This window comes from Engystomops pustulosus, chromosome 10 (genome assembly GCF_040894005.1).
Source record: "Engystomops pustulosus chromosome 10, aEngPut4.maternal, whole genome shotgun sequence".
NCBI lineage: Eukaryota > Metazoa > Chordata > Amphibia > Anura > Leptodactylidae > Engystomops > Engystomops pustulosus.
Window position 1 is genome coordinate 24,286,618 of NC_092420.1, and position 144,179 is coordinate 24,430,796.

The 144,179-nt window shown below is 42.0% G+C and overlaps 4 protein-coding genes across 7 annotated transcripts in view; 2 read left to right on the forward strand and 2 right to left on the reverse strand.

The window, feature by feature from the left end:
• Window positions 1-32,206, reverse strand: part of CACNA1D (calcium voltage-gated channel subunit alpha1 D) — a 260,786-nt gene extending 228,580 nt beyond the window's left edge. Inside the window, exon 1 of the mRNA XM_072126691.1 lies at window positions 32,070-32,206. The gene's annotated coding sequence lies outside the window, so the exon portion shown is untranslated. The remainder of the gene's footprint in view (window positions 1-32,069) is intronic.
• A 4,262-nt stretch (window positions 32,207-36,468) lies between these two features.
• Window positions 36,469-79,589, forward strand: DCP1A (decapping mRNA 1A). Its single transcript, XM_072126713.1, has 9 exons — window positions 36,469-36,782; window positions 39,236-39,276; window positions 40,184-40,311; window positions 53,836-53,902; window positions 61,500-61,623; window positions 64,361-64,465; window positions 71,527-72,198; window positions 73,778-73,993; window positions 74,311-79,589. The coding sequence occupies exons 1-9, from the start codon at window positions 36,648-36,650 to the stop codon at window positions 74,389-74,391; spliced, it is 1,569 nt and encodes a 522-aa protein (XP_071982814.1). The 5' UTR covers window positions 36,469-36,647; the 3' UTR covers window positions 74,392-79,589.
• Window positions 79,590-90,779: 11,190 nt separating this feature from the next.
• On the forward strand, window positions 90,780-118,380 carry TKT (transketolase). Its single transcript, XM_072128403.1, has 14 exons — window positions 90,780-91,030; window positions 99,651-99,768; window positions 100,851-100,964; window positions 101,427-101,524; window positions 105,278-105,469; window positions 106,626-106,744; window positions 107,031-107,224; window positions 109,246-109,410; window positions 109,665-109,821; window positions 113,971-114,101; window positions 114,578-114,661; window positions 117,004-117,097; window positions 117,798-117,920; window positions 118,098-118,380. The coding sequence occupies exons 1-14, from the start codon at window positions 90,924-90,926 to the stop codon at window positions 118,280-118,282; spliced, it is 1,881 nt and encodes a 626-aa protein (XP_071984504.1). The 5' UTR covers window positions 90,780-90,923; the 3' UTR covers window positions 118,283-118,380.
• A 2,327-nt stretch (window positions 118,381-120,707) lies between these two features.
• TMEM40 (transmembrane protein 40) lies at window positions 120,708-138,011 on the reverse strand. Of its 4 annotated transcripts, XM_072126774.1 has the most exons (12): window positions 137,822-138,009; window positions 135,430-135,486; window positions 133,725-133,864; window positions 131,903-132,053; window positions 131,285-131,389; window positions 130,254-130,346; window positions 129,130-129,186; window positions 127,438-127,482; window positions 122,957-123,028; window positions 121,782-121,856; window positions 121,371-121,430; window positions 120,708-121,150 (listed from the first exon to the last, which is right to left on the reverse strand). In XM_072126774.1, the coding sequence occupies exons 2-12, from the start codon at window positions 135,476-135,478 to the stop codon at window positions 121,122-121,124; spliced, it is 876 nt and encodes a 291-aa protein (XP_071982875.1). In that variant the 5' UTR covers window positions 135,479-135,486; window positions 137,822-138,009; the 3' UTR covers window positions 120,708-121,121. The 4 variants fall into 4 exon arrangements, with proteins under 4 accessions (XP_071982875.1, XP_071982876.1, XP_071982877.1 ...); XM_072126775.1 differs by lacking the exon at window positions 130,254-130,346 and having other exon boundaries at window positions 137,822-138,011; XM_072126776.1 differs by lacking the exon at window positions 133,725-133,864 and having other exon boundaries at window positions 137,822-138,008.
• Window positions 138,012-144,179: the final 6,168 nt, after the last annotated feature.

The following is a 144,179-nucleotide window of genomic DNA, read 5'->3' on the forward strand; positions in this document are numbered from 1 at the left end:
GGATGAGAGGGGACACAAGAGCTTACAGTTTATAAGGAATAGGGAGTGACACAAGAGCTTACAGTCTATGAGGATGAGAGGGGACACAAGAGCTTACAGTTTATAAGGAATAGGGAGTGACACAAGAGCTTACATTCTTGTGGAATCAAGAAGGGTATATGGCAAAGTTACACAACGCAAATATTCTAACTGGATGCTCAAAAGAGCTACAGATATTACTGACAATATCCCCAGAACTGATTTATTAAACATCCACAAAAATTCCAGCACTGGCCACTCGATCACATTCGTTACTACTTATAGCAAACAGTACGGGGAAATAAAAACATCATAAAAACATCTGTTCTACCAAAAACCGTACCATAGTAGTGTACTTTAATGGTGTAAATTTGTCACCCCTGGATGCCATTCTTCTGCCACTAAGGTCTTCCCTTTTTTGGAAAGTGGTGAGCGAATGCAAATATGCCAAAAGTCGGTTCGTTGATCTATCACACGTGTGGTCACCGTACTGCGGCAAATTGTGCGTCCGGATATACGTCCCCACAAAGTTTGTGTGTAAGGGGCCTAATATATACAAAATACTTGTTGATCTCCTAAATGTTCCTGCAGTGATCTCTAACAGTATAAAGCAGAGCTTGCTGGTTTTTTTGGGGATCTCCCATCCTAGACAGGCTCTCCAGGACTACCCTGGTGTACATCAGCTCTGATGTTATCTGTTCCTGTAGTCTTTCTATTTTAATTACCCTTGAGGATTTGCAGAGGCGTCTCACAGGCAGGATGATGTTTTTATAGACTCTGAGCCTAATTAAACAGCACTGCCAGTTCTGTAAAGTTTCTCGGTACACACTCCAAAAACTTTACGACAGACCCCCTCAACAACAAAGTTTGTGTAAAGGTGTCAGAGTTGGCCGCTTTGTACTATGCTCCATAAGATCACACTACAGCTCATTACTAGACATTGCCTTAAATCTGCTCCCTTTTTCCTGATTTGGAATGGCCTAGAAGATGTCAGATAAATCCATCAATGGGCCCCTGAACGGGTGCTAGCAGCCACCTTCACACTCTCTGGGGTTATGTTTGACACATCTGTCAATTCAGTTTAGCCCATTATTTTAGTGTTGATCCAGAAGAAGGCAAACCCCCCATGAGGTTGCCCATCCACTACAAATACAATTTAATCACAAGACTCTCCACTACTTCTCTTAATGTTCTCCCTTTATTTGCTTACCATACGAGACCTACTTCTCCTACCTTCTAGACCAGTGATGGTGAACCTTTTAGAGACTGAGTGCCCAAACTACAACCAAAACCCACTTATTTACCCCAATGTGCCAATGTGCCATTTTAAGCAGTAACCTATTGCTACCTGTTCTTCCATTACTTTAATTGTATCGGCCGCCTGAGGCCACCAATACAGTTGAAAGAAGGAGGGCAAATTCAGACTCTCATTGTAGCTTCTCTCCAGGGTCTCTCTGTTTAGGAAGAATGGTGGGTCCAGCAGGATGACCTCCAAAGATAATGGGGCAGATTTACTTACCCGGTCCATTCGCGATCCAGCAGCGCGTTCTCTGCGCTGGATTCGGGTCCGGCCGGGATTTATTAAGGTAATTCCTCCGCCGTCCACCAGGTGGCGCTGCTGCGCTGAAAAGCATCGGAACGCGCTGAAGTTCACAGGCTCGGGCTGAGTGAAGGTAAGTGCAAGCTCCGCGACAGATTTTTTGTTTTGAATGCAGCGGTTTTTCCGAATCCGTCGGGTTTTCGTTCGGCCACGCCCCCCGATTTCTGTTGCGTGCATGCCAGCGCCGATGCGCCACAATCCGATCGCGTGCGCCAAAATCCCGGGGCAATTCAGGGGAAATCGCCGCAAATCGGAAATATTTGGGTAACACGCCGGGAAAACGCGAATGGGGCCCTTAGTAAATGACCCCCAATGCATTTCTTTTAACACCTTCTCACTTTTCAATCAATGAAGTGTCGCTGTAAAATAGTGCTGAGCGCAGCATCTCATAAGTTGCCTAGGACTGCAGGAAGATTTTATGGATTTAGTCCTGTTTGGTGAACTCTGTCCTAGGCTGATGGCCTGAGTGCCCATAGAAAGGGCTCTGAGTGCCACCTCTGGCACCAGTGCCATAGGTTCGCCATCACTGTCCTAGACTTTCCTCAAGCTGCACCAATTCTATGGAATGCGCTGCCCACAAGAATCTAGTTACTTTTCAACAGAAAATTCCCAAATAAAACTCTTTTACATTTCCATTTTATAGTTTATCCCACATCCAAAGCATTAGTAGATCATGTAGCTTTATGTGTGCTTTCCTTGCACATTCAAGCTTTCATTTTTGGCCAGAGTTAAAGTGACCATCTAGAAAAGCTGTGCAGCTTTTTATCAAAAAACGGCACCACTCTGCCATTTTCATTGAAGTGAATGGAACTGATCCTGAATACCGCAGTGTGGCCACCCACTTTTAGAAAGAGCTTTGGCAAAATGTTATCTCTGTATGAGCCAGGGCAAGCCAAATCTACCAGGACTGTCTCTGAGAATTGACAAATTTAGAGCCACCAGCGAATATGAGTCAATCTCTATCCTTTGCTAAATGAGTAAATCTCTATCCTATTATAATTTATTGTATTTGTAATCTTTTTTGGATAAATATTTTTTTATTATTATAATTTAGTTGCAAAATGTCATAATTTTTATTTTTGCCACATGCACACACAGTATAGGATATGCCCACATACAAGTTATACTGGGACAGGATGCACTGATCACAGAAGCTTGCAATCTAATGCCTTGTTCATGATGTGTCTGTATGCTATGTGTGTACGCTTGACAACCAGTTATTACAGTATAAGGCTTTCCATAAACATTATTTTTGTCCATGTGTGATCGAATGTTTCAGGCATTTCTATGGGCTCATACACACAGACGTGGTTCTCATGCTCCAGTGTATGCGCCGACTACCCGGCCTCAAAACTCAGAGAAGGTCCTATGTTTTTGGGCAGTCTTTTCTCCTGTCATTGGTGCTTTAGCAGACCTCACATCTGCAATGGATCAGTTCTTTGTGGCACGATAAATCACATGTTTATGGTCATGTAGGCTAATGCCGCAATGATATCACGTTGTAGCTCTCTGTAAGACTAATAACTTATCCCAACAATGGAGGGATGCAACATCTAAAACTGTGTCCACACACAGTGGAATGCTTTGTCCTGTTCTTCCCCCTTAAAACAGGAGTAGTAAACTTCAGCAGTAGCTAATGATTGGCTGCAGCCGATGTTCAGGGTGTTTCCCCCAGTGGTGCCACTGTCCTCCACTCAGCAGAGGCCGGAGGTGGATGCAATACAGTTGCATCCGTCCCCCATAGGCTATAACAATGTGCTTATACATCACCCAGCAGGAGGCAGCGGATGGAAAGATATCGCTTGCTACATATTTCCATCCTGGTTTCCTGTAGGTTGGGTTGTATACTGGGTAGATGTTGGCAAAAAGGATTCCTCTGACTGCCAGTTTATGTTTACACACAGCTTATATGCTGGGAGCTTCCCTTGCGTATACACCAAATGTATCATAAAACAAGATGTGAGCATAGTCTAAACCAGTAGTGGCAAACCTATGACACGGGTGCCAGAGGTGGCAGTCAGAGCCCTCTCTGTGGGCACCCAGGTCCTCAGCATAGAGTTCATAAGACAGGACCCATGTCCTCCTCCTGCAGTCCCAGGCCACACAGGACATTGTGCACTCAGCACAGGGCCGGCTCCAGGTTCTAGTGGGCACCTGGGCGACAGAGCCTTAGTGGGCCCCTCCTTGGACCGCCCTCCAGTGGCCACACTGCGCCCCCTCCCCCTGCGGACACATTGACCCTGGGGACACACTGATCCCCCCCCACCCCCTCCAGGGACACACTGATCCCCCCCTGCGGACACACTGAACCCCCCCCCCTCCCCTGCGGACACACTGAACCCCCCCTCCCCTGCGGACACACTGAATCCGGACACACTGAACCCCCCCTGCTGACACAATGACCCCCTCCAGACACATTGAACCCCCCCCTCCCCCTGTGGACACAATGACCCCCCCTGCTGACACACTAAAGCCCCCCGCCCCCCGCGGACACCCTGACTCCCCTCCGGAAAAGAAAAAAGAAAAAATTTACCTTTCCTGGTTCCCCCGAAGCAGCACCTGCAGCTGTCTTCGGCCTGGGCCTCCCGTATGCGGCGGCTCTGAAGCCGGCACACATGATCCGATGACGTCATCATGTGCGCCGGCTTCAGAGCCATCGCATACCCTGCAGAGCGCTGCATCGTGGGAACCGGGACAGGTGAGTTGTAGATTCTGCCTCTATGCTGCGCTCCCGACCAGCGCAGCATAGAGGCAGAAAAGTGATTGATCCCGATGGTGATCAATTGTACCAGTGTCTTATAGCGACACTGGTACAATTGATCCGGGGGCCCGAGGGGGCCCCTCCAGTACCCCGGGGCCCCGGCACTTGCCCGGGTTAGCCGGGTGCTGGCGCCGGGCCTGACTCAGCACTATTTTAAAGCAACACATCCTTGGCTGCCTGGGACTGCAGGAGGAGTGAGAAGATGTGGACCAAGCTGGATTATAATTTGAGCTCCTGCCATGGGCCCTGCATTGTTCCTGTACAGGGGACCCTGGAGGGAGGCTACATTAATAATCTGAATTTCTTCTCTTTCTAGTGTATTGATGTCCTCAGGACACCAATACGATTGAGAGCTTTGACAAAGCAGTAAGCAATAAGTTATTGCTTAAATTGCCATGTTGGCACTTTGAAATAAATAAATGGGTTTTTGTTGTCGTTTGGGCACTCGCTCTCTAAAATGTTCGCCATAACCATACCTGTGCAACTATATTGTATCTTAAATATTCCATAACCACCCCCTCTTATGTCTATACAAAAATAAATGACTTCTAGTCCTTTAAACAAAGATGTGCCACTGCATATCATAATAAAAGCAAAACTCCGTAGTCTTCAAATCCCTGTATACAATGCGCCTGTGCTGTAATAGTCTCAGCGTGACTGCCGGCTCCCATGAGCTGTATTCTCTGCACTAATTATAATTACATGTATGAAATTAATCAGACTCAGAAGTAGAAGTATACTGCATATAACGAAACACTAAATATTAATGAATAAATGGTAATTATCTGCCACAGTTTTATAATCAATGTTACATAATATTAGCAGAAATAATATATGGATGAATCAGCATACCAGTCACCCAGAAAGTATGCCTCATATTATCCACTATCCATTAGGATTAGACTCTCAAATTGTCAACGCGGCTTTGAGAATGAATGGGTTGTACAAGATTAGCAAAACATGGCTGCGCACCTATGGACTATACAGTATTTTGTATTGCAGCTATGTAGTAATAGAGGAGAGTGTTAAAGGGTCCGTGTATGTGATCGCTGATCAAACATTTATCCCTTGGGTGCTAACTGCTGGAGCCTTTATGTATTACAGGATTAGGGAACCCAATATCCCTAATTAGTTCATTGTGGGGAGGGGTAATAAGGAGCAGTGGCTGCAACTGGATCAAAACCATCGAGCCAAATTATTTCATATTATTCTGCTCTGGTTTCTCCAAAAATATTAGTCTAGTCTAGTTTAAGTGTTATGTATAATTCTGTGATTTTGCCAAAAAATACAATTCATCCCTAATCTCATCCCGAGCTCCAATGACTTCTAGGGGACTTCCAGCATAGGTCACTTGTCGAGCCAATGCCACAAGTCAACACAGGGCAGATAACGGAGACCCGTGGTCCCACATTATGCTGTGCCTGGGGGTTCCAGCAGTCGGACCCCCTGTGGTCCCACATTATGCTGATCCTGGGGGTTCCAGCAGTCGGACCCCCATGGTCCCACATTATGCTAAGCCTGGGGGTTCCAGCAGTTGGACCCCCCGTGGTCCCACATTATGTTGATCCTGGGGGTTCCAGCAGATGGACCCCCCGTGGTCCCACATCATGCTGATCCTGGGGGTTCCAGCAGTTGGCCCCCCTTGGCCCCACATTATGCTGATCCTGGGGGTTCCAGCAGTCTGCCCCCAAGTGGTGCCACATTATGCTGATCCTGGGGATTGCAGCAGTCTGACCCCCTTGGTCCCACAATATGCTGATCCTGGGGGTTCCAGCAGTCAGACCCCTGTGGTCCCACATTATCCTCATCCTAGGGGTTCCAGCAGTCAGACCCCTGTGGTCCCACATTATCCTCATCCTAGGGGTTCCAGCAGTCAGACCCCTGTGGTCCCACATTATTCTCATCCTCGGGGTTCCAGCAGTTGGACCCCCCGTGGTCCCACATCATGCTGATCCTGGGGGTTCCAGCAGTCTGCCCCCAAGTGGTCCCACATTATGCTGATTCTGGGGGTTCCAGCAGTCGGACCCCCTGTGATCAGACATCTATCCTGTATGGATAAGGGATAAAGGGATAAGGGATAAATTGATATATAAATCAAGAGCAATGAGGCCCCATCACATATGAGTTTCCACTGAAACGCATGCGCTCGGTAAAAGGCATCAAAAGGCATTTTTGCATTTGAATTGTGTTTCTAAATCCTATGTGTGAATGTGACCTCAATAAAAAATTGTTAAAAGGAGTTTTTTAGCAGAGGAAGAATGAAAAAAGGCAAAATAATTTTGGCACAGGTGTTACAAGTTGCACAGGGAGACTACATAAAGGAGTCCACCTACTAGCCCACAATCCTTCTGAGGCCATGCAGACTATTTGAGATTGGATGTCATTGCTACCATATTGCAGGGTGGTGCTACCCAGAGCCTAGGGGGCTAAGACTGGCAGATGTGGGCTACTGGATACTACAGTAGTGGAGAATAATGTGCAGCACCATACCAGTTTATAGTGTAGGGGCCTACTATATAGAGGTCACCATAAAATGTGGGGTTTCCCATAATCAACATTTTGATCCTATGCTCCGTATACTGCAATGAAATTTATAGTACAACTGGGAGTCCCAAATGTTAAGCCCCCTGAGATCGGCATTTATTCCCCCTGTGGATAGGGGATTATTCTTTTACATTCTCATAGTGGGTTTTCATAGATTAGCAATGTCTATAATAGAATAAGGGTAAAGGTAGGACATCCCATGCTGTAACCTTAGACTCTTATAGTTTGGGTAGATATAACCAAAGTAGAGAAGAGAAATATTAAGCAATGTTTACCGAATAATATATGATATGATGAGGAGAACTCATCCCTTTTTCTTTATTACACATGTAAATTAAACCCGGGGTTTACAGGACTATCACTTTGTGTTTGCTACAATGAGGATTATCTCCGAGCACCTGCCTAAAGATCTTATTAGGGAAACCATGGGACATAATTGTGTTAGTCATCCAATATGCATGATCACTTTTTTGCCTGAGGGTCTTTACTTTCTGCCAGCTGTAGGAACAGATACCGAAAAGATGGATCCTACTGAACATACTCTGGGAATGGTAGATACAGCCAAAACTGTATCATGTACTCATTTTTTAATATAAAAAGAAAAGATTCGTAAATTCCCTAGTTGTCAACTTAAAAGTGGAGCTTCTGAAAAGAGCCATAATAAAAAAAGAAATTCAGGATGACTATAGACAGTGTGGCACAGCCACAAGAGATTGACGCCATTTACTGGGCTGCACCTATTTCTATTGCTTGTACTATCTACCCTGATCAGACTCTGAAGTGATCTGCAACGCAAGTTTTCTACATTGAAGTCTTTGAGAGAATTAAAAAATCTGCATCAAATCTGGAATAAATCGGCATCAAATCCACACCATGACACAGATGTGATGCAGATTCATGCTTGAAATGACATCAGATCAGGTGAAACAAAGCCGTAAAAAAATACATGCAGAAAATCTGCATAAAAACACACAAATTACACAACACTAAAAAAACTATTCTAGATAGCCTAACGCTTCTGTATTACGCGGAAGATTTTCCTGCACGGAATTTGCAACGTGTGCAGCCTTACAGTCAAGGACAATAACGATAAAGAGAACCCTACTTTTTATTAAAGTAAGTTTTACTTTATACAACAAAAAATAGATTGTACAAACAAAGTATGGGCAACTTGCCTCGTAAAATTACTTTAAAGAATCACAACATCAAACACAGCTCAGAACATAGACAAATAAAAATGATATCAGGATTTACTGGTGTATAAACAAACAAAAAGGTTTTATTGGTGTTTTAGCTCCTATCACTCAGTGCTTGTCAGTGTAATATTCCAGAGTGTAGGTGGAGACTCCATAAGCAGACACTTCATGATTCCTCTGTTTAATGAGATGCTGTGTGCTGATAATGTGCTTAGATTATCAGGGTACAGGATTTATCTACACTTTAATTTAGCTTCTGAACATTCACTAACAGAGATGATCAGAGATGATGAAATCCATGAGATGGATATAAGACACACTGACACTCTCAGCTCTATTATATCTCAGCTATAACACAGACAGAATCAGCTCTGCTATATGCCTCTCTAACCCTCTACTGGATAAAGACCTTATCGGTCTGTAGCTAGTATACTGCTGTTGGTGGCAGGAGGTGCCTGTGTCTGAGCTGGTCTTGTAATTCAGGGGGAAGGGGCATGAGGCAGAGAGCACTGCAGTGTGCAGGCAGGAGAAAATATTCATGAGAAGTATCCGACCATAGTCAGAAGATTTACAGTTGTATCCAGGTACAACCAAAATTGTATCCACCAGGACTGATAGAGACAGGGTAGAATTATATCTGTGAAATGCTGCATTTTTGTTAATAATAGTGAATTACTGAATGTGTTATTTTGTTATCCTAAGTATATTTAGGAATCTTGTTTTTATGGAAATATCCCTTTAATCATCAACATATGTTCTATTGTTATCTTGTCTTGTCCCTGATGCAAATTGGGGATTATTGCAAAGAAGTATTATTAGACTTAGGCTGGAGGGTAAATGCCATTGGAAATTTCCTGAAAATAAAAAAAAAATCATCAAAAAATATTTTAAATATTTTCTTTACAAATTCTATTTATGGTCAGAAAAAAAGGTCTTGTCCTAAAGGTGGTTAATGAACGTTTATACATAAAATACAAGTTTTCCAGTCCATCTCTGTTATTTCATCAGATTTCGTTTTTTTGCATCAGTTATACTGAGCCTAAACCTGAACCCTGTGACTTGATCAGGTCAGAAGGACATTCAAGCAGAAGATTACCATAGTAAGAGGTTAACACAGCCAATTACAAGAAAATAAACCATCCTTAACAGGGGCGCAATAGCTGAGAGGTAAAGTCATGTGCTGCAAGATTCACTATTCTGAAAGATAAAAATTGAGACGGCAGAACAGTCTTCTCATATCACGGAACCAACATTTCTCTATGCACCAAAATAGATTAATCTTGTGTGTGGGAGCAGCGCTCGTCACTGGAGCTGTGCTCAATACTCCGCAGCACTACAGCTTGGGGGGATTTTCATTTAAGCTCAAACGCTCCATTTCTTGCTTTCTTTGAAGTTAAATCCTGGCCCATATTTTAACTACACTGGAGACACTCCGCTGGCACAGGCGGATAAGCGGACATCCAGAGGTGACCGGAGTGATGATCGGTCACAGTCAGTTTCTTAAAGGACGATTATTACAATGATAATTAGGAACCCTTAGGTGCTGTGTAGCATGTCGAAATGATCATATAGTAAAGTAGGTCACTTACTACGGATCCCTTACGGATTCCATCAGTCTTGCAAACTGTAACCCCTTATAAAAATAATGTCAAAATATAGAAGCACACTTTTTGACCTCAAAGAATTTATGTTTTGTAGATATAAAAGGATGTTATGTTATGCAGTATCTGGGATTTTCCCGGCTTTAAATATCTGTGACCCTCTAAGGATATATTGTCAATTTCATATTGGGTCAAACACCTAACACCCCCACAGATCACCGGGTCCAAACAGCTAATAAACAAAGAATAGTAGACAGCTCTGGTATTGTTTGTAATGTCTGATACTAGTCACCGCAGCTCGGCTTCCCTACAAATGATTGGGAGGTCATGTGCAGTAGCCCATTCTGACCACTAAACAGAGAACGGAGCTGGGTCTGCTTTGTGTTTCATCCTAGCCCAGTGACTGATTACATAGGTCACATTCATGATGTAAAGGACCCAGGGTCGGCTCCAGGTTTTAAAGGGCCCCTGGGCAACAGAGCCATAGTGGGCCCCTTTGCATTGAACTCATGTGGCACTAAAAATTCAGGACTTAAAAAAGAGTCTCCTGTGCCCTAAAATATTCCCTAGTTTATCATCCCAAACAGCCCCCTCATGGTTATTTTATATACAGCAACCTCACGGTTATTTTATATTCAGAAACCTCATGGTTAATTTATATAAAGCCCCCTCACCCCCATGGATTCCTTATGTACAGTCTTATGTGGGCCCCCCAGCATCTCTGGGCCCCGGCACTTGCACAGGTATGCCCAGTGCTGGAGCTGGGCCTGAAAGGACCATCAGAGCAGGAGTCAGGGCAGGATTAAGACTGAATGTAGAAAAACTCTTGATCTGACAGGGACACAGGAAAAAAAAAGTGTTTCAGGTGCTTAAAGTGCCTGAAACACGTTGGTTTTTATACCTGTGTTTCTGTTGGATAATATGGAATTTGTCTAGATAAAGCTGGAATGTTTGCAAAATGGAGCTGGATCAAGAGTTTTTCTACATTTGGATTTGAAGCCTTGGCACTGAGGTGGTCCGTGCTTCAAAGCAAACTGGCAAAGGAGAGTGAGCTGGGTTTATATTGGGTACTGGATTAAGACTGCCATGCACCCTAGGCTGCATTAAAAATTCTTTCATGTTTTTAATGGTTTAACATTTACTTCCCACATGTGGTACCAGAATGAAGTTACTTAGGAAAAGGGGATGGTTCCATGCTGTCTCCGCTTTCAGCCCTGCAGTATGGGGACCACTTTAGTTTTTGGGAGGGTTCTTGTACACATTAATGTCAAGAGCAGGAACTGGTGTATGAGGTTTTCACAGCTGTAGGCAGGGACGCTTTAAGACTGCCATAGACCCTGGGCAGTATGACTATTATACCCCATAGGAGTCTGGAATGACTTCCTACATTTGGAACTAGAATCAGCTTCTTGGGGAATGGAGGATGCGTCACTTCTGCATGCTTTCAATCTGCGGTTTCAAAGGTCCTGAAATGGCTCTTCTGTACATGTGTATTAAAAGCAGGAACGGATGTAAAAGGATTTAATCAGTAAAGGTCCATCTTAATATAAAATTTGATGGGTGGCCATGGACCCCCCTGGAAGCTATGGGCCCTGGGCTACTGCCCAAACTGCCTATTATAACCCACTACTGGCTGGAGGCCCTTCTCTATTATCTCTACAGAGCAGTATCGAAGTTGGTTTAGATCGCCTAGATCGCCTAGGGATGGGCCCAAACCATCCAGCCAAAATCGGCTATTGGATTTGCTTATTATTTGGGGAAAAAAACTTCAGGTTGGACAGAAAAATATCTAACCTCAATAAGAGATCTTACACAGTCCTGTAGATTATACTGTATTATCCAAAAAAAAAAATTGTCATTATCTATCCTTTCTCTTTTGTTTTTACACCTTTCACGTACCCCTAGCACCAGGGATGTGACCATTGACCCCTTGTTTGCCTTAGACCACCAGGCACCTAACCATAAACCTTCATAAGCCATAAAGGCCAATAAATGTTACACCTTGTGGCCCGTAGAATGATAAAAGCAGTCTATTGTCAGGTAAATGGGGGTTTATGGCTTTTTAGAGACAGCTCCTGGTACAAAGATTTAACACATTCACCTTCAGTTATGTTCATATAGCACAGTGTGAACATAGCGCTACTTAAAAATACAGCACCCAACAAGAGGCATACTATGACATATTATTTCCACTGTACACAATTATTCGACTTTTTTCAACTAATCTGATCACTGTAGAATTTCAGGAAGTCTTCAAGACAAGGCCGCCTTATTAAAACGCAAATGCCATTAACATTGACCTGTTGTTTCTGATTTGGAGAAGATGTGGACATCGGGTGCAGCTAGTTATGAATTCTCTTTGTTCGAAGAAAATAAAACACAATTAGAAATGTCATCACTGACTGCCGAGACCAATATAATTTCCAGGACGGCAAGGTGTGAGCTATATATATAAGCGTGCACTTTATTTGTGTATCTCTGAGACGTTGGAACTTTGGAAAGTTATATTTATAGACTACTAATTACAGGAGGGTGAGGGAAGTAATTCCAGAACACATCACATCTCCTTTCAGCAGCTCTGGGACCCCGGGGCTCACATATGATGTTAAACGCATTGTGATAAATGGTGATGGAGGAAACGGTAATTGCTTTTTATGGGGTCCAAAAACCACAACAATGAATACGAGTCAATTGTCTCCCTGGATGTTGTCAGTGGTGCTAAGCATTGGGTAAGAGGTTTATAAGACGTGCATTGCTTCCTTATACATCCGACATGCTGACCTACTTAGCCATCAGCTCTGCGCTCTTGTGTTCTCAGTGAATATATTGCTGGTAAGCAAACAGCAAGATGACTGTCATGTTTCAGGGAAGAGCTCGGACCAGGAGAGGGCCACAGGGGAAGATGCTGCAGAAATTACCCTGAATGTCATACGTGTCTTATACATATAAAATATGGGTGTAATTTAATCAATACAGGCAGTACCCGGGTCACATACAAGATAGGTTCTGTAGGTTTGTTCTTAAGTTAAATTTGTATGTAAGTCGGAACTGTATATTTTATAATTGTAACCCCAGACAAAATTTTTTTGGTCTCTGTGACAATTGGATTTTAAAGATGTTGGATTGTCATAAGAACCAGGATTAACACTAAAGCTTGATAGCAGACACATTTGTTAACTCTTATAGCTGTAGCCTAGGGCTAAAGTAGAGTAAATTACCAACATCCAGAGGTCCGTTTGTAACTAGGGGTCGTCTGTAAGTCGGATGTTCTTAAGTAGAGGACCGCCTGTAGAGGCACCTATAGGATATTTTTCCTATTACATTGGCAGTGTGATAGAATTATAAACATATTTGAAACTGGTTGTAAGTAAATATTTTAATGTGTTTGTCTTTTGCATCTTCATGTAGACATTGCAAGCAGCTCTTCAATGGCTAAACCTGTAGCCCTTATGGTGCTAATAGTTAAAGGTTACGGGGGCCATTACTGCCATTATCACAGGTGTCTGCAATGAAGCTTTAGTGTTAATCCTGATTCTTATGACAACCCAACATTTTTAAAATCCAATTGTCACAGAGACCAAAAAAGTTCTGGCTGGGATTACAATGATAAAATATACAGTTCCGACTTACATACAAATTCAACTTAAGAACAAACCTACAGACCCTATCTTGTATGTAACCCGGGGACTGCCTGTATTTACTGTAAGTGGCGATTTTTGTCTAGCCATGATGTTTTAAATGATGTCTCAAACAAGGAATTCATTGTTATGAAGATTTGTGATGGATCCTCGTATGTTCAAATGGAATTTACCGTAAGTATTGGGCTTGGTTCTGGATCTATACAGTAAATGCAATATTTCTGCATTTATGGGTTGGTAATTGGGTTGTATATGTCTATATATGAGCTTATACGCTAATTAAATAAGTTAAAGGTTGATTTAAATACTATATGAAAATAAAGTGCATTTTAAATATTAGAATAGTTGATTCAAGTGCCCCACAATGAGACAGATTTCTCACTCCCAGTAGAGGGCCTGTTGTTAAAAATTTTATTTCCATCCCTGCCTACACTGAGATGCTTGGGAAATCTTTGATTCCTGAAACCTAAAAACAGAGGTTATGTTTACCGCTGAAAAAAAAAAAAGAGATTAAAATTATGAAATTAAAGATGGAGCCTCTGTGGTCATAAATGGCATTAAGGCACGCAAGGGACATTGTGTAAATCAATTACGCTGCCTTACACGTCAATAGGCATTTTTAATGAGGTCTCATGGGTTTTTTACACTATTTATTTATTTTTATTATTATTATTTCAGTAATGAGGCAATTCTGTAAAGTGATTGAATCATTTCTACTTGTTTTATGCAGGTATGGCAGAAAATAAACCCAGAAATCTTCTCCATGTGTGACATCTTCTTGCTGTCTGTTTATCTCCGGTGCGCTTGTTAATCAGCTATGCACATAGGATTTCACATCACAGGCAACATATGTTACATAAAAGAGTCTCCAAACATTGTTTCCGAGGATATTTTTAAAACTCTTTGACGTGTGTTTACTTTAGGAATTATAAATACATAAATTCCCATATGAGCGCTATATGCAGGAAAAACTTGTTAGCCAAGTATACTGCCAAGTATTTATAAGGCGGTGTAAGAAAATAAAATTAAAAGTATTTCATTTTAATTAGCAAAAACTTGTATCTGCATGAAGAAAATCTATTTAACTCACTTAGGACCTACTATGGGTGGCACTATTATTTGATTGTATTTATTACTATTTAATACATACCGTTATATTGATTATTGATCATTGTCTACCAAAGTGAGAACTTTGATTTAGCTGTATGAAGGGCTTGTGTTTTGTGAGACAGGTTGTCATTTTCATTGTCACTGTCCATTGAGAACTGTATAGTATAAATGATATCCAAAAAAATGCAATGAGGCAGCACTCAACTGCCTAATAATCCTGGTTGCTCTCCTCTGCACCCGTTCCAGCTCTACTATATCCTTTTTATACACTGGTGCCCAAAACTGTACACAATATTCCATGTGTGGTATGACCAGGGATTTGTATAAGGGCAAAACTATGGGGCAGATTTACTTACCCGGTCCATTCGAGATCCAGCGGCGCCTTCTCTGCTCTGGATTCGGGTCCGGCCGGGATTTATGAAGGCAGTTCTTCCGCCGTCCACCGGGTGGCGCTGCTGCGCTGAAAGTCATCTCATCGCGCCGGAATGCACCACCTCGGACCAGGTGAAGGTAAGCGCTCCCCAAGCGACACTTTTTCGTTTGTTAAATGCGGCGGTTTTTCCGAATACGTCGGGTTTTCGTTCGGCCACGCCCCCCGATTTCCGTCGCGCGCATGCCGGCGCCGATGCGGCACAATCCGATCGCGTGCGCCACAATCCCGGGGCAATTCAGGTACAATCGGCGCAAATCGGAAATATTCGGGTAACACGTCGGGAAAACGCGAATCGGGCCCTTAGTAAATGACCCCCTATGTCTTTATCATGAGAATCTATTCCTCTCTTGATACATCCCATAATTTTATTTGCTTTAGCAGCAGCCGCCTGGCTCTGGTCACTAAAATTAAGTTTACCATCCACCAATACCCCCAAGTCCTTTTCAGCTTCAGTTTTACTAAGTAATTGACCGTTTAGAACATAATTATACTTTTTGTTTCCATGGCCCAAGTGCATAACTTTACATTTATCTACATTAAACCTCATCAACCATTTCTCTGCCCATCCCTCAAGCTTCCACAAATCCCTCTGTAATGCTAAACTATCGACCTCAGTATTTATTACTTTACACAGCTTAGTATCATCTGCAAATATTGAAACTTGACTGTGTAAACCCACTACAAGGTCATTAATAAAAATATTAAAAAGAAGTGGCCCCAATACTGACCCCTGTGGCACTCCATTGGTAACATCAACCCAATCTGAGAATGTGCCATAAATGACCACCCTCTGTTTTCTATCACTAAGCCAATTACTTACCCAAATACACAGATTTTCTCCTATTCCCAGCAGTCTCATTTTATATACCAACCTTTTATGTGGCACTGTGTCAAATGCCTTTGAAAAGTCCAGATATACAACATCCACAGCGTCCCCCAGATCCAGTCTTGAACTTACCTCCTCGTAGAAATCAGATTAGTCTGACAGGACCGATCTCTCATAAACCGATGCTGACGCTGGGTTATAAGGTTGTGCACAGTGAGATACTCCAGGATAGCATCTCTAACAAACCCCTCAAATATTTTCCCCACCACAGAAGTTAGACTCACGGGTCTGTAGTTTCCAGGATCGCTATTTGATCCTTTTTTGTATATTGGTACCACATTTGCTATGCGCCAGTCCTGTGGAACATAACCAGTCCTCAGTGAATCTCCAATTATTAAAAATAATGGTCTGTCTATCACCGTACATAATTCATGCCCCATCAGGCCCCGGTGATTTATCTATCTTAGTGGTTGCGAGGCAGCGCCGTACCTCTTCCTGGGTTAAACTGTTGACATTCCAAAAAGAATTTACATTATTCCTCATTGTGTCTTCCACCAGGGGATTTTCCTGGGTAAAGACAGTTGAGAAGGCGATATTCAGTAGACTGGCCCTTTCCTCATCTCCTTCCACAATGACCCCCATGTTATTTCTAAGGGGACCCACACTCTCTGTTTTTAGTTTCTTATCATTTATATACTTGAAAAATAATTTGGGATTATTTTTGCTCTCCCTGGCAATATTTCTCTCAGTCTCTATTTTTGCGGCCTTTATCTGCTTTTTACAGGATTTATTTTTATCTCTATAATCCTGTAATGCCTCATCGCTACCTTCCCGTTTTAGCACCTCAAATGCTTTATCTTTCTCGCTTATTGCTTTCCTTACAAGACTAGTTAGCCACATTGGCTCTTTCTTGTTCCTTTTATGCTTTTTCCCATGTGTTTCTCACAGGACTTTTTCAGAATATATGAGAAAAAGTCCCATTTTTGGGGGTGGCTTTTGCCTTTGAGAACATTATCCCAGTCTATGCCTTTAAGGTCTTCCCTTAGTTGCTGAAAATTTGCCCTCCTGAAGTTTTGGTTGCCCCTTCCCTAACGCTCTTAGTAAAGCGTAATACAAAGCGTAAAGTTTGGACAATTCCATTCCTATTAGATGGTTAACAAGTCCTGAGAAAATTGAGAGATGTAGCTGACGTATATCTGACATATGCGCCATATTGTAAGTTCACAATGGAAAATTATCTTTATGTCTTGAAAATACACGGGACATTTGCCTTCATAAGTCATCTTACGGTTTATTCAACCACATAAATCTGATCACATCTTAAAAAGCTTCTGAGCGCGATGCAATTTATAGAACCATTCATGCTTTTAATCGATTGCAAATGTTTCTCTAACTCGGTATGAAACCCAGGTAATTAATTCAGACCACATTAGCTTTGGGTAACATGAGGAACCAAAAAAAAGAGCCTAAATGATGCTGTGACTCTTAATGCACAATGACCGAGCTTCCAAAGTAACCAATTGATTGCATGCATCTGATAGCCATTGACAATTTATTCTTTCATGCTCTGTTCCCCAGTTTCTCAATTTTAAGCCATTACTGAAAATTAATATTGGCACAGACATTTTGATTTCAAGGGGAGTTGTGGTGGGTAAAGATTGACAGAGGTGTCTGCATCTTCAGTTCATAATAGAAGTGAAAGAATATAAACAAAAACATGACTCAAAGCTGCTCAGTGACTTCTTAAAGGGAATATGTGAATTAAAGGAAATCTACCATCAAGATCAATCATGATGATTGCATACGGGGTCAATTGTGCTACCAGGAAATAATGCTGGATGGGCAGCCTGACCAGCAAATCTGGCAAATTGAGGCCCATAGCAACTAGCCATGGCTATGACTGACCAGGGATGTCTCTTGGCTAAAAGCTAGGGGTGTCAATTTGCTGGATTAGCTGTTCAGCCGCCCATATGGCAATTAGAAGGAAGGAGGCCATGGATAACAAATTTAAGGAGATTACCACAGTCACGGTGCCTGGATCTGAGTAAGTGTCCCTGGTTTATCATGATGGATTTTGATGTCAGATTTCCTTTAACTGGGGGACACTTAAAGGGGTTATACCAAGTATTATTGTTATCGTCTATCCACATTAAAGAAAATAACATCTGATTCATGGGGGTCCGACGGCCCCTTAATGCTCTTGACAGTTGGGGTCACATTCTCACTAGTTGAATGAAGTTACAGGTCAAAGTACCCAAGTGCTGTGCTCTGCAATATTATGACGCTACCATAATAAATGGAGCAGAAGGACTCTACACGCGACTTGCACTTATTTCATTTAGTTAGTACTGAACCCTGGTTTTCGAGAATGTTGAGCGTCGGTTCTCAGATCGGATTGTTATCCTGCATCCTTTGGAGAGGAGTTAACAAAAATACTTGGTACAGCCCCTTTAAAGGATATGACGTTTCCCAGACATTTACATTGTCCCAATATATAAATACACAATGGAAATAAAAGCAAATAAAGCCTTTTGATCTTCCTTCCATAATTTGTGTCTATAGCTGTTATCTCTGAATCTCCATGGTATCAGACAACAATCCAACCATGTGTAGACATATTACTGTGGTCAATCTTCTTACTGTCTGTATTTCACTGTATGATATCATACAAAATATAGAATACAAAGCATGGAAGTGCAGGATCGGACTACACAGTGGGGCAGATTTATCAAGCTGTCTGAAAGTCAGAATATTCCAAGTTGCCCATGGCAACCAATCACAGCTCAGCTTTCATTTTACCAGTGCTCATGAATATTTTAAAGGGGAGCTGTGATTGGTTGCCATGGGCAACTAGAAATATTCTGACTTTCAGACAGCTTGATAAATCTGCCCCAGTGTTTGTTTGTTTGTTACCAAAGAGACACAAGTCTGCATTGCAACTGTAGTCACATAATTGAAAGTTAACCCCTTCCCGACATTTGACGTAATAGTACTGCATCGCGGGAGGTGCGTTCCCGCAAAATGCAGTACTATTACGTCAAGCTTCTGGCGCTTATTTGGTATCGCTGTGTCCGTAACAATCTGTACAATAAATCCTAATCATAATTGGACCCGCTCGGTGAATGTGGTAAAAAAAAAAAAAAAAAAAAAAAACTTGCCAAAAATTAAAACTTTTTATCAAATTGCTTTACAAAAAATGTTCTAAAAAGTGATCCGAAAAAGTTACAAGCACCAAAATGATACCAATAAAAAGAGCAACTTGTCACACAAAAAATAAGCTTACAACCAGCTCCGTAAACCAAAAAATACAATAGTTATGCCGCTATAAAAATGGCAATACTAAAACAAATGCAATTTTTTCTATTCTAGTTTTCCTTCAATAAAATTGGACAAATAAAAATAAAACTATATAAATGAGGTATCACCGTAATCGTAGTGATCCGTAGAATAAAGATAATATATTATTGTTATGCTACAGTGAACACCCCCCCATAAAAATGCTAAAAATCCAAAACAAGAATTGATGATTTTATTTTCCTCCACACGTAAAAAGTTAATAAAATTTCTTCAATAAGCTAAAAACCCACTAAAATTAAGTTTTTTTTTACAGTGCATCTCGTCTCGCAAAAAATAAGCCCTTATTTGTCTAAATTGTTTAAAAAATAAATAAAGATTGTATAGCCTATTCCCAACGAGCGTTGTTATAGAACGGTGCGGCGGGTAGTGACTTGCCAACACCGGTCAGGGTAAGACGGCGGCTGTTCACTGATCAGGGTAAGACGGCGGCTGTTCCTGACAGCCATCCATCCTGCCCCATAGACCAGAAGGGTTACGTCCCCCCCACACCTCCAGTTTATTATCGCTGCTATTCAGATGAGCCAATAGCAGTGAATTTACTTATGACGTCAGTAATACCGGTCACCATGTCTGTAGACACGGTGATCGGGGCAGGGTGGCGGCTGTTCCTGACAGCCACCAATTTTGCCTTGCGGTCCAGAGGGGTTTTGTTGCCCCCCTCTGTCCATGTTTGCCGCTATTGGCTGGTCGATTTGGTCCAGCCAAAAGCAACAGTATTCGTCACAATGGGCATCGCTAGGGTGAATAAGAGCAACACTTGGCGATAATTTCCCTACGAAAAACGAAGATTTGGTACAAAAGCGCTGGCCGTGCACATTGTACAGATTTTGCTGTACAACTCTTACGAGCTGTTCCAATGTGCAGGTCCTGCCGTATCATTTCTCCGTTTTCAAGAGGAAGATATTAGGAAACTAATATTGGTACAAGAAGGACGGGCCCCAGTACCTCTGGTTTAGATGTTCCTGTGTTTTGCCAGGACAGCATTTTCCCGGTGAATTCTGCTGCTTCTAAAGGTAGGAGTCAATAAAGAGTCTGTTCCAAAAGAAGAGTTAGGATGGACACTACATACTACTAAGAGACCTTTTTTCCCTTTTGGGGCCTAATTGAATCAAACACCTGTTGGGGAAAATACACAAATTACACGTTGCTAAACTCTCCAAGGGGTGTACTTTCCAAAATGGTGTCTCATGTTGGGGCTTTCCTATGTTTTGGTACCATTATGGCTCTCCAAATGCATCCTGACACATGAAAACTTTTTCAGCCATATTTGCCCTGCAAAAACAAAACAATGCTCTTTCCATTCCAAGTGCGCCCCTGTACAGCAGGGTACAGTGACAAAATGGGTATTGGCATATTCAGGAGGAATTGCCCTCAACATTGTAAAATGCATTTTCCTTTTTAACCCATTGTGAAGGTGCAAATTTTAGTGTTCAATGAATCTATAGTAAGATAAAATTACATTTCTCTAATTTCACTTTCATTTATCTTTCACCCTCATGAAACGCTCATAGGGTTAACAAAATTCCCAAAGGTTGTTTTGAATATTTTGAGGGGTGTAGTTTCTAAAATGGTGTCATTTGTGGGGGTTTTCTGTCATGTGGGCCTTATAAAGTCACTTCTAACTAAATTGAACCTCCAAAAGTAGGTTTTGATGATTTTCGTGAAAATCTGAAAAATTGCACCTAAAGTTATAAGCCTCCTAACATCCTAAATAAAGGAAAAGAGGTTTGAAAAATGATGCCAAGTTAAAGCAGATATATGGAAAATGTTAGTTATCAAGTTATTTTAGTGATATGACCAACTTTCCAAAAAGTAGAAAATTTTGAATTTGGAAAACATTGTTTTTTTCAAAATTTTTGCCAAATTTCCATTTATTTCATAAATAAATACTAAATATATTGATTAAATTTCTCAACCAGCATGAAGTACAATGTGTCACGAAAAAAACAATCTCAAAATCAACTGGATATGTTAAAGCGTTCCAAAGTTATAACCACTTAAATAGACACATGTCAGATTTTAAAAAATGGACCGTGTCAGGAAGGTGAAAAGTGGCTTCAGCGTTAAGGGGTTAATTGTAAAGTTTGCCTCTTTTTAAACTAAATGGGGGTCATTTACTAAGGGCCCGATTCGCGTTTTCCCGACGTGTTACCCGAATATTTCCGATTTGCGCCAATTTTCCCTGAATTGCCCTGGGTTTTTGGCGCACGCGATCGGATTGTGGCGCATCGGCGCTGGCATGCACGCGACGGAAATCGGGGGGGGGCGTGGTCGAACGAAAACCCGTCGGATTCGGAAAAACCGCTGCATTTAAAAAAAAAAATTTGTCGCACGTGCCATACTCACATGCACCAGAAAGAGATCAGTGAACTCCGACGCAACTCGGCGGACCTCGGCGCAGCAGCGACACCTGGTGGACATGGGGCACAGGACCTTCATGAATCGCCAGAAGACCCAAACGCTCGTCTGAGAAGCTGCCGATGGAACGCGAATGGACCGGGTAAGTAAATGTGCCCCTATGTATTGAAGCAATTAAAAGTGGTTCTGTTCCATGTGATTTATGCTTGGCTAGCATGACCACCAATTCAGCAATAGGAAAACATTTGCATGTCTAAAATACTAACTTCATTCTCAGGACTGATGGTGAACCCCATCCTTACCCCCCCCCCCCCCCCCGATCATAAGGTGGTGATATCTTTAACCCCTTAACGACTTGGCCTTTTTTAGTTTTTTCACTTCCATTTTTCACACCCCACCTTCAAAAATCTATAACTTTTTTATTTTTCCACATAAAGAGCTGTGTTATGGCTTATTTTCTGCGTAACAAATTGCACTTCGTAGTGACGGTATTCAATATTCCATGGCGCGTACTGGGAAGCGGGAAAAAAATTCCAAATGCAGTGAAAATGGTGAAAAAACACATTTGCAACGTTTTCTTGTGGGCTTGGACTTTACAGCTTTCACTGTGTGCCCCAAATGACAGGTCTACTTTATTCTTTGGGTTGCTACGATCACAGGGATACCACATTTGTACAGGTTTTATAATGTTTTCATACATTTAAAAAAATTAAAACCTCCTGTACAAAATTTTTGTTTTTTATTTTGCCATCTTCTGGCGCTAATAACTTTTTCATACTTTGGTGTACGGAGCTGTGGGTGGTGTCATTTTTTGTGACTTTTGATGGTGTTTTCATTGCTATCATTGTTAGGACTGTGCTACCTTTTGATCACTTTTTATTAATTTTTTTATATTTTCCAAAATGGCAAAAAAATGTCATTTTTGACTTTGGACGCTATTTTCCGTTACGGGGTTAAACGCAGTGAAAAACCGTTATTATATTTTGATAGATCGGACATTTTCGGACGCGGTGATACCTAATGTGTTTATGATTTTTACTGTTTATTAATATTAATATCAGTTCTAGGGAAAGGGGGGTGATTTGAATTTTGGCAGTATATGGGGATTTTACTCCTCATTCATTACAATGTGCTGATAGCACATTGTAATGAATGGGTTAAAACGAGACAGCTTCAGGCCTTCGTGAGGCCCGATGCTGTCATGGCAACGGATCACCGCTCCCCGTGACGTCATCGGGGAGCGAAGATCCGCGCCAAGATGGCGGCGCCCATGCGGCGCCATCTTTTTGAAGCCACCGGCAGCATTGCCGGCGCGCGGGAAGGAGTTAAAGGGAACCTGTCATCAGAAATTGGCCTAATAAATAGCAGTGCTCAATCAGCTGAGCAGCTTCTAGATGATGTATCTTTCATGGGTGTGGTGGAATCATCCAGAAAATCAACTTTGAAGTTTGATGTAAATTGTCAAGGAGGCAGAGGGTTTAACACTGAAGTTAAGCTTTCCTGCCTTTACTGTAATTGATGGTCCTGTGTCTGTTGACATAATTGATCAGATCTCCTAAAGTCCAGCGCATGATGTCAATCACATGGTAGGAGGTGCTCAGGGAGAGCTTGACTTCAATGTTAAACTCTCCGCCTCCCTGACTTTATACATCTAACTCAAATCTAACTTCAAAGTTGATTTTCTGGATGATGCCACCAAGCTGGGAAAATAAACATGATCAAGAAGCTGTTCACCTTCTTGACAACACACTGGTAGTGGTATATTAGTACGATTTCTGATGACAGGTTTCCTTTAAGTAATTCTCCATTGTTTTACAACATAGGAATAACTTGTGGGTTAGTCGGCCTCAGGGGCTCTTTCATGAAGAGAGTTAGTCTTATCTGAGACATTATTTAGGATGTGACAGTAAAACTATCCGGGAAATACTTCCTCTCTCAAGTCAAGACAACAACAACAAAAAAATCAAACAAGGAAATAAATAAAATATCAACTAGAACATTTCACATCTGCTTTAAAAACAAGACGATGACTTCTATGTAAATAAAAGTGACGGCATCACAAGCTGATTACAGATTCCCCTTGATGTTGATGTCTTGAGTTTTTCGCTTTGAACATACCCTGCCATTTCCACAGGTTGACAGCCCCAGTAGACAGCTTTATCTAAATGGCAAGTCTTTTAAAATGCAAAAAAAAGAAATTGATAAAATCCACTTCTTCCAAATAAGAGAGGATTAAAGCTTCAAAACATAGAGTGAGTGGGGCAGACAGGGACATCTGTAACTTTGCATACGAGAGATCCACTACAATGTTTAGTACAATTACAGGCAGTCCCCGGTTACATATAAGATAGGTTCCATAGATTTGTTCTTAAGTTGAATTTGTATGTAAGTTGAAACTGTATATTTGTATATTGTAGTACCAGACAAAAAAAATTTTTTGCCTCTGTGACAATTGGAGTTTCAAAATTTTTTGCTGTAATTGGACCAAGGATGATCAATAAAGCTTAATTACAGACACCTATAAAGGTAGATCGGGTGGTAGGTGGATGTAAGGGACGTGAGGATAGCTCTTTTTAGAGCTAATCCTCACGTCCCCGCTAACTTTTGGTAAACTTTATTGAACTAATATGTAAATTTAGTTATGCGGCTACTGGGGCGTTGAGTAGCCGGGCACGAGGCTACACAGCGCGGCTACTCCACGCCCCAGTAGCCACGTTACTCCTCCTACCCTGTTGCGTGCGGCGCGCAGCTCCTCGTAGCTGTGCGCCCTCGATCGACAAGCAGGCTACTGCGCATGCGCAGTAGCTCCGGCCTCGGAGCTGGGGCCATCATGACGGACGATGGCGCGCAGCTAGGAGCAGTTACAAGCTACGCGCCGCATGCAACAGGGTAGGAGAAGTAATGTGGCTACTGGGGCGTGGAGTAGCCCCGCCGTGTAGCCTCGTGCCCAGCTACTCCACGCCCCAGTAGCCGCATAACAAAATTTACATATTAGTTCAATAAAGTTTACCAAAAGTTAGCGGGGACGTGAGGATTAGCTCCAAAAACAGCTATCCTCACGTCCCTTATATCCACCTACCACCCGATCTACCTTTATAGGTAGAATCGTGGTGGTAGGTTCCCTTTAAGTAGGGTACCGTCTGTACTTACTTATTCTGGGATAATAGTATATAGTTACAGTATATAGTTGAACATTTATTTGGTTATTCCTATCATTTTAGCTATTGCTTCCAACTTTCTTCCCCAAAATTAAATACAATGGGCTCAGCCAAGCATGCAAGTCTTCTCACTCGCAACAGGAGAGTCACTGCTGCTGTATCCCTCTGCTAAGGACTTCTATGGGAAGATAATTATATCAATATCTGATATGCTTGACCGTTCTTTCCCCTGACATTTGCCATTAGTCATGAGTCAGGATACCACCATAGTGGTTTTTAGAAAATTACCACCTATCAGGTCAATGACATCTATATAAAAAAAGAGAAAGAAAATTCACAGCTGGTGACAAATGGAGTAATGAAAAATGGATTTTTTTACAAAAAGACGAAATAGTAGAAGATTTGTGTGGGCGATGCATCACAACCAATACATGTGGTTACCTATGGGATACAGCAACAACCCTAATTCCGAGAGAACATATAGATAATGTCAATATCTTGTTTTGAATCGCCGGAAGACCGAATCCACCGCAGAGAACGGGCCGCTGGATCGCGGATGGGCCGGGTAAGTAAATCTGCCCCAATCTGTCCATGGTGATGTGATGGACGTGCAGGTGCATGAGCCGTTATTATCACAGAGAGTAATAGGAGTTGTGTGATACTAATGGCTCCTGCACCTGCACCTCCATCACATCACATGGACAGATTTATATCCACTGGAAGTAAACATAAAAGCTGTATAGAAGGAGATCTAGAAAATGAGATCTAGAAAATGGGGACGAACTGATACAGAACGTATATTGGAAAATTGCATAACTTTTCCTCACTCAAGTCATATGAATTATTTGTTGAAAGTGGACAAAACCTTTAAGGTTTCAGGAGGATATATCCTCAGAATGGAGGGCAGCAGAATATCCCAGTGTATGCTCATACAGCAGGTTATGGCCTCTGGTTAAGGCCGTTACCGTTAAAAATGGAAAGATCGGTGAACATTCACAGCGGGCAGTGATTCGCTGCCACCAATGTTTGGGGTGTCTCCATATATGAAGAGCAACATCACTAAGAGAAACCCCACAGCCTACACTCCATAGAGGCCAGGGACGGATGCCATACAATGATATACATCCTTATAATCTCTAATGACCACCACCATCTACTGCACTTTATAATTCTGTGTTACCTGCTGGATGCGGCATGTGCTAAGCATGTGGAGGCCCGAAGGATGCCTCTGTCTGCCAATATATGTCTATGGACACATTGGGGCACATTACCTGTTCGAGGAGTTTACCCGAAGTGCATTCTTCAACGATAATGCACTCTGGCCGATTCACTAAGATTGTGCGCTCAGGTCCACTGGAGTTCTCCTTCTTGTTCCTGGTGTATGTAAGTGCATGTCTTACAGGTCCGACAGCCCGCCCCCAATTTCTGTTGCATGAAAGTTGGTATGATTACGCCAAAATCCCATCATGTGATACAATCCCCAGTTAAATACCTGTCACAGCGGCGCAAATACCAAAAATTTCGAAAATCTGACGAAACTGTGATCGGTGGACCCTAAGCCCCATTCAGTGTATATGCCAGGGGCTAAATACACTGAACATGTCCAAAAAATCGAGGATGCGGCCTTAGTCCCACATTCAAGTGAATGGGATTGAGATGACAGATATCACAGCATCTATACTATCTATGGTGCTTTGCTTTGTAGGACGAATGCTGCTTCCTCGAATCCGGCAAATTGGTGTGTGACCAATTTTACTCTGCTTCCCATTTAATAGGTCCCAATGGACAACCAACCTAAACATCATCTTACTTTAAGTTACTAACACAGAAAGCTAAAGAAAAACTAAACTGTACCACATAGACCCAAAAAGGTAAAGTATAGTCCACACACACAGGAAAGGCACAGAAAGGCACACCAAACATGGGGGAGAGGATATTAGAAACAACAGGAAGACACAAAAAGGACGGGGGCAGAGAAAAGACAACAAAGTGGCCATGAACAGAAATAAAAGGTGCCCCCGGTCAAATAGGAACCTGCCCTATACAGGTTCCAAACTCCTGAGAGGCTCCGGAAGTCAATCCACAGAGACCAAATTCTAGAATATCTTGAGATCTGAAGGTCCAGAAAAAGGGAAGGGGGCAGGAGTGAAAGGGAGGTTTTATTTTTAAATGCAGTGTCACAATTAGGGTGAGCGAACCTGCTGCTAGCTGAATCCATGCGCAGGGTACAAGCTGGTAGGGAGCCAGGTAAAACTTTGAACTAATTTATCTTTTTCAGAATAAATGACAGAAACTTTATAAAAACTGTTGGAGGATATGATGATTAAAGGAAACCTACCATCTCGGAATTGCCAATAAGGTAGATCCGGTGGCAGGTTCCTCTAATAAATGCCATTGGAGCCCTTTTTAGGGCTAATCTTTTACTGCCCACTAAGTTTGTAAATGTTTTATTGCCCTAAAATGCAAATTAGTTAAAGAGGGCGTGGGGCGTGGAGTAGCTGGAGCTGAAGTTACATGGCGCGACTACTCCACTCCCCAGTAGCCTCTTTTGATCCTCTTACTATATCTTCTGTGCGCAGGTCCTGTTAGCTGCACGCAGTTATCTGCGCATGAGCTGGCGGCTGCGTGTGCTGGGTTCCAAAGCCGGAGCTACTGCGAGTATGCGCAGCAGCCGGCTTTGCATGCATAGTCTATGCAGAGCGCAGACGAGTGCGCGTAGATACCAGGAGATGTGAGCTGAAGATCTCAGAGTAGGAGGATCAATAGTGGCTACTGGGCGTGGAGTAGCTGCACTATGTAGCCTTAACTCCGGCTACTCCACGCCCCAGTGGCCTCACTAATTTGCATATTAGGGCAATAAAACATTTACAAACTTATTGGGCAGTGAAAGATAAGCCCTTAAAAGGGCTCCAATGGCATTTATTAGAGGAACCTGCCATTTCTTTGCATTACAATATAATTGTGTTTTATAACTTACCTTGCACCTTGACAGAATCCTCTGTGTAGTCCTAGAGGTTGGGCTTTGGTTTGGATGCATTTCAAAAAACAACATGTCACTTGTCTGTGCTGCAGACTGCTCAGCTCTTGGCCCTCACTGAGGTCACAGTCTGATGAGCTGACATCAGTGGGAGAGGGAGGAGCTGTGCAGGAGCAGGAAGGTGGGGGCTAAGAGCTGAGCCATCTGCAGCACAGACAAGTCACATGTTGTTTTTTTAAATGCATCCAAACCAAACCCTAACCCCTGGGACTACAAAGAGGATTCGGTCAAGGTGCAAGGTAAGTTATAACACACAATTATATTGTAATGTAAATGCTTAGAAAAAGCAGAAAAGCATATTTGCAATGCGGCTGCAATGGACTTCTGCAACCTGTCTTTAGTGAAAATGAGGTCCTTGTTGACAGGTTCCCTTTAATGTCAGTGGGGACATGGACAATTCTAAAAAAGGGTCTTGGTGACTGGTTTCCTTTAATCTCTTGGATCCTATACAGTAAGGGTGATAGCTCCACACACAATGCACCAAAGTCAATAGGTGTAGGTGCCGCAGGCCCATATACTAGGGAGCTGTACAACAGCCATGTCACATAGGGAATTGTGTATGAGGCCAAAGCAAAGGAGAAAGTTGAGACATGTTTTTGTAATTAAAGTTTTACAGTAAGTTTTTTTTAAGTTCTGATATATTATAAACGACAACACATGTAACCAAATCATCATTATTAAGTTGGATCATGCACTAATAACATATGCTAATACCATATATATGTATACAGGCAGTCCCCGGGTAACGTACAAGATAGGTTCTGTGGGTTTGTTCTTAAGTTGAATTTGTATGTAAGTCGGAATTGTATACATTATAACACCAGTAAAAAAATGTTTTGGTCTCTGTGACAATTGGATTTTCAAAATTTTGGGTCATAATTGTCATTACAATAAACTTAATTACAGACACCTTTGATAACTGTTATAACTGCTTTTAGTAGCCTAAGGTTAAAGTACAGTAAATTATCAACATCCAGAGGTCCATTTGTAACTTGTGGTCGTCTGTAAGTCGGGTGTTCTCAAGTACGGAAACAGAAAGTCCAGGCAGCACGATGCAATTAAGCAACAATGGCTGCAAGCTGTGTAGGACTGGGTCAAAGGTCCTCCACTGACAAAAAACAAGAAAATGAGCAGCACTCCAGACGTCAAATCTCGTGAAAAGTGTGGTCTCTTTTATTCCATGTATAGCAGTAGCGACTTCTCAGCTGGTATAGAGCCTTTTTCAAGCCTCGACTTGACATCTGGAGTGCTGCATATTTTCTTGTTTTTTATTATATTATATATATATATATGGAATTGTAAAATAATATATAAAAAAGATTGGTAAGATACAAATTAAACCTTTTCAAGGTCTCGATTGTTACACTTACGTCAGTATGGGGCTGTCAGATATTGAATGGTTGGATCCCTCATATTGCAGCTTTCCAGGGGACAGAGTCTACAACATGCTTAAAGATCTGTATTACCAGATTTAGGGATATAAGCTCTGGTCTCACCATTGCTTTTAGCCTTTGAGAATAAATGTGATTACATTGAGCAGTTGCAGGATCCTGCAAAACTGTCCCTTTCACCCATACGGTCCCATAATGGGAGCAGCACACATCCCAATGTCTGCTCTTCTGTATTCATAGATAAAGCAGGGCCACATAATGTGGTCAAACAAGAAAACTATTATCTACTAACTAAACAGAAGCCAGTGATTGTCCCTACCACCATATGCTTGATATCCCGTCTGTGCCTTGAGTTTTTTATTCAATGCAAAGGCTTGAATAGTCCTGATCTGGTGTATTATATATCCTATAGGAATATCTATTAGCGCAGTTATTATGTCCTTATTGACTTTTCAACTGAGGGAAAGAGAAGCTTTAGAATCTTCTATTAAACTAGTTATAAAGGGTAAGATAAAGCTCATTCAGGAAATTCATAAGACCCTTTTAAATTTTATATAATTAGAGGTGCCAGTGGCACTTCTCTTCCTGGTGTCTATAGATAGTTGAGATATATGAGATATTTGGAGCTGTTACAAAGAATTGGTTAAATTCCTTGTAAATGGTTATTTTGTGCTGCACTTTTTTTTGGTACTGCTAGGGAGGTATTTTGTGCTGCAATGTGGTTTTGGAACGTCTTAGGGGGAGGTATTTTGTGATGCATTGTGGTGTTGGTCATGCTGGGTAGGTATTTTGAGCTGAGCTGTTGTGCTAGTACTGCTGGGGAGGTATTTTGAGCTGAGCTGTTGTGCTAGTACTGCTGGGGAGGTATTTTGAGCTGAGCTGTTGTGCTAGTACTGCTGGGGAGGTATTTTGAGCTGAGCTGTTGTGCTAGTACTGCTGGGGAGGTATTTTGAGCTGAGCTGTTGTGCTAGTACTGCTGGGGAGGTATTTTGAGCTGAGCTGTTGTGCTAGTACTGCTGGGGAGGTATTTTGTACTTTTGTACTTTTTTGTACTGTCACATTTAGTGCTGCTTAAGAGTATTATGTGCACAAATGGTGGTATTGGGTTATTAAAATTAACATAGGTGCTGGTCATAATATTTGACATGCACATTAGTATTTGCTAGCTCAAGGCCATGGAATGGCTGATGAAGCCAAAGCAGACCCAGTCTAGACACTAGCACTAGACTTTACCTTCTTCAGCCACCAATACGGTATCTGCAACAAATAATTGGATTGAAAGTGACTCCTGTTCGACAGGCTTTCATGCATAGCATATGGAGGCAACGGCCACAGCAAGATACACTTACCATCCTTCATGGGGGGCAGAAACAGTTTATGTAGTTTTTCTAACAACACAGGAAGGACCTGTGACCCACATTACTGATAACTTTTGCTTAGTAGTTCCCAGGCCCCAAGAAGCTGAAGGCTGATCAGGCAAATTTTTTGCAGATACTCTGGGAATTGTTGGATTCATGCTCGCATTCAACCCTGTATTGTATTTCCCATTGGCCGCAACCGCTTCAGTATTCATTACATGATTTTAGCCCTTGCCCATTATTGTTATTGTTCCACCTTCCTGCTCCATCAGTCAGTGACTACTTGACAAACACAACCTGGTGATCCCCAGCAACAAATTTAAATGATCCTTGCACAGAGGTTATAGGGCGAAAACCTGCAGATGCTTAGACCCTGCTATCTGACTTGTAGTCCTGTGAGCAACAGTACCAGATTTATTGGCAGTTATAAAAATCTGTCTCTTTGGTTCTGTAGCTCAGGTGCGGCCTGAAAGCTTAAATTCTTATCTTTAACACAACACCAAAACCATGATTCTAGCTACTACAGAACTAAAGATAGGAGCAACTGAAGTGACTCTCCCCCTGCAGCCTCAAAAGTTGACTCATCTCAGGCAAAAGTTGACTCTTTTCAACTCATTTTCATATTATAATTATTCTTTATCTATATAGCGCACACAGCGCTGCACAAAGCTTGTTCAATTGGTCCCTAACAGTATATTTTGGAGTGTGGGAGGAAACCGGAGGACCTGGAGGAAACCCATACAAACACGGAGAGAACATACAAACTCTTTGCAGATGTTGACCTGGGTGGGATTCAAACCCAGGACCCCAGCGCTGCAAGGCAGAAGTGCTACCCACTCAGCCACTGTGCCGCCATATTGATTTGGAGAACATTTTTTTTATAGGTGAAGAAGTGAGATTTCACATAAATGAGGCGTTCTTAGAAAGAATATGTCATACCCAGTTTCTATCCAGCCCTAAACATATATTCACTAATATTCACTAGTCCCTGTAGTATATTACAACATGTTGAACACACTCCTATGATGCACATAATACCACCCTACCCCCCAAAAACAAAGCATAACACATCATGGACACCTAATAAATCCATCCTCAGAGAACACTGAAGTTACTAAGCCAGAAATAGAACTTATGTGAAGCCCACAGTTCTATTCCACTATAATAATTGTATATATAAAGATGGATGTGACGTCTTTCCATTGTATATAACTTAGTATGGCTAGAAACTTTTAGCTTAATCCTGTACTTAAATCCTTCCCCAATAAGCAGAAGAGAACAGAAACTACTGCCCATACCAGTCAGGGAAGCATATAGGGCTAATAATATGTACCATGCAAAGGATGTCCCGTGTATTGGTGTTATGGGGGTTATGTAATACAGGATCTCTAAATTTACTTTATGTAAGGGGAGAATTTCCCTTTATGACTCAGCAGAAAGTGACATTACATACATTATAGTTTGATCGCAAATGTATCCTTTTCTATAGAAGTCTGATGACCGTCTAGATATGAAGCCTAAAAATGACAATACTAATATAATAAACTCTGATAATACAAACTTTCCAGCTCATCTGCTCACACTGAGCTCTCAAGAGTAGTCCATTCCTTCCTGAGAGCTCATTAAGTGTCCTCTCAGAAAACACATCTATCCCACGAGTTACAAGTTTGCAATGTTTCTTACCTTGATGCCAGTGGCATGTTCCAGAGGATAATATCTGCGGTGTAAGTGCCACTTAATTTTACGTTGCCAGCAAAGACGAGCATTGGAAATAATTTCAAGTCTTCATCATAATCACCAAAAGGAAACCGGACACCGGCCTGGAAGGATATAGGATATTGGATCAGCTGTCTGTAGCAGATCAACGCTTCTAAAAGAGAGCAAATCAATTATTCATTCTTCTCCAGCGTCGTAAGAGTAACTCACAACCTGTCCTAACCTTTACATTTGCTACACTTGGATTCTGAAATAAGACTAAAGGATTTCAACCTTTGGAAAAGTTAATAGCTAAGAGCAAGTTGTTTGGTAATATTTGGAGGTTTTTAATCAACTTGGGTTATAAAAGGTTCAATTGTATATAATTACTCTAAAAACTTTTTTTCTTTTTGAGGATGGGACTTATTTGGTACCTTCACAACTGCCATATGGTTATATACTTCCTGCACATACCCCGTACAGATAGCAAGTGCATAGATGTAATAACTGTAGCACACCTCAAATGGCTATATCTTCTGAGCCGCAGAACATGAAAAACAGTCTGGTGTCATATTAAAGGGAACCTGTCACCGGGGACCTCATTTTCACTTAAGACAGGTTGTAGAAGCCCATGACACCTGCAGTGCAAATATGTCTCTCTGCCTTTTCTAAGCATTTGAATTACAATATAATTATGTGTTATAACTTACCTTGCACCCTGACGAAATCCTGGGTTAGTCACAGGGGTTGGGCTTTGGTTTGGATGCATTTCAAAAAACAACATGAGACTTGTCTGTGTTACTCTCTCATCAGATCTTATCCCACACCTTTGTGAGATTACATCAGTGGAAGAGGGAGGAGCTTTACAGGAGCACAAAGGTGGGGGCCAAGAGCTGAGCAGTCTGCAGCACAGACAAGTCACATGTTGTTTTTTGAAATGCATCCAAACCAAAGCCCAACCCCTGGGACTACACAGAGGATTCTGTCAGGGAGCAAGGTAAGTTATAACACACAATGTAATGCAAATGCTTATAAAAGGCAGAAAGGCAGATTTGCACTGCAGCTATGATGGGCTTCTGCAACCTGTCTTTAGTGAAAATGAGGTCCCTGGTGACAGGTTCCCTTTAAAGAAATAAATATTTCCTTTAATATTGTGCCATGATTGTTTCACAGAACTGGAGAAATCCACTGTTTAAGCTACAGTTAAAATGTGATTTTTATATAGAGCTGCCCATTACCAATTGTAAGTTTGACAGTGAATATCTTCAGTTCTGTGACACCTGTAAACATGATTCTGCTATAATATTAAAGAGGAGATTCTCCTGTGTTTCTTGTTGCCCCATTTCATTAGATATAGCCATATGAAGGCAAAAAGGAGAAGGAGCTGCAAGGAGACACAGCTGACAGCCTGCAGCACATGCACCCTCTGCATCTGTAGCTCAACCTGGGAAAGGGGCATGGATTGATGCATTACATATTTTTAACACATTCTGGTAAACGTTTATTCAAGTTTATTACTAAGAAAATTTTATGTGAAAAATTACAAAACCTTAATCATGTAATTAATAAAACTATCATATCAAGTTAAAGTCACACAGGTCATGAAAACAAATAAGTAAAAATTGTTATGGTATGTACGGCAAAGATATCATCATTTAAAGAAGAGCAGAACAGAACTGCAAAACCTGACCTGGACATTCAGGTATCAATGAGTCTTGGTCATGAAAGGGTTATAGAATATGAAGTGTATCTCCTGGATTACTGTGACAGCTCTTCGTATGTCAGTATCAGATTGGGAGGTGGGGGTTCCTACAGGTAGAGGAACCTAAAATGTCTGAGGTCCTGGGTCCAAGTCTTAGGGTCAACATCTGCAAAGAGTTTGTATGTTCTCTCCGTGTTTGCATGGGTTTCCTCCAGGTCCTCCCGTTCCTTCCCACACTCCAAAACATACTGGTAGGTTGATTAGATTGTGAGGCCCATTGGGGACAGGGACCGATTTGGCAAACTCTGTGCAGCGTTACGTAATCTGTGTGCGCTATATAAATTATATTATTTATTATTATTATTATGCCATTAGTGTTACTCACCCACCCTTGCTGCTAAGCAAAGCTGCAATGCCCAGAGCCATGGATTCTTCCTATGTCCCCATTATAATTTCTGGTGACATTTAGATAGGTCATGAATAGCAAAAAATCACCAATTTACCCATATATACTTGATCTCAATTATTATTGGGGAAGCGGGGGTTGAAGGGTCAGCCTTACTTTATTTGTGTTTAATAACATATTCCTGGAGTGAACTGTGTTAAAGGGACATTATCTTAGCAGTCATAATTACCGTAGTATGATAGGATACAAGTACTAAGCTAATAGAGATATACCATTAGTAGGTGCCATATGTTAAAGGGATTTTCCTAGTCATTTCTGTAAACCCTGTTGGGGCCACACACGTTTTAACCCCCACCCCTCCATAGAAACCAAGCCAAAACAGAGTATAACAGGATTTTTGGAGTAACTGGATAACAAACAGATTAGAGGGTGATTGCGGGTCGTATTTAGAGGTGTTAGACTGCCAATGTGAACACTCAGAGAGTGGTAACCAAAAGTGGGGGTAATGGTGAGGGGTAGAGTGGGCATTATATACAGTATGAGGGGGGCACAGAGATGGTCTTACACAAGGGGGTGTTATATACAAAATGAGGGGGCACAGAGATGCTCTACCACAAGGGGGTGTTATATACAGAATGAGGGGGCACAGAGATGCTCTACCACAAGGGGGTGTTATATACAGAATGAGGGGGCACAGAGATGTTCTACCACAAGGGGGTGTTATATACAGTATGAGGGGGCACAGAGATGGTCTACCACAAGGGGTGTTATATACAGTATGAGGGGGCACAGAGATGCTCTACCACAAGGGGTGTTATTTACAGTATGAGGGGGCACAGAGATGCTCTACCACAAGGGGTGTTATATACAGTATGAGGGGGCACAGAGATGCTCTACCACAAGGGGGTGTTATATACAGTATGAGGGGGCACAGAGATGGTCTACCACAAGGGGTGTTATATACAGTATGAGGGGGGGCACAGAGATGGTCTACCACAAGGGGGTGTTACATGCAGTATGAGGGGGCACAGAGATGGTCTACCACAAGGGGGTGTTATATACAGTATGAGGGGGCACAGAGATGCTCTACCACAAGGGGGTGTTATATACAGTATGAGAGGGGGCACAGAGATGGTCTAGCACAAGGGGTGTTATATACAGTATGAGGGGGCACAGAGATGCTCTACCACAAGGGGGTGTTATTTACAGTATGAGGGGGCACAGAGATGCTCTACCACAAGGGGGTGTTATATACAGTATGAGAGGGGGCACAGAGATGGTCTACCACAAGGGGGTGTTACATACAGTATGAGGGGGCACAGAGATGCTCTACCACAAGGGGGTGTTACATACAGTATGAGGGGGGACAGAGATGTTCTACCACAAGGGGGTGTTATATACAGTATGAGGGGGCACAGAGATGGTCTACCACAAGGGGTGTTATATACAGTATGAGGGGGGGGGGGGGCACAGAGATGGTCTACCACAAGGGGGTGTTACATGCAGTATGAGGGGGCACAGAGATGGTCTACCACAAGGGGGTGTTATATACAGTATGAGGGGGCACAGAGATGGTCTACCACAAGGGGGTGTTATATACACTATGAGGGGAGCACAGAGATGGTCTACAACAAGGGGTGTTATATACAGTATGAGGGGGCAGAGATGGTCTACCACAAGGGGTGTTCTATACAGTATGAGGGGGCACAGAGATGCTCTACCACAAGGGGGTGTTATATACAGTATGAGGGGGCACAGAGATGCTCTACCACAAGGGGGTGTTATATACAGTATGAGAGGGGGCACAGAGATGGTCTACCACAAGGGGGTGTTACATACAGTATGAGGGGGCACAGAGATGGTCTACCACAAGGGGGTGTTATATACAGTATGAGGGGGCACAGAGATGGTCTACCACAAGGGGGTGTTATATACAGTATGAGGGGGGGGGGGGGGGGCACAGAGATGGCCTACCACAAGGGGGTGTTATATACAGTATGGTGGACACATAGGGGTACATCACACAATATGCCTCTACCACATGAGGGCATACTATAATGTTGGGCAGTATGTCAGAAAACCCAAAACCTGACAGAAATACTTAAAGTGAGCATACTGCTAAACAATGATTTTCTGCACAAAACTAATTGATATTACTTCCATGTGACTATTTATTTTTACTTTAACACAAATTTTTCCCCAAAAGCTGGATTTTCTGTGAAGTTTGTAAAATAAGATGCGGGAATAATCCCCTCGTGGGGCTCATGGTGGAATAGGAGCCACATTGACTTCCTCCCCTCCCGTGTCTCCTTCGTAGGTTTTGCTGTGTCACATCATCACCTCTGCAGAACCTGCCATGACTCCGGCCGGAACCGATCTCCGAGCGGAACGTCGCGCTCAGTCCTCGGCTGCCGGGGGAAGAATTAATACGGTGCGCGCCCCGGCCTCCTGAGCCAAGATGGAGGCGAGGTGTAAAGTGGAGCATGAGATGAGTTTGGCCGCTTTGAAGAGGAATGACCCGTACATCAGCGGCATCATGGACGTCTCCGGGCAGGTGGCCCTCTATAGCTTCAGCGCTAAGGCTAACGAGTGGGTGAGTGAGGCGGCACCGCACCTGTACCGTCACCAGGACACAGCTGTCTGTATAGCAGTGACTAGTAGTACATGTCTCCACTCATGCTCTGTGGTGGAGATGTTTAAGAGCACAATGTGGGCATGAGTAGTAATACTGGTGGGTGCCTACATATTATATAGAATAGTGTGCCATAAGCTGCCAAGACATGAACAGTATAATGTGGCACCGTCTAGTGGGACGGGTATAGTATAATGTGCCACCGTCTAGTGGGACATGTATAGTATAACGTGCCACCGTCTAGTGGGGAGTGTATAGTATAATGTCCCACCGTCTAGTGGGACATGTATAGTATAACGTGCCACCGTCTAGTGGGACATGTATAGTATAACGTGCCACCGTCTAGTGGGGAGTGTATAGTATAATGTCCCACCGTCTAGTGGGACGTGTGTAGCATAACCTGCCACCGTCTAGTGGGACGGGTATAGTGTAATGTGCCACCGTCTAGTGGGACGGGTATAGTGTAATGTGCCACCGTCTAGTGGGTCGTGTATAGTGTAATGTGCCACCGTCTAGTGGGTCGTGTATAGTGTAATGTGCCACCGTCTAGTGGGTCGTGTATAGTGTAATGTGCCACCGTCTAGTGGGACATGTATAGTGTAATGTGCCACCGTCTAGTGGGACGGGTATAGTGTAATGTGCCACCGTCTAGTGGGACGGGTATAGTGTAATGTGCCACTGTCTAGTGGGACGGGTATAGTGTAATGTGCCACTGTCTAGTGGGACGGGTATAGTGTAATGTGCCACCGTCTAGTGGGACGGGTATAGTGTAACGTGCCACCGTCTAGTGGGACGGGTATAGTGTAACGTGCCACCGTCTAGTGGGACGTGTATAGTATAACGTGCCACCGTCTAGTGGGTCGTGTATAGTGTAATGTGCCACCGTCTAGTGGGACATGTATAGTGTAACGTGCCACCGTCTAGTGGAACGGGTATAGTGTAATGTGCCACCGTCTAGTGGGACGGGTATAGTGTAATGTGCCACCGTCTAGTGGGACGGGTATAGTGTAATGTGCCACCGTCTAGTGGGACGGGTATAGTGTAATGTGCCACCGTCTAGTGGGACGGGTATAGTGTAATGTGCCACTGTCTAGTGGGACGGGTATAGTGTAATGTGCCACTGTCTAGTGGGACGGGTATAGTGTAACGTGCCACCGTCTAGTGGGACATGTATAGTGTAACGTGCCACCGTCTAGTGGGACGGGTATAGTGTAACGTGCCGCCGTCTAGTGGGACGGGTATAGTGTAACGTGCCGCCGTCTAGTGGGACGGGTATAGTGTAACGTGCCGCCGTCTAGTGGGACGGGTATAGTGTAACGTGCCGCCGTCTAGTGGGACGGGTATAGTGTAACGTGCCGCCGTCTAGTGGGTCGTGTATAGTGTAATGTGCCGCCGTCTAGTGGGCCGCATGTAGCGTGACGTGCCGCCGTCTAGTGGGGCGTCTGTAGCGTGACGTGCCGCCGTCTGCCAAGGCATGTACAGGCCATCCCCTACTTAAGAACACCCGACTTACAGACGACCCCTAGTTACAAACGGACCTCTGGTAATTGGTAATTTGCTGTACTTTAACCCTAGGATGGTGGCACACATGGTGTTTTGAACCCGTTTTTGAGCAGTTTGTTAAAAAAATATGCGTGCATGTTGAAAGCGCATCAATTTTAACAGATTACTGAAAAACAGTTGTAGGCCGCGTGACATCAAAATAAATTATCCAGACATTTAAAAAATTATGAAATGTAAAGTAGACAAATGGGAAATGTTATTCAGCAATTTATTTAGTTGGTAAATTTATCTTTCGAATTTCGAAAATGGCAAATTTTTCAAAAAATCCTTTTTTTTTGTGTAAATAAATAAATAATCTACCCGCCCAGCAGCAGTTGAATGCGGTATGGTGCACCACCACTTAGAGGCCTAGCAAACTGTTCGCCATGCATACTTCTGATCACATGAAATCGCAGCAGCCTCCATAGACTTCTACTCCTCCCCATCTTCCCTGGAGACTAACACTTGCAATGTCTACTCCATGTATGTTTCTGATCACATAAAATCACAGTAAAGGACCTTATAGTCATGTGATCACGATTACATCATCTAAGTGCCCAATTCACTTATAACAGCAGAATATCATAGCCTGTCAATCAGGAACAAGGAGGCAGGGCAATGTAAGTTAATTCTAAAATGCATGACTTGGTGTATAACTCGCATCAGGTGAGCTGCATATAAGTTTACACACTGATTTCTGTAACATTCTGTAACCGCCATGGAAAGGAACCATTTAGGGATACAGACCATGCTTTTTAATCATAGTTTTTAATAAAGTCTTTATTTTTGGTGTGTTCATTTACATGACAGGTTCTCTTTAAATTTGACATGGATGATTTGCTGTGATTTTGTTATTTTTTTTTCTCGCACAGGAGAAAACTGACATAGAGGGGACTTTATTTGTCTACACAAGGTATGTATTAGCTGAGAACTACTTACTACTTTACCAGAGCTACACGTTTCCCTTAGTCGGTTTTCCTTACTTTTGTATTATGGATAAGTTATTTGGAGTTGATCAGTGAGATTGTGACACTTCTTGGAGTAAATCTCATTCACTTCTATGAGAACTGTGTGTACAGCCAGTCCCCGGGTTACGTACAAGATAGGGTCCGTAGGTTTGTTCTTAAGTTGAATTTGTATGTAAGTCAAAACTGTATATTTTATAATTGTAGATCCACACAAAATTTTTTTTTCTTTTTGCCCCGGTGACAATTGGAGTTTCAAAATTTTTTGCTGTAATGGGACCAAGGATTATCAATAAAGCTTCATTACAGACACTTTTAAGCTGATCATTGTAGTCTGGGACTATAGTAAAGCATCCAGAGAGCTTCACCAGAGGTCACCATGGGCAGAGGGGTCTGTCTGTAACTATGGGTCGTCTGTAAGTCGGTTGTGTCCTTAAGTAGTGGACCGCCTGTAATTTGTGACTGGATTGAGCTGCCTGCTGTGCAGTCACCGATATCTTATTCTTATAGACAGGTTATTACTATAAATGGCTTTTAAAGGACATCTACTATCAGTCTGGTGGCAGATGTCCAGCATGATATGCTCATTTCTTTATGCACTAATCCGCACAGTTTTTGGTGCATAAAGAAACTGCATATTTGCTCCTAAAAAAACTTTGCACGCTGGGAGCAGGAGGTACTGTTAAAGCGGAAGTCAAAGCCATATATTAAAAAAAATGTATCTTTTAAATTAACCCTTTTAATAAATACAATGAAAACTTATACAATACTTGTTGATACATTCGAAATTCTTAGTAACGTAAGCATACCTACTTTCTAGAGTGAAAAACCTCATCTTCCCCCTTCTCATTGTAGATCGGCATCACCGCAGAATGGATTTACAATAATGAACAGGCTAAATATGAACAATTTGGTGGAACCCATCAATAAGGACCTGGAATTTCAGCTGCATGAACCTTTTTTGCTGTATCGCAACTCCAGCTGTAAGTTTGCTGTTTTTGCAATAAATGTGTTTGGCCGCCGTACAAGTCTTGTGACATTTTGTTCCGTTTAGTCCTCCTGATTTTATATATACTGTGCATACACTCCCATTAAAGGCTGAATTAGAGTTTCCATTATGGCAGAATTATGAATTCAATATAAATAATGAATTCAATAACAATACTCCAATTTTAGAGGGAAAAATGTATTTTTCCTAGGTCCACTTCAGTCTGTTACTCCAGCAATCTTATTACTTGTAGATGGAAAATCTTACAGGATAAGGTTGTGTGCACACAATAAAGAATAGTGGAATTTACCTAGCAGTGATTCCACAGCTATTCCTCAAGCAACATAAAACAGAAATAATTGCCACTGTAGAGTTTAAATTCTGCACCACAATCCACTGAAAAATAGTGAAATGTTGCGGATCATAAATCTGCAGTAGAAATCTCTTTCTGCAGAAGATTTTGCTTTATCACCTAGTTAGTTTATGGGATTTGGTTTAATACTATTCACGATGCGGCTATTGTATTACACTGCAACTTTCCAGTATAGAGAGACTGTATAACTGGAACAAAGCTACATGTCTCATTGTGTTGTTTTTTTTTTTTGAAAATTCTTTTTATTAATGATTCAGCACATCATAACAATAAATGTATAGTTCATCCTCTGTCAAATACAAAACTTTATACATTTCCAATACAGGCAGTCCCCTACTTAAGGACACCCGACTTACAGACAACCCATAGTTACAGACGGACCCCTCTGCCCACTGTGACCTCTGTTGAAGCTCTCTGGATGCTTTATTATAGTCCCAGACTGCAATGATCAGCTGTAAGATGTCTGTAATGAAGCTTTATTGATAATTCTTGGTCCAATTACACCAAAAATTTTGAAACTCCAATTGTCACTGGGGCAAAAGAAAAAAATTTTTCTAGAACTTCCATTATAAAATATACAGTTTCGACTTACATACAAATTCAACTTAAGAACAAACCTCCAGACCCTATCTTGTATGTAACCCGGGGACTGCCTGTATACACTTATTGTAGAGATCTTTAACAGATTAATTATAAATATGCATTAGAGATCTTTAACAGATGAATATAAATATACATTTTTCCTTATATTCCCTTTACAACTCCCAAACCACCCCCCACCCCAACGACTGGTGAATCCTAGATAACCAATGTCTATACTCTTTTCCTAATTCCACTACTCCCATAAGCAATTCATCTTACTCCTCTAGAACTTCATCAGCATCCATTATTCTCATATGGTCCATTCTAGTTCGCCACACTTGAAATCTAGGTGGATCTTTGTTTTTCCAATTATACAATATCATTTTACGTGCCATTAACAGACCTTTTTACCTTTTCTTGTACCAATTAGCCCAATTTCTGTTCCCAAGATACAGTTTTTAGCACTATATGGGACACTACAACCACTGGACACTCTGATGCCCTCTATTATTCCCAATATCGCACTAACTTTGGGCACCTCCATATCATGTGTATTAAATCCGCGTCTTCAAGCTCGCACCTCGGGCACTTCTCTTTTCCCGATTGACCGAATTTATTTAACATTTTTGGTGTGTAGTGTACCCTATGCATCAAAAATATTTGAGATATCCTATATGATAGGTTCTTAGTAGAGCGTTGTATCATACATAGTGAGTCATTCCACTCCTCGACTGATAGATCCGGTAGATCCTTTTTCCATTTCTCATAACAATATGGTGCATTTCCCTCTGATATATCATTATCCAATCCCTTACATAATTTTGATACCAAGCCTTTAGAGTTTTTTTTGCAATCTCATTGTGTGTAGGATCGGGTGTCGTGTCTCCCTAAAACCTACCTTTGTTAAAGACGCATTGAAGGCAAACCTGAGTTGGGCATATCGTAACCAGTCCCTATCCTCCAACTCAAATTCCTGTGTCATTTCTACCAATGTTTTAAATCTGTTCCCGTAAACTATCTGGTGCACATATTTCACCCCTTTTTCACACCAAAACCTTAACCCATCCAATGGGGCTAGAGTCCACTCCCCGTTGCCCCACAGTGGAGTTTCCTTTATAAAACTCTCCCATCCTAAATCTGATTTAATTTTTTCCCATACCCAGTGCATCAACGTGAACAGTGGATATTGTTCCTTAAATTCTTCCTTAGCCAAAACTCTTGACTCCAATACACTCCATATATTATATCCCTCCAAAAAATCATAATCCCTACCAAGTGCATACCTAATTTTCATAATGTCGCAATCCATAATATTTTTGTAATTGTGTAGTAATAAAGTATTTATTAAATTCGGGAAGAGCTAACCCCCCCCTATCAATTAGTGCATATAATTTCTTAAGACTAATTCGTGCCCTTTTTCCCCCCCAAACCAGATCCCTCAGGAGATTCTCAAGCAGCCTAAAACCTTTTTTCGTTATTACTGTTGGACTGTTCTGAAAAACAAACAAAACCTGAGGCAATATTACCATTTTACAAATAACCAACCTAGCTGCCATCGGCAAATTCATTTTCTTCCACATTCCTATTTTTTGTCTTATTTTATTCAGCATGGGCTTCACATTCAAATTAACATAGTCCTTCAAGTTCTTGCTAATCACTATGCCGAGATACTTCAATTCAGATACCCTGTTCAATTGCCCAGTATTTGGGATTTCTCCAACAGTGTCATCCAACAAGAGATATGAGGACTTGCTCCAGTTAATAGATATACCAGACAAGGTACCATGCTCACCTATGAGGTCAATTATAGACTGAAGCATATTCCCCGAGTCATCCATGAACAGGAGCATATCGTCCGCATATAAGTTCAGTCTATCCTCGTTCGGGCCTCTAACAAACCCTCTTAACACTCCCTTGTCTCTTAATCTACAGGCCAGGGGCGCCAACGCCACCGCGAACAACAGGGGGGACAGGGGGCACCCTTGCCTTTTTCCCTATGTAGACTCAGTGGAACCGAGGCCTTCCCATTAATGCTTACTCTCGCTACAGCCCCGCTATATAAGACTCTGACCTATCTAATGTATTGAGGGGCACATCCCATCCTTTTAAGGACAGCCCAAATACAGTCCCAGCTTTGACCGCATCCAATGAGACCAACATCCTCTTGCCCTTTATCTCACATGGTGTCTGTATATTCCACCAGGTTTTTAAAATATTATTACGGACCGATCTCCCTGCCATGAACCCTGTCTGGTCTTCGTGCACCACACCCGGTATAACCTTCTGTAGCCGATTAGCCAGAATTTTTGCCAGTAATTTGTAAATTCTGCACCACAATCCACTGAAAAATAGTGAAATGTTGCGGATCATAAATCTGCAGTACAAATCTCTTTCTGCAGAAGATTTTGCTTTATCACCCAGTTAGTTTATGGGATTTGGTTTAATACTATTCACGATGCGGCTATTGTATTACACTGCAACTTTCCAGTATAGAGAGACTGTATAACTGGAACAAAGCTACATGTCTCATTGTGTTCAATCCGATATTATTGGAGACGGTACAATTGAAGGTGGCAATAAAGGGGAGACTAAAATTTCAAGGATGTCCAGGTGGTGGTTGTTCTGGCATGAAAGAGTGAATTTAATGGAGAAGGTAAAAAAGATGAAAAGTTCGATTCTCAGTTTATCTGGATAATGGGACAATATAGATAAGGGATGTTATAGGGAACTACAACTCTGAACATGTCCAGGGTGATGTATGGACAAAATAGAGCTGGTGCATAACGTGGGTGGGCTACAACACCTATCATGTTCTGGCTGCGATTGTGGGCTTCAGTAGGACATTACATTGAGGGTTGCAAAGCGATAGAACTACAACTCCCAGCGCATTTAGTACACTTAAACTACATTCACATGACCTTGCCTTTGAGGGTCACGGTGCAGTGAGCACTTGGTGTCTCACCACATCGTGACTGAGCCAGGCCACTTGTCTTCCTATGGAGACGGCTGTGGTGAGGATCACTCGACTGCACCACCCAGGGGCTATACAGTCGTGTGAATATGTCCTGAGTCTGTGATGTGACTGATCATGTAGTAATTACAAGATTACAGGACCTTCTGCCACCTTACGCCATTTTCCTTGACAGCTGGTTGACAGCCCTTCATGGGCTGGTTCCATGTTGGTGACATTTGCACTTCCCTACAAAACTGATCAGATGTTTGCTTGTGCTGTGCTATCTGTACGCCGCACCCTCCTATTAGACTCCATAGGCAGTGCATCTGCAGTTAGTTCCCTGACTGAATGTAGCTTTCTATCCAAATCCCTGGTAGCAAACCTTTGGTAGAGTGAAAGTATTGAAAAAGTTGATACATCTGCAGTGATACTCTCCAGCAAAAGTGGTGCAGTGTGTGTAAAACGAATGCCTACTGTGTCATAGGGTCAGAAGGGTCAAAGAATGTAAAGTTGTTTTTGCTGCTTTAAGGTCATCTTTAAAGGGGTTGGCCACTCTTTTACTGCCTGTACTACCTTAATAATAATCCTTGAATGTTCATCAATTGATTCACCCATCCTGCTGCTTACTTTAGTGCTGTTTGCAAGCTTCTGTGGGTCTTTGTTTACATGTCTGAGCTCTGCTGAGTATGAGGGGCTGCAGAAGGAGAATTATGGCACATCCTGCTCTCCCCGTCAGTCAGTCAGTGAGATGGACTGTAAGAAAAGTAGACACAGTGGGAGATGCCATGAGGACGGGCTGGGGCCGTGAGGGAGATATCAGTTTTGTATATATGCAGGGCGCAGCATGGTGAGAACAGGGGAAGGTACTGGTACATATACATGCTGAAACATGTCTAATGGAACAGATAAAGGGGTTGGCTTTTTAAGTTAATGTTTTTTTGGTGTTTTTTTTTTAAAGCACAAATGCAGCAATGGAGTGTTGGTGAAATCTAGCTTTAAAACACTCCAAAATGTACTCGTGTGTGCAACATGTATTATGGGTTTACTTTCAAAAGTGTCTCTTCCAGTTTATGAATATTAATGAGGTGTGCCGGTTTTACGGCATAAAATGTTTGTGAAACGAGCTAGCCTTAGGCCTCATGCACACAAACATGTAATTGGGACATGTGCTAGCCACTGCATGAGCGCGGGCTGCACACCATAGAGCAGGTCATATTCCTTCCTGATTTTGCGGTTTAGGCAGTCTCTCTTTTTCTGCTGTCATCATTGTGTTAGCGCCGCGCACCCACTGATAACACTCTGTTTGTGGTCTGAGAGCTGGAAGCCTTTAGCTGTTGTATGGTAGAAAAGTGTCTTATCATTAGGTGCTCCAAATGTGTCTCACAGCGGGCTCCTTGGTGATTTATTTAGGGCATTTTCATTAGAGCGTTGGATGTGTTACCTGAGCTTACTCTTTCTTAATATTCCCATTTGTACAACTGCCACATCTGAGCTACAACTCCATTAATCTCTATGGGAATGCAGGCAATGGCTCTATAGAGGTATATTTCAATTTTACGAAATCAATGCACACATAGGAGATTGCCTCTTTATTCTGCTCCTCACGGCCTTGGTCATGATGCTGGGGGGGGGGGGATATAAGACCAATATTACAGTGACCAGTGGGGGGGGGGGTGTCTCTGCATTTGGACTACAGATATGACGACTATAACCATCACCAGTGGATAAGTGGTGACAAATTCACTGTTTGATCAGTTATAAACCAATTTAAAGGGGTATTTTTGGATAACTGGAATACATCATGTGGTGCAAGGGTGAAAAATAAGTGTATATTTACCTTACTCCATCTCCCTCCATGCTAGGCCGGAAGTGTTGGCAGTCAAAGGATTTACCGCAACCAATCAGCGGCTTCAGAGAGTCACGGTGACATCCTTGTTTTTACACTCTATGGCCCACTGATGGACTAGTCTTCTGGCTCAGCCAGGAGGGTTTCTCAAGCAGGAATGATTCTTGAACCAGAAGCTGGGGCAGCGTAGGTACTTTTTTTTTTTTTCACCATCTACAGTGATTTCATCAGTTTTGCCTTCCTGTAGGCACCAGCAGAGGGAGCTGAGGAGTTTGCTGTATCACATTACATATGGTGCTACTGCTGATGGATCACACAGACTTTTTTTTCATTGCATAGGATTGGGAGCTCTAGGCGATAAGAAATTGCTTACAATACACCTTGTTTCAGTCATTTTTAATAAAACCATAAATTACTGTAATTAGTTCTTGGCATTCACTGTAGGGAGTGATGTGATGGGCTGGTTGTGCTCTGGCTTTGCTGCCCGTACCCTGACACCCGAGCGGGTAATATTGGATCTTTAGGTGGAAGCGTCTGCGCTGCTCCTGTTATCTGCGCTGTAGATGCCACAGGCGGTGTCAGTAGTGAAGCACAATGTCTCTTGATGTCTCCGCATGACACATGAAAAAGGGGTTTAAACACTGTTTCTATGGCAGCTGAGCTTCAGGCAAGCTGTAAACCGAGCGCTGAATATCTAACAAGTGAACGACGGTCTCTTCCTCTGTGTAGAGCTGCCGTCCTATTAGCCCATTTGTGCCACATCCTGTAGAGGAGCGATTAACCATCACTAAAGGAAAAAAATCCCAACTTGTATCGGTGTTTTATATAAACGTTGTTCTAAATCATTATTATTTTAAATTATGTATACATACAACAGCATTTTAAAATTTGCCATAGTAATTCCAGTTTCAGGCATCCCCCATGAGAATGTTCTAAGTATTATTGTCTAGGAGCTTTATTCTGCAACAAATAAAAGAACAAACTCAATATACAAAATTGTAATCGTTATAGAAAAATGTAATATGGGGTGGGGGGGGGGGATAAATAAGTTGTAATGGTCAAAGCAACGGGGGAGCACAGTCATGGTAGACTATAAAACTTATGTATATATTGTGTGATCATAACTATCATTACATAATGCTAATCCAAACCATTGGGAAGGGGATTGGCCACTTATATGCCTGGGGGCAGCAGGACACAGGACTTCCTTGGCTTGGCAGTCACCTGACCCACATCTCGTAGCAAACTTTAAAGGGGTTTTCCATTGAAAGAAAATACTCAAATTTCAATCACTTGGTGATAACACACTAAAGATAATTTTTTTACCCTTTACTTCACTATTTTACTCAGTTTTATTGTTGTTTTAGCTCCTATTACTTGGTGATAGTCAGTGTAAGATTCCAGGGTGTGGGTGGGGACTCTCTGAGCAGACACTTTATATTTCCTCTAGTTCTGTGAGCTGACAAAGTGGTAAGATTATCATGGTACAAGTTTATATACACATCTGACACATAGAAAGCAAGAAGAGACAGATCAGAGATGATGAGATCCATGAGATGGATATAACCCACAATGACAGGCAGCTCTCCTACATCTCTGCTATTCTACAACACACTAGATCCGCTGTGCCTCCTGCCTGTCTGTAGCTTGTAGCTCTCCTCATGCTGCTTCCATCACAAATTAGATTCTGTGTATAACGGCAGGAACTCGATGTGTGTGTGTGTGTGTGTATCAATGTGCATCAGTGAGTGAGCTCCTTCCTGGACTGCAGTGGTGAGGGGCTAGAGGTAGAGCGAGAAATGCAGCTCCACAGCTGTCACACACAAATCCAAGATGGCGTCCCCGAGTCAGAAGTTACAGGGTCGTGTCCAAGGTCAAGCTGAAATTGTCTACACCAGGGCTGGTAGAGACAGGTTGGACTTACATCTGTGAAATGCTGTATTTTTGTTAGTTGTGGATTAGAGAATGTGTGTTATTTTGTACATTTAGGAAACTTGTCTATAAGTGGTCAAAATCATAGTAGGGATGTTTTAGAAACCAAATGTCAAAATTAGAATCTAAATCTTTGACAAAGTACAAAAAGGGGATAGAACCATCAAACACAAGACAACAGAAATGACAAAAATATTTTTGAGAATGTATCTCCAAAATGATGCAATATAAGATGTGAGCCTAGAGTATGGACATTGTACCGAGTTTGATTTGTCATTCCCTATCCTGTTGATCATTGCTGGGAACACCACCGATCACAAGAATCTGGAGTGTTCTGCCTCTCCATACTATGGGAGTGCTGGAAATTTCTGCACATAGCACTCCTGCATATAAGAGAGTGCCAGAGACAGGCTAGAGCAGTGATGGCAAACCTTTTAGCGGCCAAGTGCCCAAACTGCAACCCACAACCCCCCTTATTTATTGCGAGGTGCCAACCAAAAATTAAAGCAGTAACTTATTGCTCCCTGTTCTTCAACAACGTTCAATCGTATTGGCCTCATTTTAGCTTCTTTCCAGTGTCCCTCTGTACACAGGCCAGCAGGAGGTCTTCCAAAGATAATTCGGCCCTGTCTACTCATTCTCCCTCTTCCTACATTCCCAGTTAGCGAAGTATCACATAAATATATGACTGGAAGCAGCATCTTTTAAGTTGCTTGGAACTGCAGGAAGATTCTTTGAGTCCTGTCTGGTGTGCTGGGGCTATGGCCCGGGTGCCCACAGAAAGGGCTCTGAGTGCCGCCTCTGGCACCCGTGCCGTAGGTTCGCCACCAGATGGAGCTATGTTTGGCAAATTCTAACAACACTCCCATACTATGGAATGGAGCATGCCATTCCATCTATCGGTAAGGTAAGAACCCTTGCTCTTTTGATCAGTTGGACTCTCACCGATGAGATGATTGTTACCCCCTAGGGAACAATCAAACTTGGCTGGTGCGTTTGTCCAAGGCATATATTGTAGCATAGGGAGGGGGGGTTATTTGACACCTACTGCATGCAACTAGTTGAAAGTCTTTTCATAGACTGTAAGCTCTTGTGAGCATGGCCCTTTTATTATTTTTTTTATATGACTGTCTGTACTCTGTAATGTAGTATTTTATTTGTATAAGTTCCTTATGATTGTAACGGAATATGATGGCGCTATATAAATATTATTATTTTTATGTCTATTTCCCACAATCCCATCGTCTCTGATAGCTCTGCCCAGCCTCTTGTGCTTCCAGTCCTCTGATAATGTAAGTTTTGGCTGATAATGTTATCTCTGTGTATACAGTCTGTTTGATAATGTAAATTAGATGTCCATGTTTCGCTCTTGAATAGCCCCTAAGTGCAGATTTGCCTCCTTATTAAATGTGAATTGGCACACGGACAGGGAGAAGAGCTTTGGCAGATGAATAGAAGTAGAATGTGTGGATAAACGTAATGCAGTCTTTGTTTTGTCATCGTAAATGGATCCGGTCACCTGTGGTGCCCCTGTGAGGTTTACTGTGTAGGAAGTTTTTTATGGCCTCACTCCTTCTGTCCATAATTCTGAGCTGTAACACCCCAGTCCTCATCTCTGAAGTACAATTTCAGGTCATGGGGTAGAGATTTAAATGCTCAGTGCACCTTCTCTCTCCATAGAATTGTATCTGATCTGACACCTCAGTGAGCGCCTGTCTTGCTGCTAGCAAGATGGAATTCAGGAGCAATATCAGACAGATAAGTAGAGAAGACCAAAGTTAGTAGACAAGGCAGAACTTTGTAGTGTTAACTTTGTGGGGTTTTTTTCTGACAATGAGGCTCCTAAAGGGGCTTGTCAAGGATCCATGTATTTTTGCAACCTAGCCAGGAAGGTGTTAGTTTGGTTGCAGACCCCTTCCCTGCCTCCTGCATCTGATGGGCTTGCTGGTTGTATGATGAGGAAATTGAAATTATAATGCCCCAGGCACATGACAGTAGGTGCTAAATGGTGGACACTTATTATGTATTATTTAGGGGTCCTTAAGTCGCTTTGAACTTCCTGCTTTCTGGATTGTAGCTTCTCCATGAACACTGGGAAGGTCTCCTCACACTGCTGTGCCTTAAGTTCTCTGAATCGAGCTCCTACGCTTCAAGTAGCGTACCGTCTTGCTGCATCCTTAAAGGACATCTACCACCAGGGTAAACCAAGCACAGTGACGTACTGGTGTGTGCCCCTCTGCCAGAATCTGTGCTTCTCCTATGATCTGGTTTTAAAAAAAAAAGAGGATTTTAGAATAATGCAAATGAGCCAGAGGAGCTACAGGCTCCATTAACACCTATAGCACCTCAGGGAAACTTAATAATAGATCCAGGCACTGTGACTGTGGTAACCGTGTATTTGTTATCTATGGCCTCCTACCTTTTAAAATTATGAGCCTAAAGGGGCCCGGAGTGTTACTAGAGTCCCTCTGTGCTGCAGTTTTACAGGTTGTTACACTGTGCAGGAGTACCACCACTCCCACGACGTCAACAGGGAAGTGCTGAGGCGGTAGAATGGAGACAAAGTGACATCCTGTGAATCTACAGCACAGAGAGGCTCTGGTAACACCCGCAGAGCCCTTCTGACTCCTTAGCATAATTATAAAAGTTGATTTAAGAAGGAAGGGGGCCATTGATAACATATATAATAAGATTACCACAGTCACGGTGCCTGGATCTATGAGTAAGTGTCCCTGGTTTATCATGCTTGGTGTTGATGGTAGATTCTAGTTCTCATCCTAGTTCACAGCAATTTTCCATTTGAGTTTGTGTTTGGCTCCTGACATTGAATATTTAGCAGTCACATTCATCCGCATGTGGATCTCCTAGCACAGAATAGCTGGAAGTCTGTATATTTATTTACACGGCTGCTCTCTTCACATGTGGATGGATTGTATAGGTTGTGTATGGGCGTTACATATGGCACGGTTTTCTGTGTATGCATTGTTGCTGTAAGATGTATGACATTGCATGCTTGTGCTGGAATCTCTAGGACTCCTTGCCAGCAGCACAGAAGGAGCCCTCCAATGTTGGCAGACAAATGCCGATGGGGGATCTAGTTCTGGGCTCAGCTAGTCAGCTCCTGGCATTCATTATTTTGCTGCCCATTAAGCTATCACTCCGCGTTCTTCATCTTCCTTTTTTTTTTTTTATTTCCCCCTCTTCAACGAACAGGGATGTGATGTACTTGTCTGCACGCTGCCAGATGAATGGACCTTTACTAAAGGATTCCTTATGTGGATAATTACCCTACAAACGTATGAAATGTATCTTATGGGAGGCGAAATACATGTATTGTGCTGCTTTCTCCCGGTCTCATTGTTATGAAGAGTGATGACCGTCCAATTATCCTTTGTCCTGTATGTATGTGTATGAATAGACGAAGAAACATTTTTCACATTGATTGTGATTAATTAGCATTTATCAAAGTTGTTAGGATAATCAAAATTATATACCAGCAAGACAATGAACAATTAAAACTCTATTTTTTATACAATAACCAAATAACACTCTTAACCCGGATTACAGATGCAAAATTGTAAGCATCTATACTGAATGCCACAGCACTAGCTCCTCCGTGGCAATACATAGGGAACAAAAACATACCATGGGGTTCTGCAACACACCATCACATAAGGATGCATCGAGCTGGCAATATAATCAATGATGTAGTTCTTACCAGTTCTGACATGTTGTACCAATCCGAATGTGGGCATGCTGCTAATCCACCAACTGGTCTGTATATGGTTGGAAGTCAGTTGTCGCCACCTCGGACTGTCCCTACCAACCAGGATGAACCAGAGCTCCCGCCCTTACAAGGGCAGTACCACACACTTGTCCTTCCACTCAATCCGGTGGCTGGTTCCTCTAATGTAGAGTAGCATAGCTCTTTTTAGGGCTTATTCTTTTGTGGCCCATAACTTTTATTAATTTTAATTCCCCCAGTAGCCCTTTTGCGTTCCGCCTATCCTGACATACTCTGCATGCGCAGAACGCAGGCCGCTGGCTGCGCAGTCTCAGCTCCGAAGCTGGAGCTTCTACGCATGTGCAGAACCCAGCTTCGCAGACGAGTGCATGCAGCTACCAGGCGCTGCGCGCTGAAGATGTCAGGATAGGCGGAACGAAAGAGGCTACTGGGACGCCCCAGTAGCCTCTTTGAAAATTTGAATATTGGGGGAATTAAAATCTATAAAAGAATTAGCCCTAAAAAGGGCAATACAACTCTACATTAGAGGAACCTGCCACCGGATCTACCTTAATAGGTAGATCTGTGGTGGTAGGTTTCCTTTACAGAAATCTATCATTTGTTTTCATGAATTTTGGACCAAACATGCTGTAGCTACGCTGATGCAGAAACATATCTTGTTTAATGAACTGAAAAAAACTACGGTGTAGATAGATAGATGGAGCCTTCTGGCTCTAGGTCTGAGGAGCCGAAACGTAGTGTTTGGACACGTGTGAATAAACTAGTACACTTTTTTTCACCTTGAAGTCTCGGAGTGCTGCCAATTTTTCCTATTTTTGAGTGCTGCTGCATATTTGGTTTAATATATAGAATATATCTTATTTATATAGGGGGTTTTGATGCTAAATATGTAAAATTTCATTCAAAACTGTATTTATCCCCAAAATAGTCAATTCTGAAAATCTGGAAAAGCGATATTCGATTTTTTTTAAGCCGCGTGACGTCAAAATCAATTATCCAGACATTTCAAAAATTATGAAAATGTAAAGTAGACATATGGGAAATTTTATTCGGCAATTTTATTTAGGTGGCAAATCTGCCTGAAAACGCAATGATTTCAGATTTCGAAAATGGCAAAAATGTTTTTGTTTTTTTTTTGTAAATAAACGCAAAACTTATCAGCCAAAATTTACCACTAAAATGAAGTACAACATGTGGGGAAAAAACTGTCTCAGAATCGCTTTGATAAGTAACAGCGTTCAAAAGTTATAACCATATAAAGCGACGCGAGTCAGAATCCAAAAAATGGGACTGAGCCTTAAGCTATAAACTGGCTGGTTAAGGCTTTCTGTATATGCTGGTCTTGTGCAACGAATTGTGGTCTGATTTTGCGTTCCGTATGCCATCCGTGTGTCATCCGTTGCGGAGCTGTCAAACAAAAAAAGAAACGTATGACATGTGATCAACTCTCCATAGAAATACAACCACCGCCTTAACTAATTACATTCCAATTTGTATAAAGTGTTTCGTCGCTGAAAATAAAATGTAAAAAACTGCGGCTGTGATGTATAAACTATGGAACGCTTCCCGGCACTTTGTTTGGACGGCTGTCGTTTTCAGTGAAGTGGGATTTGGGTTGTGGCTCTGGATCTAGTAGGACTTTGTGTGATGGAGGGGAACATCGTGACACGTAAGGTGATTTGTTGGGGTTTTTGTAATGTCTGAGTCTTGTTTGGAAAAGTAAAAAGCAAAAAATAAAAAGGGTAAGGAGACTGCTCAGCCTCATGCTTTACAGCGTCAAGATGATGGCGGCGCTGACACAGAGATCCTGTACAGGTGGTGGCTGAGACTTCTAACGCTGCCTCATATTACAATGGTCTAGTCACGCAGAAGAGCAAGAAATAAAGTTAATAAAAATAATCCATTATAACAAAATGTCTGTTGATTCCATCAGGAGTTCCGTAAAGTAACTCTGTATTATACTCCAGGATTATCATGGGCTCTTGAGTCTGACAATGTGCAGCTTGTTATCTGGTGTGGCTGGAGAAGACACTTTTGGGATGATAGCCATGCTTATCTTATGTTTTTATGTGTCTCTATCTCTTTCAGTGTCCATTTACAGTCTCTGGTTTTATGACATGGACGACTGCCAGAGGATAGCGAAGCTGATGACCCAGTGAGTACGATTGTTGAGTCTCCTTCCTCTTGTGGTCATGTGTAATGGCTGTGGTATGGAGATGGTCTTAAAGGGAATGTGTCACTATTTTCTATTTTAACTTTTTTTTTTTTTTCATTTTTAGCCTTCAGTTTTAACACTGTCCACCAGGGTTAATAGGCTGATACTTGCCACTTATCAACAGTCACCTACTTTACATCACATAAAAGACAAATGGGTTTATAATAGGAGTACCATGTATTTTGTGTGTGTGTAATATAAAAGCACTCTAAATGCATCAGTTGCTTATATAGAGAACTCTCCCTATAAGGCTTAATAACTAGTCTTCAGTCAATACCTGCATATGGCCTTTGGGCGGCTGTAAAGCGTATCACTAAATGCTGTTAACAAATCTTGTGAAAGATAGCTACCCCTATAGTTTTGTACAGAAGGTAGCAAAATTAAAAGTTGCATTCAGAATTGATTAACTCCGTCACGACTGCCATAAAGCAATATAGTTCTGATCCGGGAACATATCTTGTTCAATTCCTCAAGCGAGTGGTTTTGCTCAAAAAACGATTATGAAATTCAGGACCTTGGGAAAGCTTGGTGCAGGCTGGGGCCGTACATAAACACATTGCACAGAGCCTCCTGAACTTTCCAGACAGAACTAATTAACACGAGCAGGATGACTCGTACACAGCAGCTGGGGGATGGTGCAGCGAGTGATTACTTCTGTCTGTCAGGGACAACATAGTGATGTCCTATTACCGGCTTATGCAGGGCTGGATAAGGATGGAGCAGTGCATAATTGGGGTAAGAGGAGAGCACCGAGTGAGCCACAGGAGTGACAGAGCCTCATTATCATAATTTTATATTGGTTTTTTTCAGCAAAAACACTCAATGATGCTACAGCATTCTCAAGGCATGTTTGGTTCATAATGCATAAAAGCAAATGGTAGATTTCCAGATGGTCCACAGAACTGTGGCAGCTAGGAACACTATTCTGGTGTCCTTTTAAAGAGGAGAATCTGTTGCTAGGTTAAACAGAACCAGAGATATATACTGTTAGTTACAGTAAAAAATAAAATAATTTTTTTAAATGCAGGTCTCATTTTCCGACTAACTTTAAGAATGGATATTTCCGTTTTTGGGTACAGGGGGACCAGGCGTTATAGAAATAACGGTACAGCGGATCCATTGTATAACAGTACATCGGACATAAAAAATTTGGTGAGGGTGCAAAAAGGAAATAATACAAAGCTGGTGTAATTGAAGAAACCCTAAAACTGTAACAGACTGTGAGACAACTGGCTGGAGCAATAGGGATCTTTCGGCAAAGATGGCCTGCAGAATGTTTTTTTTGCCTTATTATCTCAGCATTCAGCAGCAATGAGGATAGTAATATTTCTTTATGTATTAGTAGGTTTAGTGTTCCTTTAAGGAGCTCAGCTGCCTATAATTCAGTCTAAACTTCCTGAAGGTTTCGGCACAGTGTCCCTAGAAGTCGGAGGGTTGTCACGCAGCTCCTGTACACACCACCAGATGCTCGTGCTCCCAGTAAGGAAGCTCAATTAAGTCTGATAATTGTGTTCGTCATTCCGCAATGCTTTGATCATCTGGAAGGGTAATTTCTGCTCGGTGGTACATGCTTTGGCTTGAAAGGGTCCTGCTCGCTTCTACATGATAGATGATGCACAACAGATTTCGGTCTCTTTTACGGCCCTCGCCAATTAACTTTGTCTCCCCTTCCTTATCTGAGGTGGAGAAATAAATAATCTGCTTGATGAATTATTTCTACCCAGTGATATATAATTTATACTGCGCACATGGCACGGCAGATACAAATCTGTTCCCTCCATACGCGGAGCAATCTCCAGGAACTGATTCATTACAAAAGCCACAAAATATCCAACGCTCCCCCCCCCCCCCCCCCCCCCGAGACTATTATGTGAAGTCATTTTCACATGTCATTTAGGACTTTTGATGATTACGGTTTTGTGGCTCAAGTTGAGTAGAATTAAATGCAGTACTGTAATGTGCGGTATTGGCTGCTCAAAGGATTTTTTTTTTGAGAATTCTGGAAAACACTATAGGGCAGAAAAGAAATGGAGTACTAACCCTGATTTGGCACCTGGTTCCTGTGTTGCTCTGTTCTTCGTGTGGTGGGATCCACTTTGATCAGTAAATGGTCTACTCCAAAGGGGGCGTCGCTCACGATCTTGATCATGATCAAAAATTCTGCAAACAAGCCTATGGGGCTCTGGGCTCCATAGATGTTAATGGAGCCTGGAGCCCCTCAGGCTCATTTGCATAATGTTTAAAGTCTTTTTTTTTTAAAAAAAAGTGCGCTGTATTTACAATCCTTGATCCTGGCAGCCAGGGGTGGCGTCTAAGACTGTAGGTACCAGAGCGACAGAGGAACCAGCAGTAGGGTAAGGGTACCTCTGTTTGTTTTCATAATACCTGTACACCCGTTTAACAACTTTTGGATTGCCCATAGACTATATATCCCATCAGGAAGTGTTGAAGAGTTAGGCCAGTGGGGGTTCTGTCGAGTGAGATTTTTGTATTGAAAATAATGGGCCTGGAAAAATGTTTTCTATATTTTATTTATTTAAAATTTTTATCTTTTCCCTGTGCTAGATGCTCCAGGAAGCCACTTTAAGACTGGCGCATGAAGCTCCTGTCTAAATAAATTGGGCACACAAGTGTAATTGGCCGATCTTAAAGGAAATCAACTATAAGGATCAATTATTGAAAACCAAGCACCCTTACATGTTCGTGTGCTCCCCCTCTGGTAGGATCCGCTTTTTTTAAGCCCTTGTTTTTACAAAAATTCCGCAAATTAACATATGGGGCTCTGGGCTCTATGGATGTTAATGAAGCCTGGAGCCCCATAAAAAAAAAGTGTGTGCTTGATTTACAATCCTTGATTATGGCGGTAAATGTCCTTTAAAGAGGACCTTTCGCTACCTCACATATGTAGTGATGAAAACCCCATCCATGCAGCAGATGCTGCTACACAGATTCAGGGACACTTTGAATTTTCTTTTTACTGAAGTATCAGTCCTGGTATCTGAACATTTTAATCCTCTCCAATGTCAGAGAGGAGGTGCTGGAGCTGAGGACTGGGCATGTATTATGCTAATCTGCTATAATAGTGTACAATCAGTGGCAGAGAAGCAGCAGTGTACATGCACAAAGAAAAATTGGCATAACACGCACCCCCTCCCCTACTCCAGCACCTCCCCTTGTTGAGATCCTCGTTGGTGAGGATCTCTACAGAACAGGAAGTGCGATTGTGTCTTTTTTCGAATTTTTGGCCTACAACATTTAAGAAAAAGAATTTTTTTTTAAGTTCTCAATTTTTTTTATTTTGATGACACTTTCCGTTTGTTTTTTTTGCTAATTATCTTATTTTTGCAAAAATCTGTGTCTGTTGCCTAATAAAGGTATCTGGTCCTAATGCTTTAAAAGATTTGGAAACCATGAAATCTGTAGAGGATCTGCCAGCTGCCCAGGATGCGGAGGCTGCCAGCAAAACGGAATGTCCTGAATGTATAATTCATTCTAGACTCCTTGGACTGCGACAATATTTGTGAATGGTTTCTTTAGTTATTAATATTTTTTTGTAATAGACTTGTATGATCTTTATAATGCCTCAAAGTCTATTACAAAGTCTATTCTATTTTTTTCAGACTAGATTTCAAATAAGAGGAAATTTTAGAATATTTTATACCCTACCCGAAGGGGCGGCTAGTACATGCATTATGAAGCAAACATACCTTGAGAATGCTGTAGCTACACTGATGTAGAATAATATCTTGTTTAATCTCTGAATTGAGTGGGTTTTCTTATAAAAATAAAAAAAATTATAAAATTCCTTGGGAAAGCTGGATCCACATTACACACTTTTTGGACAGCCAAGGCAGGACTAATCAACCTGAGCTGCATCACTCATACACAGCAGCTGGGGGGATGGTGCAGCAATTGATTATTATTCCTGAGAGTGATTACATCATTCTCTGGTGCGGTGCATAACTAATAGGAAGTGCTGAGAAAGGCAAGAGAAGCTTCATTATCATCATTTTATAAATGTTTTTTCAGCAACACCACTCAGCGCATGGGTTAAACAAGATATGTTTCTGCATCAGTTTCAAGGTATGTTTGCTTCATAATGCATGAAATCAAATGGTAGATTCCTTTAAGGGTAGGTTATCGTTTTTTCTATTCCTGGTTAACCCTCTCGTTACTGTGGCAGAGATACTTGAAAACACATAAGACTTGAGTTTTCTCCATATCTGACAGGTCCCAGATACTGGGTTATGAGCTGCAGGGGGGGAATCTATTTCCCCCGCCATCCTGTATAGTCTTCTATGTCTCTTAGAGTCCGTGATATGCAGTGAAGATAAATTGTATACATTTCATCTCATCACAGTGTGTTAGTATTGTATATGCCCATGTGTCAGTGAACAGCTTAACCTGTCAGGGTGCTACATTACATTTCCATAGCCGCCATAACCTTAAAAAGGCAATTAAGGATCAAATGCTAAGAGAAATACAGAAAACAAACACTTGGTGCCATCAGCTTCCTCTGAGAAGATCTATTTTTCCCTCTAACACAGGGCACTTACTCTACAGGCCAAATACCAAAAGAGTTCCCCCAACATTAAAGTATATACAATGTTACACAAGGTACCGTAATTATAGGAATTGTAGAATAACAGTCCTATCAAAATTAAAAATATCCTTTTCAGTGCTTCCGGATGTATAGATAATAGTGTATGCAGTGCCATCACACTAAGTTATCCTAAACCAGTGATGGCCAACCTATGACACGCGTGTCAGTGCTGACACACGTAGCCGTTTTCAGTGACACGCGGCCGCCGGAGAGTTAAGTTTCATCCTCGGCTCCTACACGGCCAGGTGCAGTAGCCGGGAGGCTGAGAGATTGTCCAGCACATTGTAATAAATAGATGTAGTATGGCAGTACATGGTAGGATCAATCACACAACCTAGGATTAAAGTACCCTAGAAGTTAAATAATTATTCATATGTGTTATTTAAACTATCACAAAATTATGTTTTTTTTTGTCAAGGTGACACACCACCCGAGTTATGCTCGTTTTTTTGGCTCATAAGGTTGCCCATCACTGTCCTAAACCATGCCTTCCCAGATCCCCCTTAATTAAAACATGTACAGTGTCTTTCAAATTACAATATAGTGCCTGCCATGAAATCCCGCCCCCCACCTCCCATTTCCTCCACATGGTCGGTGCCTCAGGCAGTCACTCGTCCCTCCCAGTGGTAGAAACGTCTCTATTCTAAAATGCTGAAAATATTATTGTAGCCCACATTGTACCCCATAATAAGTAATATATATAATATGGTCCAACATCCCTCACCAAAGTTTCTGGGAAGCAAACAACCTATCTGTATTATAGCAGTTGTACCGACTTCACAGTTCTGGTGTAATTTTATAGAGGAGGAATCTCCTTTAATGTTACATAAGGATTCTATTTCTTTGGTGGCACAGAGATATCAGGAGTGGGAGCTGTATTGAAATTACACTCCCAACTGTTACTTTAACCGTGGACACCCTTGTGGGGTATTAAAAGGGAGACTCGCCTCTTTAAAATTGCATCAGAACTGTGTTTCGGAACCGTTTTAGCTTTACTCTAAAATGGCTGAAAAATCATGCTAAGTATGCATTCACACAGTTGGGGCAATGTATATTGGCCGTATATATGTTCCCAATAGATGGCTTTTGGAGACCGGGCTCATTACGGTGACCACAACAAGTGTTCACCGCTCTGAGCGCTGGCTGTAAAAAAATAGTCTGCTCTAACTTCGGCCATGAGAACGGCCGTGCAGCATTATTTTCTATGGATAGGGGAACCTGTCACCCCTTCCCCTCTCCAGCGTGCCGCCTTATGCCCATCTGGCTATGGTGTGAATACACCCGAAGGCTTATTTTGATGGGTCTTCTTTTTGGAGAAACACAGTAATTGCAAACTTTACAAGCAAACATTGCTTGTAAACTTCAATGAAAGACAGGTTTGCAGCGATCCAGGGATGGAGCTGTCTGATTCTGTATCAAACAAATAATAGTTCAGTACTACTATTTGCCCAGAAAAACCCTTTTAAACGGAATCTGCACTGCAGTACCAATTATGGCCACAATCAAGTGTGAGGCACTGTGCTGTTGGGATTACAGGGGCCTTTAATTAGCTTAACATTGAGGTGACAGGAGTTGAGCCCCTTCCTACCGAGCAACCCTCTATACATAGTACCACCACGTTGCTTGGTTTTTCAGCTCCATTCAATGCATTTGAATAGGACTCTGCTGCACACAGGCCATGTAACTGATGTATGTGACCTCACTAGGGTACCTGCACCCTCAGCCCATGATAACAATCCTACTTATTCCACGTGCCTTTAATAAATAGTAATTGCATAGTAGTTTTTATTGCTTTTCTGTTTCATTTGATTACATTCTCTTATGGGGGAAAATGTTGCACAGTCCGTCTTAAGAAAAATGCGCAACCTCTGTCGTCGGTTTTGGGACCTGCAGAGATGGTGATTAGAATGAGTGACACGCTGAGGAATTGTTTGGATGGCGTCCCGTGGCGTTGCTGTGAGCGGCACAGGAGCACAGACATGACGGAGTGGCGCATGCAGAGCTTGTTTTGTTGATTAATAAGGCTTTTATTAAAGAGGATTACAGGAGGGAGATGAATACGATTTCAGTGATGTATTGTCATTGTTACGTTTTTTTGGCCTGGAAGGGTTTAGCTAGTACAGCAGGGAGCTCAGTTGGGAGGGTCACATGGGGTGAGTAACATCTATATTTAGACGGCGTTGGTGAAGATTTGGGCATAATTTGCTATTGGACAGTGGCCAAAATCTGCTTTAAAAACCTTGTATTGTTTCATTTATAAATGTTATCTTCTTCAGTATTTTCATACAATCATTTTTTAAGGCCCTTTTTTTATTTTTAGTAAGTGCCTCTCTTATTTTTATTTTTTTGCGTGATTTAGGGCTTGGAGTCTACCACTACTTCTGACTCTACAAAGCTGAAGACCATGATGAGTATTGTCCATGGAGATCTGTGTAATCATAGCTTTTGTGTGTGCAGTTGGAAGCCGCAGAACTGTGAAATATGGATTTATATTCTGGGATTGTAGCTGGCCTTGGAGCACTAAGAGTTTCCTCTTATTGCTGTGATCATTATTGCTGTGATCATTATTGCTGTGATCATTATTGCTGTGATCTCTGCATTCAAATTGCTCCCCAGTCCCTCCATCTCTGCTGTAATATCTAAGCAGAAGCTACCAGTGCGCCTATTAAGAGAGCGGAGGGGCTGTGCTCTTTTCTGTGAAGAGATCTCACATACCAGTGCACAAAGTCCAGCTACAATCTTGGAGTATGAATTAATTTTTAGTTCTCCTGCTAACATATATACAAAGGTACTGCTACACCAATCACCAGGGCCATTACTTTCTGCATCTTTGTATGGTTACATCTACCGGTAGAGTCAATTCAGTTAATTCATCTTTTGACTTCTTTACTTGTGTCTATCTTATAAGTCTCCTGGCTTGTGTTATATTTCCAGAGTGGTGCAACATGAGTCGGCAAGAGTGAAGAATCGGAAGAGCCCTATTGGTAACAATGGCTGCGGCACTGGGCCTATAGACATCCTGGAGATGCTTAGTAAGGCCAAGAATGAGTATGAAAAGGTGACTGTTGTTTTTTTATTTTGTTTTTTTTCTTGAAACTTTTAAACATAAAGTATTTTTAATGCAGATTAGATTCCAAGTAAAAGATTCCTCTGGGGTCCAGCAATGATACTTTAAAAAAAAAAAGTATAAAAATTCTCACTTTATTTATATGCAACTAAGAAATAGAATGTTAAAAATACAGCATTGGACAAATGTTTTTTGTTTTTTGCATATAAAGTGAGAATTTTAATAAATTTTTTCCAAGTATCGTTGCTGGAGCCCCAGGGGAATCTTCTACTTGAAATTTTATTTGCTGGCCCCCCCCCACAGCTGTCCGAAAAACCTTATGCCACCAGTACAAAGTAGGTGAGCCGAAATTTACTTTTTCTTTGATGGAGAGTTTCATTTAAGTCGTTCTGACGGCTGTTCATACACTTATCCTGTGGTACTTGTATTATACCACATTGTATTGTAGTGTGTGATGTCTCTATTCTCCCCTTCACCTGTGCTCTCTCCCGGGTCTCATCGGACACATCCCCTCGCTCTCACGTCTTGTAATTAAGCCTCGGGACCGTAATGGCAACTGCTTATTTAGCCGCAGCGTTCCAGATGGATCATAAAATAATCCCGATGAGCCGCCCACACAAGATTGGCCCCGATGACAGCCTGGCATGTCCACAAAGGCACCGAGAGATTTATTAAGGGCCTGAGTGACTTAATCTAGACTTCTAAGTAGAGTTTAATCCTACAAGTGCCTGCTGAATAGCGGCTGGATGAGAGCAGGTTGTGATTTTGAGGTCTGGATAACAGTATATACAGCAAGTGATAAGTGTCTGAGCGCTGCCATCCTAAAGTGTCTCCTCTGTTCCTGTCCAGATGCTTATTACTGAAACATCTCTTCTTAAACTTTATATTCGGATGCTTCAGACTTTCTCCAATATGAATAGCAGATATGATTGTTTGTATCCATTACTTACTAATGTTTTGTATTATAAAAAGTTGTTTTTTTTTTCTCCATGTTATAACCGTAACACCACATTTAAAGGATGATAGAATAGGGCAGTGATGGCAAACCTTTTAGAGACCGAGTGCCCAAACTACAACAAAGACCCGCTTATTTATCGCAAGGTGCCAACACAGAAATTTAATTTGTGATTTATGCTCCCTTCTCTGTCACAGTTTTCATTGATACCAACACCCTGAGGACACCAATAAAGCAGAAAATAGTTCCAGGTACAGCTGTCACTTTAAAATAGCTCTGTGCACAGCAAGTCCTGGGTTGTCTGGGACTGCAGGAAGATGCCTGGAGTCATCTCTGGTGATGGCCGAGTGCCCACAGAAAGGGCTCCGAGTGCCACCTCTGGCACCAGTGCCATAGGTTAGCCATCACTGGAATAGGGCATAACTAGCTGATCGATAGGGGTTTGAATACTCGGACCCCCTTCGCTGCTGGGTGCAGCGCTGGATGAGCATGTTCCCTGCTGCTCCATTCGTTTGTATGGGAATGGCAGAAATAACTGAACATAGTGCTCCCCTATCTCTGACCACTGCCATAGACAGTGAAAGGAGCCGCCCGTTAGCGAGAACAGGACCCCCATTCCCCGGATTGCTGGGGATGAAGCAGTCGACTAACCCTCACTGATCAGCTAGTTATCCCCTACCCTGCAGCCTCTCTATGTCCCTTTACATCGAAGGCCACGATCTGCAGCAGTAATGTCATGTGACCGCAGCACAGTAGTCTATTCAGTGCCATTGGCTCCATTGGGCTTTCACGATAACAGCCAGATCCATCACTGTGATATCATCAGTCCCCTGCCACAGCAGCTCATTCTGAGTGGGAGAGAGGTATACAGGGAGGAAAATTCAATTCCCCCGCCCCACATAAAAATATAAAACGTTTTTAATAAGTTACAATTCCATAGTATGGTTTTGGAAGGTTAGAGCAATCATTCATAGTCTGTGGAGAGGGAGGGATGCCGGGGAGGGTGGTGCTGTCATCCATAGTCTGACCCCAGGTGTGGAGGGGCGGTGTTATCCATAGTCTGACCCCAGGTGTGGAGGGGCGGTGTTATCCATAGTCTGACCCCAGGTGTGGAGGGGCGGTGTTATCCATAGTCTGGTCAGGGGAGGGGTTCCCTCATTCATAGTCTGTTCTGGGATGGGGGGCGCTCGCATATGCAGCTTTAGCTATATTCTTGTATATGGTGTTGTCTGAGGGGTTGATGGCGGATGTCAGTCTGATTTGGGGGTTGGCAGGTTGCGTACAGTCTGGTCTGTGGAGGTCGGCAGCGTTGATCATGGAATGATTTGTATTTTCTGTGGAGGTGTAAAAAGGTTCAATACTGATGCAAGATTACTATAATTGCCTCAATGTGTTATTAAAGCACAAAAAACACTGTTTAGAATGATTTTCTAGTATAAATAGACGTCTATTCACATGATAAAGGCCTAGGAGTCATTTATTTGTATGCATAACCATTTCATACTCCTCCCTGGTGACAAAACTCCATAAAATTGGTAAGAGGAGTATTTTTACTCTTCTGAATAAATGTTAGTGTGAACTCTGCGTGGGGTAACCCTTAATACTGACATTTACCTATAGGAAACCACTAGTTTCTCAGTTTGTTTATTATACTATATCGGTTGTATGTTTGTTTTATGAAGATGCTGATTTGTTACCATATAACCCGTCCTACCACCCTGCCAGGCCACAGTCTTACTATAATATGTCTCTACCTCTTTTCTGTTTTATTAGGGCCAAGGAAATGATTCCAGCTCAAGTGTAACGAAAAACGTTCCCCTCGTGAAGTCAGAAAGTTTGGAGACCCCTGAACATGTCTCCTCTGCTCCCCTAGATAAGGTGTGCTCATTACTTCTGATACATTGGTCTGTATAGAACAATAAGAAAGCACAACTTCCCTCAGTCACACAGGTTTATTATTTGATCTTCAGTATTTCCATATGTGTGAATGAAATCCCAAAGGTAAGTAAAGGATCATATGTGGGTTGGTATAGTGGATGTTCAGACATTTGTCTAAGGTGATCGGGGTACGTGCAAACTAAGTAAACCAGACACTGCACGACCACTGCAGTTTGAAAGAGCCCTAAGTCCCAGTAAGCGGCTGCTTTTCAGATTAGGTAGACAGGTTCTCAAAGGGCTTTTCCCAAAACTTAGATTGGTTTCACAAATCTGCGTTTGGTACAAAGAACATATATTTGTCAGAGGTTTTCACACAGAGACTTGGATTTTCAGCATCATATCCTAACGTCATGCTCCCCTGCAGGGGAGCAGGAGCTGGGAGTCCGGGTCCTGCAATGCTTTCGGATCAGGAAATACAGCCCATATGTGATCTGTATTTCACAGATCTCACGCTGCCATGTTAAAACTGGTCTTGGGTGATAGGTTTATTCCTATTAGTGTCTGCTGGGTGCAGGTCTGACTACTGGGACACCCAACGTGTGAAATCAACGGATTTCCCAAACAAGGATGAATTCTCCAGCAAATGGGCCAGATGTGGGAAATAATAGAAAATATTACATAGTAAGAGAGATTTTTGATGGAGCTGAAACACTCTTATATTGTCTGTGGTTAAAACCCAAACTCTGATATCATCTGCAGTTATTACAACATTCTGATATATCTAAAGGGTTAATCAGGCTGTGCCTGCCTAGATAGGATTGTTTCCCTGCTGGGGTATTTTTTGTAAGGTGAGCTCTGTAATGTTCCCTTTTTGATGTTTTACCTTTTAATAATTCATCAAAGTACATTTGTTCCTAAAGGTGAGAGCGAGATTCTGCTTCTATACAGGAGCGACAAAGATGGAAGATAAAATGATTTGTACTGTACAAGAGACTTGACACGGGGGGGGGGGGGGTTCTGGGAGGATTGACCTTCATTGTAGGCAATAAGTGCATTGCCTGGTGTCTACAATTTTCACACTGTAGCCTATTAGAGTTATCGGTGAAATGCAAAATTGGTTTTCTGTCTATTACCACCTATTCCCCTGGAATGTCACTTTTAGCTTGTGACAGGTTCCAATACCCTTTGCTATGCTTATTTTAAAAATTGAACAATTGTGAACATTCTCAATCATTTCAGGCGTATCCGTACTTTATAAAACTTAAATTCACATTACCTGGTCTCCTCTCCTCCACACTCATCCAGCTCCCTCCCCATGTCCTGTCAGGTGCAGTCGGCAGGCAGAGGTGGGAGGGGGATGGTGTGCTGGAAAGAGGGAATGCATTAGGAGACACAGACGCACACTGGCTGCAGCTGTCCCCCAGGATAGGGGTGTAACTAGGAGAGGCTGGAGACAATAGCAGATTTATCCATGTGGTCCCCCTTCCCCTTAAAAAATAAAAATAAAAACATATTTGCAGACACACATTTATACACTTGTATATACACATATTTATGCACTTGTATATACTTATATGCAGGGGTGTACCAAGCCTGTCTGCTGCCTGAGGCGAGCCATAGAGAGACGCCCCCCCCTCATATATGTAATATTTCAGGGAGTGTCAGGACCAGATCCATCATATTGGTTTGGTGTGAAAATAAAGCAATGCAAAAATGCATACAGAGTACCGCCCTGTAGTATTTAATGCATACAGCATGCCGCCATGTAGTATAAAATGCATACAGCATACCACCATGTAGTATAAAATGCATACAGCATACCACCATGTAGTATAAAATGCATACAGCATATCGCCATGTAGTGTTAAATGCATAGAGCATACCACCATGTAGTATAAAATGCATACAGCATACCGCCATGTAGTATAAAATGCATACAGCATACCGCCATGTAGTATTAAATGCATAGAGCATACCACCATGTAGTATAAAATGCATACAGAATATTGCCATGTGGTATAAAATACATACAGCGTCCCCCCATGTAGTATAAAATGCATACAGCATTCCCCCCCATGTAGTATAAAATACATACATCATATTGCTATGTAGTGTAAAATGCATACAGCGTATACAGCATGTAGTAAAAAAATACATACAGAATATTGCCATGTAGTGTAAAATACATACAGTGTACCACCATGTAGTATAAAATGTATACAGCATATCGCCATGTGGTATAAAATGTATACAGCATATCGCCATGTACTATATAATGCATACAGCATATCGCCATGTAGTATAAAATGAATACAGAATATCGCCATGTGGTATATAATGCATACAGAATATCGCCATGTACTATATAATGCATACAGCATATCGCCATGTAGTATAAAATGTATACAGCATATCGCCATGTAGTATAACATGCATACAGAATATCGCCATGTAGTATAAAATGAATACAGAATATTGCCATGTGGTATAAAATGCATACAGCATATCGCCATGTAGTATAACATGCATACAGAATATCGCCATGTACTATATAATGCATACAGCATATCGCCATGTGGTATATAATGCATACAGCATATCGCCATGTAGTATATAATGTATACAGCATATCGCCATGTAGTATAACATGCATACAGCATATCGCCATGTAGTATATAATGCATACAGAATATCGCCATGTACTATATAATGCATACAGCATATCGCCATGTAGTATATAATGCATACAGCATATCGCCATGTACTATATAATGTATACAGCATATCGCCATGTAGTATAACATGCATACAGAATATCGCCATGTACTATATAATGCATACAGCATATCGCCATGTAATATATAATGCATACAGCATATCGCCATGTAGTATAAAATGCATACAGTGTATCACCATGTAGTATGCTGTATGCATTTTATACTACATGGTGATACACTGTATGCATTTTATACTACATGGCGATATGCTGTATGCATTATATATTACATGGCGATATGCTGTATGCATTATATAGTACATGGCGATATTCTGTATGCATTATATACTACATGGCGATATGCTGTATGCATTATATACTACATGGCGATATGCTGTATGCATTTTATATCGCCATGTAGTATATAATGCATACAGTATATCGCCATGTAGTATATAATGCATACAGCATATCGCCATGTAGTATATAATGCATACAGCATATCGCCATGTAGTATATAATGCATACAGCATATCGCCATGTAGTATATAATGCATACAGCATATCGCCATGTAGTATATAATGCATACAGCATATCGCCATGTACTATATAATGCATACAGCATATCGCCATGTACTATATAATGCATACAGCATATCGCCGTGTAGTATAAAATGCATGTAGTGTATCGCCATGTAGAATAAACCGCATACAACGTGCCACCATGTAGTATAAAATGCATATGGAATACATATATACACATATAAACACGTACATATACACATACACATCACATACATATACAAATCACATACATATACACATTACATACACAAATCACATACATATACACATTACATACACAAATCACATACATGTACACATATACACACATACATGTACACAAACATATACATATATACATTACGTACACACATGATATACATATACACATACATATACACACATACATAGATACATCACATACATATACATATATATATATATATATATATATATATACATACATTACATACATATAAACAGATAAACTTACTTTATTTTCTTTTATTTTCCAGGAAGGTTCTCCAGCGGGGGGGGGGGGGGGGGGGACCGAGCGGAGGAGGGGGGGGGGAAGCGGAGCAGAGTGGAGGAGAGGGGGATGACTGAGCGGAGGAGGGGGGGAGGACGGAGCGGAGCATAGCGGAGGAAGCGGAGATGAAAGGGACAGAAGGAGCGGAGTGGAGGAGAAGGGGGGGCCGAGCGGAGGAGGGGGGGAGCGGAGCGGAGGAGGCCGGGAGCGGAGCAGAGTGGAGGAGAGGGGGAGGACTGAGCGGAGGAGGCCGGGAGCGGAGCAGAGTGGAGGAGAGGGGGAGGACTGAGCGGAGGAGGCCGGGAGCGGAGCAGAGTGGAGGAGAGGGGGAGGACTGAGCGGAGGAGGCCGGGAGCGGAGCAGAGTGGAGGAGAAGGGGGGGCCGAACGGAGGAGGCCGGGAGCGGAGCAGAGTGGAGGAGAAGGGGGGGGCCGAGCGGAGGAGGCCGGGAGCGGAGCAGAGTGGAGGAGAGGGGGAGGACTGAGCGGAGGAGGGGGGGGGAGGACGGAGCGGAGCATAGCGGAGGAAGCGGAGATGAAAGGGACAGAAAGAGCGGAGCGGAGGAGAGGGGGGGCGGAGCAGAGGAGGGGGAGAGCGGATATGAACGGGACAGAGGGAGCGGAACGGAGCAGAGTGGAGGAGAGGGGGGGAGCGGAGCGGAACAGAGCAGAGGAGGGGGAAAGCAGAGAGGGGGGGGGGTGTCAGCCTGGGATGGTGGTCAGGTGGACGGCAGGACAGGCCGGCGGGCGGCAGCAAGGTCCGGTTGGCGGCAGCACGGGTGGGGGTTCCAGCGGCAGCATAGGACGGCCGGGCGCACAATGCCGCCCCTCGTCCAGCAGGTGGCGCGCCGCCTGAGGCGAGATTCTCAACTCGCCTCATGGCAGGTGCGCCCCTGCTTATATGCACACATTTATACACTCGTATATACAGTAATGACCAAAAGTTTGGACACGGCTTCTCAGTCAAAAAGTTTTCTTTGCCTTTCTTTAGAAGGCTCATGAAAAGAGCGAGAGCCAGAAACATTTGCCAAGCAAATGGGTGTATCTAAGGAGGTAGCCGAAAGTAATGTCTGTATATTGATACCAAAGTTTGGCAGCTCTGCTAACTTGGTATAATATCACTGCTATATTTTGTATGTTGGAGATTGATTGTTTCTGGGAGTATTTCTGGGAGTGAAGGCTGAGTTTTTAAATAGGAAGCACAACAACACAAAAATACCTTTTGTATTTGGAGAAAGGATGGATAAATATATAATATACAGTACACACACATTTATACACTTGGATACACTCATATGCACAATACCCACATTTATACACTTGTATACACTCATACACTTAAATACCCACATTTATACACTTGTATACACTCATACACTTATATACCCACATTTATATACTTGTATACAGTTATATACTTGTATACAGTTTACAGTTATGTACTCGTATATACTTTTATACGCTGTAGAAACTGTATGGATTAAACTGTGGGACTGTATTTACGCACAGTGGGGCTTATTTACTAAGGGTTGCGGTTTGCACTTTCTTCTGACAGTTCATGGTTTTCGGGATTTGCGCAGCTTTGACAGGCATTTAACTGGAGTTTGCGCTGGGATTGTGTCGCACGCGACTGGATTGTGGCGCGGCTGCGCTGGCTTCCATGCGAAGTTCGGGGGTGCGCCATCGGACGATCCGACTCTTTTGCACTGAGCGCGGGATCTAAATTTGTGTCGCAAGACAATGCACTTACATGCACCAGGAAGAAGAAGGTGAACTCTGTTGGACCTGAGCGGGGAAGTGACACATGCAGGATCTCGGGCGCACGATCTTAGCGAATCGCGCCAGAGTGCATTATCATCGGACAATGCACTTTGGGTGAACTCCGTCGGACAGGTAAGTAAATGTGCCCTAATACGTGCACATCCATACGTTTATACACATACAGTATTTACACATCATATTCACACATACTGTATAGTAAATGCACGTTGTATACATTCACAAACATGCAGTATATACAAACGCACCCTATCCGCTTTAAGCATCCAAGTTATTGTAGCTCATCTCCTAATTATGTGAACAGGATTTGAGCTGTAGTAATGCAGATCAGCCACTACACAGAGAACGGAGCTGTCTCGTTCCAGCTGTTAGGTTCTAGAAATCAGCGCTATACTATTATATATAATCATATTGTGCAGCAATGATCCTTATTTTGCAGGAAGCGCCAGCATTCAGCAGACAGTGGCCCACACTTCACGTTGCGTATCTCTCCTTGTTATCTAATTGCGTGTAGCCTTGCCATATGCCCAGAATATTTTCATTACTTTGCTTATTATACAGTTCACTGGAAACTGAAGCTGAGACCATCTGTATGGATTAGCTAAGCAAACGCTCTTGTTTCACTGATTCAGGTCTCCTGCTCTTTCGTCCAGAGAAAGGAACGTTTTATCTATGGATTGTGTATGTGGAGGTTATAGACACAGGGATCTATCAGGAGGGGGGTGCAGCACATGGACTCATTCATTTAGGTCAGTGATGGTGAACCTTTTAGTGGCCGAGTGCCCAAACTACAACAAAGACCCACTTATTTATCGCAAAGTGCCAGCACAGAAATGTAATTTGTGATTTATGCTCCCTTCTCTGTCACAGTTTTCATTGATACCAGCACCTGAGGACACCAATAAAGCAGAAAATAGTCCCAGGTAGCGCTGTCACTTTAAAATAGCTCTGTGCACAGCAAGTCCTGGGCTGTCTAGGACTGCAGGAATATACCTGGAGTCATCTCTGGTGAGGGCCTGAGTGCCCACAGAAAGGGCTCTGAGTGCCAGTGCCATAGGTTAGCCATCACTGATTTAGGTGCTTTGGGCTGACAGTCATCTAAGCAAAACCTGGTACTATACTGCCATCTAGTGGGTATTCTGAACTACAGCATCTTGTATTTGATCACTTTCCATGAGTCACCACTTCCAAGAGTGGCTTTGATCTTCATATTTGAGATTTGACCTTGATATTTGACCTTGATCTTCATATTTGAGAATACAGTCATAAGGTCCTGGCAGGGCAATTGCTCATGGACAGTTAGAGATGACATGACCCGCCATTTTATGATTAGGAATGTCATTACAAAAAACATGAGGTAAAGTGGCCAACCCCTTTAAAGTTTTACTCAACAGTGTATGTGACTTGTAATATGCCAGAACTAACCCGGTTTTAATATTTTCCCCATTTTTTTTAATTTTTTTTTATTTTCAGTCTTTTCAAACTGTTCAAAAACACCTGACGGTGGAAGAACTTTTTGGAACTTCCCTGCCAAAAGAAGCACAACCCACCACCTACCCTCCGGAAATCAAGGACCCTTTCCTGCCGGATGTAGGAGAACATAATGTCTACTTTCCGAAACCTCTGCAGCCGGTGATTGTGAAGGCAGAACCCCGGAGTTTTAACTGCAGCGCCAGTGACTTCAGTCACCCAGGATGCCTGGCACCTGCACTCATCCCTCCAGCGCCAGTGACCCAGATGGATTCCCAGAAATTTCCCACATTTCCTGGTCGTTTAAGCCCCATTCTTGGTTCATCATCCGAAATCTTGAGCACCTCTGCCCCACATAACTCCAGCCTAGTACACACCAGACAAATGTCTCCTCTTATGAATCAGTCTGTTTCAGAGGTTGGCAGTGCCCCCCAGACTCAACCTTTTATACCACCGATGGCCCCAATCCGAAGCAGCAGTTTTTCCAGCGCTTCCCACCCAAGTTTGGACCTTCTGCAGAAGCTAAATCTTAATCCCCCGGTCAGCAACTTACAGTCTCAGACCATGAACAAAACCACAATTGCACCAAAATTCTCCTGTAAAACCAACCAGCTGGCTACACCTGAGAGCTTTAAAGACGGTTCTATGAAAAACCTGTCATCAGGACCCCTGCAGGTACAGTATGGGACACGGCTACATTTGGGTAGCCCATGAAAGATTGGATGAGCGGGCCATATCTAACACCACCTATCTGGTTGTAGAGAACTGGTTAGCATATTAAGCACTAAAACTACACTAAACAATGCTAATTGTGGGGGTTGTACTTGGCTGAAGAAATCTGACTCTTGTCCCAGTGGTCGGACCCTCACCCATCGGATCTCTTATCTGGTGATAGGAGAGATCAGTAATACTTGGTACACTTCCTTTTTAACCAATGCTCCACTTTTGGAAAGCTTTCACTATGATGATTGTTTTGCCAATAGATCCTTTTTTTTCTTCTTCTTTTGTTACTTATGTCTCAATAATATCATAAGGGCGGCCATATTGTATGAAAAACATTCAAGCTCGATTTTATTTCCCTATATGATGAAGTAGAATATCTAGATTTCCATGTGATGTAGCCAACGCTCTTCTCCTTGTCCACACATTATATATTACATATTAGACCTACTTTTACAAGCAGAATCCTGCTGTCCTGGCAGTGCCATGCTATATACTGTGCAACCCTCATATTCCTGGGTTTTCTGCATGACTCGGCTCCAATCTATTACATATATACAGACTTTTTTATTTTCTTACTTATTTGTTTTTCTTTAGAAGGCTCATGAAAAGAGCGAGAGACAGAAACATTTGCCAAGCAATTGGGTGTATCTAAGGAGGTAGCCGAAAGTAATGTCTGTACATTGAGCGATGGCAGCTCTGCCAACTTGGTAAAATATCGCTGTCATAAATTGCATGTTGGCAAAGGAGATTGATTGATTGTTTCTGGGAGTATTTCTGGGAGTGAAGGCTGAGCGTCTAATTAGGACGCACAACAACACAAAAATATCTTCTGTATGTAGAGAAACAATGGATAAGTATATAATAAAAATATCTATCTATATCCATCAGACATTTAGATGCTTCTGTATTAAGATCTCCTTAATATATGAATTCTTTACACTGTGTATTATTATATGGTTTCATACAGCATCACAAATACATGGTTGACCTCATTACTTAAAGGTAACCTACCATTTTGATGCATTATGAAGCAAACATACCTTGAGAATGCTGTCGCTACACTGATGCAGGATCATATCTTGGTTAATACCTGAGTTGAGTGGTTTTGCTGAAAATAGCTGGGTCAGAACATGACTAATCAACCTGAGCTGGATCACTCATACACAGCAGCTGGGGGATGGTGCAGCAATTGATTATTCTGTCTTCAGGCACAACCCAGGGATTACATCATTCTGTAAAGCAGTGAATAACTAATGTGCCAGGAGAAGCGCCTGGGCAGCCACAGTAGTGACGCAGCTTTATTATCATTATTTTATAATTGTTTTATCTGCAAAACCACTCAGCACAGGGATTAACCAAGATATGATTCTGCATCAGTGTAGCTACAGCATTATCAAGGTATTTTTGCTTCAAATAAAATGGTAGGTTTCTTTAAAACCATCACTACAAATCTGGCCAAGAATTATCATTCTGGAATGTTTTCTGGGGTTTTTGAGGAAAGAAACAATTAACTCAATCTTTGTTATTTTAGGCCTCTCAGTTTGGAGCACCCACAACCACAGACGTCTCCTCCGTCCTCTGGTCGCCCAGTGTATTCCAGCAGTCGGCAGTAAAGCAAACCCTCCAGGAGGAGCGAGCTGCAACGCCACCTCTCATACCCTGCATGGTAGATCGGAGCAGATCCTGTTGTACAGGGTTAGCCCTCAGCCGCCCTCAGCTTCAGGAGACCCTAGTACATCTTATAAAGGTAAGACTATAGCCAAACATATCTCTGATGACAGGTTCCCTTTAAGGATACAGCAAGAGTTTACACAACTACAGCTGTAACCCATAGCAGAGGGGAGTGGTATGATGTAGAGAGCTAAGAGCAATGTGAGAAGACATTTTCAATGCTCTTGGGAGAAGCTATAGTCTAGTAACCTGAAGTTCAGAGGTACTACAGGGGTACTACAATGTTAATTTCCTAGTGGTACAACCCATGTGCCCATGAATCTAGGTACAATTACCCTGCTCTCCTGTCCTCTATGTATGTGCTAGGTTTATTGTATTATTAATCTATTCCAGAATGACCCCAGCTTCCTTAATACCATCCATGAAACCTACCTACAAGTGATCTCCAAGAACATGGACAATATCAAGCTATGAAGGAGTCGGAATGTACGCCGCAACCAAAAACAATACAAAGACCCCTGTGAGGATTTACCCTTTACCGGGTATTGTTGCCTCTGCATGACTCCTTAATAGTTTACATGGAAGATTACGCACATTGGAATAGAATTTTCTCTTACTTTTTACCTACAGGATGGATCTTACTTACTATTACTCTTATTTACTGAACGGTACCAGCGCTATGGGAAGGGCTTTATAGTTTTACAAAGGCCTCGCACATGTAATCCTTTCTTAATACCTATCCCTTCTTTTATACATATTAGAGACATAGTTGTCTTTTCCCAATTTGAGCAATTTTCATTTTAAAATTTTTAATAATTGGCCGAATCTTACAGTAAGTTTTTCTGTCTGTGTAAATTAAATGCATCACTTTTTAAATATCGTAGCCTTTTTGAGGTTCATCCGCTTGATCCCTTCTACTTTGCTCATGATATTCAGCTTGTAAAATACACAAACACACACACATTTATATGTGTGCATGTATGTATGTGTATATCTACCCAATTACTGCAGCATCCACTGCATCCTCCCCTCTCTGTACCTGAATGGGGCATTAGATGGACTCCCTATGCTAATGGGATATTGAGTTACTGACCTATCTCCTGCCAGCCACCTACCTCCATGGCTCACATGGATGAAGACCATCATGAGCAACCATTCTTGGAGATTAAGTTTATTAGAGATAATGTTCATTGATTAATAAAAGCTTAGACTTCATTGCAATATTATTGCAAACATTATAATTTCTCAACCATCAAGACACAAAGTAAAGGTTTGTTCAGTTTCTTCAAATCAATGTCGCATCAATGTTTATATAATAAAAAGTTAAACAATTTCCAAATATACTTTCTGTATCAATTCCTTGTGTTATAACAAGTTGTGCACCTGTGCGACAGCAAAAGACTAGGGATATAACGAGCCGTGCACGTGTGTGACATCACAAGACTAGGGATACAACGAGCCGTGCACCTGTGCGACAGCAAAAGACTAGGGATATAACGAGCCGTGCTCCTGTGTGACGTCACAAGACTACGGATATAACGAGCCGTGCACCTGTGTGTCATCACAAGACCAGGGATATAACGAGCCGTGCACCTGTGTGACATTACAAGACCAGGGATATAACGAGCCGTGCACGTGTGTGACATCACAAGACTAGGGGTACAACGAGCCGTGCACCTGTGTGACATCACAAGACCAGGGATATAACGAGCCGTGCACCTGTGCGACAGCAAAAGACTAGGGATATAACGAGCCGTGCTCCTGTGTGACGTCACAAGACTACGGATATAACGAGCCGTGCACCTGTGTGACATCACAAGAACAGGGATATAACGAGCCGTGCGCCTGTGTGTCATCACAAGACCAGGGATATAACGAGCCGTGCACCTGTGTGACATCACAAGACCAGGGATATAACGAGCCGTGCACGTGTGTGACATCACAAGACTAGGGATATAACGAGCCGTGCACCTGTGTGACATCACATGACCAGGGATATAACGAGCCGTGCACCTGTGGCGTCACATGACCAGGGATACGAGCCGTGCACCTGTGTGACATACTATGTATAACAAATGATCCCTGATCATGTGACAAACAATGTATATTCCTATTGAATGACAGCAGGGAGAGATCTAGAAACTGTGAAGAACTGATACAGAAAGTATATTGAACATTTTTCATTACACAGACAATTATTTGCTGAAACTAGACATCCCCTTTAAAAATGCCTGAGAAAAAAGGACTGCCTGATTTTAGGTTTGAAGTTTGATTTTAGGTAGAACATGCACTATTAATCAGATTTTCCCAAAAAATTTATTTCAGGCTGGGATCAGTGTTCAGATCTGAAAATACAGATACTATACATTATTTTTCAATGTTTTCTCTTTTAAAGCGCTTCATACAATATACAGATATTCGGAATATATTGTATTATATTAGAAAAAGAAATCTAGCCAAATTCTGCAAATCTACAAGGTGTAGTTGTGCACAGGCCTATAGATATCAAAGGCTCATGTTCTGTAGTCTGCCCTTCCATCACTGCAGTATGATCTGTTCTATCAGATATGTGCAGCTCACAGGTTCTGTATTGTAAGGGTATCTACTAGGTTAATCTCCCACTTATTGGGAGTCACACCAGTAGGAAGATCTCCATGCAGTGAATGCAGCTGCTGATTTTGCACCAATCAGTTCCTTCATTCTCTGGGTCAGCAGGGGTCCCTGAGTTTGACCCTCACAAATCATAATGCAATGGCCTAGACTAGCAAAATGTTGTCATTTTATGAGTGGAAAAGGGGAAGCTGATAAACCAATATATTCTATAGAGGGTATGTGGGTGGTGGTGGGTGTCAGCAGCCTTGTGCCTTTTAATCTAATGCAGTAGTTCTTCGGGTGCTTAGTTTTATTCAGAGTAAATTCCAGAACACGGATATTGTTTTCCTGTAAGTAAAATGTTTTGGTTATTAATAAAATGTATTGGAAAAACCTTGTTTGAATTTGGATAAGACCATGTCGCAATATGGACGATTGTTGTCTCCATTGTGACTCAAAGCAACTTTGTAAAAACCTGTTGCCCACAAGTGATTCTCGTCACACACAATCCCTCCATGTGCTTGCGGGATTTATCGGAATGCACCTGGAAGTACTGAATGGACATTCCAAGTTCAGTTCAGTGATTCTAGGTTTGGTCCCGTAAATCATGTTCCGAGATTGTCTGAACAATTTGCTATTGGACACCGGGTTTAAAGGGGTTGTCCACTTTCAGTAAATTATTGCTATTGTGTGTATCATTAAGGTATACACTTTTCCCATTTACTTTGAGTCCATTCCTCCGTTTTCTAGATCTCTGCTTGCTGTCATTCTATAAAAAGCTTCTATCTTTACTCCCAGTGGATAGACATCTGTCCATGGTCATGTGATGTCACACAGGTGCAGGGCTCCTTAGAATCACAGAGTAATCAGAGCTGTGTGTTATAACGAGCCGTGCACCTGTGTGACATGAAATGACCATGGATAGATTTATATCTACTGGGAGGAAACATGGAAGCTTTCTATAGCAGGGGAGAAAACAGAGATCTAGAAAACTGTGAGTAATTGATACAGAAAGTAAATTAGGAAAAAAATCTAACTTTTTCATTTCACAATTAATGATTTGGTGAAAGTGGACAACCGCTTTTAAGAGTGGTTTTTCAGATGATGCCTGGAGCCTAGGACACAGTCTTTATAAGACTACATTCAGACGGCTGTATGGGGGACATATATACGGCCGATATACTACCCCCATAGATGGCAATGGGCACATGGCGCCCTACGGGAGCGGTACAGTGCGGCTCCGTACCCCTATCTTTTCACGGCATACGGCGCCGTGCGCCATATATCCCTATGGATAGGGGCAGGGGTGTGCAGCGCTCACCTCCTCCATCTCTCCCCGCGCGCCCTCGTGTGCCCGCCGTTCTACGGTACAGCAGGCAACGGGCGTCTGAATGTAGCCTAAGGGTGAAGACACACATGGCGTTTTTGGGCCGTTTTTACTAAGTGCGTTTTCAGATCGTTTTGTCCGTTTTTCATTGCGCAATTTCGGAAAACGTCCAAAAACGCATGCGTTTTCGATAAACGCATGCGTTTTTAAAAAACGGATGCGTTTTTTAACGATCTGAAAACGCACTTAGTAAAAACGGCCCAAAAACTCCATGTGTGTCTTCACCCTAAGGATGGTGGCACACGTGCCGTCTTGGCTTCGTTTGCAAGCGCAGACCAAGCCGCACCCACCAGGCATTAAATTAACGCAAAACACCTGCTGCTCGTTCCCGATCGCAGGCGTTACCATAGAAACGCCAAGGCGATCGTCCCGCCCTGGTGGGTGTGGCTTGGTCTGTGTTTGCAAACGCAGCCAAGGCGGCACGTGGGCCACCAACCTAAAAGAGTCCTATCTTCCACACTGATCACTAACTCATCAAAATGATCTATAACGCTGTGAGCTGCAGTGTGAATACAGATCCACTATCACAGACTGGAATGATGAAGTGGTTATAGGACTGTAGACTCGTTGGATCTCGCTCCTTCACAGATTTACTATAATACAGTTTTAGTTCCACCCCAGACTGTGGTTGGTCAGTCTTGGGTAAGTTTAGTTTATTAAAGGGTTTTCCACATAATATAAAGTGATAACTTATCTCCTGGATACGTTTTTGCTTTATGATATTGAAGTCCAGGAGAATAAATGGGTTTCTGATTTGGGTAAAGCTGGCGCCACACGTGGCGTTTTGAACCCATTTTTGGGACGTTTATTAAGCCGTCCGTTAAACGCATGTGTTTTTGAAAACGCATCAGTTTTTTTTGAAAACGCATCCACTTTTCCGTTTTTCCCTAATTATAATAATTGACAGAAACTGACAAAAACTGAAAAAATGCATACATTTTTTAAAGGACTTCTTAAAAACGACCCAAAAACAAGTTCAAAACGCCACGTGTGCCCCCAGCTGCAGTATTCCGCCCCCTAATTTGCAGTGCATCACCCACCTGGCTGTGCTGGATATTTGGTGTCTGGTATACAGAGGATCAAAGAAATCGTGCAAGAGATGCTGTGCTATATATGTGCCCTCTTGTTAGGATTGTTGAGGGTCCCAAGTCAGCCCACAATCCATCAGGCTATTGCTTTAAAGTAGTTTACCCATAGTCTGTATGACTTACAAGGCATAAAGAATGTACCTAGCCATTTGGAGGATTTTCCACCCATTTTTTTAGGGTAAGTTCTCACATTGTAAAATAAAGCGAGTAGTTAAAGATTTGTTACCTCCGGAGTAGATGAAAGGACCAAGAAGCCCAGGAAGATCTCATTACTGCTTATATAACTCCTAACATGTACTAATGCGTAGGTTCCACCTATAGCGAAGAAGTTACAGGATTTACACAACTCATACCTGACTCCTTGTGCCCATACGTTGCTGTAGGGTAACCATAGTGGCTGGCCACTACCTCACACTATCCCAAATCCCCTATATGCATGTTTTCTTTGGCTGAGCATGCATGTTTTTTCTGATTGCTGACTAGTGATATAGCTGCTATAACTTTCCTGGACCATAAACAACAGATCCAGGGCATGTGCATCATTAGTGTGTGAGGTCCCCACCGATACGTAGAAGAGACTGCAGAAACACACAGGAGTAGGACCTGAGCTGAGTTTTGCAGCTCGGGGGGGGGGGGGGGGGGATGGGTCTGTTGTAAAAAAAAAGAAAAACACAGCCATATGTACGAGCCTATACAGGCAGTCCCCGGGATATGTACAAGATAGGGTCCATAGGTTTGTTCTCAAGTTGGATTTGTATGTAAGTCGAAACTGTATACTTTATAATTGTAGATCCAAACAAAATGTAATTTTGCCCCAGCTGATCGTTGCAGTTTGGGACTATAGTAAGGCATCCAGAGAGCTTCACCGGAGATCAGTGGGCAGAGTTGTCTGTAAGTCGGGTGTCCTTAAGTAGGGGACTGCCTGTAGTCATTTGCATGTCCTTGGAAAAGGGAGTGCCACATTGTCCTGCAGAAACCAATGGGCAGCCACGTAACAATGCATACATGTATACAACACAGAAGATTTTTGGGGGATTTTTTTTGCTATGATTTACATATTTAAAAATCACGACAACCACTGGACTACTGCAGACCTGCAGATTAGGGCTTGCCTACAGATTTGGGTTTCTTGTTTTAAAGCTGTCAGTTTTTTGCTTTTGGATCTGTAATAACTGTGGGTTACATATCGTTATCTAATTTTTTTTTTTTTGCCTGGCTTTTAATGCAGGTTTTTTTTATGGATTTCTTGGTTTGTATCTCATATTGCAAATACACTGTATGCTTTACTGTATAAATGAATGTCATTATAGATTTTCCTTCATTATATATCATGTAACTGCACCAGATTCCTAGATTTCCATTCTGCAAATGTCGAATAATTAAATCCATGTTTTATCAGCAAATCTACACAATGGAGAGATTCATCACAAGCAAAACTGTTCTAGTTTCCCATGGAAACCAATCAGAGCTCAGCTTTCATTTTCTTACAGCTGTTTATAAAGTTAAAGCAGAGCTCCGATTGGTTGCCATGGATAAACTAGAACAATTTTACCTCAGACACTTCTGATCAATCTCCCGCAATGTTTGTATGCAAATATATTTTTTTTACTAAAATTAAAAAATAAAAATAAATAACTTGGGCGATGATCAAAACATTTATGTTGCTGTTTTTATTCCCTTTTGTCTTCCATAACATCTGACAATGTCACAAGCACAGGTCACACTTGTCACCACTGTCCCCAGAACTGAGGTCTAAGCGCTTTGTCTTGTATCTCCCCATGTTCACCACACAAGTACAACCAGCATTGTGTAGGACATGGTATAAGCTTTCCATGTCAGAACTGTATATTTTATTATTGTAACCCCAGCAAAAAAATTTTTGGTCTCTGTGACAATTGGATTTTTAAAAATGTTGGATTGTCATAAGAACCAGGATGAACACTAACTCTTCATTACAGACGCCTGTGATAACTGTTATAGCTTTTTTTTTGTAGGCTAAGGCTAAAGTACAGTAAATTACCAACATGCAGAGGTCCGTTTGTAACTAGGGGTCGTTTGTAAGTCAGGTGTTCTTAAGTAGGGGGCCACCTGTACTTTTGACAGAATTGTAAAAATGAATATTCCAGGTGATAATAGTAAACTTTGTCATCTACTTTATTCTAGAAATCTTTTCCCATGTCCTTCTATGCGGCTACCTACCTTTCTTATTTAAAGGTAACCTGTCACCAGAGGGGTATTTTTCACCAATGACTGGTTCCTATAGACACTTTACAGTAGATTTTTAATCAAATTTCTAGGTGATTTGTTAGACGAATATGCAATATTACACTTTACCCGACTCCCTGCCAGCACCCGATACCAAGTCCTGTAGGTTGTGAACTATCAAATAGTAGCGTCCACCTGATTATTTACATAATGGATACCCTGTGCCCCCGCTCCTCAATATGCAGCCATCCCTGTCTCCCCCCTTCCTAATGATGTCAGCTCAGTGCACAAGCAATAACCGTTGTATCTCCCACACATGCAGGTGGCCCGCCGCACCTCACTGCGCAGGCGTCTCGCTTCCCTGCACATTGTTACTAGACAGTGAGGCAACGGAGGTACACAAAATCCTATTGGTATTACTAGGATTTTTAACTGATGCAACTGATACAGGCAGTCCCCGGGTTACATACAAGATAGGGTCTGTAGGTTTGTTCTTAAGTTGAATTTGTATGTAAGTCGGAACTGTATATTTTATCATTGTAATCCCAGCCAGAAATTTTTTGGAGTCTGTGACAATTGCATTTTAAAAATGTTGGGTTGTCATAAGAATCAGGATTAACACTAAAGCTTCATTACAGACACCAGTGATAACTGGTATAGCTGATTATTGTAGCCTAGGACTAAAGTACAATAAATTACCAATATCCAGAGGTCCGTTTGTAACTAGGGGTCGTATGTAAGTCTAGTGTTCTTAAGTAGGGGACCGCCTGTACATTAAACCTCTGCTCTTTGCTACTTTTTTTTTTATTGATGTAAGCACTAAGTGTGAACTGATCCTTACTGGGAATTTTTTTTTCTCTTAGAACAGAACATGCAAAAAAATATATATTTTTGCATGTTTGTAAGCACCGTAAGAAGCTAAACATGGCAGAAATAGATAGAACCCAAAAGATCCAGTGCTGCAAATAAAAACAGGATCCTATAGAGCAGTGGTGGCGAACCTATGGCACGGGTGCCAGATGTGGCACTCTGAGCCCTTTCTGAGGCCACTCAGGCCATTATCCAAGGACAGAGTTCACCAAACACTGAACACTTCAACTTATGAGATGCTGCTCTCAGCACTATTTCAAAGTGACGCTGCATTATCTTTGGAGGTCAAGGTCATCTTGCTGGACCCACCATTTCTTCCTGTACAGAGAGACCCTGGAAGAAGCTTCAATGATAGTTTGAATTTGCCTTCCTTCTGTCAACTATATTGGTGGCCTCAGGCTCCCGATACAACTGAAAGATGTGGAAGAACAGGTAGCAATAAGATACTTTATAAAATTCCATGCTGGCACTTCACTGTAAATAAGTGGATTTTGGATGTAGTTTGGGCACTTGGTCTCTAAAAGGTTTGCCATCACTGCTATAGAGTATATACATAAATTTTGTGCAATTTAAAAAAAATAAATAAATTGAATCCAGCTTAATGCTAAACGGCAAAACCAGGAAACGTTTTAATCTCATATTACAGATCTTCAAACCATGAAAGAAATCTGCCGGTTCACCGCAAGCCTGCACACCCGTCATGTACAGTAAGAAAGGATTGTGCCATCTAGGATGACTCTGCAGATTATTCCTAAGTAAGAAAAAAGTAAACAGAACATTTACTACTTTTACATGATTCCATGTATACAGAAAGTTTTATTAGAAGGGGGACATTATACATCAGGTCTGCATCTACTTATGTATTGTCACAGGGAGGAAATATGACACAACAGGATTGTATTACATAAGTGTTACAAAGAGAGTATGGAGCTTCCTGCGGATATCCAAGGCTACATTCACACAAACATATGAGGAACCTATATACGGCAATGGGGGCATGGAGCCCTACGGGAGCAGTACTGTGCCGCACGTGTGCTGCATGTCCTATCTTTCCCCGGAATACGGCGCCGTGCCTCATATATTACAATGGAGAGGGACGGAAGTGAGAAGCGCCTCCTCCTCTCCCTGGTGCCAACATATGCCGGCCGTGCTATGATGCGGTGGGAATATATTGTGTCAAAGTAGCCTAATACGGACTACTGTGCCCTCATATAATGCAAGGACCATACGGCCGATATACGTCCCCCATACACTTCTATGGGCTCACGGCGCCCTACGGGAGCCTTACGGTGCAGCACCGTCCCGCTCCGTAGCCCGGGAAAAGATAGGACATGTCCTATCTTTTCCCGTATTACGGCGCCGTGGCCATATATCGCTATGGAGAGGGGCGGGGGTGAGCTGCGCTCACCTCCTCCTCCTCTCCCCGCGCTGCCGTGTGCCCGCCGTGCTACGGTGCGGCAGGCACATGGCAGTGTGCATGTAGCCTTACGTATACATTCTTCAGTTCATAATATACAATGAGCAAATAATTCTGTAATTGTTATCTTTCCCTTTATCATGATTGGGAGTGTTGTTAGTCTTGGCAGCCCAAAATTTAAGATATGAGTGCAGGAGTGCACTTTGCCATAAAAAGATTAGCTTAAAGTAAAAAAAATTATAGGGTTAAAAGTTGAATCCATATCTTGCGATAAAAATATCCGAAAAATGGCAGTATAGAAGGAGTACACTGTACACTGCACAGGGCTTCTTATTGCTCCTATTGACTTGTATAGAGACCATATAAATAAAAACAGATTGAGCTCCCCCTGGTGGTTGCTGCAAGATAGCTGAGATCAATCATTTATGTGATGGGAGGAAGTAGCAAATTTGGAGCTAAATGAGGAGGGAGGTTCATTGCCATGTCTTTATAGACACATGCCATCTACAGAGCCTTGCAAAAGTATTCAGCCCCGTTGACCATTTCTACCTTTTGACACATTTCAGGCTTAAAACATAAAGATATAAAATTGTCATTTGTTGTTGACGAATCAACAACAAGACGCAATTGTGAAGTGGGACTAAATTTATTGGATATTTTAATCTTTTGTAAAAAAAAAAATAAACTGAAAAGTGGGGGCATGTAATGTTAATTGGCCCCTTGAGTTAATACTTTGTAGCGCCACGTTTTGCTCTGATTACAGCTACAAGTCGCTTGGGGTGTCAGGTCTCTATCAGTTTTGCACAGAGAGACTGAAATTCTTTCCCATTCTTCCTTGGAGAACAGCTGGAGCTCAGTGAGGTTGGATGAAGTGTTTGTGAACAGCAGTTTTCTGCTCTTTCCACAGATTCTCGATGGGATTCAGGTCTGGAAGTGACTTTGCCATTATAACACACGTTCTAACACGGGATATGTTTATTTGTGAACCTTCCATTGTAGATTTTGCTTTATGTTTGGGATCATTGTCTTGTTGGAAGATAAATCTCCATCGCAGTCTCAGGCATACCTCCCAACTTTTGGATGAGAGAAAGAGGGACAAAAGCCCCTTCCCCTTTTTCCAAACCACACCCATTGTCCCACCCACAAGCATAATATAATATCGACCTTGACAGTCCCCACATAGTACAATGCCCCTTACTTTGGGTACCCCCACCCCCATGCACCCGTATAATACCCCCTAATGCAAATCTGCAACATATAAAACCCATCTTTAATTTTATCCTCCCTTTACATTTCGTTTTCCATTTTTATTTATCTCCCTTACACATAATATTATCTGTACTCCTACCCCCACCCCTTCTCACATGGTGTGGTCCCTGTTCTTTATCCTCCTCATAATGTAGCCTCCTGTTCTCCAGCCTCCTCCTGTAGCCTCCTGTCCTCCATCCTCCTCCTGCCCTCCAGCCTCCTCCTGTAGCCTCCTGTCCTCCAGGCTCCTGCTGTAGCCGCCTGTCCTCCAGCCTTCTCCTGTCCTCCAGCCTCCTCCTGTAGCCTCCTGTCCTCCTCCTGTAGCCCCCTGTCCTCCAACCTCCTACTGTAGCCCCCTGTCCTTCAGCCTCCTCCTGTCCTCCAGCCTCCTCCTGTCCTCCAGCCTCCTCCTGTAGCCTCCTGTCCTTCAGCCTCCTCCTGTAGCTCCTGTCCTCCAGCCTCCTCAAGTCCTCCAGCCTCCTCCTCACGTCATCCAGCCTCCTCCTCACATCCTCCAGCTCCTCCTGCTCTCTATCCTCTCCCTATCCTCCAGCCTCCAGCTCCTCCTGATCTCTATACTCTTCCTGTCCTCCAGCCTCCTCCTCCTGTGTCCCAGCCTCCTCAAGCACCTCCTGTCCTCCAGCCTCCACCTGTCCCCCAGCCTCCTCCTGTCCTGCAGCAGCCTCCTCCTGTCCCGCAGCAGCCTCCTCCTCTATTCTCCTCCTGTGGATCAGCCTCCTCCTGTAGCCTCCTGCCCTCCTCCTGTAGCCTCCAGCCCCCCTGTACTGCTCTGTGCCCCAGCCCCCCCTGTCCTGCTCCTGTGCCCCAGCCCCCCCTGTCCTCCTCCTGTAGCCTCCAGCCCCCCATGTCCTCCTCCTGTAGCCTCCAGCCCCCCTGTCCTGCTCCTGTGCCCCAGCCCCCCCTGTCCTCCTCCTGTAGCCTCCAGCCCCGCTGTCCTCCTCCTGTATCCTCCAGCCCCTCCTGTCCTCCTCCTGTAGCCTCCAGCCCCCCTGTCCTCCTCCTGTGCTCCAGCCCCCCTGTCCTCCTCCTGTATCCTCCAGCCCCTTCTGTCCTCCTCCTGTAGCCTCCAGCCCCCCTGTCCTCCTCCTGTGCCCCAGCCCCCCTGTCCTCCTCCTGTAGCCTCCAGCCCCCCCTGTCCTCCTCCTGTAGTCTCCAGCCCCCCTGTCCTCCTCCTGTAGCCTCCAGCTCCCCCTGTCCTCCAGCCTCCTCCTGTTCTCCAGCCTCCTCCTGTTCTCTATCCTCCTCTTGTGTCCTCCAGCCTCCTCCTCCTGTAGCCTCCAGCCCCCCCTGTCCTCCTCCTATAGCCTCCAGACCCCCCCTGTCCTCCTCCTATAGCCTCCAGCCCCCCCTGTCCTCCTCCTGTAGCCTCCAGCTCCCCCTGTCCTCCTCCTCCTGTCCTCCAGCCTCCTCCTGTTCTCTATCCTCCTCTTGTGTCCTCCAGCCTCCTCCTCCTGTAGCCTTCAGCCCCCCCTGTCCTCCTCCTCCTGTAGCCTCCAACCCCCCTGTCCTCCTCCTCCTGTAGCCTCCAGCCCCCTGTCCTCCTCCTCCTCCTGTAGCCTCCAGCCCCCCCTGTCCTCCTCCTTATGTAGCCTCCAGCCCCCCCTGTCCTCCTCCTCATGTAGCCTCCAGCCCCCCTGTTCCCCTCAGTCTCTTACCTGCAGTCACTCCATATTCTCCCGGGCTGGAGTCTGAATGACTCACGGAGGGGGCGTGACCAGCCGGGGGTGGAGCTACCTCCTCACATGATTGGTGCAGACATCATGTGAGGAGGTAGCAGGGGCTCGTCCCGCCTCCTACCGGCCCCCATGCCTCGGCTGCTCTGCAGCTCTAAACTAAGGGGTCTGGAGGAGGCGAGACAAATCGGGAAAAGTGGGCGGGGCCCGGGACATACTCAGACCCTCCCGTGGCAGCGTGACAGAGCCCAAAAACGGGACTGTCACGCTGAAAACGGGACGGTTGGGACGTATGGTCTCAGGTCTTTTTCAATCTCCAACAGGTTGTCTTCCAGAATGGTCCATTATCCCATCAATTTCAACCAACCTCCATGTCCGTGTTGAAGAAAAGCCCAAACCATGTTGCTGCCCTCACCATGTGTGACTGACCAGAGCATCTTCTTCCACATGTTTGGTGTCTTCCAGGCGGCTTGTGACAAACAAGACTTTTTATGGATATCTTTGGAAAATGTCTTCTTCTTACCTCTTCCATAAAGGGCAGATTTGTGCAGCGTACAACTGATAGTTGTCCTATGGACAGCCTCTCCCACCTCGGCTGTATCTCTACAGGTCATTCAGAGGGATCATGGACCTTTTGGCTGCATCTCTGATCAGTCTTCTCCTTGTTTGAGATGAAAGTTAAAAGGCACGGCTGGGTCTTGGTAGATTTGCAGGGGTCTGATACAACTTGCATTTCCATATGATGGCTTGCACACGGCTCCTGGGTATGCTTAAAGATTTGTGAAATCTTTTTGTATCCAAATTCGTCTTTAAACTTCTCCACAACAGTATCACGGACCTGGTGTGTTCCTTGGTCTTCATGATTCAAAGACTATCGCAGAGTGGGTGTATTTATATGGAGACTTAGTGGATTATATTCATCATCATCAGTCATTGAGGACAACATAGGATCATTCAGAGACTAAACTTCTGGAGTGAGTTTGCTGCACTGAAACTAAAGGGGTCGAATATTGTGCCCCTCCAAACCTTTTCAGTTTATTATTTTTTATAAAAGTTTAATACATCCAATAAATTTCGTTTCACTTCACAATTGTGTCCCCCTTGTTGTTGATTCTTCACCAAAAAATTACAATTTTTTATCTTTATGTTTGAAGCCTGAAATGTGGCAAAAGGTAGAAAAAAGTTTAAGGGGTCGCAAGGCACTGTATATGTGAATGAGTCTGGTGAGGATGTAGCAGAGTTTGCGTGCATGAATATCTATGCACATGTAAGCAGATTTTCAGAGCATGACACTATATTTGCTGTGTGTTTCTATGGATAATATCTGTGCATATGTAAAAATGTGTCTTTCTTGTTGTACAGATGTTTGTGCAAGTGGTAAATGAAATGAAAACAACCATTTTGTTAAACAAAAATCAAAGCAGACATATTCGCCTGCGCTCCTCATCATTCCGATTCTGGTCCCCTATGATGGTGACACACTAGGACTTTGCAGCACAGAGTGTGGGGACTAGATGTCCGGCGTTCCGGGCTGCTAATTATACATGCACTCACACCTCCCTCTCCCATGCTCATGCACACCTCCCTCTCCCAGCATGATAATTGGGAAAACCGGACAAAAACTACTGCGTTTTCAAAAAAAACATGACTAAAAACAGACTAAAACCGGGTTCAAAAAGTCACGTGTGACACCACCCTGAGGCCAGTGGCACACGTGGCGTTTTGGGCCGTTTTGAAGCAGTCAGTTAAAAAATGCATCCGTTCAATTATCATAATTGGGGAAAAATGGAAAAAACGGATGTGTTTGCAAAAACTCGTGCGTTTTTTAGCAGATTGCTTAAAAACGGCTCAAAAAAGGGTTCAAAAAGCTACGTGTGCCACCACCCTCAGGGCGCCTTCCCACGTGCCGTTTTCATTGCGTTTTTAAACGCATCCAAAACGAAAGTGGGAGGGGGTTTAAAAACGCAAGAAAAACACCACGTGGGAAGGCGCCCTCAGGGTGCTATACTAGTTGCACCCCCTCATCGAAACTGAGATCTCTAGGAGGGTGGGGTGGTTTCACCTTCCTCTACATCACTAGGTTGTGGCAATCACCCTTCAGGTTTTGCTACTGTCTTTGCTAAATTATTGCTCATTAATCAGTGGCTCTAGTGTCTTTGCAATTATGTCATTACACAGCAGCTGTAGAGTAGCTGACTGCAGAGAGAACAGAGCACAGAAGTGTAAGAACACACCACCAGTGCTTTCGAAGAAGTCTGTAGGTGGTGTAGACATCTCACTGGAGAAGTGCTCGAGGGGGTGTACATCTCACCTAGGTTGCTACGTAGTGTGAGATGGTAAGTCCAGGATTGACCTGTTGCTCAGCAATATTATGCTGCTGAGTTGTTGTTTAATCTTACCGGGCCTGGATTTACAGGGAGTGGCAGGTAGGTTTGGTAGTGGGACTTGCCACTCCCTCCCCTCGATCCAGTTCGGGTTTTGGATCAGGTGAGCTCTGCTCCTAATCAGCCTGTGAAGGTAAAAGCTTTCCAAAGCTTACAGGTCCACCTCCCCCTCTCAGCCACTAAACAGCCTATGTGGGTTTGGAGGAGGTGGCGAAGGCAGCCACTGCGGGAGCTAAACTCACCCTGCGATATCCAGGCTAAAGACGCTGTGTTTGTGAGTGTCAGATAGGCGAGACAACCTGTTAGTAAGCGCCCAGACGGGTAGGTCTTTTGTTTGAATTTCTTTAAAAGCACGGTGCTGCTGTATTTATGTTTGCTGGACTGTTTATGCTAAAAATAAACGCCAAGTTTATCTTTTATACATCTACGTCTGCTGTGAACTGTGTCCTAACACACCATCCCCCGGGAAGATCCCTACAGTGGATATGATTATATAATCAAGTCCATTGGGCAGGGTCACACACCGCTCAGGCCATAAGTCGGAAGATATAGTTGGCCTGAGTTGCATGTATCCCAAGCACAAGCAAACTGTCTTGCCACCTTTGGCTACAGTTGGGGCAATGTTACTATGCCAGCTACTGTGGGGGCTCTAGTACTATTTATGCCGTTATGGGGGCATTTTTGCTTTTTCCACCACTATGCGGGCATAACAGTAATCTACATGGGTATTTAGGCCACACTATTACTAAAGGGGCCATTGTGGGGGCATAATTCGTATAGTATAGGAGCTATTACTATTAATTATTACTAAAGGGCCCACTGTGGGGGCATAATTACTATACTAAAGGGGCTATTACTATTGACTATTACTATAGGGGCCACTGTGGGGCATAATTACTATACTACAGGAGATATTACTCTTAACTATTACTAAAGGGGCCACTGTGGGGCATAATTACTATACTAAAGGAGCTATCACTATTAATTATTACTAAAGGGCCCACTGTGGGGGCATAATTACTATACTAAAGGGGCTATTACTATAAACTATTACTAAAGGGGCCACTGTGGGGGCATAATTACTATACTAAAGTGGCTATTACTATAAACTATTACTAAAGGGGCCACTGTGGGGGCATAATTACTATACTAAAGTGGCTATTACTATAAACTATTACTAAAGGGGCCACTGTGGGGGCATAATTACTATACTAAAGTGGCTATTACTATAAACTATTACTAAAGGGGCCACTGTGGGGGCATAATTACTATACTAAAGTGGCTATTACTATAAACTATTACTAAAGGGGCCACTGTGGGGGCATAATTACTATACTAAAGTGGCTATTACTATAAACTATTACTAAAGGGACCACTGTGGCGGCATAATTACTATACTAAAGGGGCTATTAGTATTAACTATTACTTAAGGGGCCACTGTGGGGGCATAATTACTATACTAATGGGGCTATTACTTTTAACTATTACTAAAGGGGCCACTGTGGCGGCATAATGACTATACTAAAGGGGCTATTATTATAAACTATTACTAAAGGGGCCACTGTGGCGGCATAATTAGTATTCTACTAGGGTATTGATGGAGGTGCTGGAGGACTATAATAACTCTTGGGAATCTGCATTATGCAGGAATATTATTAAATTCGGGGCACAATAGGATAACAAGTACTGATGGGACCTGTGAGGGGACACAGGTAATTGTTACTATGTGTAGCACATTTGGGCAGTGTTACCCTGGAGTACCCTCACATTGCAGGCAGAGTGGGTGACTTGGGGCATTTATCCTGGGGGCAGTGTAGCTACTACTGTTATGTGGACATATGGACATCGAAGGGGTCTGCTGACTCCTCAGGCCTATAGACAGGATAGTTAAACGCATGAAAACCGCATAGTAGACTTTATAGGAGGATGAGCAGGAAGCTGGTGTGTATGTGCGGCCCTCCTCCTCTGTACTTCCCCGCCCTGTGCCAGGCCTCTCCGGTGCCAGCCTCCTGCCCGCCCTCCCTGTCTGCCTATATCAGCCCTGGGTGTGCGCTCCCCGGGTGTCTCCAGCTGTCAGTGCCCGCACAGCCGTCACTAATCCCCGGCAGCCGCAGCTTCACCATGGCGGATTATCACAAGCCCGACCAGCAGACACTGCAGGCGCTGAGGGACACGGCCAACAGGCTGCGCATCATGTCCATCAAGGCCACCACTGCAGCCGGCTCCGGGTGAGTACCTGCCCACCTACCGCATTTGATGTTATATGTGCCCACTACCTGCCAGGGGAGATGTTACAGGATATAACTTCTGCTTTACTGTTACACCCCCTCCCCGGGTGTATGCCATGTGCCACCTCCTGGTGCACCCACCTAACAGAGGAGATGTTATAGGATATACTTACCTGTTACACCCCCCTCCCCGGGTGTATGCCATGTGCCACCTCCTGGTGCACCCACCTACCAGAGGAGATGTTATAGGATATACTTACCTGTTACACCCCCCTGCCCCTGTATTTCTCATGTGCCACCACCTGCTGCACCCACCTAGCAGTGGAGATGCTATATAGGATATACTTACCTGTTACACCCCCTCCCCGGGTGTATACCATGTCCCACTTCCTGGTGCACCCACCTACCAGAGGAGATGTTATAGGATATACTTACCTGTTACACCCCCTACCCAGGTGTATGCCATGTGCCACCACCTGCTACACACACCTACCAGAGGAGATGTTATAGGATATACTTACCTGTTACACCCCCCTGCCCCGGTATTTCTCATGTGCCACCACCTAGTGCACCCTCCTACCAGAGGAGATGCTATAGGATATACTTACCTGTTACACCCCCTGCCCCGGTGTATGCCATGTGATGTGCCACCTCCTGTTGCACCCACCTACCAGAGGAGATGCTATAGAGCACAGTTACCAGTTACACCTCTTTGCCCAGATGTATGCCATGTGCCACCACCTAGGGCACCCATCTACCAGAAGAGATGGTATGGGGCTCACTTACCTGTTACACCCCCTACCCAGATATATGTCATGTCCCAAACACATGCTGCAGAAAAATTTTGGAGTAGATGTTATAGGATATACTTACCTGTTACACCTCCCTGCCCAGGTATATGTTATGTACCACCCCCTGCTGCACCCACCTGCCAGAGGATAAACTATAGGGGACACTTACCAGTTACACCTCCCTGCCCAGGTATACGTCATGTGTCAAACACATGCTGCACCCAAAGTTTGGGGGAGATGTTATAGGATATACTCATCTGTTACACCCCCGCTGCCCAGGTATATGTCATGTGCCATCTCCTGCTGCACTCAGGTGTAGACCATGTGACCAGCACCTGCTGCACCCACCTACCAGAGGAGACTTTGAAATGGATATATACTTATTAACCCACTGTCCAGGTGTATGCCATGTGCCACAACTTTCTGCACCCACCTACCAGTGGAGATGCTATAAGGCACAGTTACCAGTTATACCCCCTGCCCAGGTGTATGCCATGTGCCACCACCTTCTGCATCCAGCTACTGGAGGAGAAGCTATAGGGCACAGTTACCTGTTACATCCCCTGCCCAGGTGTATACCATGTGCCCAGCACCTGCTGCATCCAGCTACTGGAGGAGAAGCTATAGAGCCCAGGTGTATACCATGGCTCTGAGTGCCACCTCCAGCACCCGTCCCGTGTCAAAGGTTTGTCTCCACTGTTATAGGGTACACTTACCTGTTACACGCCCTCTGCTCAGGTGTAAACCATGTGACCAGCACCTGCTGAACCCACTTACCTAGCCCTATGGGCTGAGGCTGGGGTAAGAAAAAAAAAGAATACATACTTACCATGCTCTGGATACCAGTTTTCGGGCCAAACAGGAAGTTCCGGAAGGGACATGGGACCTGCTTCATCCAATGACTGACCTCACCTGAGCAGGGGACAAAACAGAATGTGATGTCCCATATTCGAGGGGGCCAGACATTGGATGAAGCAGGTCCATGACCACCCCTGATCTTCCAGAACCAGAAGTACCCTGTGAGCTGGACCTCTTATGTGTTATTTTTCTTACTTCAGCTTCAGCCCATAAGCGTTCGATGTTTTTCCAAACTCAACAGGGTTTCGCACAATAGGGGTCTCTACACATGTAGGGATAGAGCTACTAGTACTTAGGCAGTTTCCATATTTTTGAAGGACCCATAGTTTTGTGATCAGTAGGGTTCCCATTCATGATATCCCCAATGATCAGCGAGTTATACTTTATCCTGTGAATGAGGGATAACTTTATTCAATCCCTAGTAGGTGCAGATACACCAAAGCTGCTCATACACAGAAGGTGCCCATACAATTTACTTCACCTCATTCTTCACCTATAGAAGATCTTAAAAAAATATGCAAATGTGAACAAAGCCTCATAGTGTAATGTACACTGTGTGTACATAGGTATGTCATGTATTAGTGATAGATCCAGTATATCAGCGGAATGTACAAGGAAATATGAATAATGACTATAATCCAGGAAATCGTGAGAAATTCACCATCCTCGAAGCACAATATACAACATCACAATTGTGTAAGTAAGGAAAAGCCACCATTTACCTCTCCCAGAAAAAGGAGTGCCGCGTGCCTGGGAGGGAGGATTTACTGTCATAAGAGGTGATCTATATGATACATTGTGTGCAGGATAAATATAGAAGAAAGACAGGAGGGAATAAAATAAGTTATAATAATAAATCAAATTCTAAGAAATGATAATAAGTATAAATTAATGTCATATTAATATAAATATACTCAGGGGAAACTACGAGTGGCAGGGCCCCATAGCAGACTTCTGAATGGGGCCCTCTTCCTGTATATATTTGTATAGTCACACATGATTTATAATCACACACATTTATATACCGCATAAACATACATACAGTATAAACACACCATTTATACATATATATACACACATACCTGTAGTACCATATACACACATGCAGCATATACACATTGTACATACATTTACACACACATATAGAGCATATACACTTACCCATATAAACACATACAGTATATCCTTACCATACGCACACACACTCACAAATCCAACATATACACACCCAATACCCCAGAAGCCAGCGCCCCTTGACACTGTGGGCCCCATTGCTGCTGCCCCTGTAGTTACGCCCCTGAATATACTGTATATGTACGCAAAGGGGAGTCTACAGGGGAAATGTCAATAGTAATGAAATGACCGATAAAGCATAGAGGCATTGATTGTCCACACCTTTAAAGAAATGGAGCAGCTACACACAGACACTCAGGCTGGTGCAAAATAGGAACGTTAATAAAATAATAAAGTATAAGCTTGATGGTTACAGCACTTGTTCAGAACTTGACGGTTACTACCTACTAGTAAGTCACCAAAGTGCTTAAAAGTTTTTTTGGTTTTTTGATATTGATGACTCATGGAAGCTGAGCTGCAGTACCCCCGGTTGACCACTAAACAGAGACAAGGAAGCTGTGTTTTCAGTTGCATTCTCTTTTTGGTTTCCAAAGCTCATCAGTAGCAGGTATTGTACGCCCACTTATCCGATACAAACAACCTATCCTATGCAATAGTCACCACAGCAGTATTGACTACCCAGAAAATCCTTTTAATGCTTAATCTTACTTACTGGAAGGCACAGATACTTGGCGGTTGAAAATGTTGACCGCCCCATTAATCATGAACCAGCAAGCTTAGGATGAACAGTGCATTCGATCCCTTCTAGTTAGCAATGTGTTTACAGGATATTTCTGGGTTCCCCAAGATTCACCCTTGGACAGAATCTTAAACTTCTGTAGAAAAGTCATCAAATATTATTTTATCGCTGTATATTTAGCTCAAGATAAATATAGTTTATTAGGCCCTGAGAATTTCACAATGTGGAATGTGTCTGAACCTGCAGTCATGGGCGATTTCTAGCCCAGAGCACAATCATTTCTGCTTTTTTTCACACACAAAAGCTCCGTCTGAATGAATGAATAACAAAAACAAAAGATGCCCTTGGTGCGCTGCTGCGCCAGATGTCCTGAGGCTCCCGCCATCGCCGAGCCTCTGCCAATAGCGAGTCCTGACCAAACATATATTAATGGCGTTATCTTAGCACGCCCTTATAAACAGTGGATCTGCTGCCTCCATTAAAATAGACTCTTATTAACCCCTCATGTAATGGGAACAGGTCCAGGAACCTGAATATTAATGGCAGCTATAGGACCCTCAGTTACAATGATAGCAACAAGACCTTACTACTGGTGACACCACAGCTACCCAATAATAGTTAGGACCCCTAAAAAGTATAACCATAAGAGCCCTAATAAAAAGCAGTGGAATTTTTGGGGCAATGTTATCTAATCACAATATCATAGAAGACATTGTGAGACTGCCACCCTGTTTGGACACAGGGGACCATTGTGTAAGGACTGTAGATGAGGAACCCAATAATAGTTAGGACCCCTAAAAAGTATAACCATAAGAGCCCTAATAAAAACATAGTCTGAGGCCCTAAATTACTGTTAAAACAGCAGGGCCCAAATAACAAGTTACCTCAGAGAAAGGACCTTGGTACAAGGGGGACCTCAGTACATGATATGAAATGTATCCATGAGGCAATGCCAGTTCTCCATTATGTTTCAGCACATTTATTTGCCAAAAATGAAGCAAGTTCATGTGAGGTAAGAAGAAAAAAAAACAGAAGAAGCAATAATGAAATAGCCAGAACCTAGGAAATTCATGTTGAGAAAGTGAACAGTTTGGTCACGACATTGTGCAAGGTAATACTGGGTGTCATCATATAGGCTCCTTGATTAAAGATAGATAGATATGAGATAGATAGATAGATAGATATGAGATAGATAGATAGATAGATAGATAGATAGATAGGAGATAGATATGAGATAGATAGGAGATAGATAGATAGATAGATATGAGATAGATAGATAGATAGGAGATAGATATGAGATAGATAGGAGATAGATAGATATGAGATAGATAAATAGATATGAGATAGATAAATAGATATGAGATAGATAGATAGATAGATAGAAAACAGAAACTGGCAGCACTCCGTTAGTGTGAAAAAAAGGGTGTTTATTCCATCCTATGCAATGTTTCAGCTGTATCCCAGCCTTTCTCAAGCATGCTTGAGAAAGGCTGAGATACAGCTGAAACGTTGCATAGGATGGAATAAACACCCTTTTTTTCACACTAACGGAGTGCTGCCAGTTTCTGTTTTCTACATTTGGACTCGATTGGTAAGAGTACTAGGATAGCACCCACAACTCTAATTTTTGACTTTGGATAGACTGTGCTGCTCTTTTTTTCGTTTTTTTTTTAGATACATAGCAATGGAATAAAACCACATATGTATTTATTTACTATATTTTTGGAAATGATGCCTCATTTTTTGTTATAGATAGGTACGCGACAGATACAGTAGAATATTTAGACTGATAGATATATAGATAATTTATAGTTGAATAATAGACAGATAAAGTAAATAAACAGATAGATAGGTAGATTCATATGAGACATATTGATAAATACTGTTTTACAAAAAGAGAATTTCAACAGCACAAGGGCAAACTGCCAGCAATAAACGCAAGGAAATGGCGGGTGAAATAGTGGAAAAAAGGTAACAGCACTCCAAAAATAAAGTACCCGTGTATAAGCCGACCCAAGTACAGGCAGTCCCCGGGTTACATACAAGATAGGGACTGTAGGTTTGTTCTTAAGTTGAATTTGTATGTAAGTCGAAACTGTATATTTTATCATTGTAGTTCCCGACAATTTTTTTTTTTGCCCCAGTGACAATTGGAGTTTCAAATTTTTTTGCTGTAATAGGACCAAGAATTATCAATAAGGCTTCATTGCAGACAATTTTAAGCTGATTATTGCAGTCTGGGACTATTTTAAAGCATCCAGAGAGCTTCACCAGAGGTCACAGTGGGCAGAGGGGTCTGTCTGTAACTATGGGTTGTCTGTAAGTCGGGTGTCCTTAAGTAGGGGACCGCCTGTATAAGACAAGGCCCCTAATTTCACCACAAAACCTGGTAAAACCTATATTTTTTTTACTCGAGTATAAGCCGAGTTTGGGTTTTCAGCATATTTTTTGTGCTGAAAAACTGCGGTAGGCTTATACCTGAGTATATATGGTAGATAAAGTAGATTTATTCCATGTTAGTAGCAATGTTTTGGCTCTAGTGTTGAGCCTTTCTTGAGAAATGCTGCAGATAACATGGAATAAATCCACTTACGGTAACCACTTTATTTTTTGGAGTTCTATTATCTTTTTTTTTCTCCAGATACTGTATTAGATAGATGCTTTATTAGATAGATTAATATGAGACATGTAGATAGATTAATATGAGACATGTAGATAGATAAATATGAGACATGTAGATAGATTAATATGAGACATGTAGATAGATAAATATGAGACATGTAGATAGATTAATATGAGACATGTAGATAGATACTGTATTAGATTAATATGAGACATATAGATAGATACTATATTAGATAGATTAATAGATAATAGAAAATTCTCCTGTTTATATGTAAAGTCTTTATAACAATGGAGCCAAGTGAACGTCCCTGGTGTTGCTTTAGTAAGTGATGACTTGGCATCTGCCATTCCCCGTGGGCAGTCAGGCCTCTAAGCCGTCTTTACTTGTCTTGTCCTGAATGTGCACTTTTCACAGCTTCGGAATTTTTTGGGCAATGTTATCTAATCACAATATCATAGAAGACATTGTGAGACTGCCACCCTGTTAGGACACAGGGGACCATTGTGTAAGGACTGTAGATGAGGAACAGGCATCATGTAATCACAGTGATGGCCTAAGTGACTGCTTCCCCATTCTTATGTTATATTCCTAGCAATATGGTGTCACAACTATAGGGATCTGACAGAATTATTAGAAACATCTACCTCCACTTCTATATGTCCAGGTTATCATCCATCTCCTCATCCTGTGGCAGCAAGTTCCATAGTCTCTCTGGTCTTATAGTAAAGTCTATACCCTCCTTGTCATGGTTACTGATCTAGGTGTAAAAAGATCATTAGATAGATCTCCATTCTGTCCATTCAGATATTTGTACATATAGCTATTTTATAATAGAGTTGGGTTAGACCTGTAATATGGCACTTTATGGGAGCACAATAATAAATGTACCATAGGAATATTCCTTGTGTCTCCATATGACTTTATACACATGGCTGGGACTTCTGCTGCCTCTTTTCTTGTTCCAGTATTTTTACATCTACTTGCTCCCCATTTCAGGCCGTGAAGAAGAGAAAGATCTAGACCTTGGCTAAGTATACGTGAGGTTTGCAGGGTTGGAAATATTTAACTTGCATGTACAAAACTTCTTTTGTTTGAACCTAACCAATGCAAACTGAGACTTGTGTGGAAATCTTGGATCTAACATCCATTCTGCCGTGTAAGGATGAGTAATCAGTATTTCCAGCATGTGTCGTGCCTATGTGTGTTCTAACCTGCATGAGATATATAGCAATCACAGTATATGTCACATAAAGAGTAGTATAATCTATACAGTCATTATTTCTGATTGAAAGGACCTCAGAATTCGTCCCCAACCACGGCCGAAAAAAAATATCGAATAAAGTCATGGAGGCGAGGAACTCAACCATGAAGTCAAGCTCTCCCCACTTTCACTCAACAGGGAACCTCACTACTATTCCACTCTACATCAATCTCCTCTGCCTCCTGACTCTTGCGCATGTGCCGTGTCCATGTTAATCCAGTTTCAGCACATATCTGGTAGTTGAACCCCGTACATAAACCACCCTTGTGGCTATCCATGTGCACATTCAGGGCTTACATGGACATGGCGCATGCGCAAGAGTTAGGAGAAGTGCAGAGACAGAGAGAGCTTGACTTCATGACTGAGCTCCTCCGCCTCCCTGACTTTATCCTTGGAACTCGGGAACAATGAGATATAACGTGGTGATGGATATGACACAGATGAAGAGCTAAGTCATGGTTCCACATGTAATAGAGTCCGTCCTGTACTCCTTTGAACTTCTGAAACGATAGAATAACCATGGATCCTCAAGGAGTGTTTGGTGTCCCAATTTTGTTAAACGTGGGACGTCACAGCAGTTGAACTCCCCTTGCTCAGTCATATTACAAGGTATCCACAGCCGAGATCATAAGAACGGTGGTCTCTGTGTCTGCTGTGTCAGACATTTACTTCTATGAGACTGATGAAGCACCACACATGGCAATCTTCATCAGCCTCATAAAAATAAATTTAGTTCTAATTACACATGTGCAACCCTGAGTGGTAAGAAAGACCCCCCCAATAATCCGAAATGTATCCTATTCCTAGGGTTTTTACTGGGAGGACCTATTGGTTATAATATTATTATTTTACAAGTCACTGTATAATATATGACATGCATAGGAGCGATTTGGGGTTGCCTGGATTCTAAAATATTGTAATAATTACATTTTTAATGGGTCTATTTTAGATATATTCTTGTATTTTGGAATCATGGGTTTGAAGTTTCTGGGAGATTTTCAATTGTAAAATTATGGGATTCAAAATATAAGGAATTAATAGCTTCAAATTCCATATAAACCTTATTCAGGGGCGTAGTTGCTTTGATGTATAAAGTATAAGTTGGTGGCTGGGGTGTGTGGGTAGGTCGTATATCAGTGTACGGTAAGTTTAAAAAACATAATTCTGTGAACATCTCCCAGAAATTACAGATCTTTTATTTCTTAAAACAAAATATTATGTAAGTGGGGCAATGTAATTTGAAATCATTTTTTTATAACTTTATCTCCTAGACATCCAACATCATGTTGCAGTGCAGCAGAAATTATGTCAGTATTGTTTTTTTACAAAATGAAGTACAAGCCTCAGGATCCTAAGAACCCCAACAATGATCGTTTTGTGATGTCTAAGGTAGGTTATACAGCCTCTAGGACAACATTACAGTCATACATAAGGCACAGGGGGCATTTACTTTTAGACAGCACCGATCACGGTTGTTACCGGTAAGTGTTTGCTGCAATATGCAAGTGAGCCCTCTGCAAGCACCCACAGCCAGCACGTTCCGTAAGAGAAGGGGTTTAAAAATATGACTAAAAAGCATTGCCCTAATCCTTAAATGGTTCCTTTCTATGGCTGCAGTATTAAAAAATCAGTTTGTAAACTTATATTCAACCCACCTGAGTCCAGTGATAGTAATGGGGTCCGGTATATGCAGTGTTCATGCACTGCCCTGCCTGCTTGTATTTGATTGACAGGTCTCACTGCTACAGAACACGCTGCTGTATGGAACATTGAGAGAAAGCTCTGTTACATAATTTGCCACTTCTTGTCATGTTTCCAGGGTGATGTCATCTAAGGTCATGTATATATCTGATCACATGAAAATACAGCATGTCTCCATGGAGGATGGGGAGGATTAGAAGTCCATGGAGGAATGCTGGGTTCATGCCATGATCCTGCCATGTGATCAGATACATACATTGTATAGACGTTGCAAACGTAACTGGGTAAAGGACCTTAGATAACATCACTCTGGGAAGAGGCATGGGACATGGAGAGGAGTAGATGGGAAGTGCTGTTGGGTAGAAAACGCCCCCTCTGATGCCTGGCAGTATAACATAGTGATAGATTTATGGGGATGTAAGGGAAAAAAATTTTAGCTAAAAGAAGGGTTTCAGTTAGTTTATAGGGCTCTATGGGAACCTGTCACTAGCTGCATTTGTGAAAATGTGGTGACAGGTTCCCTTTAAAGGTAAATGGCTTCCTTAAGCCTAGAGACTTGGATGACCTTGTTGCCGCCACTATATTGTCTATACAAAACAGTTACCCGTCCCATGATGGTTTACTACAATGTTTATTCTTATTGTTTTGTTGTCATTTTTGTAATGTTTTTCTCTTCAAGGCTGTTTTAGTTATTATTTTGTCTTCTCTGTAATGAAAAAGATTAAGTCTTTGTGAGAATGATGTTTCCAATCTTTTTTTTTTCCTTCCAGGGTCATGCAGCTCCCATCCTGTACGCCGCCTGGGCAGAGGCTGGTTTTCTGTCTGAATCAGAACTATTAAACCTCCGGAAAATTGACTCTGTCCTTGAAGGTCATCCTGTACCGGTGCGTATTTCTCACATCGTGGCATAAACATAAACTTGTGTTGCTAATTGTGACTATTACAGCCCTTCTTGGCAGTTTAAATAATATATACCATATATACTCGAGTATAAGCCTAGTTTTTCAGCACAAAAAAATGTGCTGAAAACCCAAACTCGGCTTATAATCGAGTAAAAAAAATATAGGTATTACCGAGTTTTTGTGGTAAAATTAGGGGCTTATACTTGGTCGACTTATACTCGAGTATATATGGTATAAAGTATATATATATATATATATATATATATATATATATATATATATATATATATATATATATATATATATATATTAAGAGTATTTTCATATTTTTATGTTCCCTTTGTCCTAACAGGCTGCAATCAGAGTCTCATTGGCTTTTTGCCCTTTGTATTATACTGTATCTGCATTTTTAGAGTGCTGACCTGCTAATGTTTTCTACTGTAGAGACAAGAATTCACAGATGTGGCCACCGGATCTCTGGGTCAAGGACTGGGAGCAGCAGCTGGAATGGCTTATACTGCTAAATACTTTGATAAGGCCAGGTAACTCATCTTTTCCTCCCTCACATCAATTGCATCATTTTATGTCATCAAAATAATTTTTGAAATTCATTGTTATACAAAAAAAAAATATCCTAAGCTGTTTGTCCTATTGAGCCTGTATATTTTCCAATTGCAGTCCGATCAGTATGAAATTCTCTCCCCTAAGCTTTAACCTCACTTTATGTTACCCTGAATTATCTTATAATATGGCATTTCTATAGTTGAATTATATATTATCTGGCTGTAAATATGTCAGCAGATACAGATCAGACCATCATGGATTTCAGCCTAAGTGGGACTAAGCAGACTGCAATGTATGGGAATACATGCAGGCTGCAGAAGACAAATAATATAAAGGTATCTCATGCAACACCAGATATCCTCTTTTGGGCAATCAATGTACATTTATTGATAAAAATAAATAAAAATAGAAAAATAAAATCAGTACAGACATAATTGATAAAAATAGAAAAATAAAATCAGTTTATTTATTTATTTTTATCAATAAATGTACATTGATTGCCCAAAAGAGGATATCTGGTGTTGCATGAGATACCTTTATATTATTTTATGTTTTAACTCGTGATACTTGAGTTTTTATCATAGCACTCATTCATCCTCCTATAACGGACTGGTGAGCATCACCACATATTTATATCTTCTATTACTGCAGAAGACAGATGTTTGCCTCTTTAGTTTTCTTCTTTTTTAAAGAAAATTATCCTTTGACATAAATAAAGATGTAAAGATGTCCCAAACATGACATTGTGTATAGGGGTTCAGGTGTTATACAGGCACTAGAGGATAAATAGAGTAGAACATGTAATTGTGCAAGTGGTGGCCATCTTTGCCATACTCAGGGGGATCTGATGACTGGCATATGAGCTGTGTTGTGTTATGAGACTTTATCTGTGGATTAAAAAATGATACCACGTTATGTACCTTCATATATAGGAACTATGGAAAGATGCTGTTAAAGAGGAACTGTCACCCGAAATTAGTGCCCCCATTCAAACATACCTACTGAATCTTCTCCCCGGCCCCTTTCTAATGCTGCCTGGCATTAATCAAACTTCAGTAATCGGTGCTTAAAAATATGACACATAACATACATGATGTCCGATCGACGGACCAGCAGTCCGACGTATTCATTAGGGGGCCATCCAGGCACTCCTCTTTCTTCACAGGCTGCCACTCCCCCAGGCACCAGTGCACTAGAGGCCGGCGAGCATGGCATCCAGTGCGCAAGAGCTGCCGCTTCATGCCCTCGGCACTTACTGCGCATGCACAAGCGTGATAATTGGAGTCCAGGGGAGTGGCGGCCTGTGAAGAAAGAGGGGTGCCTGGACGTCTCCCTAATGAATAAGCCGGACTGCTGGTCCATCGATCGGACATCATGGGGCACATTTACTTACCTGTCCCGTTGACGCCACCGATCCGGAATGTCCGACGAGGATTCGGAGCTGCCGCGATTCACTAAGATCGTTTGTCCAATTTCCTGCATGTGTGGCTTCCCCCGCTGAGATCCGCCGGATGTTCACTTTCTTCTTCCTGGTGTAACACAATTTCGTTTTTAAATTTCGCGGTTTGTCCGAATCACTCGTGTTGTCCGACGTCCACGCCCCCAGATTCGTGTCGCATGCAAGCCGGTGCCGATGCGCCACAATCCGATCACGTGCGCCAAAAACCCGGGGCAGTTCAGGGCAAAACGGTAAAAAGTCGGGAAATTCGACGAAAATGCGGTGTTCGGACCCTTAGTAAATGTGCAACCATTTATGTTATGTGTCATATTCTTAAGCGCCGATTACTGAAGTTTGATCAATGCCAGGGCTTTGAAATTGGCAGCATTAGTAAGGGGCCGGGGAGTAGATTCAGTAGGTATGTTTGGATGGGGGCACTAATTTGGGGTGACAGGTCCTCTTTAAGATAGGCCAATCCCTATTCAAAGCCTCTATAAGCTTTGAAAATAATATATCCATATTTAATCACATTGCAGGAGTGATAAGAGTCTGTATAAAATCCTGGGCCTGTTTGCTGAGGAGTGTCTATTTGTGCTGCACATTGTCCTTGGCTTGCATTATTCAGCACATTTCCCGCCTTTTTATTACCTCACACGAACTTGGCATGAGACGTGCAGAAAGGTGTGGAGACTTGTTGTGAGGCAGAATTATCAAGTGTCAGTATCAAACATACTGACACTTGATGTCTCACAACAGCATTTTTGACAATTTTTTTTCGAAATTTTTTTGCTGAATCTAGTAAAAAATTACTTTTACTTTATTTAACGTTATCATTCAAATTTCTAGTTCATGGCAGGATCCTGGGCCATTAGGATACTTGGAAATTAGTTTAGATTAACGTGTTCAAATTTTGGAGGGAAAATTTCCCTCCAGTGGTTGAGATCTTCTGTCAGGATAATGATGGTCCGGATTGGATGATTGGCCTATGTTTTACAACACCCATCCCTCGGTCGCTGTTATTATCAAGCCCTGCACCCCCTACCTGCGTTATATGTTTTTATCACACAATCCTATGTGAGTGGACAGTTATCTCTGGGATCAAGTCCAGATTTAATGGGGTTGTCCACTTTCAGCAAATAATTGATATGGTTTGCGTAAGGAAAAGTTATACAATTTTCCACTAAACTTTCTGTATCAATTCCTCACCGTTTTCTAGATCTCTGCTTGCTTTCCTGCTATAGAAAGCTTCTATGTTTACTACTAGTGGACAGAAATCTGACCATGGTCACACAGGTGCACGTGCACACCTCTGATCACTCTCTGTTATACTAACGAGCCATGCACCTGTGTGACCATGGTCAGATTTTTGTCCACTAGTAGTAAATATAGAAGCTTCTATAGCAGGAAAGCAAGCAGAGATCTCGAAAACAGTGAGGAATTGATACAGAAAGTATTGGAAAATTGTATAACTTTTCCTTACACAAACCATATCAATTATTTGCTGAAAGTGGACAACCCCTTTAAGACTTTTCCATTAATTCCTTTAGGTATTGTGTGGTGGGCTTATGTGAGCTCTGAATGGTCATTTTACATTAATTGAATGCTACCACCCAGATAAAGGATTGTAAACCAAGCACCCTTGTATGCATGTGTGTGGACCATCTGACAGGATCTGCTCTTCTTTTAGCTTCTTATGCCCTTGTTTTTACGAGAATGGCTTTACAAATTATGCAAATGAGGCTGAGGGGCTCTGTGGTCAATTAACAGCTTTGCAGCCCAAAGCCCTTCAGGGTGGTGACACACATGGCGTTTTTAAGCCGTTTTTAGTAGTGCGTTTTCAGATTGGAAAAAAAACGCATGCGTTTTGGACCAGTTTGAATTAAGATAATTGGTCAAACCTGTCAAAAACGCATGCAGTTTTTACCACTTGAAAACGCACTAACCTAAAACGGACCAAAAGCGGCCTAAGAACGCTATGTGTGTCACCCCCCTTAGGCACACCAGCATGTAAGTGTGCTTGGTTTACAATCCTCAAAGTCGGGTGTACATGTGTATTAACTTTTTGCTATGCCCCCTTCTTGCTTTCGGCCCCCCATTCTCCTCTTAGTCACTGACCACCCTTTAGGACTCTTAGGAGACACGTTCTTAGCATGAACTAGGGTTGGGTGCTGACGATGTCTTTGGAGAATCCATTGTGTACATGCAGCACTCACCATAAATATCACTTACTTCCCAACAAAGATGAAATAAAAAAATAAATCTAAACCTCATATATATTTGATTATTTTCCTAGTTACCAAACATACTGCCTTCTCGGTGATGGAGAGACTTCAGAAGGTTCTGTATGGGAGGCAATGAATTTTTCTGGTTTGTACATGTTGGACAATCTCACTGTTATCATCGATGTCAACCGCCTGGGACAGAGCGAAGCCGCACCTCTGCAACACAAAGTCGAGATCTACCAGAAACGCTGTGAGGCTTTTGGGTAAGTTGGAAATTGTACTGTACTATGCTGTATGGATTCACACCATAATTATAAATAGTGTTGCACAAGGGTAGTGGTAACTTGTGATTTTGGTGTGATCGGCCAGCAATTTTTATACCCAGGAGTTAGGTTTTGTTGGCAGATATAAAGGGATGCTGTCACCATATTTCACCCCACTATACTATAAGATTTCTAGAAATATAATCTCTAGAATTCGTTCTTTTATGTGTAATCTCACTCTGGTTACTGATAAAATATGGCCAAAGTCATGTGCAAATGAGCAGAGAAGAGTTATTTTTTGCCTGAGATGAGTCACAGTTAGAGGCTGCATGGGGAGCATTAGTTCAGACAATCCAACATTGAGCTCTATAGCACCTAGTAGAAACATGAGAGGGAATTTATTATTGGCATTGCACTAGTTTTTTATTTTTTTTGTTTTTTGCACAATTTGGGTGCAGATATTCAATCCCGACACTTTTTCTGCACTTCTAAAGGTTCCCAACACTTTTTTGGTGCAAAATTAGACAAAAAGAAAGAAAGTCTACAAACTTCTTAACCCCTTCATAAATGTGGTTTGACATTTCTGATGCATATTTGTTTTTATGGTGCGCCAGATACATGAAGGCCTGGGTCATAATATATAATCACAGTGAAAAATACCGCTACCTTTTGTATAAAAAGCATGCCTCCAGGTACCATGTTGTCCAAGGTATGTTCAGCTGAACTGACAGCCCACCTTTAGCCTCTAAAAGTGACACGCCTAAGTCAAAAAGTGACTCTTATTTGAAACTTATTTGCATATGACTTTGGAGTTAAATTAAGATAAAAGTAGGAATTCTGAGGAAGCTATTAGTTTAATGGGTTAAAAGTTGGGGAAATATAAAGCATCACAAAGCTTATTCTGTTTCTACTTATAGGGTAAAGCACCCAACCTTATATATTAGTATTATGTTATGTAAAGAGGGACTGCGGCAACCGTGAAGGTTGACTATAGTGCAATGGACAAATGGTTGCTCAAAGGGGGATTTGTACTGTTCTACATGAAGTTGCATATATTTTACCCTAATATTTTCATGTACTGCAAGCATGGGGGCTATGAACTTCTTAAAGATCCTCTCTAACTACTAGTAACATTTGTATTATCTATACATTCTAGGTGGAACACGGTCGTTGTGGATGGCCACAGTGTAGAAGAGCTGTGTAAGGCATTGACTCCTGTGAAGAACCAGCCCACCGCTATCATCGCCAAAACACTTAAAGGCAAAGGCATCCCAGGTATTGTTCAAACCACTTGGATAAATAATACAGTGAATGAACAGCAATAAGGGAAACATCTCATTGTGAGAGAACTGATACTTGTATAGCATTGTGTAATGTATCTTATACATAATATGGAGTGGCATAATAGTACAGGTATGTTCACACAGTGCAGAAACACTGCAGATTTTTTTTGTCACAGAATTGCATGCATAAAAAGCATTGGTTAGGGGATATTAAACTTGGCACAACCCTCTGAGTAGCAGAACTGCATTTCACCCTGGTGTATTTTCTTTATTAAAAGGCATTGAAGATATGGAGAACTGGCACGGGAAGCCACTTCCAAAAGACATGGCCGAAAAAGCAATTAAGGAGATCCAGAGCAAGATCCAAAGTAACAAGAAACTGAGCCCAGCGCTTCCAGTGGAAGATGCACCTTCCATTAACATCAAGGGTATTAAGATGCCTTCTCCACCTAATTACAAATTGGGAGAAAAGGTGAGTGAAAACCAAGACTCCTACTGTCTCTCTTAGGAGTCCTGTTGAGATTTACTTCCCACTCCATATCATATAAAACAACAGATACCAGGTTTCGGCTTCTTTCCCTCTATCATATGAGATAGGGCAGAAAATAAGATCATGTTACTGGGTACTTGGCAATTTGGCATAATTTGTCAAGCTCTGCATAAGAAGAAAGAAGAAATCAGGCGATACCTTTTTGAGGCTGAGTATATTTGATGCTGAGCTTGAAAGAATGAAAGTTCTCTTTGTCAGACTTGATGTTATGCATGAAACAGAAAATTCAAAGTATTTTATGAACAGTTGGCAGTGATCATTAAAGAGCATTAAAAAAACCCTTTAAAACAACGGAATGATACATACACAGATATCTTACTTACGACAGGAAGTCGCAATTGAAAACTGTTTATTACCAATCTGTCGTAGAAAAGATGTCTGTGTGTGTATATCATTCTGTTGTTTTAAAGTTTTTTTTTAATGTCCTTTGATGATCACTGCATTGTGTGTATAAAATTCTGTTTCACATAAAACATTATGTCTGACGAAAAGAACTACCGTATTTTTTGGACTATAAGGCGCACAAAAAATCCTTTGATTTTCTGAGAAATCAAAGGTGCGTCTTATAGTCCAGTGCGCCTTATATATGAACTGTACTTAAAGACAACAGCTGCCTTGAACTGTGCACAGGTCTGACACCTGCTGGTCATTCATCCTTATAATCAGGTGCACCTTATATATGAATCTAGACATTTTAGCAAGCATTTATTGATGGTGCGCCTTATAGTCCGAAAAATACGGTAGTATTCTCGAAAGCTCATCAAATAGGTTAGTAAGCCTCAAAAAGGTATCGCCTGATTTGTACGGTACAAATTACACTACTCAAGCTCTGCAGAGTGGAGTTGTGAAATAGTAGATTCAGAAAAGGTGAAAAGCTTGTGTGATAGCTTAGATTATTTGCAACACTCACTCCCTAGGGGAGGTAACTTTGTCCAATAAAGTTTCAGACTATTTTTATTACACATAAATGTCAATATGATGACACTATGAAGCAATAGCTGGTGAATTGGATAATATCAGCAGCAGTATTGCAGAATGTCTTTCAACACGCACATCACATTTCCAACTGTTTTATTTACACTCCATTAACCCTTAGGGACTTATTTTGGTCATATCTGATATTTTCTGCTATTGAATGTTCAGCATATATAAACATGATATACCGGTGATCTTAGAGTATTCTCTCCCTTAATGTGAACCTCCCACTCACGTCTCCAGGACTTCTCCCGAGCTGCACCAATGCTCTGGAATGCCCTTCTCCAGACTATCAGAGTAATACCCAAACTCCAAAGGTTAACACCCATTTATTTAGGCCTATCACACTTGCTAACTGCATGCAACTTTAGCTCTCTCTTTATTAACCAATTCTGAATACTCCCCTGTCTGTTATGCAGAAAGTACCAGGTACCAAGCTACAAGCTTCTCTGCAGTCCAATTGACTCTGAACTTTGTATATAAGATGGCGGCTGATGGCTGGTTCAAGCAGCAGCATTTTTTATTTATTAAATTATTTTTATTCCATTCCCTTTTAAAAATGGCTAAACTATTATACAAGCTCCCAGTGTCACCCCTCATTATCATAGACTGTAAGCTCTTGTGTCACCCCCTCATCCTCACAGACTTTAAGCTCTTGTGAGCAGCCCCCCCCCACTCCTATTGTTCCATATAACTATATTATTACTCTATAATGTCTTATTTTATTTGTATATGTTCCCCAGAATCTGTGAAACTCTACGAAATTTGATGGAGCTATATAAATAAAGAGTATTTTTATGATTTATGGTGACGTCTTTGAGAATTTGAACATTTTGGGTGCATTTAGTTTAGGTCTCTTTACTTCCAAAGTTGGACAATTGAACAGCACCTCTAGAATAACCCAGAATATAGCTACAGAACAAAGCTGTCTTATTATATTTATACAATATAATGCGTTCTTCTTCCAGATTGCCACCCGCAAGGCTTACGGTATTGCTTTAGCTAAACTTGGCCATGCGAACGACAGAGTCATTGCCCTGGATGGTGACACAAAGAACTCCACCTTTGCTGAGCTCTTTAAGAAGGAGCATCCAGATCGTTTCATCGAATGCTATATTGCCGAACAAAACATGGTAAGTCGGCCTAACGCCTCCGCACAGATGAGGATTACACAATGGCAATGGTCACTATCTATTATCTATAGCTGTAAAATCAGATTCTAATTAAATCTGTCTCTCAGATCTGTACTGATTACATTGTAAATATCATAAATTATGTTACCATTGGGACCCCAGTAATGCGGACCTACGACCCTATACATTAGTCCATAGCAGTATAGTAGTGTTATATATATAATCTGTATGTTATGTTGATATGTCCTGTGTAGGTGAGTGTCGCCGTTGGTTGCACAACTAGAGACCGTACTGTTGCCTTTGCCAGTGCCTTTGCCACATTCTTCACCAGGGCCTTTGACCAAATCCGAATGGCAGCCATCTCAGAGAGTAACATCAATCTTTGTGGTTCCCACTGTGGTGTTTCCATAGGTAAGTGTTTCTCTACAGGTTTTGCAGTAGCCCAGATATATAAAAAGTGGTGCTATCTGCCTTGCTCATGTGCAGGAGGCGCCAGATAATTCAATAGTGGCGCACAGTGTTCAATTATCTGGTGCAATCTGCACTGCCATGGAAAATCTGGGACAGTTGCACTTTCTTTTTGGTGCACTTTCAATGTGGACTGTGTGCCAGAATTGTGGTGCACACCAAACATAAATGTGGAGCAAACTCCGACTAAGCACTAGCACGCCCTGCAGAACAGCGTAGCCATAACACAATAGTAGAGCATACACTTTATAAATACAGGTACAAGCTCCAAAGACCTTCTTTTTAGTGCATAGGTAGACAAAAATGATACAGCCAGAATAATATATTTGGTCCAATGACTTAAATTCTTTCAGGTTATAGTAGGATTTATTTACACCCACAATACATAAATTCTAGAATAGATGTTGATTGATTAACATAAAAATGCAGGAGTTTCTAGGGAATTGCCATAGTTTTTAAGATATAGGGCAGCACGGTGGCTGAGTGGGTAGCACTTCTGCCTTGCAGCACTGGAGTCCTGGGTTCAAGTCCCACCCAGGACAACATCTGCAAAGAGTTTGTATGTTCTCTCCGTGTTTACGTGGGTTTCCTCCGGGTACTCCGGTTTCCTCCCACACTCCAAAACATACTAGTAGGTTGTTTAGATTGTGAGTCCCATGGGGACAGGGACCGACTTGGCAAGCTTTGTACAGGGCTGCGTAACCTGTGTGCACTATATAAATAAAGAATTATTATTATATTATAGTGAACATATTTGGGTATTATTTCAGACTCTAGAGCTGAATGATACGTAGTGGTAAACATTTCAGTTTAACTAATCCCTGTTCATTCTATCCTAAGGCGTCCAGCAGGTGGTTCTAAGGTCTTAATGATTACTATCTCTGTATGAATGCTTATATTGGATCCATTGACAAGTACCACTTTCTGGACTCCTAAGCATTAAACAAACAGGGATCAAAAGGTTACACTGATTATTTTTCTGGTAAACTATAAATCAATCTGTTTTGCTGTATAACGTGTTGCCTGCAGACAGGACCCTATGTAGAATATTCTCATCTCCTCCTGCTCTATAACATGTTGCCTGCAGATAGGACACTATGTAAAATCTGCTCAGCTTCTCTTGCTCTATAACATGCTGCCTGCAGATCGCACAATATGTACAATCTGCTCAGCTCCTCATGTTCTATAATATACTGCCTACAAATAGTACACTATGTACAATCTGCTCAGCTCCTCATGTTCTATAATATGCTGCCTGCAAATAGGACAATGTTTACAATCTTCTCAGCTCTTCCTGCTCTATAACACACTGGCTGTAAGGGACTGTATGCGACTGTAAGCGACTGCATTCAAGTAAAACTAGACAGACAAAGTTTGATAAAGTATTTTTAGCTCCATAGAGTATTACAACAGGGACGCCTGAAGTACAGGAACATGCCCACAAAGGCTTCATTCTCCCTGTCTCCTTTTTGCCTTTCTATATTCCTCTGTATCTTATTATTTGCACATTTCGATCTCTTTCATTGTGGCTCAGTCCCTCTTGTCTACCCCCTCCTCCTACTTGTTTCTTCTTCACTCTTTTTTTTTTTCTATAATTCTCTTCTCCATCTCCCTCTTAGTGCTGCGCTGGGGGACTTTATCTGTCTTCCTGCCAGGAAATGTTGACAATGATTGTGCAGTTATTTATGAGCAATTCAGAGCTTCCACTTCTTCACATTATGAGCAAAGTCTGGTGTAGAAACTATTTTGCCATATCTTATATTCCCTGCAATGCCCTGACTTAAAGGGGTATTCTGCTGCCATGTCAGAAGGGCATTGACGATTTTTGTTATGACTAAGATATACCGGTAGTTGATTTTTACATATACCATCGTCAAAGGATTGAATTGAATCAAATAAGAACAAATAATTATGGATAATCAGCCATCTATACATTTCCATAATCGATTGCTACAAAGAAAAGGTAGGATTAGTTGCATGTCCTACTGTCCCGGGATAATCATAGTGTAATAGGATGAACAAGCACCAGTAGGGGGCACCATTCCTCATCAGCAGATATCTATGGTATATAAAATTGATATGCCATGAATATAATTTATAGTAACCCTTTTAATTATTCTTGGTTATAGCTGTGGGATTATACACAGTCCCTTTTTTTATACCTACTTTTCTTTTGTACTCGACCTCTTTTCATTTCATTTCTTCCTCACCCTCCTCAGTTGTAAATCCTATTCTTCTTTCTTTTAGTCCTCTTGTCTTTCTTTTCTTCACACCTCCAAGTGTAAGAAGACTGGTGTCTCCAGGTAGACCTGCATGCCATATATAAGCTGCTAACACCTCAGATTTAAAAATGCTCTGTCAGCAGATTTTATTGTACAGACTTCATACAGTTAAAGGGGTTTTCACCAAACAAGTTAGGCCCTATCCACATGGCTGGGACCCCCACAGATTACAAGAATGGGGGGTCCAAGGTACCTCTGTCGGACCCCTCGTCGCTCCCTGAGATGAATGGAGCAGACCGTGAATGGAGCATGTCCGTTCTGCTCCATTCATCTCTATGGAGCTGATAAAGATTAGCTTATTATGCCATTGTGTTAACACAAAAGGCTTTTCATTTTTATAACCTTTTAATGTATAAACAAGGGCTTAAGAAGCTAGAGGAAGGGGCACACACCAGCATGTGCTTTGTTTGCAACCCTACAACTCTTGGTTTGCAACCCTCCACTCTTTTTTTTTTTTTTCTATAATTCTAGATAGTAGGTTTCCTTTACATTGGTCTCCTAGTGATGATGACACTGGAGTATTTTCATTAAAAACCCGTATCAGAATTTCTGTATAATTAAAATTAGTAAGCAAGATACTACTATAAGTCCAGTGTATTCATGAGTAAAACACAACCTTTGCCCATGCATCTTATTGACCATCAATTAAGCTTTTCACCTACTAGTAAAATATCCTAATGCTCAGAGAATTTAGTGCATTTAGCCTGGGTACAAATATAGCCTAGCTTATGAATAAAACCTGGGCTCATGAGCTCTAACCATCTGGATTTCTAAAAATCCTAATGTCATTATCAGAATTATATAGCTTTTGGGAGATATAGGTTTTCAAGACAATATATTTAATATTATATGCAGTTTGTACTGTGGAATTTGGTGGCAGGTCCTGTTTAACATAAGTATGAGTGGCAATTGTTTGTTAAAATTACAAGCACAACAATTACCGTATGAAAGACTCCATATCAAACCACAGATGTCTTTAAAAAAAAACCTGAAAAATAGCAGTACTATATACTTGTTCTGCACAATTTCTTGTTACATGTCATCATTGGTATATCCTAGTATAATGTGTCCTGATTGTATGACGTGGCCTGGCACCATCTATGATCAGGCCTTGTATGATGTGTCCTTTATACTGTGCACTAACACCAGCTGTTATAAGGACATAGTATGATGTATTCACACAAATAGGAGAAGCCAAAGAATGGCAGCACTCCCCCAAATAAGAGAATCTTCTTTTTTTATTCAAAGCGGTGCATAGGACAGGGAGGTGCTACACACTGCAAACTCCGGCAATGGACCGTTTCGCGCACTCATGCGCTTCGTCTGGCCGTACAGCGTGTAGCACCTCCCTGTCCTATGCACCACTTTGAATAAAAAAGAATATTCTCTTATTTGGGTGAGTGTCGCCATTCTTTTTCTTCTCCTATTTGTGTGAATACTTCACTCCTCGGTTGAGCACCACCCGTGTATTAAGAGAGTACCCGACCTGAATGCCATGATTCCACAAGGCTGTCCGTGATCCTCCAATGTGTGTCTGGTAGTGCCGACGCTCTTTCAGATGGTGTAAATACCACCTTCGGAATTTTTTGGTTGTTTGACATAGTATGATGTGTTCTGTATACTACGGCCTAACGCAAGCCCTCGTCAGGACCTAGTATGACATGCCTTGTATACTAAGACCTGACAGCAGCCATCATCAGGACCTAGAATGATGTGTCCTGTATACTATGGCCTGAAACCAGCTATCAGGTTCTCATTTTTTCAAGATATCAGCATTTTTCATTTCTGATATTAATTTTCGATTTCCCAGGTGAGGATGGAGCTTCTCAGATGGGACTAGAAGACCTTAGCATGTTCCGTGTTGTCCCATCTGCAACCGTGTTTTACCCCAGTGATGCAGTGTCTGCTGAGAAAGCAGTCGAACTTGCTGCAAATACAAAAGTAAGTGTATTAACAATAAAGGGAATTAATATTAATATCACAATCAGTGTGGGTCTAACGCCCCTTCACGGGTGTGTCATGCTCCTCACTGGTCCTGTTCTCACTAATTGATGGAGTAGCAGGTTGAGCATGGATTTTCCTTATTTAGACAATTTTTCCCAATCCGCATGATGGTTGGTAAGTTTCTGACTACTGCGCTCTCAATGCTGGGACCCTCAGTAATTCGGAGTGTGAAGCTCTGCTGTTGCCCCATGTGAATCTATCCCACTTGTCAAGTATGTCCCCAGTATTCCATTAACTTAGGACACTCAGAGAAACTTATATGCCCCTATTTTCATTATTGTTGGGGTTGCCAGCTGTTTGACCTTCCGCGATGAGAAGTTTATCCACTATCCTGTGAGATAGGATCCTGCACTAGACAGGGTACACCATAAAATACTCATCAGATGATACAGTCGATTCTGTTTTGTCTTCAGGGAATATGCTTCATCAGGACCAGTCGCCCAGAGAACGCAGTCATCTACAACAACAATGAGGAATTCAAAATCGGACAAGCGAAGGTCAGTATTCAGGATTGAGAAAGCAACTCTACGTAGACTGTCAGTTATTGCTTTCTCATCTCCCAATAAATGTTTGGATATACCGTATTTTCCGGGCCATTAGGTGCACCGGACTATAAGGCGCATCAGTACTAAACGCCTTATATATTGAATAATTCCATATATAAGGCGCACCGGACTATAAGACGCAGGGTCGGGTGCATGGCGGAGGTCTGGGGGCGTGGCAGAGTGGAGACCGACCGGAGCGGAGACCAGAGAGGTGAGCGGGGAAGGGGGTCCCTTCAGGTGCAGGAGGGCAGCGGACCCTACTTACATAGGTCCCCGCTACCGGAGACAGCAGATCTTCAGCGGGAACTGCAGACCACGCGACAGAAGTTGGTTCGCGCTATGGCGCCTGTTGTTTGTGCCGCGTTTTCTGCAGTTCCCGCTGGAGATCTGCTGTCTCCGGTAGCGGGGACCTATGTAAGTAGGGTCCGCTGCCCTCCTCCATACATAGGGCGCACCGGACTATAAGGCGCACTTTGGATTTCTAAGGAAATCCTAGGTTTTTATGTGCGCCTTATAGTCCGGAAAATACGGTAACTTTGGAAATTTCATCCATCATACCTGCCAGTTTTACCAAGGGACAATGGGAGGCATTCAGTATTTTTGACGCTAAGTGTTGTTTTCTGGTGTGGGAATTTGCACTGTGATGTTACATTGTGGCGCACAGCCTTAGGGTGCATTCACACACATATATGCTCACCCGGTCATAGCCGGGCAAGAATACGGCGGCACGCTGGAGAGGAGAAGGTGTGAGTGCTGCTCACCCCTACCCTCTGCTTAGAAAACAGCACCGCATGACCATACACAAGGTTAAAGATAGAGCATGTGGCACCGTACTGCCATAAGGTCGCCATAGCCGTCTATGTGGACGTATTTCCAGCCACAAATACATCCCCACGACGGTCGTGTGAATGCGGCCATTATGTATTTAACACACCTTAAAAAGAACAAATGAGCGCCAGAAATGTGAAACCACATTCATGAAGTAGTTTAGAAGTTGGTAGACTTGCTTTTTGTTACTTTTATTTGGTTCTTAATAAGACTATCTGAAAACTACTGGAAACTATAAGTGCAGGGATAGTGTTGGAGTTGAAGAGCTGCACCCTAATTAAGTGACAAAGAAAAAGAAAAGGTGCAAGTGTTAGAAAAGAAGCTAAATTGTGGTGCAGACACATCATAAATGTGTTGCAAAGTACAAAAAAAACACAGTAGTCTATAAAAAAGGGCTCAAAGATTTAATAGCCTAGAACATAAATCAAACATGACCTCCCCTCCTCCACCCCAAAAAAGATAGCTGCACATTTACAGTGCAGTGCAAGGAGAAAATTATTAGAGCCTTTTCTGGTTTCCATAGAGCCTTATTAACTAAGGAGGAGGGCAGTACAAGTAACATTTTATATGCAGGACTACTTTAGTGTCATTGGACTCACATCAGTTACACATTGCAGCCATGGAAAGAAACCATTTAGGGATATGGGCAATGATTTATAATCATAGTTTTTAACTAAGTATTTCTTTTGGGTAGGTTAATGTGAATGGCAGGTTCTCTTTAAGTTATATAGGTGTGTGATAGTGGGTTTGGAGTATTCCAGAGCTATAGGAATTAGTAGAGGTAATACTGGAGTGGTTAATATGATTAAAGGGGCTGTATAGGATATCTTCCATAAATAGCACTATTTTTGTCCATGTTCTATGGCAGCGATGGCGAACCTATGGCACTGGTGCCAGAGGTGGCACTCAGAGCCCTTTCTGTGGGCACTCAGGCCATCACCAGAGATGACTCCAGGTATATTCCTGCAGTCCCAGACAGTCCAGGACTTGCTGTGCACAGAGGTATTTTAAAGTGACAGCTCTACCTGGGACTATTTTCTGCTTTATTGGTGTCCTCAGGGTGCTGGTATCAATGAAAACTGTGACAGAGAAGGGAGTATAAATCACAAATAGAATTTCTGTGTTGGCACTTTGCGATAAATAAGCGGGTCTTTGTTGTAGTTTGGGCACTCGGTCTCTAAAAGGTTCGCCATCACTGTTCTATGGTATTGCTCTGGATCATTCACTCCAGTAATGCTGCAAACAGTCTATGAGAAGCAGGTGGCATAATAAGGGGCTTGGATGGTGAAGATAGATGTGGGTCTAATAGGTGGATCATAGATTTATTGGACATATTTATCAGGCATAGATGACTGCAAGAAGAGAAATATACTTTTACTGGATGGGGAATATAGAGCACTATGAATTGGTTTCTCTACTGATTTTTCAATTCCATGATGTATTGTGTCTCTTTTGGTGTGTTTTAGGTTGTACGTCAGAGCAAAGATGATCAGGTGACGGTCATTGGTGCTGGTGTCACTTTGCATGAGGCACTGGCTGCAGCAGAACAGCTTGAGAAAGGTAAGAATAATGGTATTCAAAGTATATGGTGTGCAACATGAGTCATAGATTCGATGCTTAAAGGGAGCATGGGAGAGGGAGGTGACATCACATGAGAAAGATGAATTCATGCCTCTCGCGTGACGTCACCTCGCTTGGGAGAGGGAGATGCGGGACATGTATAATTTCAGCCTGGAGCGCTAATTTGTTTTTCATTAAACAAAGTGGTTGTTTTGCTTTAAAGGAGCAGAAAAATATAACTGCTTTCTTCCAAAAACAGCTCCACATCTGACCATGGGTAGTGCATGGTGTTGCAACTAAGCTCCATACATTTCTATACAACTGCTTACTGGCACAAAACCAAGGTCAGGTGTGTAGCTGCATTTGGAAGAAAGAAGCCAAATGTTGTCATCCACCCATAAAGGGGTTGTCCTACTAAAAACACTTATATCTATCTGCAGAATAAGAATCAAATATTCATCTCATATTCTGCATATATGCCTCGTTAAGGTTTTACATCATACTTGGAGTGGCAGACCTGAGAAACTTCTCCATACAATTGATCAGCACCCAGTAATCAATGGCTAACCTCATAGATCCTGTAGTCGCAAATTATTCCAGAATTTGAGAGGTTAAGGTTTTGGGATTGATATTGTCTCCAAACTTAGCAAATATCTCCCTCCTATTATTTAATTTCTAAATGTCTGCTTATTTCTTACAGATAAAATCCGTATCCGAATCATCGACATTTTCACCATTAAACCTCTGGATAGACAAACTATTTTGGACTGCGCCAGAGCTACTAAGGGCAGAATCATAACAGTGGAGGATCATTATCCTCAAGGTAAGTCTTTCCTATAGCCGGTCACTGTCCTATATATGTGCATACTTTATATCGGTTGACAGCCTTACTCCTTTACTTCTTGCTCATAAAGTGTAAGCTCTTGTGATGAGTATACATTTCTGTTAGGTGTTGGTGTAACAATGTACATTACACTAATACATTTCTTTCACTGTTCAGGTGGTATCGGAGAGGCAGTGGCTGCAGCAGTTGCCGGGGAGAAACACAATGGATCCGAGTCCATCGTAGTGAAGTCCCTGGCAGTGAATGGCATCCCACGTAGCGGTAAACCAGCGGAGCTGCTCAAAATGTTTGGCATTGACAAAGACGCCATAGTGGAGGCTGTAAAGAAAGCTGTTTCTTAAAACCACCTATCCGAGGATAGAACACACCGGCTTTGTTTAACCATGTAGTCCCTGGAATAATCGCACTGTTATTACAATAAAGCTTTGGAAAAGTACAATGTCTCCATGTGATGTATTGTAAATGGCAGACGGAAAGTTTACATTCCTGCAATTTCTGCTCTCATCTCATCTGATGAAATAGAACATGTACCCTATGGCCCAGTTCACACAGGAATCGTGTGTGGTGGCTATAAGGGGAGCTTTAGGTTACAAATATGACCTATCCATAAGATCAGTGATTTTTGGAAACTAGGCGCCCAACCATATAATACAGCCATCTCCATAGAATGCTTCACAGCATAAGGATTTGTATTGATATGTGTTTGAGCTTGATATGTGTTTGAGCTTTGAGCTGTAAAACGCACCAGGGTCATGGTTCTGTGAGCTCTAGAACTGGATATTTTGCCTGTTAAAAATATAGTTTGGAACTGGATCTGTAGCTCCATTCTAAACTATATCTTTAGATGTCCCTATCTCTAGAAGATTGAAGGGGTTTTCCCACGAACAAAAGTCCACGGGATAGGGCCTAACTTGCTGACAGTGGGGGTGTCAGTGATGAGACCACCAGAGATCACAAAAACAAGGGTCCGATGGGGTCCCACGTACCCCCGTTGGACCCCTCGTCGTTCCGTCAGTCTAATGGAGAAAACTGCTGCGCATGACCGTTCTGCTCCATTAACTGGTTAACGTCCAGGCCCTTTTTTGTTTTTTCATTTCGAATTTTTCACTACCCACATTAAAAAATCCATAACTTTTTTATTTTTACACATAAAGAGCTCTGTGATGTCTTGTTTTCTGCGTAACAAATTGCACTTCATAGTGATGGTATTGAATATTCCATGCCGTGTACTGGGAAGCAAGAAAAAAAATTCCAAATATTCAATATGCAGCAAAGACTTACAGGCTATGGAGCCCATTAGCCCCCTCCAGGCACTGGGGTGGTCGGGGACCAGTTAATCTCTATGGATCTTACGGAGATCGCTGAGTGCCGTGCTTGGCAATTTCTGTCAGCCCCATAGAGATTAATGGAGCAGAACGGTCATGCGCGGTCATCTTCTCCATTAGTCTGACGGAATGACGAGGGCTCTGACGCAGGTATGTGGGACCCCATCAGACCCCTCGTTTGTGTTAGCTGTGGGGGTTTCATCACTGAGAACCCCACTGATCAGCAAGATAGGGCCTAACTTTTGTTCGTGGGAAAATCCCTTTAAGACATATATGTATATTACAAATATAACAAAGAAGGTGTGAAATCCCTGGTATGTCCTGGAATGCCTCTTATAGATATCAAGTATATACATCTAACGGCTTGTAATGCTGGCAACAGGTTCTGCCCCTTGTCGCGTTACCCGTTGCAGGCTTATATTCAGCCGCCGTGTCCGTCCATGTGCGGCACCTCTCTCTCTTTCTTGAAAGAGCTGGGCGTGTCCCAGCCTATCAGCATGCCCCTCCCGTCATATACAGTAGTCCAGCATGCCCTATTATCTGCTCCTGAGCAATGTTATTTGTTTAACTTGCTGTATGGTATCAGAATCTGCTTATCTTCCCGTGTGTGACCCGGCTCGTTTTCTGACTCTGTTCCGTGTTCCCTGGTATCTGAGCCCGGCTTGTATTCACAACTTGTGATGCCTGTTACGACCTTCGGCTTGATAACGTTTCTGCTTGTACGCAGCCTGCCTCGATCGGACAGACTCTGACCTCCCGCTCTGACTGACCCCTTAGTGCCACGTACCGGTGTCTCTGTTCTTGCTGGGCCAGCCGCTATCCACACTGGGACCACCACAAGAGGTAGCGACCTTGTGATCTCTCTGCAGCAAAGTCCTAATTGGCACTGACATATAATAAATAAGTCGCTCAAAATTAACAGTTTTTTTGCCAATAATAAATGACCCCCAATGGCTCCATTACAATCAGGATTTATTTTAATAATGTGTAATAGTTTTTACTTATTTTTATATTTTATTGCACTTTTGTTCCTTAAGATATTTCAGATTAATACTAAAAGAAGGTAGGCAATCCCCATTACACAGAAGGGGTAAGGGTCAGGAGTGGGAGCAGGATGAAGGGTCACAGGAAGGGGGTATTATTCTATATGGATAAGGGTATTATTATTATGTGTTGGTCACTAAGACATGATATAATAGTGTCTGGTCACACTAAGGTGTGGGGTTAGCCTCCCTCCTAGTGACCTGTGTTCAGCCTCCAGTTTCTGATAACCCCCCCTCCCTCCTGGTCCTGACTACAGAAGTCACTGCATGTTATATCACAGTGTTTACAATGCTAGGATGTTTTTGCTTTTGTCAGGGCTGAGCTCCTACTTTTTGCATGCAGCAGACCTGAGGATCATGTATTATAACAGTGTCAGTAAAAAAACAGTAGCCGTATGTTAAAAAACAAAACGCCAATTTGATTGAAGAGTTCAATTCATAATAATTGGTAATGTTACATTTCCAGGTGTACAAGAGCTTTAGTATAACCCAGCCTAGTCCATAGACCACAACATCAGCCCTATAGGACCTTAGGGTTGTGTGGTGCACATATGTTTCAGTACTATGTGGTCTTGGCGTTGTATAATGGACCCTAAGATGTGCTCATGTTATGGACCCATAAAAATATTCATCAACATTTTGTCCTTTTCAAGTGTCCACTGATACTGTTCATCATTATAGATCAATCCATCAGTATTAGGGAATGTCAGATATCTGTGTCCACTATTCCAATGTCCTATGACTTGTAGACAGTCTTTTCACATAGTAGTTTATCCCTGAGGTCACGTAGCAAAATTATGGTCCATTGCAGATTATTGCTTCTTCTTAAAGCCAAAAAAATCTAACAGAAATGAGAAAAATTCCAGTTACAAAAGAAATACAGTAAATACATTCGTCTGTTTATACCAAATAAATTCTGTATTGCTCTGTGCTGCTTTTAGTTTGTCTATTGCATATAGTATACAGTCATGCAGCAACCTGAAATGGCTGATAACAGAGAACAATAGGTAATCAGTTGAAACTATCTGTTCGACTTGTATTAGTAAAATTAATATACGTACTTGAAAGGATGTTCCCTAGTAAAGGCGATAGTTGTTCCAGGGTTGTCTTGATTCTGTAAACTAAAGAGAGCAAGAAAATAAACACATCATCAGTGTAAATCAAATGATTTCATGATACACTGTATTTAACTTGTAAACATTTGCAAACCTAACACAAGAGATTCTGCTGCAGCTCCGTTTATTGTATTAAACACACTGCTGCTGCAGAACCTCTTTTTTTAACATAAACAAGATGCATAATTTGTATATGACTGATTGTAAAGTGCTAGATAGATAAAGATTATTACGGTATTATTATATGAAAGTCAGGCAGTGGTTGATATATAAGAAGGAACTTCCTACAAATGTGACATTCTGCAGGAAGAGATGAGCCCCGCATGTGTCTGTATCATCTTCAGGAAGTCTACATACCCATTCCAAAATAGATGCCAATGGTTTCTAGAGATGCAAATGCGATTAGACCAATTCCGGCGGAAACCGTCCAGTCTGAGGCATATAAAAGAGATTATACATAGATTAATGCTATGTACATTGTGGGCCATAGAAACAAGGGCTACATGGTAGAGGCTATAAATAAATATGACCTCATCTACGCCTATAGGAGAAGAGATTCTACCATCCTCATAGACAGGGATTCTTTACAGTAAGAGCAGTGAGACTATGGAACTCTCTGCCGCAGGAGGTTGTTATGGCGGACTCTATGTACATGTGCAAGAGGGGTCTGGATGACTTTTGGGAGAGCAACAATATCAAAGGTTATAGGAGCAAGATTCTTTATATACTGAGAAGAAAAGAAGTGTGCTACACTGGACCAAAATTCAATTTTTAATACAATCAAATCTTTATTCCAAAATATCAAAAATACACAACAATTTGATAAAACCAATTAAAAGTGTGATATTTTGGAATAAAGATTGTATTGTATTAAAAATTTAATTTTGGTCCAGTGTAGCACACTTCTTTTCTTCTCAGTATATATAATCTCCTATTTGTGTGCGGACCAGTATATACTCTAGCTGTGCACGCCCCACTGTTTAGTGAGGGGCAAGCTTCTTAGAATAAGATGATGAACATGCAGGTGCACGAGCCATTATTATCACAGAGAGTAATAGGAGCTGTGTGATAATAATGGTTAGTGCACCTGCACCTCCATCACATCACATGGACAGATTTCTATCCACTGGAAGAAAAATCGAAGCTTTTATAGCAGGACAGCAAGCAGAGATCTAGAATACCGCATATCTATAATATTGTATAACTTTTCCTTACACAAAAATATTTGCTGAAAGTGGACAACCCCTTTTAATCCCCATTAATATCATATAGATAGGTCCTAAGTACCAAAATCGCATCACCCATTTACTTGTGATGTCTTCAGGCCGCCTAAAGCTGTTATACGCAGAGGCCACCAGTGGACTATAAGTGCCACTGAATAATCAATGGATCAACCCATTGACAGAAATACACATTTTATCTATATCTCCTCAGTTACTCATTAGATTTATTGAAGGATAAAAGTCTGCTTATAAAGGGATCAAATGCAATAATTATCAATTTTCACAACTGCATTGTAATGTTGTACTCACCTGAATAATAATATTCACATATGAGAATAGCTCCCAGCGAAAAACACACAATTACAAAGTGAAAAAATTCATCTGTAAGAAAACAAAATCAGAATTGTGTGTGAGATTTTCTCTTAAACGTTTAACGGTCTGCATAAAACAAGGAATAGACTATTGTACCAAGAGTTATCGCTTACTAATATATTTTTTAAATGTATTTTTGCAGTCAACATTTAATTTGATGGATCTCTTCAGATGTCGATATCCTCAAAAGTTGTGGCAGAGAAGTTAGCGAGAAGTAGCTACTTATTGATATTTGTTTGTGTAATACAAAGTTATACAATTTTCCAATATACTTTCTGTATCAATTCCTCACGGTTTTCTAGATCTCTGCTTGCTGTCCTTCTATAGAAGCTTCTATGTTTACTTCCAGTGAACAGAAATGTGTCCATGGTCTGTGATGGACATGCAGGGGCACAAGCCCTTATAACGCACAGCTCTGATTACTCTCTGTGGTGCTCTGTGCACCTGTGTGACCATGGACAGATCTCTATCCACTGGAAATACACATAAAAGCTTTCCATAGAAGGACAGCAAGCAGAGATCTAGAAAACCCTGTGGAATTGATACAGAAAGTATATTGGAAAATTTTTCTTTTCTTTACACATTCTATATCAATTATTTTCCGAAAGTGGACAACCCCTTTAAAGGGAACCTCCCATCAGCAATCTACCATCAGAAGTAGATCAGATGGTAGGCTGGCAGATTCCTCCTGCCAACCTTAGTCCTAATCTTTAATTTACTAGTCCTGGAACCTAATCTAAGCATTTAAAAACTTTATTTGAATATGAAAATTACCTGCAGAGGCCACCGGGGCAGGGATTAGCCTTGCCAAGTGCCAGGAGCTAAGGTTAAAGTGCACAGACAGATTTATCAAGCTGCCTGAAAGTCAGAATATTCTTAGTTGCCCATAATAATAATAATTCTTTATTTATATAGTGCACACAGATTACACAGTGCTGCACAGAGCTTGCCAAATCAGTCCCTTATCCCAAAGGGGCTCACAATCTAAACAACCTACCAGTATGTTTTGGAGTGAGGGAGGAAACCGGAGGACCCGGAGGAAACCTACGCAAACACGGAGAGAACATACAAACCCATGGCAACCAATCACAGCTCCCATTTAAAATGTTCATGAGCTCTGGTAAAATGAAAGCTGAGCTGAGATTGGTTGCCATGAGCAACTAAGAATATTCTGACTTTCAGACAGCTTGATAAATCTGCTCCATACAGTCACTGAAGCTGGCACCAGAGCAAGAGCTACTGCCTACTGTGCATGCACAGAGCAGTACAGTTTGTGCGTAGGTTTCCTTTAATTTGCCACATTGGCACTATGTGATAAATAAGGCTGATGCCACACTTTGCGTTTTGAATCCGTTTTTGGTTCGTTTTTTAAGCAGTCCGTTAAAAACCGCATGCGTTAAAAACGCAAGTGTTTTTGAAAAACACATGCATTTTTTTGAAAACGCATCAGTTTTTGACAGATTTTACCAATTATCTTAATTAAAACTGGTCAAAAACACATGCGTTTTCAAAAAACACTGCTTAAAAAAGGACCAAAAAAGGGTTCAAAACAACATGTGTGGCATCACCCTAAGGCTACATTCACACTACTGTATGGAGGACATATATATGGCAGCAATGGCAGTATGCGCCATAACTTCCTATGGAGAGGGGTGGGGGTGAGCTGTGCTCAGCTCCTCCTCCTCTCCCCGTGCACTGCCGTTGCCCGCTACGGTACGGTACGGGCGGGCAACGGCAGTGTGAATATAGCCTAAGTGTGTTTTCGGTTGAAGTTTGGGTTCCCCATGTCAAAGGTTCACCGCTGTCATTCTCTGTAAACTAACACAGTCTACCAGAGAAAAAAAAGCTGTATTTTCACCATATACTTCACAATATACTGCTCTATTGTAGTATTACAGTGTGAGTATCTAAAATTTATTTCAAAATATATCATGGTTCGAAAGTTATCCCCATAGATTCTCATGTGTCTTCAGCTCTGTGTTCAGCACCATGGACAACACGTAAAATAGCTGTGCATCACAGGGGACATTCCAAGTTGATTTAGAAACGTTTGATTTAGCAAATCAATTGGTGCAACAATTCTTTTCTTCCTTATGATCACCTTCTCATATGAAAAAAAATGTGCCCTTGATACAATATGGCGGCTTTCAAGATGGCGGCCATGTTCCAGACATAGCATAAAAGATAGGCCCCCAGACATTACTTGCTGTGGTATCAGATATGACATTTTCTATCTCATTTAGGAAATAATAGGGCAACCTGCAACTTTTGATTCGCTCTGTAAATGCACTATAACATTACAACTCTTTATAGCGTATATAATATATTAGAAAGCACTGTGTATTATAAATCCTCATGTGGGGCAGGTCTCTATACATAAAATAACAGTTTGTTACAGTGGGCTCTAACTATATAATAAAATAATTGGGGTATTATTTTTTTTATATTTATTATTAATGAACAATATAATTAATTTAGGATATATATATATATATATATATATATATACCATAATTCATCAGGGATACATTATTTATTGTAATATTATAATATATGTTTTGTGGAGGTAAATTTACAAACCCATCATGCCTCATATAATAATATAGGGAGCACTGCATAAAATATCATTTTTTGAAGGTAAAATTACTTTAGGGGTACAACAAGATGTATATATTGTAATTCTGGGGGTCGCTATATATAACATACTTCAGTAGTGGTCTTTGTGAAAGTCAAAGGGACTGTTCTGATGAGTTGAGGGGGATCTGTGTATAGTGGCCACAGTATATATCTTTATTCAGGGGGTTCTATATCATTTATTTAGGAGGCATCATTTTATTTTCAGGGGTCACAGTGTATTAATTGTGGTGAGGGTAGTTGTTATTTCAGTTCCTTTTCTAAGCTAAAAAAATGCACATACAAAGATATATTTGCAAGGGGACATCAATGAACATGTCAGAGTCAGTAATAACTAATCACAGTCCAGCTTTGATTTCCTAGGAGCAGAGTTTGATATGAAAGCTGTTCTCTGATTGGTTGCTACAGTTGCTACTATACATACATGCTGCATAAACAGTGGCAGTTATGATAACATCAAAGACCACAGTTGCCGGCCGGCGCCATCTTGTGCCAGTTGGGACTGACAATTTCATGGGGACAAGTGCAGGCATAGAGCTCCTCACTCAATGCTGAGATCACATTCATACTTTGTGTAGCTGAGGGTGTGTAGTGATAACAAAATATTAGATGACACAACCTTAGCACAAGGAGCAAAGTGCCTTCAGGTAGGGCTGTTACGTGAGCCCACAGAGGGAGTGCCAATAAAGATGGCCGCTCTCCTGATTGCTCCTCATGACCGAGGTTGGTGCAGGGGAATTTGAGGTTGGTTTCCAGGCTATAAATAAAGTTATTCAAAGAAAAATCCAAGACCTCAGCACTCAAGAACCAGATAAAGTTTCTAAGCCTTGAAAAACTGCGCTCAAAACCGAAGCCTTTATTGTCAATGAACATCAATAACCGATAGGGGCAGCGCCAGGGAGAGTGTGAGGAGATTAGGTTAGGTACGAGGTGCAGGATGTTCCACCTTTAGGAGCAGTCCTGTAGCTGAGGGTCTAGTCAGGGAATGAAGAGATACAGGGACAGAGGAGGGACAGGAATGATTCATTAGTGTTATTTTTTAAAATAATTAAAAAAGGGGATTTTTCCCCCCAAATTGACTGCAAAATGTAAAGAAGAGTAGGGAGGGGCTACAAATAGGGACATTAAAAATTAGGTTATTATAAGGGGAGGCCCACTATCCTCTGCTATGGCTCCTACCTGTACGCCTTAGTCGACGCTTCTGTTGCACCATAGGCTCCTGGAGCTCTGCGTGCGCACACATTATAGTAGGAGGGACTGCAGGGGCTACTTGGGTGTGGAGTAGCCTTTGCTCTCACTGCCCAGAGATATATCAAGTTGTTTGGGCCAGGATTCTGGTATAATTTGCAGCTAAAAATGAAATGCCTAGCACCACATTTATTAAGGGTTTTCAATCATTTTTCAACTCTTTTCCGACTATTACTGCAAAGGGGGGTGGTCTTGAATAAAGGGGCGTGGCTTCACTGGAAAAAGTCTGCAAAGCAAAAAATGCAGATGCACTGAAAATGATGCTCTGGTCTGTTTCTATAAGTTACGTCTTAAGTAGGAGACTCCATTAAGATCACACAGCCTTTTCTTCTGTAACCAGGAAGTGTGTTGCCTCAAGTGAAACTGATATATAACCACTAAGCAAGCTGCAACAGTGTCTTAATCCATCATTTTTAAGTTATACCTCTTTGTACGTCAAAGACCCTTGTAAAGTCTCACTCCTTTACACGCTGTAAGGAAAAGGTGAAAGTATACCACAAAAATGAATGCATAGAGTAAGCAAGTTGAGTTCATACCATCTTTCTGTATTCCCCATGGTCTTCTCTGGATCTGATGTTTACCTAATGGAAATAATGAAGGAATACAATGAATATGAAATGAAATGTTCCCTACAAGCTCATGGCCATCTCCAATTCTGTTGGCTGTACCACACTAGTACAGATAATTACTGATATCCGAGATATTCACAATACAGGCAGTGCCCGAGTTGTGTACAAGATAGCTACTTTAGCTTTGTTCTTGAATTTAACTATTTTTTTTGTCAAAGTGACAATTGAATTTTCAAAATTTTGTGCTTTAATGGGAACAAGGATTATCAATAAAGCTTCATTACAGACACCTTACAGCTGATCATTGCAGCCTGGGACTATAGTAAAGCATCCTCAGAACTTCATCAGAGGTCACTGTGGGCAGAGAGGTCCGTCTGTAACTAGGGGTTGTCTATAAGTCGCGTGTCCTTAAGTTGGGGAGTGCCTGTAAAATTATTATAACCTCGTAGGAGAAAGTTTTTGACCATTCTAGGGTCAGACTATCCCCAGACTACCAGAGGGTCCACTGGTGGAATCATCGTCTAACACAATACGGCTAGGACCCTTAAGGTCCACGAGAGACTTTTTTCAAAGGGTTAATGGATGGTTGGCCCGGAGAATAATTATGTTTGGTTAGCTCAAGAAACTCCAACTTGCTGCAAGCCCATTCTATATGTTTTTATGTAATCTTCACAACTTTTATATGGAAAAACATTAATATCATTCATCTGTGGTGATGCCATGAATCTACGAGAAAAGTCTGAGCCTAAAGACACTGGGGCACACTAAGGGCTTTGTGCCTGTTTTATGACGGACCACGCGCCTGATTTAACAAGCCCTATGTTAAAGATGCACCACAAAAAAGTTGGTGAACTCTGTCAGGCCAGTGCAGGGAAGCAAAAGATTCTTGATTTCAGGTACACAATCTTAATGAATCTGTCGCACCGAGCATTATACACGGGCAGAGCACTTTTAGTGCAGTTTAATACATTCTTAGTAAGTCTGCCCCATTGTTTTACATTGCAAAGGATGGATGGGGTCAAAAACCCCATAAATTACAAATTGAAGCTACAGCAATACTAGGTAAAGGGCATCAACATGTTGGCAATAATAATTAATAAAACTTTTAATTGGATAAACTTGTAGTTGTATGTGACGATTTAGATGATCTACCCTTGTGGTAGGTCGTCAGTATCAGTTCAGTGCACCTCTAACACCCAACACCTCCACCAATTACCTGATAGAACAGTGGAGGAGTGCACCATTCATGAGGCGAGTTGAGCCTCTTGCCTCAGGCAGAAACACCTGCAGCATGTTTGGGGGCAGCATCAGGGGCACAATCACCTGCTACAAAGCAGGACCCGTCACTTAAAAATAATGTCTATTCACATCCGATGCTTGCATGGGTGTGAGACACTGCATGGAGACCCCACTTACTTAAAAAAAAATAAGCTGACATATTACTACTGGAAGTGGGGGGCGCCATTCTATAGCTCAGAAGAAAGTTTAGGTGCACCCCTGGAAGAGTGGCACAGTGTATGGAGCTGGAAGTTCTCATCTCCATCAACAGATTTGGGGCTGTGTCCAGTTACTGCAGCTCCCACATGATTGGGGCTGTAGATTAGACTGAGCTGCTTCCACTTCAATTTCTTGATAAAAACATGACAATCGCAATATTACCTTTTTGAGGAGCAGATGTGTCTTCATTAATGTTTGATTCTTCCTGATTGTTCGTGTCTGAAAGCATGAAGCACCCAGGTTTATACACCCTACATGACTGAATATTCACCTCACTTTGTATTTTAGCACCTTGGGCACAGAGTAACCACATGATACATCAGACAGGATTCACATAGCCAGGGCCGGTTTTAGACAAAGTGGGGACCTGGGCAAAAATAAATGTGGGGCTCCAAAATAAAACTACTTTATAAACAGTCACATTCAGTAAGAGGCTCCTTTAGCCCTCCACAATAATAACACACTGTAGTTACAAGCAGTAGTATGGTAAGGCAATCTGTAATATGGGACTATTGGAGAGTTTATAGGAGATAGACAGATGATAGATTGATGATCATAGATTTATAGGTGCATAAATATATAGTAGATTGATCAATCCGCCCACAAAAGTCCACCTGCAGGGGGTCCCTTTAGGACAGGGGTCCTGGGCAAATGCCCAGCTTGCCGCCCCTAACGCCAGCCCTGCACATAGCAGAAAACAGGCTGTTTGGTTTGGGCATTCAGGACATGAAAGTCTTTATCATGAAATTAATTTATGCTGGAGTTTTTAATATACTTGTATCCTAAGATTAAGCTCTACAGGAAGTGGAACAAAAGACAGACAGTGCTGTGTTCTGTGTGGTGGCCGAGCGGAGTCATTGCAGCTTATCTCACATTCAAGTGAATAGGAGCTGATCTCCAGTAACCTGGTCAGACCTCTATAGGAGAATGAAGCTGTTTGCTTCCAGTTCTATCCTCTGTGTCAGTTGCTAAAAACGGGTGATAAATGGGGGGCTGGATGTTGTACCCTCACCATCTTAAAATTAAGAACCTTTTCTATGGATTATAAATATCATATATTAAATTATATTTTGTTTAACCCCCAGCAATCATGCACTTATTCTCTTCCCTGTGGACATAGGATAAGTGTTATTTAAGGCACAACCCTTTTTACACAAACCTAGCATTTCACATTGGTACACATGGTGCTTCTGTACCGTTCCTCAAAACCTGTAAAGCAGTGAATGATGAAAACTGCTGCAAAATAAGCAGTCTAAGGGTCTAAGGTTTTAAAAATATAGACCCACCATTTGTATCAAGTGAAGAATTTTCTTCCTCCTCCGTCTTTGTGTTTAGACGAGGCCTGACGACGGCTACAGAAGGAGTACGTTTAGCAATTCCTAAAACACAAGATGATTTTATTATAGCTACTGTCCTGATTAGTTATTGAGCAGTAGACACACGAAGGAGAGAAGATTAAAGAGACTATAAGGAGATATATATATATATATATATATATATATATATATATATATATATATATAGCTTGATGGACATTGAGTATTACCTCTCCATCGCACACATATACAGTTACATACTTCAGTTTGACCCTGCCCTTAGGATGTGCTAAAGATCTTCAAGGGCGGAGCTTTGCTTTAGCCAATATCAATCTAGTGCTGGGAATCAAACAATAAACATTTTCCTCTACTTATTTCCCATATAATTTGGCCTAAAAGAGCACTAGATCCCACTTCTGGATCATTTATCCTTATGCCAGCAAACTTAAAGCTAATGTCATTTTTAGCTGATGACAGGTTTCAATAGCCTATGGTATGATGATTTTAAAATGTCTGTGTGAGCATTCTAAATCATTTCAGTACTTTATATAAGTTTATTTCACATTACCTGGCTCCCTGTCAGCAGAGTGTGGTGAGTCCCTGGGAGGGAGCAGCTGCATCCTGTCTGTGTCAGTCTACTCTCCTCCACACTTATGCTGCCCCCCACTTTCTGTCAAGTTCATTGAGCAGGGAGGGGATGGAGGGGGATTGCGTGATGGAGAGGAAGAATGCATGAGGAGACACCAGCAGTTTGAAATTATTATAAACTACTGAAATTATGCAGAATGCTGACAAAGGCAGAGGAAATTATGTGTCACTAGCGAAAAATAATATGTCTGGTGACAGGTTCACTTTAAGCTATTCACAGTTGCATCCATCATGTTAGGAAAGCAGCTAGTGGCTAGTAAATAATGAGTTATGGCTCCATTAAAAAAATAAAAGAACCACAAAAAAAAAACTTTAAATCTGATGGTCTAAACAGATGAATAGGACTATCTTACCTGTAGAAAGTAAGATTTTGCAAGTACTCATCATTTCTGAAGCTTTATTGTGTAATACATCGAGCGATTTGTCTCTCATTTTCGATATAAGTATCTTTTTCTCATCTATGATTGGGGGAGAAGCCAGGATAGTATATATCACAGCAAAATAATAATAGACATCTGTATTTTGTAAAAAAATAACTGATGTTAGACTAGAGAGGATGCTGTTAATAAGCGGTTGCGACAGTCCCTCCACCATTGACAAGCCTAGACCATTCCATTGATGAGCATGCAGTCAATACAGAAGAAAAGTCTTGGTTGTCCTAGCCAAGCCAAGCCAAGACCCTTTGGAGTCTGCTGTATGACATTGGGCATTATAGGGACCTGTAGAGGCAAGGAAGATGTGTTCTCTAGAAGAACATAGCTACAGGGGCGTAACTTGAGGGGTACCGGGCCCTGGAGGTTAAGGGGCCCATAAGGTGTCACTTTCCCATGTGAGAAGACTAGTACTATAAAACATACATTATAGTCGGGGGCCTGGCACAGACTTTGCACTGGGGCCCTTCAAGTTAGGCCACTGCATAGCTAACAGTATAACTGATCCAAAAATATATACATACACAAAAAAGCAAATACCATTGTCCTTGCAGCTGGGCAGCTTTCCATAGGCCTTCTCATCACTCATGTGTAGTAATAGGTAAAATATTGCAACTGCTTGTGGACCTTTATCGTCTACAGACTTGAGGAGAGCCAACCGCATCTCAGAAGGATCTCTGGGTTGAACTATCTGGAATACAGACCAGTTCTTTTCTCAAGGGTAGAAAGCTTCTTCTTTAATATCAAATGTATAAAAACACCCCAGCAAATAATAGTTGAGGGGGCCTATCTTTTGGATATGTCCAAAACATAGCCACCATCTTAAAAACTTCCATATTGGATGAAGGGCATGTTTTTTCCAATGGTAAAGTGGTTATGTGGTACATTAGAGAAGACTGGAATTCGCTCAGAAATTGATTGCCGCAATCTGATTTGCAATATCTCTTGTAGTCCAAAAGTTAATACTAAAAGTTACTACAACAACATCCAGGAATGCTCCCTGTGATGCACAGCTATTGGGGTTATAAGGGTTTTCCATGGTGATGTACACAGAACTAAAGACGTCGGATCCCAACATTATGAGGCTACCGGGGAATCTATGGGGTGTCTTGGGTTGATGGGGTTCTGAATCAAAAGAGATATTGCAAAAGGAAGCAGTGCCACAACCGTCTAGAGGTTGTCTCTGGTATTACAGCTCAGTTTTGTTAATGGGAGTTTAGTCAAACCAGATCAGAAGTAGCCTGTGGTTGTTTTTGGAAGTTAGTTGACAACCCCTTTAAAGTTACACCTCCATCATTCCCATGCATAAGAAAATAGTAGTATTCCCTAATGTAACATCACAACCAATAAACCATTTTAATAAAGTAGCCAACTGGGTGACTATTCTTTGGCTCCATTATATGATTTATGCAGGGGCGTAACTAGGAGAGGCAGAGTCCCATAGCAGACTTCTGAATGGGGTCCTCCTTCCTGCTTAAAAATATATATATTACACTTATATATACACGGGCATTTATATACCTATATACATACACATACTGTTCTTCACTCATACACACACGTTTATATACTCTTACATACATATTCACATATATAGAGCATATACAGACATAGGGGGTCATTTACTAAGGGCCCGATTTGCGTTTTCCCGACGTGTTACCCGAATATTTCCGATTTGCGCCGATTGTACCTGAATTGCCCCGGGATTTTGGCGCCCGCGATCGGATTGTGGCGCATCAGCGCCGGCATGCGCGCGACGGAAATCGGGGGGCGTGGCCGAACGAAAACCCGACGTATTCAGAAAAACCGCCGCATTTAAAAACCGAAAAAGTGTCGCTCGGGAAGCGCTTACCTTCACCTGGTCCGAGGTGGTGCATTCCGGCGCGTGGAGATGATTTTCAGCGCAGCAGCGCCACCTGGTGGACGGCGGAGGAACTATCTTCATAAATCCCGGCCGGACCCGAATCCTGTGCAGAGAATGCGCCGCTGGATCGCAAATGGGCCGGGTAAGTAAATGTGCCCCATAGAGCATATATACACACATAAAGTATATATACATAATATAAACATACAGTGCATATACATCACAGATACACATGTACATACAACAAGCATACATTACATACATATTATGGTGTATAATGTGCAGCATACTATGTATATAATGGTGCCCATCCTCCATCCTTTAGTATCAGGTTGGATTCTGGGGCCCCCTAATACTGCGGACCCCACAGCAGCATCTATGGCTGCTTTCACTGTAGTTACCCTCTTGGATTAATGATTATAATAATATAATATTCTAGTGGATACCAAATATGTCTGCTGACTATAGAAATCACAAGTATCCATAGCATGAACTCACTGTCTGAGCTTCCTTGGCCGTGTATAAGGATAATGATGACATCTTGCAGATGGTTACATAGTGATCACAGAAAGAAGGGCTAATGGCTGGATTTGTCTTTAAATCCTCAAAATCTTTGATGAACGCTTTCTGAAAAATATCTAAGGCAAAGCAAATTTCTAATCATTAGATACAGAGAACTGATACTCATAATGGAAGTGAGGACATTAGCAGTGGACACTGATCCCTATGTGTAAGGATCAGTCATAGCGCTTTAGGCCAAAGAACAATGAAAAAGAAGCAGCAATAGAATTGGAAGTGACCACATAAATCAGTGATTTGCAAAAAGAGGCGCTCCAGCTGTAAGGTACTACAACCCCCAGCATGCCCTGTAATGCTGGCATGTGTGGTTCCACAACAAAGTTCAAAGAGGGCGCAAGCTGGAAGTTTTCTCTTTAAGGATTGCAGAGATCAATACACACGTGTCATTTTATCTTATACCGTCACAAAACGGCTTCCGCTTTGTTCTATGAAACTAAATGCGTTTGTTACATGATTACAATGTTGTCTGTGCCTTCACAGCAATGTACAGTAGGGAAATTAAAGCCCCTGCACCGTTTTTTGTCTGATTTTGCACATTCTCTTGAGTGCAAATTGCCTGCACAGTTGTGCCGTTCCAGTGCTCAGTCAGACTGTGCGACACATTTATCATGCAGTGTCCAGCAAAAGTGTGTTGCACGCCCCATGTTAAAGGTGCACCAAAAAAAGGTTGGTGCACTCTGCCGGAGGAATGCAGAGGGCGTCAGATTCATGAAGAACGAGCATCTTAATTCATGAATATGGTTCCCTCTGGACAATACACAGGCAAACTGCCCATAGTACAGGCTGTACTGTTTTTGATAAATGTGGGCCACTGAGTCCAAATGTGAGCTAAAAATCAACATAAAGAACAGAAAATGGGATATAAAAAATAATGACATAATGAAAAGCGGAATCTTAATTACAAGATGTAAGGCAATAGCATACAGTAGAAGTGTATTCAATACATCAAGAAGATGCACAGATGCTTTATCATTTACCAGCCTTTTTTAATACAGCGGTTGTCAAATATTTTATAATGGGGCAAGGCTATGCTCTACTGGATAGCATATAAATAAATATACAGGTGCACAGCAGGCAGGGTCTCATCCCTGGTGAACTGAAAGGTTGATTTGCATAATTAATTAGCATAATACAAATAAATTGTCATTTTTGGGGAAAAACAGTCATTGTTGGGAAAAAGTAATGGAATGCTGGCACATTATATACAGTACCCTAGACTTTGCTGCCCCCAGTCCTTCATTTGATAAGAAGGATTAGCTGTCGGCTGAACAAGTGTTTGGCCCACAGTATCTAAACAAGATGCCTTGCAACACATTATAATCTCTTCTAAAAATAAATTAGAAAGTTTTTCCTTAAAAAAAAAATTATTTTCATTTAGTGAATTCCATGACCAGGGTAGGATCAGACATATTATAGCATATCCCATATTTCTTTCATGGAGTGGAGAGGTAATAATTGTAAAGGAATATTGTACAGTTGTGTAGTTATTCCAATAGAAAAATATTCTATACATAGTAAATATTCTACAAAATGTTTTTTTTTACAGTAGTAAATTGATGCATTCTCCTGTGATGGCTAAAATTTAAGAAACCATGATATAAAGTAATGTCCTCTGAGGTCCTACCTTGCTCCTCCTGGCTGTGGGTAGGAAGGGAAATTTTTTCAGAGTTCATTTTGTTTTCTGTTACAATAAAGAACATATGACAGATTAAACCACATTATTATAATTATTATATTATATTATTATTTTTTATAAATTATAAAAAAAATTGCAAATTATAGAGCAGGTCTCATTCCTGCCCCACTTTGCAGCATGGGCACTCATTTCCTATGTAGATGGGAGGGGTGCACAGCATTCCCCTCCATCTCCACAGACCACATCCGCTCTCCTGTTTGCGGCCCATTTGTACACATGGTAGTGTGCCTTTCGACTTTGGCATCTTTGATCGGTCTAGTTAATTGATCAATGTATTACTGATTACTACTATATAGTGCAACCTGGAGCATACACCAAGTAATGCCATTCAATATGGAGCACCAAGGATATGGAGATGAGTTAATTGCCAATGGGTCACCTAGTACATTATGCTAAGGGACCTAAAACAAACACCAAATTGTTTAGGAGCACAGCAACAATGAAATGAGGTTCAAAATTTTGTACTTGGTGATGTGTCCCCTTTTAGGCTTAAAGGTTTGTTCCCATTTTTCATATATACCCACAAGATATGTACATGTGTGGCCACTCTCCATTCAGGTCTATGGGGATGACCAGTGGCGTAACTAGGAGAGACAGGGCCCCCTAGCAGGCTACTGCATGGGGCCCCCCTTCCCACTTTAAAAAATATGCATATTAATATACTCACACATGCGAGTTACAATCACATATAACTACACTCATGTGCAAACACAGCATATACACACACATCACAGTATATGTTATATACATATAATACTGGACAATGTGCAGTACAATATAGATATAATGGTGCACATCCTCCATTCTTTATTGTGTCAGGTCGGATGTCAGGGCCCCATGACACTGCGGGCTCCATAGCGGCTGTAGCTATTTAGTATGACGTAAATAGCCAAGTCTATATGCTTTGCTATTTTCTCCCATAGGCTTGGATGGAGAGTGGCTGCATGTCCGCAGCACTCTGAACCATGCCCGATCGTGTGAAAGGAGACCTTGTTCTCAAGGTAGGTAGGCCTGTAAATATAACATATATTTATATCTGGAAAACCCAAAGATGGGAAACTCTACATAGTAACCTACTAATATAGATGGTAAGTTTGTTATGATCCGCCTATGGGATAGAACTATGGACTGCTGACAGTAGTGTGGATGTTGTAAAATAATGATATAATAATAATTGGTATTATTACATGATGGTCATAGTGACTAATATACATATTACAAAATGTTTAGGCCGGTACACAAGTCCTTTGCATAGAGCTTGTACAGCAGGTTCTTTTGGTTTCCATGTTTATGGAGATATATCCTGATCCACACATGGCTAGATCTGACAAAAAAAACCTCTTTTGCCTTTAATTCTAAAAAGGGGTCACAACACAAGAAAACCTCTTACTTTCACCGTATTGTGATATAGTAATCAGGTATATGGTTTAAGGGGTTTTCCTAATGACCCATTCTCAATATCAGATGATCTGTTCTTGGCAGCTGAGAATTACAGTCTGGAACAGCTCCATCCTATGTGTAGTGGCTGAATTGAGTCACTACAGCTTAGATTCCATTCAAATAAAGGCCAGTTAATCTGCAGTAACCTGGTTTGACCACTACACAGAGAAGGGCGCTGTCTACCTCCTCTTAATATATATCCTCTTTACCAGCCCAAATCCTAATCCCAATATCTTACATTTAGGTTCCCCCATATATAAAACATTCAGAAAGATTTAAACACATTGGGGCAAATTTACTTACCTGGTGCTGTCGCAATCCCCTATCCGGACGGTCCGACGAAGATGAAGTCCGGCGCGATTCACGTAGCTCGTGCGCCGAGATCCTGCATCTGTCGCTTCCCCCGATGAGGTCTGTCGGCGTTCACCTTCTTCTTCCTGGTGCTTTTAAGTGCGTTTCTTGCGACACAAATTGCTTTGTTAAATCCCATGCGTTGTACGAATCCGTTGGATCGTCTGACGGCCCACCCCCCGATTTGTGCTGCGTGAAAACCGACGCTGATGTGCCAAAAACCCTTTCTAAATGCGCCGGAAATCGTCGGGTATTCCAACGATAGTGTGGAACACGGACCCTTAGTAAATGAGCCCCATTGAAATATGTTTCACCCTACAGAGATTAATCTCTGTATCTTTACATCTGGTTTGATTATTATATTATTATATGAATGTTTCCGTAACTTCAGGAGGTTATCCGAAGACATACTTTAAGACACTTCCAAAAAGTAAAGTTCTCTTATACTATCCATGTCCTGACATTCCAGATCATGTCTCCTGACCAGACAAGGATCAGCCATATACCATGATATTATTGTAGAACCTACCTGTACAGTGTGAGGAGAAGGGATGATGTGAAGTCCTGATATGAAGAAGTATCGTCTGCTCAGTGTCAGTCCTCCTGCATCTTCCGGATTCAGCCTCTTAGTCACCGCTTATTTACATCCAGTGATGTCATCTGATGAGTGACACCAGGATAGACTGACTCCGCAACCTTTACAGCAACACTTACTATGTTATTGTGATTACTATGTTATTATTGTGATTACTATTTTATTGTGATGTTATTGTGATTACTATGTTATTGTGATGTTACTATCAGGAAAGAAAGAATATCCCGGAGTCTGTGCTGATAACCACAGTACAACAAATCCAAGAAGAAGAACAGGAGAGACGACACAACAGTAACATAAATCATCATCAAAATGAATATGAAGCAAGTGCTGCCGTTTATGGTTTGACCGGTATTAAGTATTTATACAAAAACAAAAATACAATAAACATCTCCGATTCTAATCGAATGCAGCACCGAGGACCCTCTTATAAGCAACACCTCAATATTGATAGAGAGAGATGGGCAGGTTTGGGCGTGGAGGACAAAACTCTGAATCATAGTTTTTCAAAAATGCAGCCAGACCGGATTATAATCATGACACACCATGCCTCGACAGGTTCAAGGAGCGTAAAGCTCTTTATGGCCTTTTATTTTAAGTTTTCACAATCGTTTTACATTTTTTCTATGTTTATTTAAACCCATTAACGCCGCTGGCCTTTTTTTTTTTTTAATTTAGTTTCCATTTTTTTGCTCCCGACCCTGAAAAATCCATAACTTTTTTATTTTTCCGCATACAAAGCTGTACAAGAGCTTCTTTTCTAAGCAACAAATTGTCCTACCTAGTGACGGTATTTTATATTCCATGCCGTGCACTGCAAAGCTGGAAAAAAATCCAAATTTGGTGAAGTTGGCTAAAAAACACATTTACATCATTTTCTTGTGGGCTCAGTTTTGACTGAGCTCCAAATGACAACTCAAATTTATTTTTTGGTTCAGTACAATCACAGCGATACCAAATTTATATAAGGTAGGTTTTATTATGTTTGAATACATTCAAAAAAATTAACCTTTTGTACAAACAGAAAAATCTTAATTTTGCCCAATTCTGCCGCTAATAACTTTTTCATACTTTGGTGTACAGACATTTGTGTATCTGACATTCGTGAGCTAATTTTTGTCATGGGGTTCACCACCAGGAATAAGCAGCTTGTGAGTCCTCTTCACATTCCCCCTTCCTCATCAGGACGTTCAGGAATGTCCAAATTTTTTTTTTTGTTTTCACTCCCCACCTGTCACAAACCATATTTTTTTTAAATGACAGAAGGGCTTGTTTTCTGCAGGACACACTGTACTTGCTAATGGCACAGTTGATTATTCTTTGCAATGGAAGTTAGAAAATATTTTTAAAGGTTGTGAATTAAAAAAAGGCAGTTGTGCCAATTTCAGACCTTGTTTTAAAGCTTCCAATGTGCAGTTAACTTATATGTAATATTTGTGCCGACATTGTCTTTTGTCCGCAGAAGGCAGCCTAGAATTGATTAGAGTTAGGCCAGTTCCACACTTGCGAGTTCACTCCCGCAGCATTCGGGCCGTGCGTTCCGAGCAGCATGCGTTGCGAGTGTGATGCGAGTTCATCGCATCACACTCGCAAGTGTGGAACAGCCCTTAGAGTGGATTCCCTTCTGTGTATTGTGTGTTTGTGTGAACTGTAGCTAGGTTTGCTGCTGTGTTGGGATGGATTGAGCCACACCCATCTCCTAACAGCCCAGCCATGTCCAGCAAGGGTCACTACAGTGACAGACGGCCGATCAAATTAGCTGCTGTGGGCGGCGTCCACTAACTCTCCTTTACATCTTGCTGGTTCTACTAGTCTCATTATACCTTTTGCTTGTGATCTTGTGTTGTTTCATGCTATTCCGTGTTTACTAAACCTCTCTAGTGATACAATTCTGTAGCTTCTCTGGCATCTTGGTTATGACCCAGTTCTGCCCAACTCCCAACATGGCAGCTGCCAAACACAGTGGGGGTCATTTATTAAGGGCCCGATTCGCGTTTTCCCGACGTGTTACCCGAATATTTCCGTTTTGCGCCGCTTGTACTTAAATTGCCCCGGGATTTTGGCGCACGCGATCGGATTGTGGCGCATCGGCGCTGGCATGCGCGCGACGGAAATCGGGGGGCGTGGCCGAACGAAAACCCGACGTATTCGGAAAAACCGCCGCATTTAAAAACCGAAAATGTGTCGCATAAGGACCGCTTACCTTCACCTGGTCCAGCTCGGTGCATTCCGGCGCGATGAGTTTACTTTCAGCGCAGCAGCGCCACCTGGTGGACGGCGGAAGAACTACCTTATTAAATCCCGGCCGGACCCGAATCCAGAGCGGAGAAGCCGCCGCTGGAACGCGAATGGACCGGGTAAGTAAATTTGCCCCAGTAAGTTTTTCCTGTCACTTTGCAGGGTCTGTTGGACAGGTTTTGACAATATTACCACTATTCATTATACCTCAATTATATAGATTTCTTATGGCTTTGAAAAAATGTTAAAATTCTGAAAAAAAAAGTCATCTTTTTAGGACACAAGGGCAACTTATACATATTTCTTTAAAAAAAAATGTGTTCTAGGAAAAGGGGGAGGTTTATTTGAAATGTTCAATGTTTATTTAATTATTATTATTTTTTATTTTATACAGTACAGACCAAAAGTTTAGACACACCTTCTCATTTTCTGTATTTTCATGACTATGAAAATTGTAGATTCACACTGAAGGCATCAAAACTATGAATTTACACATGTGGAAATATAAACTTAACAAAAAGGTATTAAACAATTGAAAATATGTCTATTCTAAGTTCTTCAAAGTAGCCACATTTTGCTTTGATTACTGCTCTGCATACTCTTGGCATTCTCTTAATGAGCTGCAAGAGGTAGTCACGTGAAATGGTCTTCCAACAGCCTTGAAGGAGTTCCCAGAGATGCTTAACACCTGTTGGTCCTTTTGCCATCACTCTGCACCTAATGTGGCCCTCTGCACATTAGGTTTTATTTACCAAATTTAGTAAAAGGTAAGAAAAAATATCTAAGTATGGTATCCCTGTAATTGCATCGACCCATAGAATAAAGATAACATGATTATTAGGCTAAAAAAAAGTTGGAAATGCAGTACAGAATTAACGCTTTTCTTCTCATGTCCTTAAAAAAAAAGTTAATACATTTTCAACAATAGGGGATACCAACCCCAAAATGGTGACACTGGAAAATGTATCTCATCCCGCCAGAAAAATGCTGTCATATGGCCCCAAAAACGAAAAAAGCAAAAATTTTATAGCCTACAAAAGGGGCCAATGAGGAAACTAAAATCGTGGCAGCTGCAGGGCGCTCCTTCACTTCTGCGCCTCGCTGTGCACCCATAAAACAAGTAACGGCCAACAGTTCGTGGACTCCTCGACTTATAGCACACTAAGTCTCTGTGAAAGTGGTGAGACCCGGAAAACAAACTTATCCGTGCCTCTGTGCTCACCCCTGTTACTCTCCAAGTGCTGTTTCTGATAGTTTCTGATGGGTTCATATATAGGTTTTTTTTTTAATGTTATATATTTAAAATTTCATTAAAAACAGTAATTGGACCCAAAATTCGATACAGCCCCTCTCACTCCCATGGATGCCTTATGTACAGCCTATTGTGGCCCCCTTTCAGCAGCTCTGGGTTTGCCCAGGTATGCACAGTGCTGGCGCCGGCCCTGGTTACCTGTATTGGCACCCTGAGCACTGGTAGACCACCTTGCAGTGGGTCTCATAGGTGTGGAACTGAGTGATGGGTGGCAGGTCAGGGTGGGCCAGTTCAGACATTGCACAGTGATAGTCCAATAACAAGTCATGGGTGAGATCTGCTTCTCATGAATTAATGTGTCTCCACATAAGGATATACTTACAATCAGGAGGAAAGAGACCAGGACAAAGCTCAGGAGATGTCTACAATGTACATGATATGAGACCTACCTGCAGAATCACAGATTTTATCTGATATGTGGATGACAGCATAGGGAACCCCGTTCTTCTTCCCAAATCCCGTGCGGCCAGCTTGTCTCCTCAGCCTTTTATTCCAGCTGATCTCCATGTCTGCAGGAAGCTACAGAGGAAGGAAGGAGAGAACATGAGAAATGTCTGATTGTATGAATGATGGGGCTGTATACTATATATACTACAGCTAGTAACCCTTCAGTCACTACACACACACATTGCCCTGTACATGGCTGTAACCATTGAGTACCTGATTGTCAAAGACGCTCTGGTTAAAGAACCTGTAGAGACGTCTTGTCAGCTCCTGTTTGGAAATACTCTAAGAACATAATCAACATTTAAAACTTAAACAAGTAACAAGACATGTACCAGATAATGCAATGCATATGGATTATCTTGCTATGGATTACCTTGTTACTGAAATTCAGTTATTAAAAAGTCAAGTTTATTATTTACATACATTTTTGGATACGTGAATTTATGAACAGCGGGCTGGGACACGGCCACTATCTTCAAGACTTTGTAATCAGGGGATGAGCCTGGAATAAAGAAACAAAGTCATAGGGAGAAATTTATGGAGCATGAATACCACGCCTGGAGACTGTGACAGCAGCAGAAATAAGGCTCTGGTCTCTGTTCACTAGATTCCAGAGGCTGGAAAAGTTGGAAAGTTTCTTACCATATGGAACTTATGTGTTCTGGTCACATGAGAGTCTTCTCCTTTCTCTCATGTCTCTCAACATCTTATTTATCGCAGGATGGGATTTCTCCCATGTCATGGGAGCAGATTTTGTGTCTAAGTCCTGAGGAAGGTTTTCTCAAATTTCTCAATATCTTGATAGGATCTCTATAAACTTGGACAGGATCTAATCTAAAAGCTGGCACATTGAATTTTCAATTTCAAAACCACTGTATGGGATCTGTCTCGAATCTAAATCCCAGGATAGGGTTTCACCAATGTCTGAATCTAATGAGCGGTTCTCTCCTGATTATGAACTCAATGATGAGCACTTCCCTATTTTTAAATCCAGTGAGGAGATACCTGCCATTTCCAATTCCAGAGGGGTTATGTCCTCCTGTTCTCAATCCAACAACAGGCTTTATCCATTTCTAAAAACAGTGGAGAGACCAATTTCATTTCTAAATCCAAGGATGGGATTGGTCCCAACTCTTATTTCTTTCATCATCTTGGAAAAAATTCCTCTAACTTTTGAACCTAGGATATAATTAGAGATGGGCGAATCGATTCTAATGATTCTAACTTCGGTTAGAATTTCAGGAAAAATTTGATTCGCCACGAAGCCGAAGTTTATGCTGATTCGCGGGAACAAAGTTGTTTTTTTCCCCCTTATGTTACTGCTAAATGGGCGCGAGAACAAGGTGTTACATGGGGCAGAGAACTCTGGGAAGGAGAAAGGAACACCCCCGATGACATCTGCAGACCTGTAATCCAATCAGCGACCAGCAGGCTTATGTGATGTCACACAGCCCTATAAAACCCAGACATTTTCTATCTCAGCACTTCACACTTCATGTTGTAGCGTCCAACTGCTGCTATTGTACTGTTTGACATTCATGTATCTGCAGTAGTGAGCTGTCAGTTGTGGGGTATCTGTATAACGCACATTGCAATACCTTTTGGGGGCTCTAGTTTACAGCCAGATTTACGTGTCAAATCCATGTAGTTTATACAGTGTTTTTCGCAAAATTACTGCCGACATCCTCTGTACTCTTTTGGGGAGCTTTCCACATGTATCCGCGTTTAACAAAACAGGTTCTGTCGTAATCTATGGAATCATCTGATGTCAGTGTAAAAAGAGTGCACTCTTTGATGTTATAGTGGGATTGTGGCCCTCAGCTCAGTCCTTTCGAGCTGGCACAGACGTTACCTTGTCAGGCTGCGTTCCCGCTTCGCTTATTTGGGGAAGTTGGCCTATGTAAGTACACATGAAAGTGAAGAGTGAAGCGATTCTAAGAGCTGCGGCTGTCATGTGCGTGTCATACTAAAACACAGCATTGTTTGAAGACCAAACCATGCTCCCTATGCATATTTAAGCATGGCACAACGTTCTACAACACCCTACAGCAGTGATGGCAAACCTTTTAGAGATCGAGTGCCCAAAATGAGACCCAAAAAACACTAGCTTTTCCCAAAGTGCCAACACGGCAATTTAGGCAGTACCAAACTTACTGCTACCAGAAACTTTGAGCTCAAATCCGACCCTGTCCACACCTTTTCGCTCTTCGGACAAGATCAAGCAGAACAGGATAGGTCACTTTAAAATAGCAGGGCACTACTTGGACTACCTGAGACTGCAGGAAGATGCCATGT

Coding starts and splice junctions, on each gene's coding strand:
- DCP1A (XM_072126713.1), top strand. CDS start 36,648: ATGGAGGCGAGGTGTAAAGTGGAGCATGAGATGAGTTTGGCCGCTTTG. Junction 64,466..71,526: donor CCTCTGCTCCCCTAGATAAG/GTGTGCTCATTA, acceptor TTTTATTTTCAG/TCTTTTCAAACTGTTCAAAA. Junction 73,994..74,310: donor CCCTAGTACATCTTATAAAG/GTAAGACTATAG, acceptor AATCTATTCCAG/AATGACCCCAGCTTCCTTAA.
- TKT (XM_072128403.1), top strand. CDS start 90,924: ATGGCGGATTATCACAAGCCCGACCAGCAGACACTGCAGGCGCTGAGG. Junction 91,031..99,650: donor ACCACTGCAGCCGGCTCCGG/GTGAGTACCTGC, acceptor TTTATCTCCTAG/ACATCCAACATCATGTTGCA. Junction 101,525..105,277: donor AAATACTTTGATAAGGCCAG/GTAACTCATCTT, acceptor TTATTTTCCTAG/TTACCAAACATACTGCCTTC.
- TMEM40 (XM_072126774.1), bottom strand. CDS start 135,478: ATGAACTCTGAAAAAATTTCCCTTCCTACCCACAGCCAGGAGGAGCAA. Junction 127,483..129,129: donor CACATCTGCTCCTCAAAAAG/GTAATATTGCGA, acceptor TATTTCCATTAG/GTAAACATCAGATCCAGAGA. Junction 121,151..121,370: donor ACTAGGGAACATCCTTTCAA/GTACGTATATTA, acceptor CATTTCTGTTAG/ATTTTTTTGGCTTTAAGAAG.